Source organism: Tamandua tetradactyla, chromosome X, assembly GCF_023851605.1.
Source record: "Tamandua tetradactyla isolate mTamTet1 chromosome X, mTamTet1.pri, whole genome shotgun sequence".
NCBI classification, from domain to species: domain Eukaryota; kingdom Metazoa; phylum Chordata; class Mammalia; order Pilosa; family Myrmecophagidae; genus Tamandua; species Tamandua tetradactyla.
Genome location: NC_135353.1, coordinates 139,037,082 through 139,181,260, shown reverse-complemented (window position 1 = coordinate 139,181,260; position 144,179 = coordinate 139,037,082). Strand labels below are relative to the sequence as shown.

Genomic DNA, 144,179 nt, shown 5'->3' with positions numbered 1-144,179 from the left:
TTAACGACATTCCAAAGGTTTTGATATGTAGTATTTTTCAGCACATTGAAAATGTTGTTATATGCTTTTCTAACTTTAGTTACTATTGAGAAATCAGCTGTGAGTGCAACTGAAGCCTATTTGAAGGCAATATTTTATTCTTGCTTATTTTATTTTCTTTGCCTTAATACTTCCACAGTTTTACTATGATGTGAAAGTGTGTTTATTTATGTAGTTTGAAATTCACTGGGCTTATTGATTTATGGATTCCATTATTTAATGAATTCTGAAAATTTTCAGCATTAAATATTGTCTTGGGTTGTTTTATTTCTCACCTTCTATTTTGTGGCTCCAATTAAGGGTATATTATACTTTCTCATTTCTGCTTCTTTCATCTTGAATCCTTTATCCAATTTTTCCATCTTTTGTACTTTTCCATGGGGTAAATTCTTATAAACTCTTCTGAACTGTTTTTCAGTTCACTCATTTTCTCCTCAATTGTTTTTTCTCCTCAATTGTTTTTACTCTCCCTTTGGTATTTTATCATCAGTGTGCTTTAAGTCCATTTATTCTTCCCAATAACTTTTGGGGTCATTTATAGGATTATCCTTATTATATATGCAGGGAAAATACAGATTTCAGTGATTACAGAATTTGCCTAATTTCACGCACTAAGTAGGAGCTAGAACCAGCATTATCATCTGCTGGGTAGACTCCAGATATTCACTTGGAAACTAAACAAGTACAAATGCTAATAGAGGGGGAGTCCTAGAGAAGATGGCAGAATAGAGAGCTCCAGGACTAAGTCCTTCCACCCAGGCACCTATTAAACAGGCAGGGACTATCTGAAACAATTGTTTTGGGGGCTTCAGAAGCCAGAAGAACACTGTATAGCACCCAAGAGGAAGCAGGAGGAAGAGGCTAATGAGCTACAGTAAAGAATTGTGAGTAGCTCTCTCTATGTGGTTGCTACTGGTGCCCATCCCACTCTCATGGTGGGCCAATTTGGAATACAGTCTCTGGCTGGTTGCTGCTGTCAGAAAAGGACATAAATAGCCTCTTCCCCAAGAAGAACAGGGTTGATCATGGCTGAGCTCTGATCATGACTTTCAATTAGTAAATTCAGATCACTTAATTCTGGCTCTGGTCAACTGTTACCACCTGTCCCAAACAGAAGTGATAGCAGTCAGTGTGTTATCCCCACCCTTTACAGAAGTGGAGGCGGTGGAGAGTTAAAGTCACAGTGCTTCCTTAGGGCTGTGGTGAACAGTTTTCTGAAGGGTGCCATCTTCTGGGCAGGCCATGACACTGCAGATTCAGGAAGTCATCAAATGGGCTTTTGGCATCCTTTCAGTTCCCTTCCCTGGGGTACTTTGGGGTGGTCTGCATATGCTTCATGGGTCCCTGGCCCTATTTTGCCTGGGAGAAATTGACAACTGACCTTCAGAAAAAATTCATCAACATAATCAGATGCCTTGACATCAGGAAAAATTACAAGCTATACTAAAAAACAGAGAGATATGGTCCAGTTAAGGAAATAAATTAAAACTTCAGAGGAGACTCAGAAACTGGAACAACTAATCAAAGATGTTCAAACAAATCTCCTAAATCAATTCAAGGAGATGAAGGAAAATATGGCTACACAGATAAAGGTTATTAAAAAGACACTACGTAAGCATAAAGAAGAATTTGAAAGTATAAAAAGAAACATAACAGAAGTTATGACTTTGCTGAGAGGGAAATTTATAGCAATAAGCACCTTCACTAAAAAAGAAGAAAGGTAAAATCAAATGTCTTACGGCACAACTGGATGAACTAGCAGAAGAGGAGGAAACTAACACCAAAGCAAGCAAAAGGAAAGAAATAACAGAGATTAGAGCTGAGATAAAAGAAAATTGAAACTAGAAATACAATAGAAATAATTATCATAATCAAAAGATGATTATTTGAGAAGATAAATAAAATTTATAAGCAAAGCATACTGACAAGGGAAAAAGAAGAGAAAAGATGCAGATAAATAAAATCAGAATTGAGAAGGGGGATATTACTAATAACCATGCAGAAATAAAAAGGATCATAAAAGGATACTATGAACAACTATATGCCAACAATTTAGAAAACTTAGATGGACAAATTCCTAGAAACACACAAAAAAACTACCTTGACTCTGGAAGAATCATCAAAAATCTCTCTAGAAAGAAAAGACAAGACCAGATGGATACACAGGTGAATTCTACCAATCATTCCAAGAAGATTTAATACCAATCCTGCTCAAACTCTTCAAAAAAGTTGAAGAGGAAAGAACATTACTTAATTCATTCCCACGAATTCAATATTACCCTAATTACAAAGGCAGATAAAGATACTACAAAAAAAGAAAATTACACCCAATTTCTCTTATAAGTATAATTCAAAAACCCTCAACAAAATGCTTGCAAATTGAACCCAATAGCACGTCAAAAGAATTATACACCATGACACAAGTGGGTTTTATCCCTGGTATGCAAGATGGTTCAATAAAAGAAAGTCAATTAATATGATACACCATGTTAAGAAACCAGAAGGGAAAAACCACAGGATCATCTGGATTGAAACAGAAAAAGCATTTGACAAATCCAGCATCCTGTCTTGATAAAAATATTTAGAAATATTGGAATAGAAGAAAACTCCAAGGTAATAAAAATGCACATATGAAAAACCCACGGCTAACATCATACTCAATGGTGAAAGATTGGAAGCTTTCCCTCTAACATCTGGAACAAGGAAAAGATGCCCATTGTCACCAGTGTTATCCAACATTGTGCTAGAAGTTTTAACCAGAGCAGTTAAGCAAGAAAAAGAAATAAAAGGCATCCAAAAAAAGAAGAAGTAACATTTTCACTATTTGCAGATGACATTATTCTATATACATAGAAAGAGCAAAAAAAAACTACAGTAAAGCTACTAGAGCTAATAAACAATTTCAACCAAGTGATTGAAATCAACATGCAAAATCAACATGCAAAACTCAGTATAGTTTCTATACACTAGTAATGAGCTATTGGAGGTGGAAATCAAGGAAAAAAAGTTCTATTTACAAAAGAAACTAAAAACATCAAATATCTAGGAATCCATTTAACCAAGCATATAAAGGACGTGTACATGGAAACTACAAGACATTGCTAAATGAAATCAAAGAGGACCTAAATAAATGAAAAGACTTTCATGTTTCTGGATTGGAAGACTAAATATCATTAATATGCCAAATCTACCCAAATTGATTTACACATTCAATGTAATCCCAATAAAAAGTCCAACAGACTACTTTGCAGAAAAGGAAAAGCCAGTTATAAAGTTTATTCAGAAGGGTAAGTGGCCCCAAATAGCAAAAAAAAAAAAAAAAACTCTTGAAAAAAAAAGAACGAAGTTGAAGGTCTCACACTTTCTGACTGTAAAGCATTTTAGAAAGCTACAGTGGACAAAGCTGTGTGGTACTGGCATAAAGATAGATGTATTTACCAATGGAATCAAATTGAGAATTCAGCAATAGACCATAACATCTATGGTCAACCAATTTTTGACAAGGCAGCCAAGTTTACTCAACTGTGAAAGAATAATGTCTTCAATAAATGGGGCTGGGAGAACTGGATATCCATAAGCAAAAGAAGGAAAGAGGACTCCTATCTCACACTATATACAAAACTTAACTGAAAAATGTATCAAAGACCTAAACATAAGAACGAATACTGTAAAACTCTTAGAAGAAAATGTAGGGAAGCACCTTCAAGTTGTTTGGTAGCAATGGTTTCTTAGACTCTATGCCCAAAACACAAGCAACAAAAGGAAAAATAGATAAATGGGACCTCCTCAAATTTAAAAATTCATGCATTAAGGACCTAGTCAAGAAAGTGAAAAGGTAGCATACTCAATGCGAGAAAATATTTGGAAAGCACATATCCTATAAGGGCTTAATATCAAGAATATATAAAGAAATCCTACAACTCAACAATAGAAAGAGAAATAACTCAAAACATGGGTGAAAAACTTAAATAGACATTTCTCCAAGGAGGAAATACAAATGGTTAAAAAGCACATGAAAATATGCTCAACATCACCAGCTATTAGATAAATGAAAATCAAAGCCACAATGAGATAACATTTCACACCCCCTAAAATGGCCACTACAAAAACAAAACAAACAAACAAACAAAACAGAAAGCTCCAAGTGTTGGAGAGGATGTGGAGAAAGAAGAACACTCATTCATTGCTGGTGGGAATGCAAAATGGTGCAGCTGCTGTGATTTGGCTGTTCCTCATGAAGCTAAGTATAGAATTACCATAATATCTGGCAATCCCACTATGAGTTATATACTCAGAAGAACTGAAAGCAGGGACTCAAACAGATATTTGCATACCAATGTTCATAGCAGCATTACTCACAATTGCCAAAAGATAGAAGCACTCCAAGTGTCCAACAACTGATGAATACATAAGCAAAATGTGGTATAAACAGATAGTAGAATATTTTTCAGCTGTAAAAAGGAATGAAGTCCTGATGCATGCAACATGAATGAACCCTGAGGACATTATGGTGAGTGAAATAATCCAGGCACAGAAGGACAAACATTGCATGATTTTGAAGGGAATCTTGTGGGTCTTGGGTTTTTGCCTGGCACAGCAAGAATGGCTCAGTCACACTGGTTTGGTCACAAAGAAACATGGTTTATTAACCAGTAGAGACAGAAGACATTTCAGATCTGCCTCGCTGAAGGACTGCAAGAACTAACTTTATATACATTATTTGCATCAGAGATAACTGGGGAGGAACAAAAGAAAATCAGGGAGATGACACTGATGGAGTCTTTGGGAAATGAGAAAAGTTAGGGCATGCAATCAAAAGTTAAGTTTAGGGAGTGCCATTTAGTTTCCCATTTGGGTTTACTAAGATGAAACTAAGATGTACAGGGGAAACCATTTGGTCAGGAGAACATTTAGTCAAGGTTTCAAAGTCTGTTTACTGTTCAAATTGACCAGTCTTCCCTTTGTCAGAAAGGTCAGTGCAGCTGGGAAAGGTAAAAGATAGCAGCATAGTGTTGTCTGAACTGCAATGTGACCAGGAGAGTTTAGAGATAACTGTGTGATGTTATGACCTTCACTGGGAACTAAGAAACTTAATTACAGGGGCCTTTTTCAAGCTTGTAGAGTTAGACTCTAGAATATAGGTTATGAGGAGATAGATTGGGATTAGACAACAGGGTACTGATGCTTAACTTGAACTGAGTTTCTATTTAGGCTGATGGTAAAGGTTTGGAAATGAATGTGGTGATGGCAACACATTATGGTGAGTGTAATCTACAGCACTGGACTGTGTAGGCATATGTGGTAAAAGAAGAAACTTTAGGATGTATATAGTACTAGAATAAAAATTAAAAGATAAAACATAGGACTGTAAAACACAGTGAACCCTATCACAGACGATGGGATATAGTTAATGGTACACCTACAAGAATGTCCTTTCCTAAATTGTAAAAAATGTATGATACTAATATAATGTGGTAATAACAGGTTGGTATATGGGAGAAATACCTAATGTAAATGATAGACAAGAGATGGAACTATTTGAATAATCTTTTATCAACTGTAACAGAGATAACTACTGTTAAAAAACAGTATGATTGGGCTGGCCACGGTGGCTCAGCAGGCAGAGTTCTCACCTGCCATGCCGGAGACCTGGGTTCGCTTCCCGGTGCCTGCCCATGAAAAAAAAAAAAAAAGAAAGGAAGAAAATAGTATGATTTTATATAAAAAAAAGTGTTGTCATTAATAGTAACAAATGTGGCACACCAATGCAAGGGGTTGCTGGTGGGGTGATGTTTTTATGCATGATTGTTTTGTAAATTCACAACTTCTCTAATAAAAAATTTAAAAAAGCTAACGGAAATGTAAAGAGAAGCTTAGGTCATGGCTTTGCTAACTCTTAATGAAAATATTACTTATGATATAACCAGCTAATACTAATATTTGACATCAACATATACAATGTCAATGTGTTTAACATATATACATTACATATAATATATATATTTATCAGATAATTATGTTTGTATTTATTTATAGGTTTTGTATTATCTTTATCTCTATTTCTTTTTAGGAATGATATGGGGAAGCTGTCAAAGTATATGTAGCTAAACTAATAACACCATTAATCCAAAAGAGGAAAAGAAACACTAAAATCTAGAGCTTGAGTTACATACACTTGGAGGAAGAGGAGGAGGAGGGCAGAGAAAGAGTCAGGAACGTCAGAAAGAAAGAGAAAGAAAAAGGCAGGGAAGGCCCCTACAGAACAATTGGTATAAACTTCCTCTCTTTTGTAGCTAAACTAATAACATTTCTCATGATATAACTGATAGGAAAATAGATGGGGACATCTAAAATCAAAGGGGGAAAGAATTTATAAATCTTCACCTATCTCTAGCTGGCTGAATTAGCAAATATTGACATTAGACAAAGCATGCTAAATAATGGCCAAGCTAAGTGCTTCTGAGACTATAACACATCCCCATGTTTTTTGCATTACTGACACTCACTGGGTATATGCATTTTCAGAACTCTCTCCTAAGCACTTTCTCAGCACAAAAGAAAATCTTACTATAAATCACCTTATTAAAATATCAATTTGTCTATTATGAGAGCCCAATCTAGTGCACCAAATTCCTAGCAACAAATAGTGAATTCTCAGTATAATAGACAAATCCCATAAGCAGGAGTATTTGTCCGTATCTTTTTTTCCAATATCTGAATTAAGTCAGACTTTCGTAGAACAGTACTTGTTTAGTGAATGCTGTTATATCTGGGTAGGTAATTCTCTTCTTGCTCCTACCAAGACCATAAAGGAAATGCCATTTTAGGGGGGATATTACTGTGCAAGCACTTATAATAACTGTTTAAAAGTCCTATAATAGGCAATGGCACTGTTTAGTTCCCATTTAAAAATAAGCACGTACTGCTTACAACTGAGTATGATCAAAATAAGAAAGAATCATGAACGGACTGGCCGTACCAAACAACTTCTATTCATAGAAAGTTTTAGAATAATAAATGTTCATTAAAACTTGCAATAATAGTTGCACGGGTGGTTCAGTGGTAGAATGCTCACCTTCCATGCGGGAGACCTAGGTTCGATTCCCGGACCATGTACCCCCCAAAAAAGAACTTGGAATAATTGGAAAATGGTACTTCTAACCAAAGGATGGATGGATCCTTCAAAAAGGAGGAAAGAAAGAGAAAGGTTACAAAGTGTGAGCTATTATTAAAATATCAAAAATAAAAGTTTGATCTAGATAATTCCACATCTAAATATTAACTATAAAATAATAAATGACTGAGAACAAATAATTGTTTGAAAAACTGGAAAAAGTCCTGGATTGCAACTTCATAAAATGAAAGTAGATCAGGTTCATCTCAATAGCATGTACCAGTATTTTTCATTGATTTCACTTTATTTCTTTTTTTTTTTTTTTTGCATGGGCAGGCACCGGGAACCGAACCCTGGTCTGCGGCATGGAAGGTGAGAACTCTGCCTGCTGAGCCACCATGGCCGCCCTTTCCATTGATTTTACTATGACACATATTTATCTTACTATCCTCTTCTTCTCTCCTTCCCTCTGGACGATGAACTGGAAAACCAAGTTTTCAGTGTTAATGAGACCATCTTCCAAATTTGATACCGGTCTTGTTTTAAGAGTAAACTGCAATCTAAAAATGTGAAATCAACCTATAAAATGCCATTATTTAAAGATCGGTATATAAAAATTCTGATAATTTTTGTACAGAAGTTTAGATGATACAGACTATTTTAATTTTCCAAATGAAAATGTTTGCTTGAGACCTATAGTTTATTCAAAATAAAAGTGGAAATTTTTGCTATACCATCTGCTCAAAACACATCACTTGAAAATGGACATATACATTACTGTAACTGGAATGTTAAGTAGGTTTTTCTGTTTCCCACAATGATTGTGCATGTGCAGAGACTGGAGAGGGAAAAAAATCTATTTTAAGCATTGCCTATGTTCTATGTCACCTAAACATCCAACTGTCTGAATGGCTTATGATTTACTGACATTTTCCACTTGGGAATACTACACTGCATAGTAACACTTTGCCTGATATAATATTTGGGGGCTTCACACTCATGTGTGGCATAAAAAAACTCTAGTTTTCAACTTTTTGGAGAGTACTAACTGCATTTAACTATAAACATTTGAAGGGAAAAAATAACAAATATTTTAAAGAGAGGGACATATAGAGTAAGAAAGAGATCCATTTATGACACAGCACCTGGAGAAGCAATCACGAAATCATGATGGGAAATTCCACAGTAAAGACCAGCAGCCTCTCACTCTGCCTGTGTGTTCTCTCTCTCTCTCTCTCTGACCTTTGCGAAACAAACTGTCATTTGTCCTGCATGCCAGCCTTGGTTTCCCATATCGTGGCCCCAGACCTTCACTGGGACCCAAACTTAAAATCCAACTTAATCAATTTAGAACAAATCAATACACACAATCAGTTTGAATCAATAGGACAATAGTACAGTCAGTCAATTTCTCGTGTACTGCTTTAAAACCAACAAATGTCAAAAGCTAATACCTTATTTTAAAACGAACTGATTTTTCGAACGCTTCTGAGTAGTTACAGCCAAAGTAGAACTTAAAAGTGTTTTTGCACTCTGATGTCAGAATTTCTGATGATTGCAGTCTGTTAGATTTTAATAGCCTGCAGCTGTGTGCATATCAGGACTCCCTTCTCTTCCCCAACAACAAACTACATATGTGGTAAACGATAATTTCCTCCAGTCTCACTTGGAACTACCCATTAAGAATATAAAATTGTAGCATTTAGCCCCAACTTCCCTCCATCCGCTCAGTACTATAGGAACAATAAATTCTCAAAAAGCGGATCACTGAGGTTACTGTGGCAACATGACATTTTTTAAAGCATTGCAATACAATTTGACCTGAAAAAGGATACTTGAGATGCTAAAGCCTATTGATTGCTTTGGAGCTGTTATACTTTAGCTATTCCTTCTGGGCTATTTGTTATGGTGTAAAGCCACATGTAATAAAAGAGTGGTAAGCTTAGATATACATTTAAGGTAAGCACCCAGCAGTTTGAGTAGTGTATGTGTTGTGTGGGGAAAAGATTGGAAAATGAAATCTAAGTTTGAAAATTGGATTTGTGCATGCCTTCAAACTTTGATATAAACTTATATTAACTAACTCTTTTTCTCTCTTATTCTCTCCAGCTTCTACTGGCTGTTGGAAAAAAAACATTTTTTTTTTTCTGTTTTCCCTTCTTTGTCAGGTTGGGGAAATCATTTCTGTTTGAGATCAGAAAGTGATCAGTGGACTAGACCAAAATGATCCTTCAGCTAGATGGACTTTGTTTTTCTCCTGCACGACTAACTATATTATGTTAGGTAAAATAGTAAATCTCTCTGTTCTTCATTTTTCCAACTTGCATTGGGAAATAGTTCAGGAAGAAACTGTGGAAATGGAATATGCTGCAATACTTCTGGTTAAATATAGTGAAGTGGGAGAATTTTTACTATATAGCCTCACTCAGATATCTACAAAAGTTAAATGTAAAGAACACACTGGAGAACGAAAAATATAGCAAATCGTTTCCTCAGCCCTGTGGGACAAAGAGTGAGAAGCCTGAATCGAAAGATGCTGAGGGTTGCCAGTGCCACCTCAAATCTTGTAGAAATTAAGCATCAGCACCGTGAAAGACATAACCATTGTTCCTCTTATTAGAAGAACTTAAGATCTAGGGTCACAGGAAAGGTTGAGGAGGTCCCTGCAGAGACACCAGGATGATGACATAGAACCATCAGGGAGGGGCGTGAAGGAAAACAGGCACAAGCCATTTCCTCATTTAGCAGGGAAGATAGGGTCAGTGAATTTAAGTAGGCGAAGCAGAAGGGAGGTCTTTGATGCCAAATGCCGGTACAGGGAACCATCTGTTCTAAAGAGCTTTGCACCTAACACCTAAGCAATATATGCTCCCAGGATACAGAAAATAGCATATTTTCAGAAAAGATGCAGCAAAAGAAAAGCCCAATTAGAGAGGATGGGTTGCTTACTTTACTCTCACATCCGTTCTGTTATTATTCTTCAGCATGTAACCTGTCCCAGCTCAAAAATGAATAATAAATGGGAAAGAAACCAATGCAGTACTTTTGTATAATAACTGGAAAGGAAGATACAGAATAACATTTAAAAAATGGGGGTGCCCAAAAGACTATTTGGGACAAATCATTTTGTATAGTCTCAACGATATTAAAAACAAAAGTATTTCTTTGAGAAAAAGAGAACTTGAGAAGATTATAGACATAAATATTTGCAGAAATATTTTTGTGGGTAGAACTTCCATGTGTGACCAAGTGAGGAAATCAGAAAATCCTTTCCCCCAAAGCAGCTTTAAAGTTGAACAAAACTGATAAAGACAAAAAATTTAAAAGCAAAATATTTTCAGCACCCTTGAAATTAGCCAAAGGCATATACAACAATCTGAGCATTTTTAGCCAGTGCAAAATTGCAATAAAGAAAGAGGTGAGGGATGGAAGGAGCAAAGGAATAAGAAAAGAAAGGTACAAAGAAGTGAAAAGTATTCAGATTTGAAAGGAAGAAATAAAACCACATGTATTTGTGGATGACAAGATCACATATGTTGATAAACCCAAGTAATTAAGAAAAAAATAACTGGACCTAATGAATGGGTTTAGCAAGTTTGTAGTCTACAAGGTAAAATTACAAAAATAAATTGTATTTTTACATATTAGCAATGGTCAATCTGAAAGTGAAATGAAGTAGAATTCTCCTCACAATAACATCAAAAAGGATAAACAATTTAGAATACATTTTCCAAAAGAATTGTAAGGCTTTGCACCCTGCAAACTATAAAACGCTATGAACACATCTAAATAAAGAGAGATGTCCATGAATTAGAAGACTCAATATTGCCAAGATGGCTAATTCTCCCCAAAGTTGTCTATAAATTTGGCATTTCTTATCAAAATCTCAGCAGATCTTTCTGTCAAAATCGACGAGCTTATGGAAAAGCAAAGGACACAAAATAGGCCAAAACAATTGAAAAATAACAAAATGCTACCCAATTTCAAAAATTAATATACAGCCACAGTAATTAAGACAGTGTGATATTGTTGCTAGGATAGGCATATAGATCAAGGGAACAAAATTAGGAGTCCAGAAATAAATATTTACATTTATGGTCAATTGATTTTGAACAAAGGTGCCAACATAATACAATGGGGAAAGGATAGTCTGTCCAATAAATGATTCTGGGACAATGGACTATCCATACATATATACAAAAATGAACCTAGATTACCCCAAACACAAAAATTAACATGAAGTAGATCATGGAACTAAATATGTGAGATAAAACTTTCAGATTTTTTAGAAGAAAACCTTTGGGTGAGGAAAGGATTTTAGACACGTTACCAAAAGCACAATCCATGATGGATGGTGGTGATGGTAGCACAATATCGTGAATGCAATTAATACCTTTGCAAAGAGTTGAAACCAGGAAATTTTGAGTTGTCTATGTGTCGCTACAATGCGAAGTTAAAATAATAAGTTAAAAAGAGACTTATTCAAATCCTAAGCCCCACTCCTGAGGGTGAGAACTCATTTATAACTATGACCTTTGAAGAGCCTATTTGGATGAGGCCAAATTGAGTCTGGGGGGATCTTAATCCAACATGACTGAAGTTCTTATAAGCAATGAGGGAAGGAAATTCAGACGTAGTCAGTTGGGAGAAAGCAGAGGAGAAAGGAGACTGATCTCCCTGTGGGAGGATTGCAGAAAGCCATCACCATAAGACTCTAGTCTTTGGAGAAAGCATGATTCCATCAATCCACTTGATTTTGGACTCCTAGCCTCCAGAACTGTGAGGCAATAAATTCTTCTTGTTTAAGACAATCAATTTTGTCTATTTGTTCTAAGAGCTCTGGCAAACTAAGAATGTTTATTTACAGAGATGTGGGCAGAGTTAAGGTATCCAACATGGTATTAACAAGAATAGAAAGCCATATGGCCCTGGGCTGGAAGAGGCAAAAAGGGTATGCCATTATGTGCCTTGTCATGTATTGGAGGAACCAAGTATCCACAGCAGCCAGCTCCAGAATGCCAGCATTCAGGGAGAAAGCATCACCTTGGTGATGCCTTGATTTGAACATTTTCCTGGCCTCAAAAACTGTGAGTGAATAAATTCCCTTTGTTTAAGTAGAACTATTTCATGGTATTTTCTTGAGCAGCCTAGGAAATGAAACCAATTGTTTTTTAGAAATTAAAAGGCAAGATTGTATTACTAATTCTGCTTTATTAGTTTAAAAACCAGCAGTGACAGAAATGTATCAATAACTGTACTCCAAGCTCCTGCATTCCCTCTCTGATTTTACTTGCTTTGTCATTTTGCAAATTCTTTATCACCTGAGTTCAAGGCTATTTTATGACTTATCATGTTGGAAGATAATTCAAGATGTCTAATAGTTATATATAAAATAAATTGAGAAAGGTAATTAAAAAATAGTTACAGAAAGATAAAGTCAAAACAAGAACAAGAATATTTCTTATAGTGTGAAATAAGTCATATAAAATTCCACATTATACAGAATAATGGACATGGAAGATACAGAGGCAACATTCTGGAATGTTGAAGATGTTCTGTATTTTGATCTGGGTGACTCCACTGGCATCTATATACGTGAGATTTCATCAAATTGTACACTAAAGATTCGTCAACTTTATGGTATTGAGGTTACGCCTCAATAAAAAAAAAGTAATTAAAAAAGTACTTGACTCCCGCACACTTTCCACACTTGCTACAGATGGGCCAGAAATTTACTTCTGAGGTTCCCAGCAGTCAAAACACGAAAATGGGCCATCCATTTAATTTCATAAACCACAATATAAAAAAGATATAAAGAGGCATAGTGCATCATTATTAGCTGTATTCTAGTTCTTCAAAATATTTAAAAGTCTATAAACGTATAGAAATAACTGCCTTTGGTTTCTCTATTTTGGGGGAGAGAGGGAAGGAGGTCTGTGGTGTAGATTGAGTTATATAAAATAACGATGTATAAAGTGAATTAACCAAACGTGTATTTCTTGTGCTTAGCATTATTTCAAAAGCACACTCTAAACAAAGTTCTAATTCTGTTGTCGGAAAATAAAAGGCCACAGTCATCCTGGAAGCAAACAGGAAATGATTCATCCAGATTTTGTGGAATGTACTGAATATTCCACAAGAATTCCTTTCCCCTTTCTGATGGCGATACCTTGAATCCTGGGACTCATTCACAGCTTTGTAAAACTTTTTGCAATTTCCTCTGATATTACATACCATATTACACATTCATGAAAGTTCCCTTATCATTTGTAACATAAGAAAGAAGATAAGGTATTATTTAGTAATCATCAATGTCTGGGCTTCTGTCGAATTACCTATCCACACAGGCAGAACAAACGGCTGGAAAATTGAAAAGTATAATTGAAATAGGCTGGCCCAGAGGATTTACAGAGCTATAAAAAAGTATGACCTCTTACATAAAGACATGTGTGTTTTTCTACCTTCATACTTAATTATTTTAAATATTTTTAAGTAATAAAATGCATGTTTTAAGTAATAAAATATTATAATTTTAATAATAATTAGAGAACAAGTCAAATTATCTTGCCACTTCAAAGTTAGTAGAAAATCATGGTTTTTAATATGAAAACACTTATCATCAGTTTGAAAATAGTCCTTCTCTTTCCAAAACAGCATTTTTACAAAGCTACTCCAAACTATTGCAATCATTGGGCTATTTTTCCCTTTGGGCCAAATTAATGAAAAGCAATGGTGCGACTCAGTAATAATAAGACACTGTAGGGCATCACTTCAGGCTAAATTGCAATGGCTTTTCTATGTAATTACAAACTCCACTGCAAGCAGTGAATCATCCTTTTCTTCCATTGTCATTTAGTGTCATACCTAACCAGACTAAATTAGTCTGTGGTTTGCCATGTAACATAACTTCAACAATCTCTGCAAAAATTGCAACTTAAGTAATATCTTTAGATTCATGGGTCCAATTTTAATATATATATTGGAAAAGTTGTTAGGATAATTTCTTCCTAAGTTTTTCCTCTTTGATGAAATACACTATTCATACCATTAATTATGTTCAAAGGATATCTTTTTTATAATTGAATGGATTTTAAAAGCCTTTCCATTCGACCTTTTAGCACATACATTTTTTTACTCTGAAAGAGGTTGTTTCTTTCTTCTTAAAGGCAGTCCAAGATATTCATAAGTTATACCATCTAAAGTTGGATTTTTTTTCCTTTCTGAGTGTGATAAGTAATCAAAAATATATATAGGCTTATTAATTTAGGGAGGAATAATTTTTCGTTCACTCTTCACATATTCCGTTGGAAGTGTATACTAATAATATCATCACTGGTCTCCCATCAGATTTTCCGTCTTCCAGTTTCCACCATTGTATTTGCATAACTAAGCCACAATTATCTCTAAAATGTTACTTTTCTAGTTTTATTAAATTGCTTAAAAGCCTTTCATGCTCTCCCACCAGCCATTGATCACATGGATTTTATAGTCTAGTAGGGGAGTGGTAAAAGGTATACAAAATTAACTGCACAATTATTAATTATAATTGTGATGGGTGCTAGGGAGCACTAAAGGCAATAGGTCCATTCTTTCAATCAATGTGGTATTTATTGAATTCCTACTATGTGCCAGGTACTTTTGGAAACAGCCATAAAAAGACAAAATCTCTGCCCTCAAGGAGCTGGGCATTCTGGTGAAGAAGCCTTAAAATAATTAACAAATAAGTTATATCCCTTCTGAAAGTGATAAAACATATGAAGAAAATTAATGAGGGTAAAAAGACAGCATGATTGGGGGAGGGTGAGTAAATCATTCCAATAAGAAATTCAGGTTAAGCCTTTCTGAGAAGGTGATATTTGAGCAAAGACCCATGTGATGAGAATCAGTCTCATTAGGGGAAGAACATCTCAGGAGGAAGTAGCAATATGCTACAAAGCAACATGAACATTTCCTTATACATATTAGGCAGGCAACATGCATTGATTGCTATGCAGATGTGCATTTCTTTAACAGAATGAATGTACATAATATTCCCAGGTGACAAGTGAAAAAATGCATGAGCTCCTCAGAAATAGAGCTCTGCAACTGACTGCAGGATTTTTGAAGAAATCCCTGAAATACTTAATTCCTTGGTCAATCTAAAATGTTGGATCAACTTTTACTGAATGGTTATATACCATACGTTTCATTTCATTCATCTATCCAGTTCAGGAAACAGCATATGAAGTAGACTTGGCCAAGGAAAATAAATATGACTTCCAACTAGCCATTTCCCCTTTCAGATTCTCAGTTGCCTGTTACGTTAGAAAATGAATATTAATTCCTATTCTACCTACTTTACCAGGTGGCTATAAAGATTAACTGAGATAATAAATTTGCAAGATCACATTATTCAACAAAAAGCAATGCCCAAATAGAAGCTAGCATTATTTGACCCAAAGTGACATTTTCACAAAATTTATAAATAATTACAAAAATGGCAATAATATTTATTGAGCATCTAAGTGCCAGGGCTCTTCTTTGTTCTGTGGATACAGGAACAAACCAGAAGATTAAACCTCCTGCCCTTATGGGCCTTACATTCTAGTTAAGAGGTCAAATAAGTGAAATGATGATGATGATGATGATGATGATGATAGTAATACAGAGGGTATTAAGTGCAGTGGAGAAAATAAAAGCAGAGGAGGAGGATTAGTTGGGCTTGTGTTAGAGTGAGCTTTCAATTTTAAGTAAGTTGGCCCTGGAAGGATTCACAGAAGGGAAATGAGGGAGAATCCATGTGGATATCTAGAGGAAGATTATGCCAAGCGTGCAGAGAAAAACCTTGAAGTAGGAACGTTCCTGGCATGTTTAAAGAAAAGCAATGAGGCCAGGACAGTTGGATTGGAGTGAGGTCTGGGGAGAGTCAGACCAAATGAAGTCAGAGAGCAAATACAGCCAGCCTGAACTTAGAGGCCCTTATAAACTATAAAGATTTGGCTTTTATTTTGATTGAGATAGAAATTCATTGGAGAGTTTGAGGACAGAAATAATATGACTTAATTTTAAAGGAATCATTCCATTTGTTTATTATTGTTTTATTTTATATATTGTTTTTGACATTCCAAATCCTTTGTAAAATAAAGCAGGAGTATACATAAAAGTAGGCCAAGATAATAGTTAACATATGTTGAATTCTATGTACAGAGTACATGTCTAAATTTTTTGAAGAATGTTCTCAGAAACCCATAGACTAGGTTCTAGTTATTATCCCCATTTTATAGACCAAGAAAGTGAGACCCATAACTTGCCCAAGATCACATAGCTCTTAAATTGCAGTCAGGAATTGAACCCATGTCTGTCTGACTCCACAACCAATTCTTTGACCACTAAAATATAGACTGATGATATGAGAAAACAGACAATTTATAAATGACTCTACCTGTATTTTTAAATACAGGCAATTTTATTGAGATATATTATATATTCACATACCATATAATTATACAAGTTGTACAATCAGTGGTTCACATCATATAGCTGTGTATTCACCATCAAAGTCGGTTGTTGAACATTTTCATTATTCAAAAGAGAAAAAATAAAAGTGAAAAGAACACCAAAACATTCCATACCCCCTCCCCACATTGTTTATTTACTTTTTATCTTTTTTTCTTACTCCTCTGTCCATACCCTAGATAAAGGGAATACAAGTCACATGGTTTTCACAATCACATGGTCTCACCTTAAAAGTTCTATAGTTATTCAATCATCTTCAAGAATCAAGGCTATTGGATTACAGTTTAACAGTTTCAGGTGTTTCCCTCTAGCTGCTCAAGCACACCAAAAACTGAAAAGGGATATCTATATACTGCATAAGGATAATGTCCAGAATGACCTCTCAACTTTATTTGAAATCTCTCAGCCACTGAAACTTTGTTTTATTTCACTTCCCACTTTTGGCCAAGAAGGCTTTCTCAATCTCATGATGTCAGGGCCAGACTCAACCCCTGGATTCATGTCCCACATTGCCAGGGAGATTTACAACCCTGGGAGTCATGTCCAATGTAGGGTGGGGTGGGGAGGGCAGTGGTTTCACCTGCAGAGTTGGCTTAGAGAGAGAGGCCACATATGAGCAACAAAAGAGGTTCTCTGGAAGTGACTCTAAGGCATAATCATTAGTAGGCTTAGCTTCTCCTTTGTAGGAAGCAGTTTCATAAGAGCAAGCCCCAAGATCAAGGGCCTGGCCCACCAAATTGGAAGTCCCCAATGATTGTGAGAGTACCAGGTCTTCCCCTGATGGGGGAATTTAATATTTCCACCTTTCTCTCCAGTCCCTCAGGGGGCATTGCAAATACTTTTTAATGTTCTGCCCAGATTCCTCTGGGACATATCAGGGCACTACACCAACCTGTACAAACCAACAAGATCTCATTCCCTATTCAAAGTTCCATGTAATTATGGTGTTTGAATAAGATGAACATGCAAGTTAGATTAGATAGTGTGTGACTGAAAATATCAATTTTGTACCAAATAAATATTTCTTCCTTTTGGCTCACACAGAAATAGAAGTTTTAAAATACAGTCAATATCATCCTTTACCTTTTTGTCTGCTTTTCCTTAGTCCTACCTGGATCAGCTTCATTCATATCTCTACTTGATGTCTGATTGTTGGTTGCTTTTTCAACATTTTTAACAGTTACTGTATGGGCTACGGCTGACTTTCACAGATGCAGAACTCAAGTTCTGAGTCTCAGGTGTCACGCAGATACCCTGAGTTCCAGGGATTGGCCAGATTATACACAAAGAGCTCAGCATCTCTGAATTTAGAAATAACAGTTACAACTCTGGAATAGCTGTGACTGGTGTAAGAGCTTACATGCTAGGAACCTTTACAATAGGTCTTCACCTGATAACTTATGCTCTCAGATTCAATTCTCAGAGCTTGCACATTATAGTTAGCCCATATTAGTGAGGTGCAGTGTTTGTCTTTTCCTTACCTATATTTTTAATGATGTTCATTGAATGTATGTACATACATCCAGTTTTCCAAGACATATATTTTTTTCATTAATATTTACACTGCTCATTTACAAACAGGCTAACATTTTCTAATAATTCTAGATGAAAAAAAGAAAGTTTATTTTAGATGAAAATCTGGAGAACAGTCATATTCGCTTCTTTTATACTTAAATCCCAGTCATTCAAATTCAAGTGTAAGCCTCAATTGCCTTGTGGAGATTTTTCAATAAATGCTAGCCCTTAATGATCTCTCTCTTCTATAAACTCCTATTAAACACAGAGTTGGTGCCTTTCAGATTTATATATAACTATCCTCTAACAGAATTACTTGCACTCAGTGTATTTCCTCAAATAAGTACAATCTTAACAGTGAAAATTATATCTTCTATTTATTTTGTACTAATTCAATACTTAGTGAAATTTTGATTCCAGTAAATACCTGTTGATAAGAGTGCTTGACAGTATAAGAAGTTATTCAGATAGTTGTAAAAATTGATAGCTCTTGAGGACAAAATTCAATAAAGTACCTAAGCATTGCAATATAATTTCACATAACACTTTGCAAAGTGTTCCAAGAGTAATCTTGGTGATATTTTAATTTATTAAGATACTTTTTTGGATTACAAAACTTTCTTAATGTGAGACTGTTTTAGGGTCTTTCAATGTAAATTGGAAATTCATGAACATCTTATGTTTGTGACCCAGATTTGGCCATTCTATTTGCAAACAGAAGTCATTTTTACATAGCAGGGAAGGCTATCCTTGCTGGAACCAAATGAAAACACATTGATTTGAAAACTCTTGAAGTTTCAAAGCAGTGTGCGAATAGTATTGGAAAATTGTCAGAGGCAGTTTTCAAGCTTCTACCAAGGAACTGATACCATTTCCTAGACCACAGTTCGGAGTTAAGTAAAAGTTATATGGATTGTATATCAATTTTATTTTTGAATAAGTTAAGTGAGTGAAAGTCATGTAAAATATCAAACCTGATTTTTAATTATGTTCTTTCAGCTGTAAAAACAAAAGAATGAGTTGAGACAAAATTTAACTCCCAGGTTTAATAATCATTCTTTTAATGCCTTTATTATGTCTGAAGTATAGGTGTTAACTGTAAATATCATATGCTTCTTGGGTTTTTATGCAGGTTTTACTTAACCAGGCAATAAGAAATGACAAGCCTCATTGGACTTGATATTCAAATTATCTTTTTAAAATTCTCAGTGTCTTCCTCCAATTATTATGTGCAGAAAATTATATTGAAGAGTTTGTCAAGTGACTGGCATGTTCTTCGTCCTAAATAAAATAAGTGTTCAGTCCACATATTTACTATTAAAGTCTTAGATAAATAATTATTATGAGGCCCTAACTTCTATTTATTAAATTAGACATTGGATTCTGCAAACACTTGAAACATATTAGTGGGGAGCTATTGTACTAAAAAAAATTACTAGCGGGAAAGTCATAACTGATTTCTCATTTCGAATAAAGTAAGATAAGCAATGATTTTTTCAGAATTATAAAAGAGAATTATATATGTAAAAGGTGTAAATTCTAACTTTGAGCTTAAAAACATCTGATTTTTCCTAATCAACTTACAATGGCTGATGTAACAGCTGAATGTTTATCTAGGTTTTGACTGAATACCTTTAAAATTGTTTTTTTACTATGTAAAAGGCATTTGTCATCCCTTGTTTGCTAAGAGAGAAGATTCAGCAGATGATGGTGCCTTTGGTTACAATGAAAATCTACATAGTCATTCACTAAACGGAAGCCAACCTATTACATATGAATTTGTCTTGCCAAGATGAAGTTAATCATTTGCTTTTGAGATGAATGGGAAAACTAAGCATTTGGTAGCTGATTGGTATGTCAGGATTTCTCTAAATAGTATGCTGCCATCATCCATTCTTCTTAATCTTTTTCGGAAGAACACAACACAATAAAAGCCTTACTCAGTGGCAAAAAAAAGGCCACAGAACCTACATGAATCTCATGTGTGACGAATGGAAACAGTCACCACAGCCATCACATCAACACTAGGGACAATTTCTGAACACCTATTATGTGCTAGGCATTGTGATTTGAATTTCCTGTGCTTTACTCACATGCTCTTTCTTCACAGAACTCTTTAAGATAAGCACCTATCTTAAATAATTTTCTCAAAGTCATACAATGAACAGCAGACTGTGTATTAAAACCTATATCAAAACCCAAGTTCCAAAAGCCAGTGATTCATAATCAGAACACAGTAGAGTACTTGACTCACAAGGAACTTTAAAATGTTGTGCCAGATTGATTAAATGCTGCCGTTATCAATCAGTACATTCAAAAAGACCCAATATCCTAGTCTATTGAGTATTTTCCTATTATACTATTGCACAAAACTAAGAACAAGGCTGCAAGCCTCCAGGAATGTTAAGTGGAAACACAACAAACCGGGGTTGAGGCTCTGAAGTTTCAGGAAGTAGATTTTATCCTTCTATGTCCATAGGGCTCAGCCGAGTAGCCTCTGAAAGTCTGAGCCCCAAACGGGGACTGACCCAAAATTTTATAGACAAAATGATTCCATTAGGACAGGGTTTTTCCCAATATGGTAACTGGCAATGCTCGAGGGAGATGATTCGCTGTGTGCCAGCAATCAGACACGGAAGGATTTGCAAAGCTGAGTTTACAGAAGCAGATGAACGGTTATGAGGAAGAGGGCTCCACAGGGACTTCTCTAATTCTGCCTATGAGCAGTTTTGACCATCCTTGGGGCCTGGAAGATTTTCAAAGAGGAAATGGCCCAAGTAAACAGGGGCCTGCCTGCTGCAACAGGAATTGGCTTTAACAAACAGGGCTGCCTGCAACAATACCCAAATGACCTGGATAATTTAAATCCCTTCTATCATTTTTTTTTATGTTCCAGGATTCTCTTTTAATTATTGGCAACATGGGGAAGGATGGCAGGGAATTGAGAAAGGCCAGAATGTATGATGGAATTGGGTTCCATTGTCAAAAAAAGTCTTCGGCACCCTCTTTTTGAAGCCTGGTATTTAGACTCTACTGATAGGACCAGAAAGGGTACCACTAGAAAGGGTGCTTCCCCTCTGGGTGTTCACAGTGGAACTCTTCTTTCACAGGTCTTTATTAAATCACTCAGTTCCAGAATAAAATGACAATCCCCTTCCAGGGAAACTATGCTCCTTGGCCTAAAACACCCTTCATTTCTTTTCATCTTGGTGAATACCTAATCTTCTCCTACTTCACCTCTAAGAACTGCTGAAATATTAATTTTTCTGAAGAGACTTGCTAATGATAAACACTCCCTTAGTAATATAATTTCATGATACATATTGGCTGTGTGGCATATTGTATTGTGATTATGAAATGATCTCTTTGAAGGGAAGAGCCATTCTTATTGCTTAACATAGTGCTTGTTAAACTCATCCAACTGAGGGGATGTCCTGTGAATTTCTAGTCATTTCCAGCTCTGTGTGTGTGTGCAGCAAAGTGGGCTCCAGCAACCCAAGGGCTGTCCTCTACAAAAGACCCCAAGTGACTGGCTGTTAGGAGCAAAAGCAAACTAAACAGGAGTGTGGGTAAAGCATGGCATACCACCCCTGTGGTGAAAAAAAAAAAAGGAATCTGAGGAGTAGCTGCAAGGGTAGTTCAATGGTAGAATTCTTGCCTGCCATGGGGGAGACCTAGGTTCAATTCCCAGCCCATGCACTTCCCCCCCAAATAAAACAAAGAAACAAAAATTCAACAAGTGGTGCTGCAATAATGGGATACTCAACATGGAAAAATAATGAAATGTGACCCCACCATACAGCATATAAATAAATAAATAAATAAATAAATAAATAAATAAATAAATAAATAAATAAAAATAAAAAGGAATCTGTTCTAGTTTGTTAGTTGCCGGAATGCAACACACCAGAGATGGATTGGCTTTTAATAAAAGGGGATTTATTTTGTTAGTTCTTTAGAGGAAAGGCAGCTAACTTTCAACTGAGGTTCTTTCTTATGTGGGAAGGCACAGGGTGATCTCTGCTAGCCTTCTCTCCAGGCCTCTGGGTTCCAACAACTTTCCCCAGGGTGATTTCTTTCTGCATCTCCAAAGGCCTGGGCTGAGCTGTGAGTGCTGAGATGAGGTATCTGAGCTGCTTGGGCTGTTCTACGTTGCACTCTCTTATTTAAGCACCAGCCAATTGACTCAAACATCATTCACTGCAGCAGGTACATCTCTTAGCTGGCTGCAGATGTAATGAGCAACAGATGAGGTTCACGTACCATTGCCTCATGTCCTCAGCAACAGAACTAGGCACCTTCACCTGGCCAAGTTGACAACTGAATCTAACTACCACAGAATCTAAGGAGAGCAATGACATCTGTAACAGTGCTCAATATTTATTTCATGAATTAAAGGAAAAATGATCCATTCTTGACTCAGGCCAAGGCTGTACCCCTGGAACAGGCCCCATGAAAAATCAATGGGTTAGATAGGTGTCAGGGTTTAGATATGGGTGAGAGATCATTGTCTGCTACTGACACAAATCTCTTTCCATTTACTGCTTCATTGTTTGATTTCCGTCATATAGTCACCAGTTCTCACCAATGTCCACTGCCGCTTACCATGGGTGTTGTAAAGTAGCAGGTGAGAAGCAGGAATGGTATCTGGTATGAGCAGTTCCTGATCTAGTCTAAATTGTTGAGCATCACAAACTGGGTCCTTGGCGAAACATTCTCACTTTTTATCCAAAAGAAATGAAAATTGTTCTTACTATAATTTGAACTTAGGGCCATATACTTTCTCTCTGTTTTCTGTGGTGTTGTACATTTCTCAGATTTCTGTTAGCCAAAGGACTCCCCATCCAAACTGTAACTAACCATTTTAGCCCTTCAAGTCTTATTCCCTGGGACCTTTGCACAACCATAGGATGGTATGCATAATGTATTATACAATGTGATACTCACAAAGCCTCTTTGTGAGGCTCACCTCCTCAACGCCTTCCTCCTATAAAGCAGACTCCAAATACCTTGTACCCTAAACTTAGCAAACCTACATAACAGTAATTTAACAGCTAAGACTTCGTGAGCAAATAGTGACAGTTCAGAATATAACTGATCTGGGGCTGAACACTGACTCTTCCATTTATTGGGAGGTTCATCTTACACAAGTCATTTCATCTAGGTTTGGGTTTCCTCACTATAAAAATAAAATAATCATATAATCCAACTTGCAAGGTTGTATGAGCATTAAATGAGATAATCTGTGTAAACTCCTACATTTAGTGCTTCGCATATAAAAAATAACCCATAGATGGCTGCACTTTACCACACTTAAGCCCACCAACTTTTTTATTTTAGCAGGAGGACCATTTATTCTTCAAGCCATAGCAGTCTAGGCATAAAGGTCAACGAATTTTGCCAAAGAACACGGTACTGTAATCCCAGTCCATGGATTTCAACAATGGGGTGATTATTAAAGTTTTCTTTCCTCCTTTCTCCATTTTCCCAGAGTTTTTCATCTTCTTCTAAAACCCTGATATATCTGTTGTAGAAGCATTTACTTTTTTGTTCTATTTTCTCTATTTCCCCAAATTTAGTGTGTGTTACTATTATTGGTTAATGACTTTCATCTGTCAGAACAGGTTTATGCTACAGTGACAAACACTGAATATCTCAGCGGCTCAGATATTCTACAGCCTGGAATAATGCTGATCACAGTGGCAGAGGTAAAAACAATATATGGTGAACCACAAATTCATTCTTAGAATTGTACTAAGTTGCACATATCCTTTGGCCAAATCGAATCATATAACTAAGCCTTATGTCAGCAAAGCAGAAGGCATATACTTCCTAGAAGCTTACTCAATAACAAAATCTACTACATAGCCCCACAATTTTCACACCTTCAATCTAGAGTCTGAATGTCATTTTTTCCCTGCCCAGTGTATGCTGGTATTAGGATTTCCTTCTGTATAGTCAACATAAGCTAAGAAATTAACTGTATGTGTCTCTTTTAAGAACTCCTTCTGAAACTTCTTACTTGAGCACTATCAACTTTTGTTTGCCTTGTTATCACAGCAACCCCTTAGCAAATATATTCTAATAATATCATAGACTTTGTATGAGATGCATTAATCATTCATGCCATTCTGATTGGCTTCCCTTCTTTTTGCAGTTACAGCAGCCAAACAAGGTCACTACTATAAGATTCATTGCAAAGTATCTTACTGACAATTGATTTTTCTCTTTCCAGAATCTTACTGTGATACATTAACCTGTGGGGTTTTTTTAATTGCTCTTTGCTCTTTTTCTTTTTAGGAGAAAAAAAATGGTCACCCATATCTGTTCTAATTCTGGGATAATCAACTGTTATAAAAGGAAATTCAGAGGAGATGAATTTTTTATGTCCTAATATTTCTATAGTCATAAATATGAGATAGGTTGAGAAAACTGCTGGATTAGTCCCAGTAATTACTGCCGTATTAATTAGATGTGTAGTAAAGCTTTGTATCTAGAGTAGTTAAGATTATATTTCTTCCTTGCCTGGCCTCTCCTCATTTTTCAGAAGAATGTGATTGGAATGCCATGGTAATCTTGAGTATAGAATGCTAATTTATTGCAGCAGTAGGTTTTAAAAATTCCAAAGGTTTATATAATATAATGAACTTTATTCTATTAATGTGTTTTGGGGGAAAAGTGTACAAATAAAAGTTCTATTATACAAATTATAATATTTAACTTACTAAGAAGATATTTGAAAAGTTTATGTGGCAACTTTCTTATTAATACTAGTTATCATTTGCTGGTATGTTTAATTTGGAAACTTTATTTTGCCTTCTGTTAAAACTATAACCACAGTCCTCACTCTGGAACACTAAGATGTTTTAAATTTTCAAGAGAAATGTAGCAACATCTATCAGACACTGTTAGCAAACTGCTAGGACAAGGTAGTTTGTAGTTTCATCATTGCATCATGCAACTTTCCCTTCTATTATATCATATCTTCGTGAAGCAGGGTTTTGGATGTTGCAGTGTTAACAAGCAATACTGTACAACCAAGGTGGAACAAGAAATGAAGGTGGTGGCATCCATATTTCAAGATTTGAGAAGATGTGCAGTGCCCAACAGGTGCAGATATCTTGTGGTTATCTGTATGGTAATAGAATTTTAAGAAATGTTGAAGTCCACAGAACTGCACTTCACAAACAGTGAACCCTAAGTTATATCATGGACTATAGTTAATCATACAGTTGTAAATATGTGCATTCATCAATGGTAGCAAATGTACTATACCAATGCAAGGTATTAACAATAGGGTGGTATACAGGAATCCTGTATTTTCTGCATGGTTGTTCTGTCAACCTTTGGGAACCACCTGAACTATATTGAATTACTTCCAGTGGAATATTTGAATAAGACAAGGGTTATTACAGTGGCAAATTTGTTTACAATTTACTCAAAATGTTAAATGATGTAGTTTATAAAATTATTTAAAGAGAAATTTTGTGTAACACAGGTTCACAAATATTTTTCCTATGTTTCTTCTACCATCCTCTTCTTGAAGTATATTATATAAAGTAATGTAGTATTTACATCCTCAAAGAATCCAGAAAGGAAAACTTTGTTGCTTTTGAATCCCACCTAATAATATAACCATACATATTTCTCTATGTTAGACCACAAAAATGTTTATACAAGGTCACAAATTCTGGTTTATGAATACTTCTTTGTTCAATTGTTTTGACCAGGTTATTTTGACCAATGTAGTGGATATTGATGGTTGCTTACTTAGTGTGCTGGTTTGAAGCTGTTAAGTACCCCAGAAAAGGCCATCGTTCTAGTTCGCTAGCTGCTGGAATGCGATATACCAGAAATGGAATGGCTTTTTAAAAGGGGAATTTGATAAGTTGCAAGTTTACAGTTCTAAGGCTGTGAAATTGTCCCAATTAAAGCAAGTCTATGGAAATGTCTAAATTAAGGTGCCAACAAGAGGTTACCCTCACTCAGGAAAAGCTGATGAAGTTCAGGGCTTCTCTCTCAACTGGAAAGGCACATGGTGAACATGGTGACGTTCTGCTAGCTTCCTCTCCGGGCCTCTTGCTTCATGAAGCTCCCCAGGTACATTCTCCTTCTTCATCTCCTGAGGTCGCTGGCTAGTGGACTCTGTAGTTCTCTCGTTGTTGTTAAGGAATCTAAGCATGACAACAAGTCAAAGTAGAACAGGTTTATTGAGAAAGTTGGCAGAGTGAATGCCAATGCACAGGAAGGAGAAGGCTCTGATCTTCGTTCTGGGGGTCAGTTTTTTTAAAAGGGAGCGAGGTGAGGAGTGTGGAAAGACTGCAAGCATCCCCAGGAGATATCAGGCTGGTGCAGATCATGACTTCATGCTCATGGTTATCTGGTCTGGCCTCTGGCGGGTGGGGTGTTGGTACGTCCATGCTCGTCTATCTTGCCGGCACATCAGGTCCCGTCAGAGGAGCTGCTGAGGGAGAGAAACTGAAGGGGCCCCCGTGCCAGAGAATCCATTTTGTATGTCAAGTTTTATTCTCTGAGATCTGACACTCGTGATTCTCATGATTCTGTTCTGTTGCTCTCCCGTCCTTCTTAAGCGTTCTCCAAAGCGCTTCCTCTTTTGAGGGATTCCAGTAAACATATCAAGACTCACCTAGAATGCGTGGAGTCATGCTTCCCTCTAACGAAAGGTTAATACCCACAAGTGGGTGAGTCACATTTCTGTGAAGATAATCTAATCAGGTTTCCTAAATTATTGAATAGGGATGAAAAGAAATGCCATTCCCACAAGATTGATCAACATTAAAACACGGCTTTTCTGGGGTACATAAATCCTTTCAAATCAGCACAACCATCTTCTTTTGATCCATACCTGTGGGTGTGGACCTACTCTGGTGGGAGCTTTTGATCAGGTTCTTTCAATTGAGATGTGATTCTTTACTGGAGTCCTTTATGAGAGGATAAAGGACTCAAAAAAAAAAAAAAAAAAAGCCCAGAGAGTAACACCTGGAAAAGTTTGGAGAGACCTTAGAGAAAAAAGTCCTAGAGTTGCTGAGAGAGGACCCACAGAAACTCAGAGAAGAAACCACTGGAAACAGAAGCCAAAAGCAACATAAACCTGGGAGCAAAGGACTAGAAGATTCTAGCCATGTGCCTTCCCATGTGACAAAGGTGTCCCAGATGCTGGCAGCCTGTCTTCAGAGTCCAGGTATTATCATTTGATTCCTTAAATGGGACATTTCACAGCCTAAGAACTGTAAACTTTAAGTTAATAAATCCCCATTGTAAAAGCCAATCCATTTCTGCTATATTGCATTCTGACAGCTTTAGCAAACTGAAACACCCAGCAGAGAAAGCAATCATGTAGAATTTAAGTGGGGTTGGCACTTCCCACCCCAACTCCAGCTCCAGCTCTGGGATTACCCAAACCAGTCAGCATAATCACATCCTCTTTGAACAATGGTTGGTTAGGATGAGCATGTTATAAGACCTAGTTGGTCTAATTAAAGTGTTGCTCAGGCCCTTGTTTTATGGCTGGAAGAAGAGAAGCTCTCACATATTTACTGAATGAGAAGTAGGAAGCCTGTAGCCAAGTCTGTGTTGCAGCTGTTTTGAAACAACTAGGGGAGCCAGTCTCAGGAATAAGCCAAATCCCAGAAAAGACAGAGTAGAAACACAAAAATAAATTTAGCTCTTGGTGACATTTTTTATCTGCTGAATCAATTCTAACTTGAAGCTATCCATGCCAACTGTGCTGGTTTAAAAGGATGTATGCCCCCTAGAAAAGCCATGTTTTAATCAAAATATCATTTTGTAAAGGTAGAATAATCTCTATTCAATGCTGTATGTTTGAAACTGTAATCAGATCATCTCCCTGGATGATGTGATTTAGTCAAGAATGGTTGTTAAACTGGATTAGGTGACTACATGTCTCCACCCATTTGGGTGGGTCTTGATTGGTTTATTGGAGTCCTATAGAAGAGGAAACATTTTGGAGAATGGGAGATTCAGAGAGAGCAGAGATTGCTGCAGCACCATGAAGCAGAGAGTCCATCAGCCAGCGACCTTTGGAGATGAAGAAGGAAAACACCTCCTGGGGAGCTTCATGAAACAGGAAGCCAGGAGAGAAAGCTAGCAGATGATGTTGTGTTCGCCATGTGCCCTTCCACTTGAGAAAGAAACCGTGAACTTCACTGGCCTTCTTGAACCACCGTATCTTTCCCTGGATGACTTTGACTGGGCATTTCTCCTTAGAATTGTAAACTAGCAACTTATTAAATTTCCCCCTTTTAAAAAGCCATCCTGTCTCTGGTATATTGCATTCCGGCAGCTAGCAAACTAGAACAGATTTTGGTACTGGAGAGTGGGGTGCTGCTGCAGTTTGCAAATACCAAACATGTTGAACAGCTTTTTAAATGGATAAAGGGGAGATTTTGGAGGAGTTGTGAGGAGTTTAATAGAGAAGGCTTAAAATGCTTTGAAGAGACTGTCAGTAGAAATGTGGATTCTAAAGGTACCTGTGATGAAGTTCTAGACAGAAACGAGGCATGTATTATTTCAGACTGGAAGGAAGACGAGCCTTGTTTTAAAATGGCAGATAATCTGGCAAAATTGACTAGTGGCTTTGACTGGAAGGCAGGTTTTAAAAGCCATGAACTTGGATATTTAGCAGAAGAGATCTCCAAATTAAATGTCGAAAGTGCAGCCTGGTTTCTCCTCACAGCTTATAGTGAAATGTGACAGGAGAGAGATAAACTGAAAAGTGAACTCTTGAGTACAAGGAAACCAGAAATTGATGGCCTGGAAAATTCTGGGCTTCCAGGAAGCGAGACCCCAGAGAATAGTGCTCCATGTGAAGATGGAACCAGTCAGCCATTTCAGAGAAAGCCAGGATCAGACATGGAGTTATCCAGGAAGGATTTGTGGAAACTCCTTGTCTGATGGGCATGATCCGAGGCTACTCCATAGAAAGCCAATGAGAGTGCTGTGGGGCCTGTGTGAACAGAGCTGCTGCCAGCCTGGACTGGGGGGTTCAGAGAAGGGAAACATTGGAGGAAAAATAACTTTAGCGACAAAACCATGGAGGCTGAGGTCTGAAGTCAAGTCTCCTTGGGCCAGGAGAGCAGACCCACCCAAGCTCAAGGAGAGGGTGAGTTTGCCCCAAGGGCAGAGAATGGGCTTTCCACCTGGTTGCAGTGGAAGAGTCATGTCGCCTCAGGACTTAGAGAGGGTGAAGCACATTCCTTGGGGTTTGGGGAGAGCCTGGCTACCACCACATGGAGGGGTTGAGCATGTGCCTCAGAGATGGCAGAGAGCCCAAGTGCAGCCCCGATGCTTGGAGAGAGCAGAGCCTAGAAAAAGGTGGTCTCCCCAGTGTACCCCAAGGTTGCATTTGAAGAGAGGCAGGCCTCTGTGTAGGCCCTTGGAAAGGGTGGGACTGCCGCTTTCAGAAGCCCTGAGGATAAATGACTCTTAGACTTTGAAATCTAACGGACTTTGCCCTGCAGGTTTTTGAAACTGTATGGGTCCAGTGACCCCTGTGTTCTTTCCTCCCTATGGAAATGCGTATATGTATCCCATGACTGTTCCTCCTTTGTATGTTGGCAGCAAATAACTTGTTATAAGCTTTCAAAGGTCCAGAGCCAGAGAACTTTGCCTTAGAACAGACCATGCATGTAACTAAGGAGTTTGATAGGAGTTTGTACTGTTTCTAACTTTGTATTTCATTTGTATCGCTACTGAAATGGTTTAAGGATTTCCAATATTGTTATGAAATTACTGTATTTTGTATATGGAGGAAACATGTCTTTTTAGGGGCCAGAGGGTGGAATGTGCTGGTTTAAAGGATGTATGCCCACTAGAAAAGCCATGTTTTAATCAAAATATCATTTTGTAAAGGTAGAATAATCTCTATTCAATGCTGTATGTTTGAAACTGTAATCAGATCATCTCCCTGGATGATGTGATTTAGTCAAGAGTGGTTGTTAACCTGGATTAGGTGACGACATGTCTCCACCCATTTGGGTGGGTCTTGATTGGTTTATTGGAGTCCTATAGAAGAGGAAACATTTCGAGAATGGGAGATTCAGAGAGAGCAGAGAATGCTGTAGCACCATGAAGCAAAGAGTCCACCAGCCAGTGACTTTCGGAGATGAAGGAAAACACCTCCTGGGGAGCGTCATGAAACAGGAAGCCAGGAGAGAAAGCTAGCAGATGATGTTGTGTTCGCCATGTGCCCTTCCACTTGAGAAAGAAACCGTGAACTTCACTGGCCTTCTTGAACCACCGTATCTTTCCCTGGATGCCTTTGACTGGACATTTCTCCTTAGAACTGTAAACTAGCAACTTATTAAATTCCCCCTTTTTAAAAAGCCATCCTGTCTCTGGTATATTGCATTCTGGCAGCTAGCAAATTAGAACACCAACCTACACCATAAACACACCAGGGATTATCAGAAAATTCAGCCAATAAGTGTCATTTTTTATTAAAGTTTTCTGTTACTTGCAATCAAAAGCATTCTGCCTATTAAGGGCATTCTTACTCTTTTAGTAACCTGAATTTAGTAAGACAGAAAAAAACTTTTAAAATTCAAGTCAGGAATTTTCTATTGCATGGTTGTCATTCAAATAATAATATACAGTGAGCATGATTCTGCATTTCCATGAAAAAAGAATAGTCAAACTTATTTGGTGTCATGCAATTACCATATATGTATGGGTGTGGGTATGGGTACCTGTGTGTATAAATAGGTAGGTTTATTGGGAATAGAGGTGAAACTTATTGAATTTATATCATGTGCCAGTTGAGGTGATCTTGTTAAATGTGTTTTAACATATTCTTTCTCTGTTAAATAAGCACCTCAAACCGTATAAATCAATCACTTTTGGTAAACAAAAAATATTTTTAACCAAGTTAAATTTTCCCATTTAAAATGTCCCTATTACCAGTATATGCTAGAAAAAAAAAGAGTTACGATCATTTAAATCAGTGGTTCTCGATCACAGCTGTACATGCCCACAGCCATCCCTGGAGATATCAATTTAATTGTCTATGTTGAGGTTCAGGCATTTTTAACAACTGTCCTGGTGATTCTAAATGTGGAGTTGGGGTTGAGAAACCACATTTTACATGAGGTTACTAAGAGAGCCTAACTTTATTCCCACTGCTTGCTTTTGTTTGTTTAACCTTCTCTGCCAGCTTTCTGACCTAGGAATAATCAGCCAGCTGCTGTTACTGTGTTTTGATTCTGTGAATGGAAAGTCAAGATGCTGCAGCAGCTACATGTCGGACTCATGGTAAAACATCAACCCTTTTTTTTTCTTTCTACATCTCCTTTCAATAATTCACCAACCATCAGCATCACCTGTGGACTTTCTGACTTAAGCCTTTGCTTAACAAAACACCAGATGAGTTCCTTAGCTGGGTTGAGGGGCTTCAGTAAGAAATCTATTGGGAGTGGGAGAACAAACTTGGGCCATGGCACTTAATTGAAGTAATTATCTTGACTATATCCATGAAATAACCGTGATTGAATGGTAGTTTACTTCCATATTTCCTGCTAGGCTCTCAAAATACTAAGCAGTCCTAATCAAAAGCAGGTAAATCAGATTCGATAAAACTGCTGGTGTTTATTCTCAAGCACATTACCACAAAAGGCCTGTTCCAAATGCAACATCTGTGTCTCACTGAAAGAGAAGGTGGAGGAAGCATGACTGTTTACTGGCTCAGCTCATTGTCATCGTGCTCTGTTTTTGTCTTAATAACGCTTTCTCAGTCGCTTTCCACAATTTTGGGAATCCCCAGGAGCGAAATAAATTTCAGACTCATAAGTATTATATCTCACCACAATAGGGGGAAACCAAAAGCCTTCAAAGTAATTTGATTCTTAATTTTGTGAGGTTCAATAGAGATTTTCTGGATGCCGTAGAAACAGGATATACTCTCATTTTCTTGTGATCTCAGGCACGCACAACAGTGCCAGCTGCTTCCGTTTTCTTACACTGAACAATGTCTTCCCACGCTGCCAGGAGAGAACAGCACTCTCAGGCATACAGTATTAAAGTTATTTGTAAACCGGTGAAGACAAAAATCGCAGTTAAGCATAAATTCCCAGAAGGTATCATCACAAGGAGTTAGTCTTATTAAGTCACTTCCTGTACATATGTATGAGTCTTATATATGAATGCTGTGACAACACAACAGAATACTAAACCATTTTCTTCCTAGCTCCTTCAATAATTTGCGAAAAGAAATAAAAACAAAATACAATGACAATGGCTACGAGATGTAAAATGGAGTTGGAAGGTCATTCTGGAGGTTATCTTTATGGAAATCTCAGCCAGATATCACAAACGGCTGAAGTAAAGCCTCAAGCAACAATGTTCCTGAAAACTCTAAGAACATCCGTACACCATAAACAAACCACTAGATAAAAACTCAGTAAACTATCTAAGCCGAAGGTCCTTGGAGCAGCCCATCAATATTCACCAATCACAAACAATTTATGTAATCTTCTTTTCCTTTAAAACCCTGCTTGGAATAACACAATTTGGGCTGCTACCTGAAACTTTGCTCCCCAAATTGCAATTCTAAAACCCCAAATAAAGGCGTTTGTTGCCTTGAAGCTCAGTTTGTTATTTCTCAGTTGATGTCATATATATCCTAAAGCAGAGCAACCCCTTTAGCCAGAAACTGAAGTAAAATATAGACTTTCACAGATCCAATATCTGCAATATTGGCTAAGTTTTGTTCTTGATGAAATCATAAAAGATTCAGCTAAAATCCTACTTTATGACATAAAATGCTGCAAGGTCCAATTTAGAACTTTTCCCCATTATTTTGTGGCATCAGTGCATCCATCTAATATATATGGTAAAAGAAAAATTCCCCCCACCTATAATTTTCTACCCTTCTGAAAGATGTTATCTGGTTAGGAAAAACAAAAACAAAATCAAAACAAAACAAAAAACATACCTTAGAGAAGAAACTACAGAAAAATAGAAAAAAACCTACACTTGAAAGGTCAAAGTTAAAATGGCATCTGCAGCCAGCAAACTTGTGCTCCCCATCTGACATTCAGAATCCAGTTTTTCATCAGCATTCAGTTTTAATGTGTTTTGTAGTAATGCAAATAACAAACAACAGTAAACAAATGGAAAAGAAAAGAAAATATATTGCTTAGAACCAGATGTCTGATTCAAGTATAGGTAATCAGGAGTCAAAAGCCAATTTCACTCAATAAAGGAAAAGCAGGTATGTAACTTTTGTAGCCTGATTCCTTCAGTAGAGAAGAGGCTGTTAATGTATTTATTATACAAGTGAAGGTTACTATTGTCTCTGTAACAAGAGTGCTGGCTTGAAACTGTTATCTACCTCAGAAAAGCCATGTTTTTACAATCCTAATCTACACTTGTGGAAACTTTTGATTAGGTTGTTTCCATGGAGATATGACTCCGCCCATTCAAGGTGGGGTCTTAATTAGTTTACTGGAGTCCTTAAAAAAGCCTACGCAGGGAAATAGTTTGGAGAAACCTAGACACAGATGTTTGGAAATGCAGAAGCCCTAGGAGATGCCAGGAGCTGAGAGAGCCAACAGAGGTTAGACAAGAACCAGAGCCCAGCAGACATCACCATGTGCCTTCCCATGAGATGTGAATTCTTAGAGATGAAACCCAGAGTTTTGCTCCAGAGCAGCTAAGTCACGACCCACAGATGCTTAGAGAGGAAGCCACTGGAATCAGAAGCTGGAAGCAATGGAATATGCCTTCCCATGTGACCGGTGTTGGCCGTTCTTTGAAGTCGAGGTATCTTTATCTGGATGCCTTAGTTTGAACATTTTTGAGGCCTTAGAACTGTAAACTTGTTACTTAATAAATCCCCTTCATAAATGCCAATGTATTTCTGGTATTTTTGCATTCCAGAAGCTTTAGCAAACTAAAACAAAAAGCTTGCAATATTTTAAGCATCCAGTTAAAATACTAAAGGAAAAGACAAGTTTGTTCTTTAATAAACAAAGCCAGAAAATGTACCTTTAATATAGCAATAAACTGAAGATGATTGCAAGTTAGTGCTTCTGTGTCAAGCATTTACAAGGACCTCTAAACTGGGCATCAAGTATTTATGGTATTGTGGGATAGAATAAAAGCATGCAATGCACACAAAATACAAAGGATTTTAAATATGAACATGTATTAACAATATTAAGATATCCAATTTAGAAGATTTACATATTATGCTCCTTTAAATTAGCACAAAAGGAATCATGAGAATTCTCAGCTAAAGTAAATCAATACCCCTTGTTTTATAAAGAAACTGAACTCTGAGAGGTCAAATGACATGCACAAAATGTAGAGGAGTTAGTGGAATAATTATTATAAGGACCCCGTTGTTTCAATTGAGTGATATTTTCTCTACTAGAGCACCTCACATTGAAGAATCTAAATGCCACACATTATTGCCATTGAAAACCCATTTTAAAAATTGAGGTCATCTCATTAAATGAAATGCATTAAATTCAGGATAGTATACAATTGAAAATAAAACCCATCCAAAATCAACCAGTTTCATTATTTTGTTGTAATTCCTTCCAAAATGTTTTCTCCGAATATACCTTTCCTTTGTCTTTTGTAATGCACTTTATTGAGGCACAATCATATGTAAAAAAATGCACTAATTTTTTGTATACAGGTCCATAAGTTTTGCCAAATATTCCTACGTAACCACACCCGTTCAAGATATAAAGCATTTCTGTCACCTCCTGACTATTCCTTTATACTCCTTAGCAGTCAAGCCCTATCTCTGCCCCCGGCCCCAGGCAACAACCTATTTGCTTCCTATCTCCCAAGATTAGATTTGCCTGTTCTTGAATTTCATATATATGGAATCATACAATATGTACTCTTTTATGCTTGGCTTCTTTCACTCAGCAAAATGCTTTTACAATTCATCTATGCTGTTGGTTATGTCAGCAGTGTGTTCCTTTTTCTTGCTGAGTGGTAGTTCATTGTTGGGCTATGCCACACTCATTATCCATTCACTCTTGATGAACATTTCAATTATATCCACTTTAGGGCTACTATAAATAAGCTGTTACGAACATCCATATGTATATACCTTTTCTAATGGGTTGTTTCTCATCTAGGGTTATTCTGGTGTTTCCTCATGACTTAATTCAGGTTTGCACCCTTCATGAGATATTACATCAGGTGACACACTAAGTCTGTCCCTTGTTGGCGATATTAATTTTGAGCACCCTATCAAATGTCCAATTTCTCCAATGCATAATGATTATTTTTATCTCCCTTTAAATTATTATTATTATTATTATTTGCATGGGCAGGCACCAGGAATCGAACCCAGGTCTCTGGCATGGCAGGCAAGAACTCTGCCTGCTGCCCCTTTAAATTAATGAGCAGTTGGTGAGGAGACACTTTAAGACTGTGAAAATATTCTGCTTCTCATTAAAACTTCTCCCTCTATTTAGCACCCATTGATGGTCCAAAATGATGGTTTTCCGACTCTAGTTTAACAATCGGTCCTCGGCATTCTCTTGTGAGCAAAGGCTCTGCCTTCTCCCCCATTGATTTATATTTTTCTTATGATTGTTGACTCATGAATTCCTGTTTTATTCAATGGCTTATTATTCGTTATTGCTCTTAATTATTTTCTTGCTTAAATTGTCCTGGATTTGACCAGTAAGAGCCCCCTCAAGCTAACTCCTATGCCCCGATAAACTGGCTCATCATTTCTTTTTGTTTATCCTTTCTCACTTTCTGGCATAATAAGAAGCTAAAGACTTACCTTAAAAAGACTTTGCCTCAGTCCTGGGATCAACCACGTCTCCAAGAAGACTCTTCTCAGTGAGAAATTGTATTGAAGACCTAAATCTGAGTGCTATGTATGCTCATTGATTCTGGGGTGACTTTGATTTTTGGTCTTTTTACTGGCTAGAACTAGGATATGTATATCTAAACATACTTACAAACATACATATATGTATGCATAAATAAGCACATGCAGATATATGCATACTTTAGAAATCATGAATTCACAGTGGCAACTTCAATTCTAATCCATCCCCCCATAGGATTTTTTGCTGCCCTTTCCATATTCCATATTTTTATATTCTTCTTCTGCAATGATTACTCTAGCGCTACAGAATCAATACTTTTGTTCGTATGCTCAATCCTGTAAGGTAGCTAAGATAATTTCAGAATTGCTTCACCCATACTACTACAATAAATAAACCTTTTTTAAGTAAAATATTTGTTTAAAAATCTCCTCTACTGCCCACCCTGTCCAAAACTGAGGGTATATAGTCAAATACCTTGTTCCCAACTTACTTTCATTGGTTCTCCCTCCCTCTCTCCCTTCTCTCCTTTTCTCACCCTCTTTCGTTCTTTCTCTTCTCTTCGATGTGGACATAGTATTTATTTAAAAAACAATTATGTTCTTTTATCTCAGTTTTCTTTTAGTTTTAGAGGTTTCTTCTTCCCATTCGAGTTTATTTTATTTTATTTTTTAATATACAGAACATTAGCAGGCTTTTGCAAGTAAAAAATATCCAGAAAGTTACATTCAAGGAAGTCTCACTCCCTCCTGTATCCTTTCCACCCCCCTTTATGAGTAAACAATTCATTGTCTTCTGCGTTTCTGTTTGTAAAGATAAGCAGACATATATAGGCATATTTCTTATTTCCCTTCTTTCATATACAAATGAGAATATGCTTTTATACATTTTTGTACTTTGCTCTTTTTCGCTTAATATCACCTCCTGGAAATCACTCAGTATCAGATCATAAAGATCTTCCTCATTCTGCTTTACAGTTGCCTAGTTCTCAATTGTGTGCATGTAACAGTTTATTCAACCTCTCTATAATCTTGGGCATCTAGATAGTTTCCAATATTTTGCAATTAAAAATAATGCCACAATAAATAACCTTGGTCACATATATTTTCATATTATTGGAGATGTATCTTCAGGGTAAATTTTGAGAACTGGGGCTGCTAAGTTGAAGGGTAAATGCACATGTAGTTGGGCGAACTATCACCAGATTCTCCTCTGTATAACATCATATACCATTTTGCATCCCCACTAGCAGAGTACCCCCCAGCCTCTGCATGAACTTTATACTACAGGTAAAATGATGCTATTAATGTAATATCATATCCCGATTTTAAAAATTCACATTGCATCATAAGCACTTTCACATGTGATTAAAATCCTCCTTTATGAATATAATGGTAGTAGTTGCATTACATTCCACTGAGCTGCTCTATCATCATTAATTTGTTCATGTTTTTGACATTTAGTTTGCTTAAGTTATAATGAACATTTTTAGTGTGTAACTACTTGTCCCTGTGTAAGACTATATCATTAGAATACATTTCTAATTTTTTTTATGCAATAACCTCATTTTACATATGAAGAAACAAAAGCTTGGAGAGGCAGCAGAAAAGCCTTGCTCCCATATTTGAGAGATTTGTACATTCTTTGAAGCAACTTTAGCAGAAATATCTTGCAAAAACCAAATCATTTATACAAATGTATGGTCAGTAAAGTTTCTTTCAAGTATAATCATTAATGCAGAGAGGAGAAAAAAGCTTTAAAAGTATCCACCAAAGCAATCCCTCAGCTCTTCAGAAATAATTCAATGTCTTTTTTTTTTTCAACCTAGAGTTCTGGCTTTAGTGAGCTCTTCTGAAGCTTTAGGGTTTTAATAAAGAGCTTCAGAATGATTGCCAAGTACTTCAAGTGCTTTCTGAGTGCACTTGGTGTTTGCAAAGATTTTCATTTCATAGATTACTTTTTACAGTAATTTGAGAAGCTAAGTGCTTTCCTTCAAGAACCCAAAGTTATGGTACAACCTGCATTGAAAATGTATGGCCTTGTATTGCCTCTCTGTCTTAGCAGGGTTCACCCATCTGAGCTGCAAGTTGAATCCTTTACAGAATTTGCCTTTTGTCTAGAAGCTGTAGGCTCTAACAGTGGTATGTGTGCTTCCATTAAAACTGCAACATATCTATGGCAATTGGAGGATTTCCCTCTGGACACGATCATCTCATAACCTACAAAATACTGGCACTTACACTGACAATATTGCATCAGTCCTGTTCACCGACATGACTGTCCTTCCTTTTGCTACTGACATATCAGGCCACCAGCCTCCCAGACTGTCATGCTCCATAAAGCACCCCTCATTTAAATCCTCCTGGTATTTCTAACCTGAAACCCTGTCTTGCTGCCTGGCTACCACAGCCTTTGCCTTAGATTTTTCTTGTCTTAAGCCCAGGTCTGTTTGACACAGCACCTGCCAACCTTGGCTCAGGCTGCTTTACCAATCTCGCTCCAAATTGCATATTCCTTGGTGTATAGCCCCATGAGTATCATGTCACTGGAGTGTTTGCACTTGACCCCCTGTGGACCTCAGTCGCAGTTTTCATCAATCACTCAATCGCTCACTGCTATGAGATGGACGAGCTCACATTTCAGCCTTCAGTCTGCATCCATCTGGCAAAGAGACTCACAGCCTATGGCTCCAGAACATCAGAGCAAATGCTCCAGTTAATGCTACAGGCTGAAATATTGACCAGAAGAAGTTTTGTCAAGATTTGGTGCCCTTATTTATTTATTTATTTTGAATTAAGTCAGTTGTTCTCTCTGATACTTTTTTTTGCATAGGCAGGCACCGGGAATTGAACTCGGATCTCCGGTATGGCAGGCGATAATTCTGCCACTGAGCCACCGTCGCACCGCCCTCTGATACATTTTTTTAAATATTTTTATTGAGAAATATAACATATATGCAAAAAAGCAATACATTTCAAAATACATTGTAAGCAAGTAGTTATAGAACAGATTTCAGAGTTGGTATAAGACACTGGAGTGTAAAAAGAAATATCAATATAATGATTCAACAGTCATACTCATTTGTTAAATCCTATTTATTCTGTTATGTCTCTTCCTTCTCCTTTCATCTTTCTCCCAATATTAAGGGATATTTGGGTTATGCCCATTCTAACTTTTTCATGTTGAAAAGGTGTGTCGATATTATGGGATGGAGGATGGAACTGGTTGTGTTCTTGGAGAGACTGGCACCTCTGGGTTTCAGGATTTATCTGTCTTGGAAACTACATGAACATTTCAGGTTTCTGAGACGTAAACTGAGTGCATTTAACTTTTATAGGATCTCAGATAAGAGCCTTGGGTGTTCCTTAAGGTTAACAGGAATGATGTTGGTTGGGGTTTGGCAAATTCTCTGATGCATTTTTTTCAATTGATTTTTTAAGAAGATTTTTATTGAGAAATCTTCATGCATATACAGTCTATACATAATATACAATCAATGGCTCACAATTTCATCACATAGTTGTGTATTCATCATCATGATCATTTTTAGAATATTTACATCCCTCCAGAAAAAGAAATAAAAAGAAAAAATGAAAAACACAAAATATCCCCTACTCCTTACCCCTCCCTTTCATTGACCACTAATATTTCAATCTACACATTTTTTTTACCCTTTATCCCCAACCCCTATAAGTTATTTATTTGGTATCCTTATTTATTACACATCTGTCCATACCCTGGATAAAAGGAGCATCAGACACAAGGTTTTCACAATTACCCGGTCACATTGTAAAAGCTATGTAGTTACACAATCAGAGCTACTGGAACACAGTTCAACAGTTTCAGGTACTTCTCTCCAGCCACTCCAATACACCATAAATGAAAAAGGGATATCCACATAATGCATAAGAAGAACCTCCAAGATGACCTCTCAACTCTGTTCGAAATCTCTCAGCCACTGAGACTTTATTTTGTCTCATTTCTTTCTCCCCCCTTTTGGTTAAGAAAATTTTCTCAATCCCATGATGCTGGGTCCCAGCTCATCCTAGGAGTCCTGTCCCACATTGCCAGGGAGATTTATACCCCTGGGAGCCATGTCCCATGTAGAGAGGAGGGCAGTGAGTTCACCTGCTGAGTTAGCTTAGAGAGAGAGGCCATATCTGAGCAGCAAAAGAAGTTTCTTGGGGTGGCCCTTAAGCGTAATTATAAGTAGACTTAGCATCTCTGCAGGAATGTTTCAAGATCAAAGGCTCAGTCTGTTGAATGGGTTGTCCCCATTGCTTGCAAAAATCTCAGAAATTCCCCAAATGGGGAAGTTGAATATTTCCTCATTTCTCTCCTCTCCCCCAAGGGTATATTGCAAATACTTTTTTATTCACTGTCCAAATTACTCTGAGATGTAATGGGGCATCACACTAATCTGTACAAACCAGTAACATCTCTCACCTTGTTCAAGGATCCATGTAATTATGATGTTCAAATAAATTGATAATACAAGTTAAATTATGAAATGTGCTACTCAAAATATAAATTTTGTATAAAAAAAACATCTCTGCCTCTGGTCTCACACAGAAATTGGAAGTTTTAAAACATGGACCATATCATCCTTTACCCTGTATTCTGATTTACCTTAGTCCTATCCAAATCAGTTTCATTCATATCTCTAGTCGAAGTCTGATCACTTTTTCAACTGCTGCTGTATGGAGTAATGCTGACTTTCATAGCTTCAGAATGCTAACTCGGAGTCTCAGGTGTCACATAAATACCCAAAGTTTCAGGGAATGACCAGGTTATACACAAATAGCTCATTATCTCAGAATTTAGAAATAACAGTTACCACTCCTGAATATATGTGAGAGCTTAAAATCTAAGACCCTTTACAATAAGCCCTAACGTGATAACCCATGCTCTCGTCTTCAATTCTCTAAGTTTGTACATTATAGTTAGTCCCATATGAGTGAGACAGGATAATATTTGTCTTTTTGTTTTTTTTCCATTTCATTCAACACACTGTCCTTAAGATTTATTCACCTAGTTGCATGCCTCACATTTGATGCATTTCTTAAACCAAAAGCTTTGAATACATGAGGCCTGAAATCATGCATGACTCTGGACATCTTGATATATTTCAGAAGCAACAACCATTTATAAAAACTATTAAATATTTTCTGTCCTTCTGTTTTCTCCTTCTATATATGCCTATAAAATGATAAGCTAGATAAGAGTTGGGACCATGTCTTTGCATCTTTAACGATAAACACATCTCCATAGTAGGTATCTAAAATATAGTATTGATTGTATCATATGTAGATTATAGAAACAAGAGTGAAATGACTATATACACTAGAATTCTTTATATAGCCTTTTACCGTGAACTATTACAAAAGTGGACAAATTATTTAAAGCAACTGTTTTCAAGAATACAGCAATAGGTAGCTCAAAATTTTGATACTTGAGGGAAGGAAAAGACATGAGATGAGCCCCCTTTTCTTCCATTTCTATCTGGGGCATTTTTCTGCCTATGGCACAGGAGGTAGAGCCCAAGAGGAATAACAGAGGAGAAATAACACAAATGGTGGCTGATGTCTCACCAGAAACAATGAAGCCAGAAAATTATGAACAAATAATCTTTACAAGTCTGAAGGAAAAAAAATTTAACTATCCATTCAGAATTCTAGACACAGTGAAAATATACTTCAAAAAGAGGACGATAGAAGAAAACACAGGAAAATTATTTGTGACACTGTGTTACACAAAATTTCTCAGATGCAACAGCAAAAGCATGATATATAAAAGAAAAATTGAAAAAGTGAACTTCCTCAAAACACCTTCCTCAGAACATCTTCTCTTCAAAAGAAACTCTGAAGGCAATGAAAAGATGAGGCAAACACTGAGGAAAAAATATTTGCCAATGATATATGTGAGAAAGGACTTGTATTCAGAATATATTAATGAAAAATATGAAAAAAATTGAATAAACACCTCAGGGAAGAAGATATACAGATGGAAAATTAGTACATGAAAAGATGTTCATTATCATTAGTCATTAGGGAAATACAAATTAAAATCATGCTGTGTGCCAATACACGCCTATTAGAATGACAAAATAATTCTGACAGGTACATGCAAGGATACAAAACTATTGCAAATCCATTGCTTTGGAAAAGAATTCAGCAGTTTCTTGTAAAGTTAAATGTACAAACCAGTAATCTCACACTTAGATGTTGACAAGTGAAATGAAGACATATGTTCACACAAAATCTGTTCACAAATATGTATAGCAGCCTTAGTTGTAATTGTCAAAATGTAAAACAACACAAATGTCTCTGAAATGTGGAATGGATTGGAAAAACTATGGTGCATCCATGCAATGGAATCCTGTTGAGCAATAAAAAAGCATGAATTACTGATAGATGGAACAACTTCAGATAAGTCCCAAATACATTGGGCTAAGGTGAAGGAAGCTAGATTTAAAAGGCTATGTACAGCATGATTTTATTTATATGATCTTCTGGATAAGGCAAAACTATAAGGACAGAAAACAGATTAGTGACGGCCCTTGCTAGGAGTGGTGAGAAGGTTGACTTCAAAGGATCACACAGGAATATTTTTTTGGATGGAACTGTTTCATATCATGAATAAGAGGTACACAAGTCTATATATTTGTCAAAAGTAGCAGAGCCACAAGCTAAAAAGGGTAAAATTTACTGTGTAATTTATACTTTGTAAAAATGAAAAGAAGGGTATAATAGACATTTTCACATAAACAAAATCTGAGGAAATTTGTGACCAGTTGACCTGCCCTTTGACAGATGATAAAGTTCTTCAAGATAAAGGGAAATAATATCAGAGGGGAACTCATATCTGCAGCAAGAAATAAAAGACAAGAGAAATGACAAATATGTGAGTAAATATATAGGTTATCAGGGTTTTTTTGTTTGTTTGTTTTGTTTTGTTTTTACTATATTTCTTTAAAGGAAAACTGATTTTTAAAGTACAAATAATAACATTCCATTGTGGGATTTTAAACTTCTGTAGAGTCAAATGTGTGACAAATATTACAAAGAGAAATAGAATATACCCTTGCAAATATCTTGCATTTTACACAAAATGGTAATATTAATTCTAAGTAGACTGTGATAAGTTTAGGATGCATATTATATTCCTTAGAAGTAATGAAAGTTAGACAAAGAGGCAAAGATAAAAATACAATAGCAAATATAAAATAAAAGACCAATATATATTCAGATTACCCAAAAAAAAGCAGTAAATGAGGACAAAATAAATAAACAACATACGGGGAAAATAGAAAAGAAATAACTAGTTTTTCTCTTTTTTTTCTGGGGAGGGTGGGCAGACACCAGGAATCAAACTTGGGTCTCTGACATGGCAGGTGAGAATCCTGCCTGCTGAGCCACTGTTGCACCGCCAAAGATTTTAAACTTGATTTGAACCATATCAATAATTACATTTAATGTAAATGGATTAAATGCACCAATTAAAAGAAATATATTTTGAGACTGGATTAAAAAAGCATAACCCAAATATATGCTGTCTACAAGAGACAGCTTTTAAGTAAAAAGAAATAGATAAGTTGAAGGCAAAGAGATGGAAAAAGATATGTAATAAAAAGATTTACCTGCATGGCAATTTTATTATTGTATGAAACAGACTTCAACACAAGGGACATTTTCATAGAAATAAGCATTAATTCTTTATGAAGACATCACAATTCTAAAAATGGTTACACCAAATAACAGAGCTCTAAAATATATGAAGCAAAAACTGACAGGACTAAAGAAAAATGCACAAAAAGCCACAGTCATAATCAATCATTCTATCACCCCTCTAGGTAATTGGTAGAGCCAGTAGACAAAAGATCATTAGGTTACAGAATATTTGAACAACACTATTAACCAACTCATTTGTAGAACTGCTTAACAACTGCTTAAAACACTTGGTTTTTTATTGTGCATATGGGATTTCCAACAAAATAGACCTGGTATTTAGAGATAAGAATGAAGCCGAAAAGGTAGGGATCAAGGTAATTCAGAACACAGGGGTAAGGAAGACATTGTCTATATTTTAGAACCTCGCCTACTCTTTGAGACCAAGGGAAGAAAGATTTATTTTGTCTGAAACTGAAATTTTCTGTAGCACATAATCTAATTCAACTTCTCTGGATAGCTCCTTTGCATGATTGAAACACAGGGAGCCCAAAATAAGAACAAGGGTCTTTAATCCTGTATAGCTTAATGTAATTAGCCTGGATACATCTTAGAATATATTAAGCAGATAATCAAAAAAATATTGGCAAAGTCCCTTGAGGGATGGGAGAAAAATATGGAACTATTAAACTTTACTATCAGGGAATCCCCTGATACTATGTCAAACTTTAGGGACACCCAAATCAATAGGCCAAGCCCTTGATTTTGAGACTTGCTCTTGTGAAGCTTATGTTTGTAGCAGAGAAGCTTAGACTACATATAGGCATGCCTAAGAATTATTTCTGGAGGACCTCTGTTGTTGCTCAGATGTGGCCTCAGTCTCTCTAAGCCCAACACTGCAAGTGAAATCATTGCCCTCCCCTCTACATGGGACATGATATCCAGGGGTGAAAGTCTCCCTGGCTATGTGGTAGATGATTTCCAGGGATGAATCCAGACCTGGCACCATGGGATCAACAATTTCATCCTGACCAAAAGGGGAAAAAGAAGTGTAATTAATAACGCATCAGTGGCAGAGAGAGTTCAAATAGAGTTGAGAGGCTACTCTGGAGGTCACTCTTACACAAGCTTCAGGTAGACATTGCTACCTGTCATAACTTGCCAAATCCCAACCAAAACCTTTCCAGCCAATCCTAAAGAACACCTAGGGCAATATAAAAGATTCTACAAAGATTCCATGCACGAGGGTAACTTTTCAGAAACCTAGAACCTCCAGATGGGTCTCTGGACCAGATAAGTCCTGAAACCTAGAGGGCCCAGCCTCTCCAGAATATCAGCTAGTTCCATCTCACTACCCCATATTGTTGACAGCCCATTCCAACATGAAAAAACTAGAATGGCCATAGCCCAAATACCCCTAAAGAGTGGGATAGAAAGATCAAAGGTGATGGTGGAGTTATACAGAGAAGGTAGGGTTTAACAAACAAATATGAATGCTGAATCATTAAACTGATATCTCTTTTAGTCTCCAGTATCTTAGAGCAACTAGAAGTAAAAGCCTAAAACTGTGGAATTGTAACCCATACCAAACTCTGAAATCTGTTCTACAACTAATTGCTGTGCTGTGCTTTAAAATTTATTTATTTATTGTATATATGTTATTTTTCTCATAAAAGAAAAAAAAGAATCAATTGTGATGATAGGAAGAATATTTATTCCTTCTAGTTTCCTATATTTTGGAGCAGCTAGAAGGAAAAATCTGACTTGATGGTATAGTAGTCCATGACCAATTCTGGATCTGTCCTGTAACTACTTGTTGAAGAGTGCTTTGAAAACAATTGCTTTTTTCATTCTTTGCTTTTGTATATATGTTATGTTATAGAATAAAAAAAAGTTAAAAATAATAATGAGCTTCTAATGCACACACCAACACCTGTGAATCTCAGAGACCTAATGGTGAGTAAAAGATGACACAAAATAGTACATATTGTATGATTCCAGTTAGATAACTTTCTAGAACAGGCAAATCTAATCCATGGTGACAGAAATCAGAACAGTGATTGCTGATCTGGGGATGGAGTATGACTGGAAGGAAGCACTGGGGTCTCTTGGCCTTATCTGGAGTAGGTGTACATTATAGGTGCATGTGTATCAAATATCATTGATTGTTAACTTGCAATCTGTTCATTTCACTGTATGTGAATTTAACCTCAATAATTAAAAAAAACTTACAAGACAAATGATTTGAGAAAAGATGTGTAAGCTGCAAATACAAAGGGAAAATTTATCCAACAAGCAAGTAAATTTTCTTTCTTTTCTGATGTAATTTGTTTGACCTACAAAAATTTTACAATATATATATAATATATATTAATATATTAAATCTTAGTCTGTTTTGTGGCTCTATTCTTAAAATTCAGTCGTGACCACTGAAGCATATTTATTGATTTGATTCAAGTTCAATGATAGCTTTAACTAAAATGTGCATAAATCATCTAATCACTGTTATTCCTGTAAAGCTAAGTTATCCATTGTGGTGGGAAAATATTCTTCAATTTTTTTTACCCAGGGATATTGGAGAATAGACAAAGAAGATTATTGAGTAAATGACCCTTTATGTACCTTGTAATCTGTGGTGTTGGATAAAAATCAGAGAAAAGTCCTTGAACTGCATTAGTAGTTTGGATTGATTGTATTCAAAAAACTACCTGGAGAAGAATTATTCCATTCCCCTACATTTGACATCTCCTAATGAAGATGTGATAATTTGCAAATGTGACTGTTTCTCAAGGAAATATCCACTATCCACAACTATTGGTAGTACTTAGATACAGTAGAACTAAGCAGTCTTGACATAAAATAATATGACTAGGCATGATATCAGTAATTTAGCATGACAGGTTCCTTTCAATTTATAGAGAGACACCCTTTTATATCCTGATTAGAATGCCAGAATTGATCTGTTTTAGCTAATATCAACAAGGAAAGGAATAGAGAAATGTAGATGTCTGCAGCTTTCAGAAATTGGTTCATCTATCTGTTTCCAGGCTAAGTGAATTATTTATCAGTGATTCAGCATATCTTTGGTGTTTGAAGGCATATTGCACATATTAAAAATGGGATTTTATTTATTTCTGAAGCCAGGAAACAAATCCACTTAAAATAAACATGTTGGAAAGATTTCTATTTCTAAAAGTTATGAATAGCATCTTCAATATAAAAATTCAGTGTCTCCATTTTATGAACCACTTTGTAATTGGACTCCAATGTGTTTTCAGTACTTGCGTGCTAAATGGCATGTACTACTGTTAAAAGCTTATGTGTTGGAAATAAAGTCTGGGGAGATATTGGCATGAAAAATAAAACAGAATGGAAAACTGCTGAAGCCACACTTACTCTTTCCTGGCAGAATCTCAATCTCCAGCTTCAGAGGGAGCTCCTGTTTGCTGTGGAATCAGAGCATAGCATTTCCCTCAGTTACTCTTCTTGGTCCAGATAAGTCATGTGACCTAATTTGGGCCAGTCAGAATAAATTATAGCCCAAAAACAACTGTGAGATGATCAGAAGAAAAGAAGATGGAAAGGTGTTCTAGTTTGCTAGCTGCTGGAATGTGGCATACCAGAAACAGAATGGCTTTTAAAAGGGTGAATTTATTAAGTTCTAAGTTTACATGTCCTAAGGCTGTGAAAATGTCCAATCTAAGGCATCCAGGGAAAGATACAGTGGTCCAAGAAGGTCGATGACGTTGAGGATTTCTCTCTCAACTGTAAAGGCACTTGGTGAACATGGTGCTGGCATCTGCTAGCTTTCTTTCCATGCTTCTTGTTTCATTAAGCTCCCTAGGGGACATTTTCCTTCTGCATCTCCAAAGGTCTCTGGCTGTGCAGGTTCTGTAGCTCTTTCCAAAGTGATTCCCTCTTAAAAGGCTCCAGTAAGCAATCCCACCTTCAATGGGTGAAGATACACCACCATGGAAATCATCTAATCAAAAGTTACCACCCAGAATTGGGTGGGTCAAGTCTCTGTGGGAGCAATGAAAAAGCTCCCAGCAGCATTCCTGTATGAGGATTAAAGGACATGGCCTTTCTGGGGTCCACCACAGATTCAAACCAGCACATTTCACCCTTTGGAATCCCCAAAAACATGTTCTTTCCAAATGTAAAATAAGTCATTCCATAACAATATCAGAAAACCTTACAGCATTTCAGTAACAATACAAATGCAATACAAAGTCAGAAACAGTACAAGATCTCAAAGTCAGCTACAGGCATGGTCTGTCATAGGGCAAAATTCTTCTCTGGCTCTGGACCTGTAAAAACTCAGAAGAAGTTATTTGTTGCCAATGTACAAAAGAGGGACAGGCATAAGCTAAATACCCCCATTTCCATTGGGAGAAATTGGAAGGATTATAGGGGTCACCAAACCCAAGCACTTTAAAAAAACTTGCAGGGCAAAGTTCATTAGATTTCAAAGTCTGAGAGTCATTTATCTTCAGGGATTTAGAAAGTTGCAGTCTAACCCTTTCCAAGGGCCTATGCAGTGGCCCACCATTCTCTGCATGCAACTTTGGGGGACATTGGGGAGACCAACTCTTTCTCAATTCCACCCTCTCCAAGCTTCGGGACTGGACCTGGGCTCTCTGTCATCTCCTGGACACATGCTCAACCCCTCCATGTGGGGGCAGCCAGGCTCTCCCCAATCCGCAAGGAATATACTCCACCCTCTCCAAGGCCTGAGACAGCATGACTCTTCCACTGCAACAGGTGGGGCAAACTCACCCTCTCTAAGTACTTGAGTGGGTTCACTCTCCTAGCCTGAAGTTTCCTGACTTTAGACTTTAGCTTCCATAGTTCTGCCTCTGAACTTATTTTGCCTTCACATTGTCCTTTTCTGAGCCCCCCAGTCCAAACTGGCAGCAGCTCCATTTATACAGGTGCCACATACTCTTGTTGGATTTCTATGTGGTAAGCAAGGATCATGCCTATTAGACAGCAGGAGTTTCCACAAATCCTTCCTGGATAACTCCATTTCCAATTCTGGCTTTTTCTGAAATGGCTGACTGGTTCCACATTTGGTTAAATCCTCACATGGGTAAAGACACACCATCATGGAAATCATCTAATCAAAAGTTACTGGGTGCGTCACATCTCCATGGGAACAATCAAAAAGCTCCCAGCCAGCAATATTGAATGAGGATTAAAGGCCATGGCCTTTCTGGGGTCCACCACAGATTCAAACTGGCATATAAGGAAATAAAATTCCGAAGAAAAAACATAGGATACTGATGAATGGAAGGGCTAACTGTGGTGTACATATATGATGGAAGATTGAGCAGCTACAGAAAAGAATGAAGTTTCAAGGCATGCAGCTAGATGAATGAACCCTGAGGACATTATGTTGAGTGAAGCAATCCAGAAATGAAAGGACAAATATTATGTGGCCTCATTAATGTGAACTAACTGTAATGAGCAAACTCTGAGAACTGAATCTGTGAGTGTGGGTTATCAGGGGATGGGAAGTAGAGAGAATTTGGGCTATCAATGATGAAGGAGTACAGAATGTTCAATAAGGTACATTGTAAAAGTTCTTGTTATTCTATACAGGTTAATGTAATACCCTGATACATTCCAGAATATTTAGGACAGAAAATAAAAACAGTATTTGCAAAGATCCTTGAGGGACTGGGGAAAAATGTAGAACTATTAAATTGCCCCACCTGGGGAATTCCTAATATTTTCTTATGCATTAGGGACTCCCAATTTAAGGTCTTAGACATTGAGGCTTGCTATTATGAAACTTATTTCTGAAATGACAAAGTTAAGCCTACTTATAAATATGTCCAGAGAACCTCTTTTGTTGCTCAGATTTGGCCTCTGTCTCTAAGCCAACTTTGCAAATAAACTCACTATTTTCCCCGCTACATGGGACATGACTCCCAGGGGTGTAAATCTCCCTGGCAATGTGGTACATGACTCCCAAGGATGAACCTGGCCCTGGCATTGTGGGATTGAGAATGCCTTGAAGACCAAATAAGGGGAAATAAATGAGACAAAATAAATTTTCAGTGGCTAAGAGATTTCATATTGGGTCGACAGGTTATTCTGTAGGCTACTCTTATACAATCTTCAGTCAGATACTGCAAAATTGCCAGAGTGTGCCAAGCCCAAATGAAGAGTATTCCTGAAAACCCTAAAGAATTACCTGGGCTCTATACAGGACTCTAAAAGTTTTCAGTAATGTTTTTTTTTTTTTCAGAAACTTAAGACCTCCAGATTGTTCCTATGCCAGATAAGCCCTGAACCTGAGAGGTACCAGTCTCTCCAAGAACATACACCAGTTTCATTCCTCTACCCCATAAAGTTAACAGCCCTTTCCAGCATGAAGATGTTAAAATGGTCATTGCCCAAATATCCCTGAAGAGTGACAGAATGATCGAATGTGAGGGAGGAGGAGTAACTGAGAAATTAAGATTTAACAAATGATTATGACTACTGACTGATTATATAGATATTTCTTTTTATTTTCTAGTGTATTAGAATAGCTAGTAGGAAATTTATGAAACTGTTGAACTGTAAGCCAGTAGCCTTGATATTTGATAATGATTTTATAACTATATAGCTTTTATCATGTGACTGTGTGATTTTAAAAACTTTGTGACTGACTGAAAGTCTTTTCATCCAGTGTATGGGTAGATGAGTAATAAAATAAAAACAGGAAATAATAATGGGGGGATAAGGGGTATGGGATGTGTTGAGTTTTCTTTTTTTGTAGTGATGAAAATGTTCTAAAATTGATTCTGGTGATGAAAATGCAATTACATGATGATACTGTGAGCCAATGATTGCATACTTTAGATGGCTCACATATATATATATATATATATATATATATATATATATATATATATACACACATATATTCTGTATGTGAATATACCTAAATAAAATTGCATTGAAAGGAAAAAAACATAGTACCTTTTTTGTGACCCAAGTAGCAAAATTTCCAGATTTTAAAAGTCATAATAAATGCACCTTGAATGATATTAAGACTACAACAAAACCCTGCTAAATATGTAAAGGCTGAAGAATGGCCATTTAAGTTAGTTGCAGGTTTCAATTATAGAATTTTTAAAAAGAAATCTACATTTTTGCTTTTAAGTTGTAATTTAAACTAGTCCAAGAATATGTCCACTGGTAAATTTCCTTAAGTACATAATTGTGATCAAGACATAAAACGGGTTTTTATTTGATACACCTCTTGCTTATGTGGAAATATCAAAAATGCTTGAAGGTCTTGGAAAATAATTCTCATAGGGGTGTGAACATTCCCCTCTAAACCAGGGGCATTTGGAAGCTCTATTTTCTATGAAGATAGGGTAGGATGAGCAAAGAAGTATGTGTTTTTCTTGCCTAGTAACTCTTTAGGAATTACTCCCCTTTACTCTCAGTCCTTCTGGGAAAACTATTGATGGCTTCTTTTCATTCCCCAGCAACATGTCTCTAACTAAATAAAGCACCTCATGCCCAGTCCATAGTGATTGGTTAAGGGATGTGATATGACCAAAGCCCAGCCAGAAGGAGTTCACACCTTGGGGCCCTGACTGAAACTGCCCAGAAAGTGCAGGCTCTCTCTTGCCTTGGGAACTTCTGTGCCCGAAGAACCACATTAAACATGGAACTCTTAAGGCTACTTTTGTGGCCACATGGGGAAAGATTCTCTAGCATTGACCTGTGCCGGACATCAACTCTAAACCCAAATTTGTCAACTATATAAACCAGTATTTCCAGCCTACCCTTTAAAAAATATAATTTAATTGTGTTTCTGTCACTTTCAATATAAAACATCCTGACTAATATAACTGGATAAGAAATCTTCTGCCCAAATATTCATGAGTACTAAATTAGGAGCATCGACTTGAACAAAAGCAGACATTAAACCACGTCACTCTTATGCAACAATATAATGTCAAATCATATCCATTCACAATAAAGCACATATAATTTCATGAAAATCTGGGGGGGGGCAAGTACAAACACAAATACATAAGAGAAGAAAATACACTCTGCCTTGTTTTCAATATCTTTCCTAAATAAAAGTATCCTACATGATAATTGATTAAAGGACTTCCAATGGAAAGAAATGCTTTCTACATACTGAAGTTTGCAATATGAGAGCATTCAATCTGTTTCTAGTGTAAACCTTGGTATACAGCTATATTGATCAAAATATGTTTGCCGAATAAATGAATACATGAATGAATTATAGGTACATACATATATGAATGAGGACACTTGCAGGTTTCATATGAGCCCATACCCAGACTGTGCCTAAATAGAACAACACCTTAAAACCTGGTATTATATATTACATATATATATATATATATACACACATACACACACATATAACACATGCATATAATAAAGAACAATGTGTTCTTATTATCCTCTGATCCTTATTAGCTTCTTTTTTTCTAGCAGAGAGACAGCGAAATGTCAGTGCCTTCATTGACATCTTGACCTGGATTAAAATTGGGACGTATTCCAAATAATTTATGTAGATAACTCCTCTCCCAAGAAAATGAAGCATCTCTCCACTCCTTAAGCGTGGGCTGCACATAGTGATTTTCTTCCAAAGATTACAGCCTGGAAATGGGGAAAAAGAGTAACTTTACAGTGGAAAATCCTGACAAACCTGATCTCAGCCAGGTGTGTTATATCATCTCCCTTGATATGCTGTGATGAGAATGGCATGTTACCACTGTGGTCCTCCTCCCCCAAATTCACAATCCCAATCTAATCATGAGGAAGCCAAAAAACAGATCCTAGTTGTGGAATATTCCACAACATCTCTGACCAATAATCCTCAAGACTGTCAAGGTCATACAAAACAAGAAAGGTTTGAGAGTGTCCCAGACCAGGGCGGCTGAAATGTGGAGCGAGTTGCTACCACAGTGGGGGCACAGTGGGAACACAGGGCTCAACAGAAACTTTTAGCAGAGGACCCCTTTATTATTTGCACAGAATAAAGAGTGCAGGAAGGGCAAAAATCTCCTTGTCACTTACTTGGCAGAATCCAAAAAAGCAGGGTTGAGGAAGTCCCAACATGGCCGGTCTCCCCAGGTGGCCGAAAGTATGCTCCTGGTCAGGGTTGGTAGATGGAAGCCGCACACAACCCCACTTGGCTCCAGAGAAAACCAATTCTTACTGTTTAAGTGTGGCTTTTATCCACCTTGTGGGGGAGGGAGTTTTGCCACTGAGAATTTCTACTCTGATAAGCATCTGGCGCTGCTTCTTCTGGTTTCCAAGTTGAAGGTCTGCTAAGGTGTTTTCATTAGACTTAACATCTCCTCCAGGTTGTGGAAGGGCACACAATACAGAAGGAAGTGGGGGATAGTGGCAGGCCAGAGGATGACCTCTTCCTGGGAGTTTGTGACTTCCCCAGAGAAGGAGGTGAGGGGAGGTGACCTCTGGGGATGGCCACTTAACAGGTGTCTGACTTCCCTAACACTAAGGAGACGGGACTAAATTTAATTGGTCCTAACTGTTAGGCTTATGTGAAAATGTTTTCAGCTCTTCCCATTTTGTCAGAAACATATGTCTGAATTGAAAATGCTGGCAATCATTTTTTAAAAAATTGCTTATCTATTGATTCATAATAACTTTCATTAGTTTTTCTTTTACCTCGGAGTTCACATCTCTACACATTTTGAGGTATAATTTACGTAAAGTGAATCACACAGATTCGAAATATGCAAGTTAGTACATTTTAATAAACGTATATACCCATGTAGCCTCTATCCCAACAACATATAAAATGTCCACAATGCCCCAAAGTTTCCCTTATTCTCTGTTTCGCCCCAGTCTAGCACCACAGCTTAGATTGGCCTGTTCAAGACCGTCATGTGAATGGAATGACACAGTATGTTTTCATTGGATTTGACTTTATTTGCTCAATATAAAGTTCTTGAGACCAAACTCTGTTGTTTCATGTATCAGTAGTTTGTTCCTTTGAATTGCTGAGTAGAAATGTATAAATTCATTTCTAAGCACAGTATGGGCCAAGCCTTCTGAAGGTCTTGGAGAACTATGGTTGGTTACTTGGCTACTTCTGGGTTGAAGAGAACACATTGGGTGAAGGCAAAGAATCTTAAAAATAGAAAGGATAGGGGAAAGAACAAGGTACTGGACAGTGTTAAAATGAAACAATATAAAATAATGGAGACAGATGAACTCAGAGGCAGAAAAAAGCAAAGAATTCTTAGAGTAGACCTTTCAAGGTTTTTAAGAATTTGGGGGTGAGAGGATCACAGAGGTGACCAAAGAAGTGAAGAAAATAGCTAATGAATGGGCATAATGTAAAGGTTGAGTAAGAAAAAAATAACCTGTGGCTTTTGAAAATTAAACTCATTTAAATGCAAATATTTGGCAGGCTTTGTAACATAAGATAACAAAGCACACTTTTTGTCGCACTTAAATGACAGTCTTGTGGGTGTGTCAAGGCATGCACTTTTCCTCTTTCCTATTCTCATTTTATGTATTTCCCCTCATTTTATTTCCCTCTTTCATTTTTTTACCACCTTCGCCATTTTTTAAAATAAACTTTTAATTTTAGAATAGTTTTAGATTCACAGAAAAAATTACAAAGATAGTACAGAATTCCCATAAACCCCATAGTATGTCTCCTATTATTAATATCTTACATTAGTCTGAAATATTTGTCACAATTAATGACTCAATATTGATAATTATTAACTAAAGTCAAGACTTCATTCAGATTTCTTCATTTTTCCCCTAATACCCTTGTTCTCTGCCAGAATCTCATCTCTGTAAAGGCACAAAGATGTAATACAAAGAGTAATACCTATGAATCATGGGGACACTCCTTTAGGAATGATTAACCTTCCCTGGTTTTTCTGACTTTAAATTTATGAAGATATCAAATCCTAAGGTTGATATCATTAAAATCTCCAAGTGTATCTCATTCCACAGGGATATTATACCCAAAGAGTTTGCAATTAAGGACAGAGCATGTAAGTGATTTTATTAATGAGATTTCCCTCTGGCTTCTAGCTATTCCATTCTTAAGGATGCCTGAACATTTAATAGGTCACAAAAATATTTTTAAAGATTTCTTAATGGAAAAGTAACTGAAATGGGTTAGATCAAAATAAACTTTGCCTTCCATGAGACACCAGGCATGAGATATTATCATTCAGAAGACTTGCTTGGCTTAGATTCACCTGAAGAGTGAGATATGAAAGAAATGTTTCTAGCTTAACTAAGGAATTTCATTTGGGAGGCTACATTCTTCTCATTTCTATTCAGTAGCACATCCAGTGAAAACAAACACTGCAATTAAGTAATCATCCAGTTTCCTCATAAAAACGCACGATGTTTCAGATGATATGAAGAGGGCATGATAAACAATCTACAGGATTTAGAAGCATAACATGCCAGCAGACTGCTTGTCTGACTATTGTCAGAAAGGTTTGAGGAGAGGGAAAGAAGCAATAATGGCTGAAAAGGGTCTGTCAGCAAACACCTGTAGATTGCAATTTGAAAAGACATTTTCATGCCATTAAAAAGAAATGCTTTTTAAGTAAGCATGTCATTTATTTCTCTGTAAACATCTCCAGTGATTCATTTCTCTGGGTTGGAGCCAACTGGGTCCCAGTTGCATTGTGCACTGTGGCATCTACAGCACAGAATACAATAATTTGCATTACTAAATTAAAGGGGAACTACAAATTGAATTAAGTTGAAATTCTGCTTCTCACACTAGTAGTCAACAGAGGGAGGTCTGTTTTGAAATACGAGATCTTATATCTGCCAAATATTCTGAGCCCAAAGGGAAGTAAGTGGCCAGCAATGCTACAGTTTTTCTTAGACACACTTGGAATTTTCAGATAAATTTAGACATAATGAGCCATGCTGGGGAAAGGAAGTGGGGTGGGGAGGGAAAGGAGAGAACAAGGTGACATTGCAATCAGTTGTGCCATTGGTGTTTGCAAATGTTGCCCTGGATTTCAGGCTTTCGGGAACAGAGTTAAATTATACCAGGCCAGTCCCCTGAATAGCTTTAAGCACCGAGGGGGCACTTGTCAAGTTCCAGAATCATGCTTCCAAAGCCTTCCCCGACCTTTCCTATCAAACTACGTCAATGCTGTTCGGACATGAAGTTTCTTCTTCGGTGGTCATCAAAGATCCTAAAGTAGTCCTTAAGGTATCTATCCATCAAATTATTAAGGAAGGAAAGAATTTAAAATTTTGAATTCTCCACATTATTGTCTAACTTTCCTGTATTTGGTAGAATACCAAATATATCTTTTTTTAACTTAATCTCTAATGCAATTATAGGTACCGATTTGAAACCTCTAAATAGTGAGCATCTACTATGCTGTGTGCTTTATATTATTAATTACCTGATTTATTCCCTCGCTATATTGCTGTGAAATAAGTAATATTATAATTTGCATTTTACAAATAAACTGAGGCTTTAATTTGCTCGCAGTTGCTATGCTAATAGGTGGCTGAGTCAGGATTTAAGCTCACAAGTATTTTAAACCTTGTCTTGGAACCCATTACTGAGATCATTATCAATCCTTTTTTAAAAAATAAAACAAATTACATCAGAAGAAGCAGGGTTGAAAATATCAGATGGCAACACAGATAGTAAAGACTCATGAAACTTTTCTCCCAGATGTGTGTGTACGTACACAGCAGACTTATATTGAGCTATAATTTCAGTCTACACTCTAGACGTGACTCCTAATGAGCAGTAGCAATTAAAATATGCAACAAATGAAAAATCCTAAAATAAAGCAAGTACTGTGACTGGAAGATGTGATTGGTAACATCCTCCCCAAGATAGGGATTGTGTGGGCTATTTTTTGTTTGTCTGTTTTCTCCTTCGATAACTATATAGGAAGATACCTCTCAGAAGGTACATTGGGTTCTGCAGTTCAGAGCCTGGTTGACAACTGTGGGTTCTTAAGTGAATACTGTATCTCATTTGATGCCACAGCAACACTTTGAGTCAGGGCTTGTAAACCTATTGGAGATGAGGACACTGAATTTAAATATCTTTCCCAAAGTCACCCAGCAAGTACAGGACAGAAATAGGAATCAAATACGGACCTTCTGATGTCATGTCCCCTTCTCCCTACACTTCCTGCAGACGGCATATAACAGGTGTTCCATGTACACAGAGCTTTCGGGTTCAGAGCACAAAACAGGATGCTTAAGAGGCTTGAATCCTTAGGGCCTCATGGGGCAGATTAGATACTATGGCTTCTTGTACTAGTATTACATATATTTCCTCCTTGATCTCACAGCAGCAACAAAAATAAATCAGAGCAACAAATTAATTTAAAAAGAAATAAGTAGGAGTGCAAGCGTAGTTCAGCAGTAGAATTCTCGCCTGCCGTGCGGGACACCCGGGTTTGATTCCCGGTCCATGCACTTCCCAAAAAACAAACAAGCCAAACAAGCAAACAAACAAAAATTCAACAAATGGTGTTGCCATAACGGGATATTCACACGGAAAAAGAATGAAATGCGACACTACCATGCGGCATACAAAAGAAAAAATAAAAGCAGTCAGTACCACAGAGTTGTGCAGTCTCAAAATTACCAGTTTGTCAGAGAATGGAGCAGACCAACCTTTGATGCTACTGACCTTAGCTAACTCGATGTGTGGGAATGGGGAGAGGGAAATGAATTGGGGTCTATTGTAAATAATGTACTAACTGACAGCCCATATTTAGCAGCAAAATATGATGACAAAGAGCTTTGATAGCTTATTGTTCTTTGAGAATATTCTCTCATTCTCCATCGTATAAAACTTTAAAATTGGAAGCATAATTTGATATCAATGTTCATTTAATTTACTGATCTGAATTCATATACTGTGAAATCAATTGTAACTATTTGACTATTTTTACTATTCACTCAGTAGAGGTCATTGGTCATATACTTTAGTGCTAAATATGCAATAGGCATAAATGCAAAATAATCCACTCATATACTTCTATATAATATATCTGTTTAACTGTTCAAATATAATTAAATATAAAACCAAGACAAAAATATGAAAAAATACTAGAGCCACCAGGTTTAGGAAAATACAATTGCGGTAAGAATGAAATACTGCATTTAGTCATAACTCACAAATTCTCAAGTGCTTTGGAGATGACTTTTCTGAGTACTAATGTAGCATTCACCTACCACCAGCTTCATTTCTATTTTTAGGAGATAGTTACCAAGAGATGAAGTGCTACAGGGCTATCATTGGCAAATGTCCATGTGTTTCAGATATCAGTACTTTCTGGCAGTGGATGAGTTTTATGAAGATAAAGAGTTGGGAAATGATCCCTCTGTGTTATATAGGAAGTCATGTCTCCATTAGAATTATTTACGTATGACCAGGTCTCTCAAAGTGCAGCTATCACATAAGGGAGGACAAACTGAATTTAAAGTCAGAGGACTACATTGAAATGAAAAGCTACAATTTATACACAGGGTAACCTTGAAAATTACATACACTTCAGTTTCTTTCACCAAAAATTGTAGATCATGAATCCATTTAATATGATATTGTAGTCAAAATATGAGGTTAAATCATATCAAATTGCTGATAATTGACCATTTCTATCTACAAAAATAATTTCATTTTGATCAACTTAATAGTAATAGCTATGCATTTATTGAATCATTCTTTGTTTTAGGAACTTTATGTTTTAAATACTATAGTAGATTATAATAAGGACTTCATTTTTTTTTTTTTTTACCCCTCTCTGTATCAGTGTCCTTTGCAGTATACATTTTTAGTGCCTTCCCATCATGAGTGGGCTGACCTGCTCTGCTCCTTGAGTTGAGCTCAGCATTGTGACTTATTTTGGCCAATGGTATTGTTTTAGTTTCTTAGGCTGCTCAAGCCAATATGATGAAATGGTTCAGTTTAAACAATGAGAATGTATTCACTTACAGTTTTGAGGCTGGGAAAATGTCCAAATCAAGGCATCATCCCTGGAGACTGTGGCATTCTGAAGCTGGCATCTGCTTGGTCTCTCCCTTCTCTTCCGGGTTCCGTTTCAGCTTCTTGCTTCCGGTGGCTTCCTCTCTCTGTGTCTGAATTTCATTCTCTTATAAAGAACTCCGGTAATAGGTGTAGGACCCATCCTGATTGAGGTGGGACACACCTTAAAGGAAGTAACCTCATCAAAAGGTCCTACTCACAATGGGTTCACATCCACAGGAATGAACCAAATTTAAGAATATCCTTTTCTGGGGTACATACAGCTTCAAACCGCCAGAGGTATGTTAACAGTTATGAGTAAGCAGAGGCTCTAAAGGAACATTTACTCACACTGGGGATTTCCCTCTTGTGCCTCTGTCATTGCCATGGGAATATCACCATGATGGACACATGTAGAACAGAGTCAAGGATATCTGGTCATCCAGCTCAGGTCATCCAAGATCAACTGACATCCAGCCAGCTCCCAGACTTGTTTGCTAACCCTGGTATGATTCACATAGCCAGCTCCCACCCACAAAATTATATCTGCATACTGCTGAGGATTTTTGTTTTTCTTATGCCCATTATTGTGGCAGTAGTTGACATTACAATGACAATACAAGCCATTATCTCATTTCATTCACTCAACAAACCTGTAGGCACTACTATTATCCCCACTGGACAAAAGAAGACACTGAGACAAGAGAAGAAGTTCAATAAACTGAACTTGGGTCACATTACCAGCCAGTAAATGTCAGAGGCAGGGTTCAAATTCAGGGAGCCTGGCTCCAGAGGTCATATTCTTAACCAGTACATCGAATGACTTTGTTCTTGTGAAGATGAAATGAGATTTTTTTTAAGTGCTTTGTCAATGTTAAAAGCACGCTAAAAATATTAGGCGTTATTATGAGGTCGCAACTCCATTTCAGAGATGCTGTAAAATTCCAGCTAAGTTTTTCCTTTATCTCATAAAAAAAAAAGAAACCCCAGGCAAGGCCTAGATGATTTAAAATGCACTGTTCTTTGATATGCCAGTTACATAGGGGAAACTGATATATGGTGAAATTTACCATGCCACCTTCCTTCTAAATCAGTGATAGACTGCTGCTATTTGCTAGGCAACTACCAAGTAAACAGAAAAATAAAGCCACGGTTTTCTTGGCAAGTGTCATTAAAAATAGATTAAGTTTACAGTAAATGTAATCTGTAGCATAGATCATACAGGCAAAAAACTTGAAGGGGAAATGAAGGCATTAATAAGATATTTCTTAATTTTATGAAGCGTTACACACATCAGACCAATGAACCAAAAATAACCTAGGGGAATAGCAATGAAACAGGGCATTTATTCCTCAGCTAGAAGGAGGCATGCAAATACAAATGGAGCAAAACAAGAGGCTGATTATGCCTTGAAATTGGAATAAACATAAAAAAGAAAAGTCTGTAGATGTTAATAGGCATTAAGCTTATGAGGTGTAACTTTATTTACATGGAATGTTCTCTATGGGTATGAATTTTTAAAATTCCATTCGAGTTTTCATTTTTCCATGTTTTTAAATTCCCCAAAGATATTATTTTCTTGAAAAAATTAAAAATAGAATGCTGCAGTGGGTGAAATGAGTAATGGGGAGAACTGAAGTGTAACATGACTCTGTTGAAGTATATTCCTGTGCGGAGCAGGGAACTGGAAAGACTTCTTGATTTGGAAAGCTTTGTCTGCAAGGTTTATTTTTTAATAAAACACATAAATTACACTTTTTAAGAAGGAAAAGAAAAACTAAAATAAAAAGAAAAAAAGAAACGGACTACGTAGAATAGGAAGGCAGAACTGAGACAATTTAAGCACAACCTATTGCTTCATAAATGTCTTCTTAAAAATCCTAGATTTGATTTAATTGGCTCTTTTTTTAAATCATTTGTTTCTCTGATGATTGTCACTTAAGTTTCTTTGCCCTCCTTTGAATAAAAAGGAAATTTAGAGAAAAGGAAGGACAGAGGGAGAACGTGCAGGACAGCTTTGCTTTTGAGTCTTTACCTCCTCTAATATTCAGCTTCGGACACTGACATTTCAATCATTGATTTATTTATTCACCGAACAAATATCTGTTAAGTGAAATGATCCCTCCTCATTAGGGAGTTGTCATATGTAATCTCTGCTTAGGGAAAGCTGACACTACAAGATGTAGAATTGGAGAGCACATTTTTTTTTTCCTGAAACTGCACCCTAATAACATCCCACTATTGTTTGTACATATGAAATACTGGGACACTTAGTCTCAACAGAAGATACTGTAGCTTTGTTATAATCCTATTGAATGTCATCCTATTGACATTGCGACATTGCCCTAGCCTGTCAATAGTTTTGTATGCTGAGACTATAATTCTGTAATACTATTTCTTTTAATTATTTTTTTGGGGGGTGGTGGTTCATGGGCTGGGAATCAAACCCAGGTTGCCTGCATGGCAGGTGAGCATTCTATCATCGAACTAACCATGTACACCTTATTATTTGCAAACACTATTACATAGTCTGAAAAGTTACTAAAATTTTCTTCCAACAAGTCAGATGGCTAAGTTTTTTTTCAAAATCTGAACAAATTGGCAGTCTATTAAATGGCTGTTGGGTACGCAAGTTGGTATCACCACTTTGGAAAACTGCTCGGAAATCTGCATTAAGCTGAACATGTGAATATTCTATTACCCATCAATTATGTTCAAAGTTAAAAATACCCAAAAGAATTGTGTGAAAAGTGTTATCAAGTTACTTGTAGAAGAATAATCAAAGCATCAACATTTGTAACAGTCCAAGCAGAGAGCAACCTAAACATCCAGCCTCAGTAGAATGGACAAATAAATCATGGCATCTTAAAGTAATGGAATACTTTATAGCAATTAGAATGCACAAACCACGGTTATAGGCAACGACATGGATAAATCTCAAGAACATAATGTTGAGCAAAGTAAGCTAAAAAAAAAAAAGGAGTCCGTTTTGCTAAAGTTTAAAACACAGAGTAAATAAAACTATAAATGTATAAGGATAAGTGGGTGTGAGGATATTCATTGGTAGAATTCTCGCCTGCCATGCAGGAGACCCGGGTTCGATTCCCAGTCCATGCATTTCCCAAAAATCAAACAAACAGAAATTTAACAAATGGTGCTGCAATAATGGGATACTCACGTGGAAAACTAATGAAATGTGACCCCACCATACAACATACAAAAAAAAAAGTGTAAGGATGCACAGTTAGGTGGTCACGTTATTTAAACAGAAAAAGAAAGAAAGAAAGACATGTTTATCTCCAGGGTGGGGGAATGGAGGGGCAGTTATGGGATGGACACGAGAGACCACTGAGGTGCTGGCAATTTCTATTTCTTGACCACAGTCATAGATATATGTAGGTTCACTCTGTGAAATCACTGAGCTCTACATCTGTAATTGCAAAGTGTTTCATTTCATAATAACAAACAACTGGGAAAAACAAACACAAAGAATGCTAAATAGGATATCGTGTATGGAAGACACCCTACAGATCACCTTTTGGCTTATCTCCAGGTCTTTAGCTTAAGCTGCCATTAAGCATCATAGTATTTTTTAATGGTTGCTTTTATGAAATGCACATCTTTTACAAAAACTACTTAAAGTCCTATCTGATATTTGCCATCATTATTATTTTGTGACTAAGTGAAATATTAGCCTGGAATTGCTAGGTTGAAAATATATTTCCGGAGATACACAGATAAGTTTCCTAAAATTAAAGGCACTGAAAATTGGCATCTAAAGTTTATGCTAATTGACTCCTCTTAAACTCAGACATTTAAATCATAACTGAGAGCTATTTGCGAGGTGCAAGTCTCTTAACCAATTACAGATAATTAATAACCATATTTCATCTATCTTAAAACACATTTTTTCAGACCTCTGAAATCAGCATGCATCTTATAATCAATAGCATCTTTAATCCGTCAGTTTAGATCGAAGCCAAGGTCTTCCAGAGAGAATTTTTGTTTTCCTTCGCCAACCAACTTCAGGCACTACCCACCTGAGATGATTTTAAATTAAATTCTCTGTTGAGGGGTTTTGGACCACACTGGCAGTGTCAATTCAGACCTCAAGCCTGCTGAATATCGACTAGTTGGTCAAATTATCTGCCCTTGCCAGACCAAGATTTTAAGGTTCCCTTGCTGTTTCTTTCTCCATGGCCAATTTATTGATTCACTTAGTCTTACAATGAGGCTATAGTTTTGAGGGTTCCAGGTTTAGTCAGAAGGATTCTGTTATACAAGCCCTCCCTCTACCCCATCTTAGCTGTGATTTTTCTTTCTTAGTGGTACACAAAACCTCGCAATCAGTGGTGTCTTACATTTACAGATGACAGGTAATTAGAGTTCTGCTTTTCTTCCAAAAGAAAATATTTAGCCTAAGCCTGGAAAAGACAACAGACTGCATCTTACATGCATCATTTTGTTAAACAAGTCTTAACTTTGGTCAAAATCTTGCTGTATACCCTACATTGTCAGCGAGAGTAATAGGCTGAACAAAATCCATTAGCTTACTTTGAAAACTATAAATCATTCCATATATAGGCAGAATTATTAGTTCCATGTGCATGTCTTGTGTTCCTAACTTGAATTATTAGACCTTGCAAATAACAGACAATATCTTTAGTAATGTTCCATTGCCATGTACAGTGTGGGTTCCATTATTAAAGGCTCACTAAAACTTAGTGAATTATTGAAGAGCTGAAATACAAACATGAAGTACACTTGTAAAAAAACCCACAAAAAATTCTGTAAATTGGTGTGTGTTTGTGTGTGTGTGTGTGTGTGTGTGCATACACCAAATGCAAAGTAAAGGTCAACATCTGGACACAGGAGCAAAGGTAGCTTTTGGGTTGATCTCCATTATGAAAATACTTTGGCTTGCCAGGATTAGATATTAGGAAAGAGTGCTAGGGAGGGGGGTTGGGAACCCTATCTACAATGCTTGCTCCAACAGATTCGATCCACAGCCTTAACAGGTAATAAAAGAAATCTCTGGACCATGTAAGGGACTGTCCAGGCATAGCTAGCTGCATTGGCCATTTTATGTATTAATGCCAATCTCAAATAAATCACTTTTCTCTTCTGCCGTGGAAAGAAAGAGGATATTTCTGTCAGTAAGTGAATGGAGGATTGCTGACTTGCTGACCTTTCCTGACTGTGATAAAAGATGACTTCTTTCCTTTCAGCAATACTTCAAAAATGGAAATTGCTCTTTTAAACGTATGGTGTAAGAATGAAGAAGGGAGCCAGCTATAATTCCATAAATAGATGGTGGCAGAGGGTACTGCTTGGAAAAGGGATATATTCTCATTAGGGCTATTTTTCAGAGAGCTGTCAATATGCATGCATTTGCATTTAAAGACTGTGGAGACAGGAGGAAACAAAACCTGACTTGATCTGTTTTAAAGACTCTCCTCTTATTCCTGCAGTATTTAAATATAGTGTGCAACATACAGCATTCCTAAATGCCTCACGGTGTGTTTGTTTGGAGAACTCTTATGTCATTTTCCTGATGAAGGAGTCAGGAATACAAAAGTATTTTGCCCTGCATTGTTAGACTCAAATAAGAATGGAAAATAACAAGGCATGGGTTTTCCCTTGACCCAGGAAATGTAGACAGTTGCCTGTTTTCTTCAAAAAACATTTTCAAATGGCTTCTGCTCCTGTTCAGACCACAGGAAAAGAGAACGTGTTAAAGAATTGGACTTTTGGCTAAATTTGCCCAAGGGTCTATTGAAAGTCTAAGAAATTTAAGTAAACGAGAAAATGATACGGAATATTTAGTGAGCTCACAATAATGAAAGAACTAAAATGACCGAAAGGAAGTCCCATCTTATTGCTGAAGTCTTATACCAACTAAGCTTTAAGGGACCCTTCCTTCAGTGGCACAAGTTGTCAGACACTGTTTTTATGTCCTGCTCTGGGTGCATGTGGCTTCTCTCTACAACTTGAAGATAGGACTCATGAAAAGTAAGGATTGTGTATTATTCCAGTGGATATTTCTGGTAATGAGTCAAATTTTCTTAAGGGCCTGAAGCCATCTGCTGTCACACATTCAGAGAAAAATTGTTCATCAAAACTGAAATTTACATCAATCAATAGAACTTTTTTTTAAAATTAAATCGGGGAAAAAACTTCTTAAAATGGATGATTTATTTAGCCCCTGGGTAAAAGCTGTAGAAGTGACAGATAATTTGACGGCCTATGAGACTTTGCACCAAGAACTAAGAAAATCATCTTAGTATGTCATTGAGCACCTAAATATTTTGGGTTTCTTTGCTAGGAAGAACAATTCTTCCTTATGAAGGGGTTCATCTATGTCATAGATGTGCCTGAGACCGAAATACATGCTTCACCACCAGATTTTCATGAAGTCACTTTCTTCAAGTCTTTTCTTAAAGAAGTGAACAGATTTGCCTTTAGGAGGACATGATAGCAAGAAGGGGAGGTTTTTACCTCTCATCTCTTGACTCTAGGCTAAGTTGGGAATGCAAATATGTGGGCGATTAGGTCCTTGAATTTGGGGTTACTTGTTATGCTTGCATTTAACTGCTTTTTCTTGTCTGGAGTCACTGTTAGCCAAAGGCTGATTCAGAAATAATGGTAATCATTAGGTTGACTTGGTTCAGCAACTTCGCAGGTCATATCTCCAGAGGCGTTGAATGGGTAGACTCTTTTTACCTAGAGAAACCATAATGGTGCTCTCTGGAATTGTGTAGCCCTACAGCAATTCTAGCCTAATGCAGAATGCCAACATATCCGTTAGGTAGAATGGGAAAGAAACCACCATAAGTGATATCGGAGATTCCAGGACAACTTTCATGCCCTCTGATAATTGCTGCTCTCCCCGCCCCCGCCCCCAGCAGCACGTGATTTGTTAAAAAACAGTTTTATTCACACACCATACAATCCACCCTAACTGTGCAACAGTGGCTTCTGGTATCATCACATCGAGCATATGATTTTTGATCCTTAAAGACATACACACACAGAGTGGAGAGTGAATACCGAAACACTTTCACTTAGTTGTGTTTTACTGTGATTGGGACAACTGGGACCGATTTTGATGGGGAATAGAGTGTCAGGAATCCAGGGTGTGAAGGGAGGCATGTCAAACAGTTTTCATGCATTTCCCAATTCTCTTCTGGAAATTTAGTACAACCTGCATAGTGAACCCTCTAACAAAAGGGTGTTTCATAGAGGTTCTCTTGGTTCCAACTAAAATCGGGTTAGTCAAAACAGGAATGTACTGGGAGGACACAGAATAGTTCATGGAACACAAGGCAGCTTGACCCTGCTAGGAAACGAAACTCCCCACTCCTTCATTCTCTGCCTCCTACATGGTTCCTCCTCACTGCTTCTCTCTGTGTATCTATTTCATTTCTTCATTCTCTGCGGTTTGCTTTCTTTGCATCTCTGCACATACCCCAAAGCCACATAGTCTGTTTTTATTACTAACTACATGCAGAGACCAATTCCAAATTAATGGACGAGAGAAACAGAGGGAACTAGCTTAAAGCAGGCACCAACTCTGCTGTAATAACCTCTGACTAGGGGTGCAGGGTCGTGTGGTGAAAATACGACTGCCTGCCAAGTCCTCTCTTGTTCTTGGAGAAATCATTATAGGTGAAGCGTAAAATCTGAAAACTAATCAATTACATCTACCAGTCAGGTTTCTACTCGCTCCCATACATGTACCATCTTAGAGTGCACAGTCAGGATTAAATGTCAAGACTTGGAGGATAAAATTGCTTGATTTCCTTTTCCTGTAAATAATTTTTCCCAAATCCTTACTGACTTTAACTTTCTATTTCCATAAATTGTAAACAATTCTGAAAACACTCTGGTTCCAAAATAGATAATATGCAACCCATTCCGAATATATAGACACATGAAATGTACATGTATTTACACTCATAAATCACAACCAGACCAACTTTAGGAAAGCAGCATGCCACATGTGTTTTCCCCAGCACAATAAGACTACTGAAGCCAAATAGTGCTCCTGGTTTGAATGGGCGTAAGAAACCCTAATTGCTGCCTCAACTTTTGAAGCATTGCTGATTAGATTTCACGCGATCATGGGCAGCAGCAGGCTGCTGCTTTTTGGGCCATATTTGTACTTCCTGCACCTCAAATGCCTGATTAAATATGTATTTTACTGACTTTCTGAGACAGATGTGGAAAAATTAATTTTATCCAAGCCTGAAAAACATGGGAGAAACTAATGTAAAGTATTCTATGTCCTGAAAGTTGGCTGGAAAACTATGTGCTAAACATTGTGGTTTGCAGAGAAAGAATTTGAGCAATGGATTTTCCACAATTCTGCTTCCTTAAGAAGCATTTAAAAATGTCAAGTCTTTCAGAAAATTTATCTTAAAATTATATATGAAACATTATGCCTCCATAAGTACTTCTAAATTCGGTTTCGTTTATGTCAAATTTGTTCCAATGGTAATAGCACTTATGGCTTGGAGTCGAGTGAGAAACATAATTTTCATGATCTTAAGTGTTAAATGTTTCATTACAACTTCACGTTTTGCTTCTTTCCAACATACGCACAACTCAAATAGCTCACACAGCAACAGCTAGATAATGCATAAGGCCAAGACTCATTTAGAAGTTAAAAAGTGGAAAACTTGTTCTTGGTGTCAGGAATTACCACATTGCCACCGAGAAGCAATGTGGACAAAAAGAGCGCCTTATACTCCGAAAACCCTTTGATGCAGAAGTTTGTCTGGAAGTGGTTGCCAAGAGTGGCAGCATTATCTGCTGTCCTGTAAGTTAATGCACGTTATCAAAAATGGGACAAGTAGAGTTTCTTCTCCAGTTAAAGTTAACAATTTTAACTCCACATTCATAACCTTAGAGAAATGCCTCCTGTTAAAGTTTAAAACAAACCATTTATTTGAATTCTCCTTTGATGAATTTTACTTCTATGTAAAAATAAACTGCATGGAAAATTGATATTCCTATCTTATTTTACCTTTATGATGATAAATTCAAAGCAGACTGAGGGGCAGTCTTCAGATCCATCACCACATATATGTATTTTAAGTTTTTACTACCTGGCTGACTGCTTGTCATCTGTAATGTAAGAGCTGCCTTTAGGTCATCTACAGACAGCTCCTCACCCATGCACAAATTGGCATATATCAGTTTTGTGTTTTAGGTACTATTTTCTTCATCAATCCTCGTCACACGCAGAGACTGAAGTATCCAAGATTTCTGGTGGCTTGATGGCATGATTTTCCAGTACTTGTTCCAAGCTTCTTTTACAATCATTATTTCTATGAAGTCATTCAACTTGGAAATAATTGCTTGCCAAAACTGAAGTTGTCTGGGGAACAACTCAACACAGCTTAATTCTACAAAGAACGCCATTCTCTGTGTGCTGTTAATCTTGGCTTAGAAACCCCACATATTATCCTTCCCACTTGAACAGTTCAGCTCCTGTTCTCTTAAGACTTTGGAACCACAGACTTTACCGCTCAAATAGAAATCTGTGTCACCTAGCCAGTGAGTCTTTGAAAACTGACAACGTGCTATACTTGTTAAAAAGGTGAGGACTTCCCAAACAGTTCCCAAACTTGTCTCATCCAAGAGAAAGTGTGGGCATTTTATTACATGGCGCTTGTTTAGTCTGATTTTAATTTGTTGACATTAAGAAGCTAGGATACAGAGTTCCAAAACTGGAAATAAGAGTTAAGTTCTTTCAAATGAATTAGTGCTTCCGGTGAAAGTACACCTAAGCACTTATCTTTGCTCTCTTAATTTTATTTCCCTTAAGGCTGCATTTCTAAGAATCGAACAGAAAGGCATAACGTGGAAATCTGACAAACGAATTTAAAAATCCAGGTATTCAACTGGACACAAGATAGAAAATAATTCTGGTATCATGTCACTTCCCAACCAAAATGACTGAAAACTCATCACAATGGAACACTGTTTTGACTAAGTATGGGCCTGACTTAATAAAACAAACTGCTAATAGGCTATGTGGCCATTATGGAAAAAGCAAATTGAAATTGCTTTCCTATTTCATATTCACAGTGAAATCTCTGAAGGCAAAGAGTTTCCCCTTGTCAAATTCTAGTGAAGCTCGGTCTCCACGTCTTCCAAATTCAGAAAAACTGGGTCACTGATAATTACCAGCAGGGCATGTTTGTAAAGGTGATTTGCTCAAGAGAATTCGGTATGAAAATGAAAACACACTGAATTTTATGGTATGTATAATTTACTCACCATGTATACACTCCAGAAGGGTTTCTGATGAGAAATCTTGACCTTAATTTTATTCATTTCTCTTACACACACACTGAAAATTTATAGTGCCCTCTAATTAAAAAAAAAAGTAGAAATAGTGCAGGAAATCCTCGTTAAACCTATCTGACAAACACTGAAAACGAGATAAAATACCGTATCAAATCCTTCTGCTACTCCTGTTCCTACATTATGTGATTGGAGAGTACAGAAGTGAGAGATTGCCCTCTGCCACATCTCCTTTCTGTGAAGTTTTAAACAGTAAGTTAAAATATTATTATTATTTTCTTTTATCATTGATTAATTGTATAACTTGGCTGCAGAACACAGAAAGGATTTAGGAGAGAATTTGAAATGGAAGGTAAAGAGATTTTTTTTAAACAAAATGACTATGTTATATTAAGCTGTGTTTCCTAAATAACAGATATTTTCAAAGAAAGTGAATAGAAGACATGTAATTTAGGTGTTGTCTAAAGAGTCTACACAATATAGAAGACACAAAGTCAAACCGCAGCAGTGAAGCTACTTTTATTTTGATTTTTTTCCACATAGATAACTTCATGTCAACTACAGAAATCATGAAATGAAGAATTGAGCATGAAACTGCAAACTCAAAACCACTGGGGAGATAAACAGGTTTCCCCTAGATGACTGCTAAAAATAATAATAACCAGGATACCATGGATTCATATTGAAGTAGTAAATGTCATATATTTAAAAAATAATAAATATAGAACAGCAGTAGAGAAACTAAGAGCATGAACAGCATGAAGTATATTTTATTTTTTTAAGACAGATGAAATTTCTAGGCACAGTTTTAGGCATTAAAGAGGACACAGAGGCATAGGTTAGTGTGCGCTGCTCTGTACAAAAATACAGTCTGAATAAATTACATTGCTAGCCAAACGATTAGACGTCACTTACCAGTCAGTTCATTGCATGTTTAATAATATACAGGTACATGCTAATCCATATACATCATTTATATTTCAAACACATAGGTCTCTCTATATTTATGTCTTTAAAATTCACACACTGAACTTACAAAAAGCTAAATAGTTGTGCGAGAAATCCAAATAACTAGCCCTGCTGTGTACTTTACACTATATATGTGTGTGCATATACATCTCTAAGATAAACAATACGTTTGTGGTTAACAGTTCTGCTTGTAAGAAAACATCAAACAAAACTAAAGCTGCAAAGACATAATACAGGTGAACAATTCACTTGTTTGGATTCTGATAGACAAAATAGCATTTTGGATGAGCAGCAATGATTTTCATGTTGTACCAAGCCTGTTAAAAACATTCCAAATATTAGTGATGGTAGAAATACAGCACAGGGCTCTTCACTGGAAAGGGAAGAAAAAGTCATATAAGCAATCTACTTTTCAGTAAACTGCAAATATGTATGCCTTAACCTGTAACGTTCGGTCACTTTCCAGCTTGCCATATTGACGGAGAATGAAAACTCAATAAGACTCAAGATGTGATATTGGTCTAACACAGCACACTGCATCCTCTCTTGGGACTAAGGAAAGTGCCTCATCGATGTCAGCACCAAAATACCGTTCTTCCATTATTCAGGAATAAAGAGGATCTTCTCACAATAGAGGGTGTTTAGTAACTGAAACCCCAATCCAAATATCGTATTTCTCACACTGCTCTGACAATATGCAATTAACTGCAAGACAGTCTGCAGATTTCTCAAGAAAATTCTTTCAAAAGATTCTATAATACTAATACCTTTCTGGAAAATCTCCGCTCAAAGCCTCTTATGATTCTTTATAGAATCAGACATTTTGATAAAGATTTCTCTCTAGGATGCATTAAATCACTTTTGTCTACCATTGGCTGAAATAAGAATAAGCCTGGTCCCTCATATTTACTTCGTGATTCTATAGAAAATTCACAGGATAAGACAGAATTTTTTTTTTAAGCATTTGAGTAATAAAATAGCTTTTTTGTTGCTGTTTTGTTTTGCTTTGCTGTTGTTTTTGGCAATAGTTCTTAAGAAAGCAGAATTCTGCTTTGGGAGGTAAAGCAATTTTAAAATACTAATGATACAGTCCTGCTCTTAACAGGTCTTATATCATAACAGCATACATGTGCATTTAAAATGATTTTTCCAATGCTTCTTTCTGCAAAAGGGCCCAAACCAGGACATACTGTTTTAGTGTCTTTGTTAAAAAAAATAATTATTTATAACTTTTCTATTAGAACTGTATATTTGATATAAAAATATGTTTATAATTAAACTATCCAAATTTGTATATTAAACAAGAATTAATGCAAGTTTGCAGTGAGATGTGCTGCAAACGTATGCCATTATTTTGACATTTCCTTCCATCTGAACAATCCACAAAATATTCCTTTAACATAAATGCGTCATAATTGTGTGCACATATCAGTTAGCCCATCAGTTAACTTCAGAGGACCAGATGATAATCAGATGAATTCTATTCCTATGCTGAGACATTTCGACATTTATATAAATCTATCGCTATTCTTTTTTTAAAAAAATGAAGACATCTACAATACATGAAAAAAATAACGGCCTTCTATTTGAATAGATTTTTAAGTGAAGCAATCATCCTAACTGCTACTTTTTTGAACTACAGTGCTTTAAAGAGGAGTCATTCATTTTCAGATTAACACCGTTTCCATTTTTCTTCGTATGCAATTCTATTAAAACTTCCCAGTGAAACAGTAGAGAACACAGAGCAAAAGCTTTAAAGTATATGGACTTTTGTATGGTAAATAAGTGTGAATACCAATCTAAGCTTCTTAGCGATGTGTACAAGGTTAGTGTTCATACCACTTCACTAGAACAAATATTAATTTTATGTATAAACAGGGCGGACATCATGTGTAGGGCTAGGGAACAACCTATTACCATTTATCCTAATGGTTCACCTTCTATAAAAATAGTTACACTTGTTACATATGCACAGTTGTATGCTGCAATGTTTGGTAAATGATTGAAAGGGTACTTAGGACAAAAGCCACTCATGCATGTTTCTTTCTAGTTGTCCCTGGGAAAGCCAAGACTCTCAATTTTTCCCTATTCTAGATGTGGCTGAGGCACAATTTCTAACCCCATAATGAAAAACACATGTCTCTAAGTCTTGACTCCCAACCCAGGGAAATGTGGATTGCCAAAGCATAAAGTCCCATTAGAAAGAGTACTCTTGAAGGTGGAATGGGTACCATGAACCAGTTACATTCACAACTGCTGTTAGATGCTGAAAGGCAGTTCACTTTTCAAAGCTCACTCAAGCAAATACACCAATGGCCAGTGCAGTCAGTCACTGGATGGGATAAGCAGGCGATGAGGATTCTAACAGTGGAATCCTTGACAGCGCAAAGGAACTCTAAATGTTGCTTATGCCAGCTGCTCCCCTGCAGGCAATAGGAGATTCAGGCATTTCTCATTCCAACCCTTTTCTCACAACAGTTGCTGTCACATAGACCCTTCACTTGTCAAGAAAAATGACATGAACATATTGCAAGTTTGCAGCATTTGCCTATGTCTAATCAGCTCTGCTCTCTTAATTTGTGCAGGTCCCTAAAATGGATGTAAAAGCTGGTTATGATGTTGACAACCAAAAGGCAAAGGATATTAAATCAACTGAGCAAACCGCTTGACGCTCCACAAGTATTTTAGAAAACAGTAAGTGACCTAGAAAAGATACAGACGTAATCCTTTTGTGGGATGGTTGGTTGTTTTGTTTTTAATCTGAGACGACTGGTTCTAGTAGTAGTCTTCATAGTTCTTAGGGTTCAGGCAATAAAGGATGGCACCCCCAAATGAAAATATAGTTGCACCCCAGGCCAAGCCGTAACCCCAATTGAACTCATGGTAAATTTTCAAGCTCACAGTTTCAATGAACTTGATCGGGTAAAGGACCAGGCTGCAAACCTGTAAAACAACTGGAAGAAAGGCAAATCAAAATTAGAAAAATGTTATTTACAGGAAAGAAAATGATGTCAACATAGCAATATACATACATATGAAAATTCCTTTTTGATCAAACATAAAAACTAAAGATTTCAGAGCATTGCTTATTCTATAGCATATTTTAAAATATTAACAATTAGCCTTTGTTTAATCACTTGCTCAGAACAGAGTAAGAATTACCCTATTAGTAATTAGTAAGTTACTCTACTAGTATTTGGTAGAAAAATCAGTACAATATAATAATCTATTTGAACATAGAGTGATTCATGCTGTTGGTTTTCACACTGTAATACTCTGAAGACATACTTTTCTCAAAGGTGTTCCCTAAAATGATACAAAGCAATGGGTTTATTTCACTTTGATTAAAAAAAATACATAATTATTACTATTTTGACAAAGCAGTAATGGTTAAGCTTAAGCTGTTCCACTACACAACACTTATAAATTGCTCCACAAGAATGCTGACCCCAATGCCAACTGAAATCCTTGGTATTTATTAATGGTCTTGAGAAATTGAGGAATTCAAATGCATTTCTGCTGATGAAAATGGCAACCTGTGATTTGAGACGTGTTTTCATTGTTGCTTCTTAATACCGTCTAATTCAGCCCAATATTTTAGCAAGTCCTATCTTCATGTCTTTGCTTATGAAATTAGTCTTATTCCAAACTACTTCCATTCTTTTTCTAGTATCTAGCCCCTATCTCTCATATTTAAAGAGGCTCAAATGTCTCCTTTGTCAGGATGCCATGCCCAACTTTTCACCTTTCTAATAGATAGAACCTTTATCTACAGATCAGATTTATACATTTATTTTCCACCTATTTTCAAAAAATAATTGTCAATGAAGGCATGGGAAATGATGGTACTGGAAAACCTAAGCTAATAATGGCCACTATAATAGAGTACCAAACTTGGCTTAGTACTTAGTTAACACTGAGTTCTCACAGGGCTAAAGAAGAAATGTGATGAGGCATATCTAATAAAACAAAATAAACCAATTTATCAGGTAGGGTAAGGTATCTTTTAAAAATATCTAAAATTACAATGGTGTTTTATCCTGTGGATGTTTTAATATGCGAGTCACGAGATTACACAACACATGATGCCTTCTATTAAAAATTCATAACTCCCTATTGGATCATCTGTTACACACTTTGCATCTTACTTACTAGAATTTATGGGATGCATTGGCTTCATTCTCTACTATATGACAGTCCCCACCCTCAAGAAACATATACTCTTCTCCCTGAAAAACCTGGGGTACAGTAATGCATAACAGGGACTGACAAACTTCAAATCTGATCCACCACTTGTTTTTATTTTTTTAATATTTTTTACTGAGTAATCTTCACACACATACAGTCCATGCACTGTATACAATCCATGGCTCACAATATCATCACATAGTTGCGTATTCATCACCATGATCATTTTTAGAACATTTCATCACTCCAGAAAAAGAAATAAAAAGAAAAAAGAAAAAAGCTCATACATCCCATGCCACTTCCCTCTCACTGACCACAAGTGTTTCAATTTAACTATTTTATTCACTGCTTGTTTTTGAAAATAAACATTTTATTAGAACTCAAAAATGCTCACTCATTTACCTATCATTCACCTGGCAGTGGCAAGGTTGAGCAGCGATGAAAGAAACCACATGACCCATGAAGTAAAATATTTGCTATCTGAGCCTTTACAAGAAAAGTGTTTCAACCCCTGTTGTTTACATTTGATCTTAACCAAAAGGTTGAGAAGTGATTCAATCCCTGATATTTAAAGTAATACCTAGCTAAAACGATTACTGCTTAATTCATCTTTAAAATACTATAAATTCCTGACATGCAAGAACAACAAGAATGTGAATAATTAAAAAGTGAAAGAACAAACCATAAAAAGATACATTTCAGTACATTTTTACAAGGAGTAATAGGATGGGTAGTGTGTTTGATTAAACTGGAATTTTGAGTCTTATCTATTCTCGTTTGCTCTCAGCACCTGAAAAAGACCATTATCAATGATCAATGTTCCTAGAAAGTCTACACAACTGTCATCTATCTCTGGCATAAAACTGATAAACTTTCAGCAAATTCACATCAGTATGAAGCCTGAAAATCATCACTTTGTATAAAGTGCTTACTAGAGGTCGTGACCTACTTAAAACCAAACAGAAGAATCGGAACCTTTGCCAGGTAGCTCACCACTATTCCTGATGAGCTCTGGCCTTCCATACTTCCACATGACATGGAAAAGGGGATGGATAATCAGGTTTGTATAAAAGGACATTCTCTTTACATCCCAAACAGAATCCTATCGTGTTTGCAGTTATAAAAGATTCAGAGAAAAGTTTTAAGTTGCTGTTAGAACTCAGCTGATGGTATATCATAAAGCCCACACTTTATCTATTTCCAGCCAGTAAGTACTAAAATGTCTATTAATTAAAAAAAAAATCCAGCTGGCTCTTTGCCTTTGTGAGGGAAAGGGCGCTTTCTTGTTCTAAATGCTTTAAAACTAACAGGAGGTCAATTGCTATCAACCATGAACTATAGAAAAAAAAATCATTCCCCAGTTATCAAGTAGTTAAAAAAAAAAAAAAAAGAAAAACATAAGACATTTTCCTTTGGTTTCCATCCTCTGATCTCTAGTCAAATCCTGACTGCTCTTGCCAGGATACTGACTTCAATAGGAAAGTGAGTTAGATACAGTAATTCATTTACTCATTCAACAAGTTCCTTCATTCAATAAATATCTGAATATTTCCAAAGGGATACAGTTTAAGGCACTCTTAAAAAAACAAAGTTGCTACTCTCGTGGGTAGGCAGGCTATGCATTAGCAAATAAACAGAATATAACGGCAGGTATTTTTAAGAGATGTGAAAATACAATAAAGTAGGAAAACAAGACAGGAACGCAGGCTGCTGTTTTAGAGGAGCCAGAGGTCGATATAGTAGGGAGGGAGCATTCCAGGTTGGGGACCCAGAGAGTGCAAAAGTCCTGATGCTAGAGCAGGTCTGCCACATGGGGACATCAGGATAGAGAACAAGAGAGTGGCCTTAAGATAAGATGGAGACATAGCCAGACACCTGTTTAAGAAGAGCTCGTGATGACCATGGTAAGACATTTGTATTTTATTCCAAGTGTGATAGGCAGCAACCAGAGGATTTTGAGCAAGAAGTAATAACTAATTTAAATTATAATCTAGAAGGATTACACTGATTTTTTTTGTGAAAAGGCCAGTCCCGGGAGTGAGGTTTTTACCTAGACTGCTCTTAATACTCATTTTAATGTGTCTTATTTAGCAAAGATTTGGCCTACATGGTATAATATAGTGCCATAATTTTCCTCTAGTGGAAAAGTGGAAATAGAATCCCTTTAGGCTCCACTGGTATACTCTCCTGAGCAGCTTTTTTAGAGATAAACCTTTATTATGTTGCAGCCAGATGAAAATTACCCTAAAATGCTTTATGCCTCTGAATTATTTTTCGCTCTTTGAAATCCCAGAGAAAAATACATGCAATAGCAAAACTGAGGAAAAAATATAACTCTGCATTTGTAAATAATTTTCTCCATTTAATAAAATACACAGGGCAGGCCAGGGTGGCTCAGCAGGCAGAGGTGTCGCCTGACATGCCAGAGACCCAGGTTTGATTCCCGGTGCCTGCCCATGCAAAACAAAAAAAGAAAAACAAAACTAAAACACACAGATGCAGGTAAAAAATGCCTTCTTGCACCCAATCAATGACACATAATGGGCACAGGCTGTGGTATTTTTCCAGCCAGTAAGTGCCAAAAAAAAAAGAAAAGAAAAGAAAAAGAAAAAAAAACAACTCTCTATGAGCTGCTGTAGAGATGACATGGGTAAAGCTATGTTGCATTTAAAATCTGAGAGAAATGTGGGGTTCATCTTATCCACCCCCCCCCCCCACTTTTTTAAAAAGAGGTAATAAAACTACTGACCAGGAACTTGTGTGGGTAAAGGCACGACAGAAACTCAAATACACTGAGTTTCTTCTGAGGGGATATTTTCACTATTGAAATAGTCAATACCTCCAGTTCCCTAGTCCTTCAAAAGGGATACTGCTGAGGTGGGTGCTCTATGTTGGTTTCTAGGATTTTTCCAGGAGGATTAAGCTCCAGCTGTTATAACGACAGCTTTACTGTTGCCTTCTCTTCCCTGTCTCACTTCCCATACCTTTTACTACTGGTTCTTTTACCTCCCAAATAAAGAATATGTACTTCAATCATAGTCTCAGGAATGACCTTTAGGGGAATCCAAACTAAGATATGTTACGAGACCAGATTTGTACATCAGAATATACCTTATGTGTTTGAGTGCTAGACAGACTAAACGGGGAAAAGACAAGAGACAGACAGGCTAGCAAAAGTGCAGGGTAATAACTCAAGGGGTGTCACTGAGAAAGAAAGGTAAGGAAGTGTAATAAAAAGACCATTAAGGAAGAAATGACTGACTAGATTCTAGGAAAGGGAAAGGGAGGAGTTACATATACATTTTAAGTCAGATGTTACCATAGAAAATTAAAACAAAGTAGGGGATGACCACATTTGGGAACTAAGATATTCTACTTGGAGAGTAGTTGTAGCCTCGACTGATACAATAATGGTGCTGTAGAAAAAAGAAGGTACACATGTAGAAGAATTTGTAAACAGAGCTGATAGAACTTACCAGCCAAGTCCCTAAATACAGAACTTACATAAAGGGAATGATACTTTGGAGAATAAAAGTATTTCCCCATGAAGGATTATTAGGAAGCTATCAATTTATTTTCTTTTCTTAATCTGCAACTACTAAACGTAGTAGTAGGTATGAAATTTGTCACTGGGCAGTAATATTGCAAACCGTTCTATCCAAATGGTAATTTGATATTGATACACAGAAGGCAACAGAGAATCTAAAGATCTGTGAGTTGAAAATCTTTTTAGTTTGGAATCTAACCTGGGTACTGCTTTTCCTGTCGAAATCTAGACTCAAAATACTTTCAGGCAGCCTACTGCTATTCATAGGATGATAAGGAGGGGGAAAACACAAGCAAGCCTCTAAAAAGAGGTGGCTCAGATATGTAAAGCAGTTGCAGGATCCTACAAAAATTCACCATTCTCAGATACTCAAAAAGTACAGGCAAAGTCCCTTGAGGGACTGGAGAACAAATCTGGGACTATTAAACTTTGCACCTGGGAAACCCCTAAAACTCTCTCAAACATTCGGGACTCCCAAGTTAATAGGCCAAGCACTTAGTCTTGCTGTTATGAAACTTATTTCTGTAACAGAGAGGCTAAGGCTACCTATAATTATCGCTAAGAGTTACTTTCTGAGAACCTCTTTTGTTGCTCAGATATGTCCTCGCTCTCTCTAGGCCCAACTCTGCAAGTGAAATCACTACCCTCCCCCATGCGGGGCATGACATCCAAGGGTGTGAATCTCCCTGAAAATGTGGGACATTACTCCCAGGGATGGGCCTGGCCTTGGCACCATGGGGTTGACAATTCCATCCTGACCAAATGGGGGAAGATAAATGTTAAGAAATGAGGCATCAGTGGCTAAGACAGCTCGAACAGAGTTACGAGACTATTGTGGAGCTTACTCTTAGGCAAGTTTCAGCCAGATATTGCTGATTACCATGTGTGCTGGTTTAAAAGGATGTATGTCCTCTAGAGGAGCCATGTTTTAATCAAAATCCCATTTCAAAAAGGTAGAATAATCCCTATTCAATATTGTATGTTTGAAACTATAATCAGATCATCTCCCTGGAGATGTGATTTAATCAAGAGTGGTTGTTAAACTGGATTAGGTGATGACATGTCTCTACCCATTTTTCTGGGTGGGTCTTGATAAGTTTCTGGAGTCCTATAAAAGGGAAACATTTTGGAGAATGAAAGAGATTCAGAGAGCAGAGCTGAAAACATAGCCACAAGAAGCAGAGTCCACCAGCCAGTGACCTTTGGAGATGAAGAAGGAAAATGTCTCCCGGGGAGCTTCATGAAACAGGCAGCCAGGAGAAGAAGCTAGCAGATGATGCCATGTTTGCCATGTGCCTTTCCAGATGAGAGAGGAACCCTGACCATGTTCACCATGTGCCTTTCCACTTCAGAGAGAAACTCTGACTGTGTTTACCATGTGCCCTTCCATTTGAGAAACCCTGAACTTCACTGGCCTTCTTGAATCAAGGTATCTTTCCCTGGATGCCTGAGATTGGACATTTCTATAGACTTGTTTTAATTGGGACATTTTCTTGGCCTTAGAATTGCAAACTAGCATCTGATTAAATCCCTCTTTTTAAAAGCCATTCTGTTTCTGCTATATTGCGTTCTAGCAGCTAGCAAACTAGAACACCATGGTTTGCCAAACTCCAACCAAAATCATTCCTGTCAACCCTAAAGAACACCTAGGGCTCTATTTGAGCTTCTATAAAGTCTTACATGCTAAGATTACTTTCCAGAAACCTACAACCTCCAGATAGTTCTAGGCCAGAGAAGTCCTGAAATGCAGAGGATGCAGTCTTTCCAAGAAAGTCAACTACTTCCATTCCCTTGTCCCATTTTATTGACATTCCTTTAGAATGGGCATAGCCCAAATACCCCTAAAGACTAGGAGAAGGATCAACATAGGAGGAATAATAACAGAGAAGATAGGATTTAACAGAGGGTATGACTGCTGAATCATTATATTGATATTTCTTTTTCGTCCCCAGCTGGAAGGAAAAACCTGAAATTGGGAAACTATAACCCATACCAAACTCTGAAATCTGTTTTATAACTAATTGTTAAAATGTACTTTGAAAGTATTGCTTTTTTGCATAGATGCTATATTTCACAATAAATAATGTTTAAAAAAAGATCGCCATTCTGCATAAGCAATAATTTTTAGGAGGCTTTTTGCAGGCAGAACAGAGATATTCTTAGTAATACAACTGAATTTGGATTCTGTTGAAAATCTAAATGAAAAAAGACGGAGGATATTCTGCAATTTGTATTAAAGGCCTTGAAAAAGGAGGGAGCAATCATCCCAAGGCTTTGACTTTTATGTGGGGCATAAAAACAATCTTGCAGACAGTTCAAAAGCAAACAATAAAAGAAGAGGAGCTAGACAGAGGCAATTCTTCCAACTATGATTTCACCAAGTTCTTAGTGAGGAGAAACTGGATGCTGTTATCAGAATCACATCATGCATTAGCCAGGTACAGGAAGAAATATCTGCGGTCAACAGATACTTGTGCTGAAAATGTGTGTAGCTTTCACTATGCCCAATGGTTCTGTCCTTCAGGACTCATCAGTCTGTGATCTTTATGACATCTCAAGTTGTTCCCTTCCTTCAGGTCATGCTCTCAAGAGACAGAGCAACTGCAGTAACAGGTTGCACTCCAATGGCAGGCTACACTAGACAGCTGAATTCAGAAATCAAAGTGGACTCTGGTCTGATTTTTCTCTATCTGACATGGACTGAAGTGAAGATGACTCATGAATCCTCACTCAGACCTTCAATTGAAACCCTGGCTCTGCAACTTATTAGTTGGGGAACCTTGGAAAACCACTTAAGCTTTTTGAGTTGTTTTCTTCATTGATAATATGGGGAAAATAAAGACCTCATTTTAAGATGGTTTATTAGATTCTTGCAGTGAGGCCCATGGTAGGTGCTCAGTTACTTGTCATTATTATCAGCATTGTTATCTGATGACATCTGATTCTGCGGTCTAGACTTCCAGGACCAGTGAGTAAAAAAGCTGTGGAACATGGAACAAGTTTTTTCGATGGCTGCAGTGATGAGCAGCTCTTAGTTCTTTTAATAAGTATTCCAGCAGGTAACAAGCCTAAATGGAGGACCTCAGAGAAAAACGATGATAAAGCCTAATAAAATCTGTTTGGCTGTCTATGAGAATTGATCATCAATTTCCAGTTATCAAAAAAAAAGAGTATATTAACTAACCTCAGGATAGTATATTTGCATACTGTATGTACCTAAAATATATTTGTTGAGTGAATAATGGAAAAAAAATGAATAAAATCATTTTTTATAACTGTCATTTTCATGGGCTATTTTACTCAGAGGTCTGTGGCCGTATGAAACTTGCTGCTTCATAAATTCCAAAGAGAGAAATGGCTTCAGAAAGACTGAATTACAGTTAGTTGTTTATAAGCCTGACCCGATTTTGAGCCATGCGCCTCACTCATCTTTCCATCACTCATTCAACAACTATTTATTGGGTGCCTGTGAGTGCTAGGCACAGCACATGGAACTAAATTAATTAAAGTAAGTAATCCTGAGTAGAGATGCTTCCAAGTGGCGGTGTTATGCGTGTTTTTATTGTATGTATTGCATGTTTCAGAGGAAGAAAAGAAAAATTCCCTTGTTGAGAGAGATATCATTTTGTATGTGTGTGAACGATAAGATATTGCCTGATGCCACAAGGCTTACTATTACTTGGAGATGAAAACATTTTGAAACCAGAGGAGAAACGGACTGTCTTCAACTGGACCAAGGTAAGTATAAGAGGGAATGTGGCCCCAAATTCATATTTATGAAGAATTACTGAGCTGAATTATAAGTGAGACAAGCTAAACACTCAAATAAGCATGGTGACTAAGAAACAAGCAAAAAACCCCGTAATATTAGCTAGCTCTGTTTCATGTAAGCAGATTTTCCAATTTTGCTGATCTTATACCCAAATGAATAAAAGATTATTATGGGTGATGAATATCTTTACAAAAAAAATCATCTCCAGACAACTTTTAATGGCTTTTACTAAGGGGAGAGAGAAGTCTTTTCATGACATGTTACAAATAACTGGTAAGTTTTACCTTGCTTATATGCAAAGTGAGCATTAAACTAATGGTTATTTCAAGAAAAACTTCCATAATCATAGCATCAAAAGAGAATGAATAAAATTAATACTCAGCACATGTATGTTTTTAAAATATAGCAGTATATAGCTCATTTTAGGTCTCAGCAGGTAGAAAGACACCATATTAATCTTGCTCCAGGGATTCCTTTCTTTATTTGAACATTTATTAATACTTGTAGTAATTAGAGTTAAATAAAAATCTTATTTTGGCTAAACCCATTACTTTGAACTTAGGTTCATTTAAAATACTTAATTTTCACATATTTTGCTATACACAGAGGGTTTTTTAAAGAAAACTGGAAACTTCCAGTTATTATTCTAAGCACGTTTATAATAGGCAGTATAAATAATGAATTTCTTCATAAATTCTGCATATGCCAATAGGCAGTAAGTTAAAGACTAAATGGAATAGTAACTCGGTATGCACAATATTATTGGATATTTATAATAGAATGACTAGAATATCTCTACATAGCCCTAAAAATAGAAATGTCTATATATTCTAAAAACTGTTCAAAACATAATTCTAGTATTAAAGAATGGTATAACTCATCAGTATCAATTTATCAAGAAATTCTATTAGAATTATCTACTCATTCTGTCAATATATACTAGTTGCAAAGACAAAGTTATACTACAAGTCTAAGTTATTTCATTCTATAAAACAGAAAAGAACCATGGACAACCAAGAACCAACAAATAAATCAGAGAATAACTATGAAGTCTGTTGGAGAATCTTCATGTCTTCAAAACATTCAAATAGAGTCTTTTATCCCACACGAGATCAACAAAATAGTGGCAATATGGTCACTGCCTTGTCCTTCAAATATTTTTGTAATAATGTGTCCGACTCTGTTAGAAAGTTTCTGTGATAATATTTTGGCCAGTTTTACAAATTTCTTAATACAATGTTTGGACAGTAGTAGGTACCCAATAAATCACCGAATGAATAAGAGCCAGCAGTGAATGAATGACTAGTTTAAGACTCAGTGGCTTCCCAGTCCCAGGCCTGCCAGTAACTTCCATGTGATCTTGTGCAAATCATTTAAGGGATTTGAATTAGATGTACTTCAGGATGCCTTCAGCCCTTTGGACCTTCATTTTTATGACACCTACATTCTGACCAGGCTGCATGGGTATAAGATGAACAGAAACAGCAGGGGGCAGCAGAACACTTCCGATTTTATATTTGTAGTTCAAGCCACCCCTCAAATCCTGAGAAAGGTAATCTATTCTCATCTTTAAACAGCTTAAAAAAATCCACCTAAGGGTCTAGATGAGTGTCAGTGTCTTCGTTATTGACAGTCACAGGGGCTTATTTTGCAGGCTTCAAAATCAGATATGACTGGCAGGGTAAATTGAAGGCACCACAAGAATATTGCAGTTTGTCAAATGAACAATATATTCAAGGATGTTCTTACAAATGAAAATTAAAGCTCGCATCAAATAATGTGCTGGGTTTTTAATCTCTAAGCCCCCTTTCTAAACAGCTTCCTGATTTTTAGTAAAATCTCCATTTTACCTGCGGTTGAGATTTTACTCCAGGCTGTATTTCATAGAATGATGATTGCTGAATTAATGACCACGCATTAACCGCTGGCAACTCAAGTTACACGTCTACATGTCAAGATTTTTCAGTATAACCATGTTTGTTTTCAAGTAGATTTATACCTTTATTGGTACGCAGAATGGATTTTCTTTTTTTTTCAATTTCATGTCAGACGAAATAACATTGACTTAAGATAACCATGGGGGCAGTAAAAGGGGAAAAAAGCTGGATGCGAAGCAAGGCCGTGAGTAAATACATCTGCTACAATTCCTAAGGCAACAGCGCTGTCAGGAAGTATTATTTATTCATGTTTTCTTTAGAAGTTTCCAAGTTGCCACTGTATTCTGTGAAATGCTGAATGCACTGAAAACTGATCATGTGAGAAGCCCTTAGTGAGTTTACCCCGAAATACAACAAATGTCTCTCAATTTTTATGTAACACAGCTAATACGTTCTGCTTCTTGCATGAGAAAGAAAGGATGGAGAAAGGTTCACGAAACTTTAATACCGGTTGGAAAGCAATGAATAGGTTTACCTGCTGCAAAAAGCATGACGGCAACAGGTCTGTAGAAGCGCCTTCGAGATCCCACGCAGATAGAAATCAAACCCACCAGGAATGCAATGAGGATGATGGCGGCGCCGCCCAAAAGTAAAGCCAGAGTAGCAATCTGCCAATCTGGAAAGAAAAAAAAGAAAGTCACTGCTTTTAAGCAGTAAATCCTCAAAGAAGCCATAGAACCATGTTCAGTGGCCTTCACCTTGATGCGGCTAAACAGATCCAATATTAAGCCTTTGGGAGTTAAAATGTTTTGTAACAAATTGACATAACTATCCTCATTCAGCAAAAGCTGCCATGTTAAGGTCAGAAGAGTTTTTAACCAGGGGCTTGCCAAGCTTTATTTCCAAGGACTCTATTAAGCGTTCATGTTTATTCTGGTGCCCGTTTTGTGACCTATTCTCATTCTTATTACTATTTAATTTTTTATTAAGCTATAACATAAAGTTCGCAAATCTTAAGTGTACAAAGCAGAGAACCTGATGAATTTTTACTCCATTTATACACCCATGTAACCAGCAACCGGATTAAGATATAAAACATTTCCAGCACCCAGAAGTTTCCCTTGGGCCCCTCCCCAATCAATAGTCACCCTCCCACCCAAGTGACTGACTGATATCTATCACCACAGATTAGTTTTGCCTGTTCTTGAACTTGATATAAATGGAATCATTCAGTAGGCATGCTTTTGTGTCTGGCTCTAGCGTCTGTGATATTTATTTTGTGTCTGGCTCTTATGTCCGTGGTATTCATCCATGTTGGAATACGTGGCACTAGTATATTCATTTTCATTGCTGTCCTTTCTTGGGAAGCCCTTCTTCTCCCAATAAAATCCTATCTGCCTTCTTTTGCTGCTTCCATACTCAAGCAGCTTCTCCGGCAAATTAGCATGAAGAGGGTGTGCTGCTATTTTTTTCCCCCTTCTATCTTTTATTTCATTGCATTTTTACTGTTGTCTCCATCACCTCAGGACCATTTCAGAAATTAAGTGGTCCCAGGGAGCCAGAATGGACTCTGAATGGCTGCTCAGTCCCCTTCTTCATGCATGGAAACAGTGAGCACGTATTGACTGATTACTAGTCACAGCTTGCATACTATGGATACTTCAAAAGAGCCTCTCATGCACTTAGTGAAAGGTAAATTTCATCAAAATACACTTACATTTTTATTTTACAAAATAAAGGTATACAAATGGCATGGCAGAACACTGGCCCATTTTCTATCCCATAAGAAGGGTAGACTGTGCTCTTAAAAGATACAAAGTGAATATACGAAAGCACTATGCAGTTTAGGAAGCACCACATAAAATAATACTTAGAGAGCAGCATTCTTTAGTGATGGTTGTTTAGAAGTTCCAGGCTGCCTCTTCTTGCCCTCGGTATAATGTACGTGCAATGAATGCAAATAGTTTCTAATGTATGGTTAAATAAATTGTAACATAATCTACCCAAAGTCAAGAACTGGTAATATTTTGATCCTGCACTCTGAAATACACCCCCAGACAGTTCCAAAAGTGCACTCTCTGCCACTGTAGCATAAAGGATGAGTACAGAAACCTACCATACCCTAGGAGTTGTTTCTTTATACTTGCATATATTCCTGCCTCAAACAACCTCTTCCACATCCTCTCCTCCTCAGGAATTCTGGATGTCTAACTGGCACTGAACTAAAGCTAGCATTGCAGTCAAGGAAACAAACAAACAAGGGGAAAACAGCAAATGCACACTTCTTAAAATCTAAAGATGAATCACAAGAAAGTAGAGTGTATTTTTATGACATCTATCTGTGACAAAGCCATATAACTTCAAACAAAAGTATATCTGGCTTTCAACTAGAAGTTGAAAGGATAGCCATTCTATGGCTTTTATATTCTGTAACAACATGTAGCTTTGAATTAAAAAGCCAAAGGAGCAACCCTTTATATTTGGAAGTCTCTTAATTTCTTTGAAAAAGTTTATACCTACTACAATGATACGGTCCTTCAGCAGAATGGAAATTCTTCTGAAAACTTATGCATAAATTTAAATTTCTGAATAATAAATCAAATTGTAACTATATCAAAGGGTTTGGATAACAAAGAGAAGAATAAAACCATTCCACCCAATCATCTATGCATCCATCAAATTCCTGGAGAGTTTAAGAGAGCCTATATTGATTAATTTCTAGCTGGACCTTTGTAAAAAGCAAATTAGAAAATTTATAAAAGCAATTTCCCCCAAATTATTTTCTTTAAATAAGAGTTTTTAAATTACTGGCCTTGTTTAAATCAAGATGCAACTAAATATTCACTCAGCTTTAAAGGATTTTAAGGTAAAAGTATAGATGGCTTTCTCCCGCTAAGCTTTTCCTCAAAGCTCAACAGGCATAAAATACCACACATTTGACTATTCTCATTTTTAAACTAAAAATAAATACAGGAGTCAATGCTTAATCACTTTTCTCTTAAAAATCTAGCTAAAGTGCATTTGTTTATTTGCATGTGGTAAAGAGAAAACTAAGAAAAAGCCAGCAAAGTTTCCCTGTAAAGGGTGAGAGAGTAAATATTTTCCACTTTGCAGCCATGGATTCTGTTGCAACTACTGATCTCTGACCTGCCATGTGAAAAGGGCAATAGGCAGCATGCAAATGAATGAGTGTGGCTGTGTGCCAATAAAACTTTATTTACAAAAAAAATAGCTGGTGGGCTGGTTTTGACTGCAAGCTGTAGTTTGTCTACCATTGGTCAATATTTTCCATACCATTTTCAAATGTGGACCTTTTTTCCAGTAAAATCCTCTCAAACAATAAGTAAATAATGCAGCAAATCTGATCGATGAGTCATACAAGGTGAGGCTTATGCAATATAGCAACAGCAAACTGCAAAAGGAATAAAAATCTTAACCACCATGATGCTGAATTTCCTTAAAATCATAATAGTGGACTTTGTATGGAAAGCTAATAAAATGCAATAATAGAAGCCACCAGGAGAATAAGTTATTAAAGGGGACCAGAGCCTAATTAGGAAGAGAATCTCTTGTGGCATGGGAAATGATCCTAAACAGCAGATGAACACAATCAGCTCTGGATTTTCTTCGGAATATCCTGTATTCATAGTGCGAAGGTTGTGGCCAATAAGAAAACTATCATTTTGGATATAAAATCAAAAAGAAGAGTCACCGGCATCAGCACTGTTATGCTATGGGTATCCTTCACTCTGGTCTACCATCATAGATATGTCACTTTTTCAAACAGCGAAACTATTTTTTCCCCACCAAGAGAGACCAAGAAGGGGCCATGCATGCCATGGTTTGAGGCTATATCCTTGGCAGAGAGCGTCAAGTTTTGGAATTGCTGTTATCATACCCATTTGGATTGATTCACTCAGGCAGGTTGCCCAGGACCAAAGCTTTTTACATCGCTAACCAGTTCAACATCAATCAGCCAGTTGACAAAGTGCTGAGTTATGGAATCAAGGAGGCCCAGGGCACTTTTCTAGGTTCAGCCCTGGCCATTCTGGAGCTGAGAATACTGCTTGTGCTCTCATGGTGCTTTCAATAAACAACTAGAAACCACTCTCCAATAGGCCCAGCCTCAGAGGTCAGGAACCAATCACACTGACTGTGGCTAACTCAAATGGCCGGTTACCGTTTCCATCTCGCTCAATGTACAGTACATCTAAATAAGACTAGGATATGGTGAGTTAAATTAAAAAGGGAAAGATACTTTTATAGAGACCTCCTCATGGTCATTAAAATAGCAGACTGGGCTTCATGTTTATACAGATAAATAGCTATTTACTTACCAACCAAAGATGATACTAGATTTAACAAGGACATATGCATATAAAATGACCAGCTATATTTACTGGGCCTCTGGTGATTTTACAATAATATTATAATAAATGACCAGAAAACTTCTGCTTTTCTATTAAAAGGTTGAATGCCATGAGTACTTGCTATCCCATATTCAGTGCTTGCAAAACAAATTAAAATGTTAAAAATTTCCCAATTTTCTGCCCCATTTCTTCAAAAAAGTCGTGTCTTTTCAGTTCTCCTATCTGGTTAATCTCTATATCAATCTTAGTTCCCCAATTATAGGCCTCAGACCATTTAGTCAGATGAAGTGTTAAGAGACCTCAGAGATGTATTACTCTGCATTAGTTTTACATATTTCCAAAAATGATGTACTGATACTGCAGTGGAGCAGTGAACATAAACCAGCTCTGCAGAACAACTGTGGCCATGGTGCTGTTTTACAAATTGCAGTGCTCTGCACAATTAAAACTGGTCATTGCTCAATGTCAGGCCAGTTGATTTGATATCTGAATTTGGTTTCTGAAATCTGAGAGAACAGATACTCATCGGTTTTGAGGAAAGTATGGACATCCTTTGCCCATACAGTGGTGAGGGCTCAAAGGGCTCTGGATCTAGAAGGGTTGTGAGTCTGGAAACCAGACCCGAAATGAGGTTGCAACATCATATGTCAGGTTCCACTTAAGAGTTTTTTTTTGGCAAAATTAACACAGACACGTCGGAGGCATTGGAATTGCACTTCTGGAAGTTGAGGGTCAAGACAAGGGCATGTTTCTCTTAGAGCTTTTTCTAGCAGCTAAGAAATGTAAAGATGAACAGGAAAATATATATATATATATATATATATATATTGCTATATTCCACCCTGCGGTTACAGAATAAAATATGGACAGTTTCCATGTCAGAACGTTAAGTCCAATGTTAATATATAAAACTCAGGAACTAAATTCCAGTCCTCTTTCAAGGTGTTTTTATTAACTGGCACCAGAGTTTCCAATGTCTATAAATGCTTTAGTATTCTCCAGAACTGTGCTGACTTATATTAGCAGTTTAGTGCATGAGGCTGCTCTGAAATCACCACTGCATTATGAAAATTTTGTGGGCTACACTGTAACTACTCAGTTGCAGAATTCACATTGCCCTAAGGACGTCAAATGCCAAATACACTTTCCATTTTCAGGAAAGGCAAACTCTTAATGAAGATCCATTTTCCACACTTGCGCCAAGGTCAATGTACCACACAAGTGTCTAAAGCTCTCCTCTACCTATCTCATTTCAAAACCTTTAACTTGCCTAACACTGGCTAATTTATTTACCTCTGTAGGTATTGTTTATACACCACGATCAGTGTTACTGCATGTTAATCCCTGAGTACACAATTGCCACTACTTTTAGGAAATTAGATATAATTAAACAGCAATGAAAAAACAGATTTTTAACCTTATAAATTCAATTCTCATCATTTGGGTAGTATTTCCATAAATGAACTCTAATGTTTTCATGGATGATTCTCACTTTCCTGTAATTCTCATCACAAATAAAAACATTGCTTTCAATAACTTTGATAATTATGGCCTTACTTGTCAGATGTCTATTTTATATTTTCATCCTTGAACCCCCCCCCAAAAAAAAGGAAGCCATAACAGTGATCAAAATCATTCACTGGACAACCTGGAATTGTGATCTTACCTATCATCTTGGTATCACTCCTTGTAAGGTATCTAGCTAGTGCTCCCTAATTCATCCAAATAAATCGGATCATTTTCACTCATCCCCAGCAAACATTCAATTATTTTAAATACCTCTATTTGTTGCATATAGTTAGAGGAAAAAAAAACATTTAAAATTATCTTGGTGAGAACTCACAAAAGTTAATTCAGTATTGCAAACTCCCTACTGTATTTAAGGAAACAAATCAAAGCTCAGCTATAGAATAAGATTTCAAGCCCAATTTCCCAATTTATTCATCTCTTCAGCTGAAGACCATGCCTTTTTCCCAACTAGCTCACTTTTTCAGAAAGTATGGCATTTCACAATTTTCCTCAAATGTTAACTTAAGAATTTATTTTAAGAAGATAAATGTTATCTATTTCTGAGTTTGGATAAAAAGGCCATATCCTCAGGTATGAGGAATGAATCACACTGTTGCTTTTATTTTGTGTAAAAGGAAGGTAAAACGTGTAGATTTAATAGCCCAAACATTTCTGGAAGTATTAAATTATATACTTAACTTTAAGTTAGTCTGCATGTGGCAAATGAAGTGGAAAGTTGAAACCATTACAGAGGCAGTTTAAACTTTGTTTTCTTGGCTAAATTGCATTCTGACCTAAATCCGTCAGTGGTGCATTAATTTTCCACTACACCGTGGTGTAGACACAAACAAAGGAAGGCAGAGAAAAATTCAGATTCTAGTTTAAATAATTAAAATGACCGCCTCCGTTTTGAAACAACTGATATCAAAACTAATATTTTCCACATGCAAACAAATATTTGAGGCAAAGAAGTATTTGTGCTTTGTAAAATGAAAAACAACGCACACACTTGGGGCACCGTGCTGAGCAAAGTCAAATGGATTACTAAAGTAGCAGCTACTTCCGATTCCCATATTAACCAAGTTAGCAACATGATAACTTAGAGTTCTGCTCTTTAGGCCTATTCACAGAAAAAGACTGCGTGGAAAGCAGAGTGCCAACCTTGTGTTTTGCTTCATAAATGATCCTTGGTAACTGTCCAAATAGGTGATGCAACAACTCTAATGGGCCAAAGTCCTGGTCCATCTTGCCAAACTTTTGGAAAGTTCTGGATGTCCAAAATTTCCAAACAGGCTCCTAATTTTCAATCCACGACAACAATTTCACTCCAGCCCTTTGAGCTGTTTTGTATCAATGTTAGAAGAATACACATCCTTTTTTCTTTAACAAATAAGGGAACATTGTAGCTACTTCATAGAATTGTATCGTAGGAAATCTGGTGGAAATGTAATTTGTAATCCAAATACTATAACATATGGTGTTTTTTCCCACAAATAAAATTATTGTATACTGCGCTTAGCAGATCGCCTTGCTATTAGAGCACGTTTCAGTGTTTAGACAAAAAGAAAGACGCTATCATCTCTGATGACTGCTGTAATACTGTGTATTATATTAGAAAACTTTCATTAGCGTCTGATGGTAACTAATATTATCCAATGGATTCCAGTACTTCTCAACAGTAATTTCTTTTCTCGGTGATTCCTATAAAATTTTGATAAATCTGTTACACTGAACGTTGCTCCTTTTCTACCCTTTGAAAAAAACGTAAGTTAACAATTTGGAAAAGCAGGAAAGCAAAAAACCCACATCAGGACTCTGAGTGGATCACTTCCCTCTAAGCAACTAACAAGGTTTTGTGATGGCTTTATGGCAGCCAATGATAATAAGAGAGAAGGGTTGAAGAAAGACAGCCATCAATTAGCAAATACAGAGGGATGAAATTGGTAAACTACTACCCCACCAGCTTCCTGTTAGCAATCATTTTTAGGATATGGATCCCTTCTTAGAACAATCTGCAGAGGCAGACTTATATTTCCTCCTTTACAGCACTTTATACATTGATATTATTTCATTACTTAAAAAAAAAATCCCCCTCTAATATATTTGCTTCGCGAGGTCAAGAAATCATGTGTTTCTTTCATCGCTGTTACCCTCACCACCTATTAAGTAGTGCCTGGCACACAGATTGACTGGTTGATTTATGCCTGGATAATGTCTACTCCCTGTTAGGAAATCAATGAAGTTAACTCATTGGGTATATATGTGAAAAGAGGAAAACAGAGGTGAGAAGTCATTTCTATCTCTCTTTAAGTCATCTAGTGGTGCTAGAAATAGATTCCAGGTTGCATTCACAAAGAATTATGGGAATGTTTTGGTAAAATTTTGACTTAGGAGCCTTAAACATTACAGTAATTAAATCTCCTTCAATGAAAACTTGAATTATTTTGAGGATGAGCTTTTTTCTTTTATGCTGTATGGTGGGGTCATATTTCATTATTTTTCCATGTGACTATCCCGTAATTGCAGCACCATTCTGTTGAATTTTTGCTTGCTTGTTTTTTTACTTGTTTTTTTTTTGTGAAGTGCATGGACCAGGAATCAAACCCGGGTCTCTGGCATGGCAGATGGGAAGTCTACCACTGAACTACCCTTGCACTCCCTGAGCATGAGTCTTTGTATACACAGAAACTATGTGATTCAGGCATCACACTTCTATTTGTTGTTGTTGTTGTTTTAATCTTTTTGCTTATAAACATACATTTTGAAAAGACTAAATCAATATTTGTGACATTACCTTGAAATGTGGCTCGTTAAACCATCATTTAAAATCTCACAACAATTCATAAGCCAGTCAAGACAAAGATGATCTCCTAGATTTTATTTTCCTGGTTCTCTGGGAAACCATGGAAGCATCATTGTTGTAGATTATTTTTGTTTGTTTGTTTAAAGGAAGTCTTTGGTGCCAAAGGGAGGACTAGACTAGAATAGGATAACTGATGATCTACCAGTGTCTCAAAATCCCACATAAATTTAGCAGCAACTATGGTAAGGAAGGTGTCCTTTTCTAATTTTCAAGGGACAAGATCAGATACTTTGAAATTGATAGGATTTGATCGTCAGTGCCTTTGACATGTAACTGAGGGCGAAATGTTGCTTAAAGATAAATTAGTCTCTGTATATAAATAAATATATCGTTGTTTTAAAAAGCCAGAATGCAGTAATAGGTTGCTCTAGTGAAAATTTATACTAATTTATTCAATTTAAGAAACTTACATGGCAGGCTTCCACATATATTTAGAATTGTTTTTCGAGTTAAAATTAAGCAAGTATTTTAAAGTGCCCCATCATGAAGAACTTAAAGAAAAAAGCATTAATTTTTAAGGACTAGCTAGGATAACTGAGCCTTAAGTCCACATGTCAACTTAGCTAGGTTATGGTGTTCAGCCTGATTGTGACTGTGAGGGTATTCCCTGGATTTAAATAATTAGTAAGCTGACTGCATCTATGGCTGATTGCATCTACAATCAACAAAGGAGAATGCCTTCAACAATGAGAGCAGTCTCATCCAATCAGTTGAAGGCTTTAAAGGGTGAACTAACTACTTCAGCAGTCAAAAGAAGAATTTCCATCTCTACTTCAGCCAGCCAACTTCTCCTGGGGAACTTATCAAAACCTTCAGAGTTCCCAGCTTACAGCCTGACCTAAGAAATTTGGATTTGTAATTCCTATAATAAATCTGATAATAGCACACATACACACACACACACACATACACACTGTGGGTTCTATGTTTCTGGAGAACCCTGACTAATATGATAACAATATAAATTTGATGATGATAAATATATAAAACCTATTGACTTATCATTGTATGATTCAAGTATATCTCCTTGAAAACTCTCTAAACTCTATGTGCAATCAAATCATGGATGATAAACAATCTTATAAAAAGCAGACATCTATTTCACATGTAGTCTTAAACCACTTTATGCAAGATTCATATTATTCAGGGCGGGCCACGGTGGCTCAGCAGGCAAGAATGCTTGCCTGCCATGACAGAGGACCCGGATTCGATTCCTGGTGCCTGCCCACGTGAAAAAAAAAAAAGATTCATATTATTCAACAATCCTTCAAGCACCAAGAGAGCCTATCCGCAATAGGACAGGAAATTTTGAAACACAAACCTCCACAACTACTATGGCTAAGTGGAACTTTTCTATTGAATTGCTAACATTGTAACTTATTTTCCTTATCCATCGCAATAAATGGAATTGGACTAGATTGTTTTTAAAGCCTCTCCTACTCCAAATGTGCTAGGTTTCAATATATGGACAACTATCAAGAGAAAAATTGTTATGAAAACAAACAAGAAAAACCAAGCAACCAACCAAACAGAAAACTCTACAACTCCTATGAAATTTGGCTGCTGTCTGGAATTTAAATGTTGCAGTGTTCTTGTAAAGAGCACATCTCATTGAATGTGTCTACATTCAAAACTTTCAAAAAAAAAAGTAATCTTTTATCATGCAGCATGATTTAGGAGATTACAGAACAGATTCTTAATCAATTTTTGCCCTGGTCATTTGAGACACCAAACCAATGATGACCTAAAGCTTTACATACATACACACACACACATACAACACACACACAAAAGGGTTTTTATTTGTGAACAGATTAGGTTCTTGAGTTCATTTGATCCCAGATCCCTAGTGATGCCAAACAAGTGACAATCATTTAAGTTATGTTTGGCGGAAGGCAGCTTTCGTCCCAGCCTGACATTATTTATATGATAAATTCAAAGTTCTTAAGTAAAGCATATGTAGTTACTTTTGTTCTTTGGAGGCAATAAAGAACATATATTTGTGACTAGACTCCTGAGTGTCAGTCTGTATGCTCCAAAGATGATTCCAACTCTTATCCCACCTGCTCTTCTACAATGGGAAGTTGCCATGCCCCCATCAAAAGGCAGAGTCCATTTCCCCTCCCCTTGAATCTGGGCTTGCCATATGGCTCCTTTTTAGCCCATCAAATGCAGTGTAAGAGGGCGGTGTGACGGTGGCTCAGCAGGCAGAATTCTCACCTGCCATGCTGGAAACCCCAGTTCGATTCCTGGGGCCTGCCAGTGTAAAAAAAAAAAAGGCAGTGGAAGGAATATTGTGGTATTTCCTAGACTAGAAAGGCTGGTTCTCTTAGAACCTTCACTCTGGGGGAAACCATTCATCCTGTGAGAAGTCCAACTATCTTGAGACCATCATGTGAGACAGTCCATGGTTAGGCAATTCAGGGAGAATCTCAGATGAGCCCAGCTGCCCAGACATTCCCACCAAGGTGCCAAACCCATGAGTGAAACCATTTGGAAGACAATTCTGCAGCTCCAAATGATCCAGTCCCCAGATACTCAAGTCATCCTTAGCCAAGGCTCCCACACACCTTGGTGCACAGCATAATTAAATGGTTATTTTACACCACTAGCTTTTGGGGTGGGTTATTTTCCAGCATTAGTAACTGGAACACTTTCGGTAAAAACCTGTCTCTATCACCTATTAATTATGACCTTGGTAAACTTGTTAAAATCCCACGTCTCCTCAGTAATATATGTCGATAACTTTAACTACATTGCAGGTTCACTGTGACAGTGGGAATAACTGAGGTGTTTGGCCTGCAGTAGTGTTCCAGAAAAAGTAACTATTGGATAATTGTTGTGTGAGCATGATCTGCCAAGAACAACATTAAATGCTAGGTAATGAATAATAAGATTTAATCTTGACTGTATGAGACCAAAGCAAGAGAGATTTATTTCGTGCAAACACTAAATTTTCTGCAGCACATAATATAACTCAATTTGTCTGGATAGATCATTTAAACAACCCAAACTACACGGAGCCCAGAATGGGAATGAGGGCTGGTAATTCTGTATAGCTTAACGTAATACCCGGATACATCCAAGACAGCCTTAGGCAGATAATTAAAAAGTATTGGCAAAGTCTCTTGAGGGACTGGAGAAAATTATAGAACTATTAAGCTATACCACCAGGGAAACACCTATACTATCTCAAACATTAAGGATTCCCATGTCAATAGGCCAAGGTCTTGATCTTGAGGCTTGCTCTTGTGAAACTTATTTCTGTAGCAGAGAAGCTAAGCCTACCTACAGTTTTGCCTAAGAGTTACATGCAGAAAACCTCTTTTGTTGCTCAGATGTGGCATCTCTCTCTCTTCCTGGCACCATGGGATCAACAATGCCTCTCTGACCAAAAAGGAAAAAAGAGATGTAACAAAATCAGGCTAAGAGACTTTAGATAGTGTCGAGATGCTATTTTGAAGGCTACTGTAATGTAAGCTTCAGCTAGGTATCGCCAATTACTACAATTTGCCAAACACCAGCCAAAACGATTCCTGTTAACCCTAAAGAACACTTAGGGCTCTGTCTGAAACTCTACAAAATTTCCTGCACTATGATTACTTTCCAGAAACCTACGACCTCCAAATGGGTTTCCAGGCCAGATAAGTCCTGAAACCCAGAGGGCCAGCCTCTCCAGAACATCAACTAGTTCCATTCCCCTATCCCCTATTATTAAAACCCTTTCCAACATGAAAAACTTAGAATGGGCATAGTCCAAATACCCCTAAAGATTGGGAGAAGGATAAAAGGGGAAGGAGGAGTTACAACAGAGAAGATAGAATTTACTACATGAGTATGACTGCTGAATCATTAAATTGATACTTCTTTTTCATCTCCAGTGTCCTGGAGCAGCTAGAAGGAAAAACCGAAAATTGTGGAACTGTAAGCCATATCAAACTCTGAAATCCGTTCTGTAACTACTTGTTATAATGGACTTTAAAATTTATTGCTTTTTTGTATTTATATCATATTTCACAATAAAAAATGCTTAAGAAAAATATAAGATTTAAAAACTGGTGAGAACAATGAGAATTAAAGAACTGCCTTCATGAAAAAAAACAGATTGAATCTTGAAATTAACAAAGTACATTATTATTCAATGCAAAGAATCTACACAAATTAAGAAAAGTCCTCAATTATTGATAAAAATACTTACTTTTTGTTTGTTTTTCTGAATACATAACGAGGAAGAAACATACCCCTAATGAGCAGGTGCTTTCCTATATGTATCTTCACAACAAACTTTTTGAAGAGGTCAAGGAAGGTGTATTGTTACACAATTGTGAGGTGGTCAAGTTTGAGTCCTTTAGTATCCAAGCCTCATGTATTTTTCATACTACTCTGCCTTGCTATAGTTAACACAGTTCACATAAAAGTTGGCTGGGTATTTAAGTACATATTCCAGGGACTGTACTTTGAAGCATCAGATCCCTACAATGTGTAACTATGTCCATTATCAACAATCCCTTTTGTACATCTAGTGGCACTGGATATATTCATGGCCTTTCTAAGTAGCTTTGCTATTAAACAGAAACTTGAAATTTTACGCTTAAACACAACCTTGAAATTTATGAAATGTTTTCCTGACAGCAGATGAAATTTACCGTTGGCTATATGCTTTTGTTTGTTTGTTTTGGTTTCAAATTTTTAATTAAAGTCAGGCTTTCACACACCCATCAAATCTCTTAGCTGCCAAAGACCGATCTAAGTGGCTCCCCGGAGACTGTAATCCATCTATAAATGTGAGCAGAAGAGGAATTCTACTTGCTTACAAAATTAAAATGTCCCTTGGAAAAGTAAACCTGGGGAACTTAAAAAGCTAGGGCAATTTTAAAAGAAAATCATGGTGAAGATCTTGTTATACCTGTTTTTCCCTGAGAATGTTTTCATGCTAACTGGTATGCTGTTAATTTTCCACCCATTTTTTTCTCTTTTTATGCTATTTAGGTTAAACAAAATTGCATTTGCTCTATTTATGCTGTTTTCAAGGAAGCCAGAAGACGGTATAACTGTAGATACCCCTAGGCTAGCTGAGTTATTTGTAAACAAGCGTCAATATCACCTCATTTCAAGCAACAAGCTGAACCTTTCCTGGAGGAAGCAGCATTATGAGCTTTCTCAATGAAATTGTTTCCCAGTTAAGGTATGGACTCAAAATATGAGAGCCAATATCTGTCTGAACTCAGAATCACTGCATTTCAGACTTTCTAAATTTGCGAGTGTTTAGGAAGTTTGGTTCATCTTAAACTACCATCTAAGATAGATTTTCTTATAATGCCTTTTCAAGTGGATTTTTATACTACAGTTAAAAAAAATGAGCTACATACAAAACCCTTTAAAAGAACCTCTTATCAATGGATAATAATGTTCACCTGTTATTAGCATAGGGTGCCCTGCCGTTTCAAAACTGCCAGTGACTCATGTTACAAATACAGCTATTTTTAGGACAGTACATGAATGATGTTAACAATAATCCTTGAAAAAGGCACTAACTATTGAAGCAAGGATTTTGGGGATTGAAAGATGGGTAAATGCATTTGATATATCCCCAAACCTCCCCAAACTCTCTAGTAAAATGTGTGCATTTGGCCATCTGCATGTCCTGGCTTTTTGGCTCAATCAGTAAATCATACTGACTTCAAACAGCAATCTGCTTTATATGACATATCTATATGCTTATAAATTGTAAACAAGAATTGTAAAATCACCCTAGGGGTTATACAATATAGCCCGTTGGATGTGGAGTTGAAGGCATCAGGATTTTGTACACACTTAACCCATGCTATTTGCACTAAGGATTCTCTTGTAATTGTTATGACTGTGAAACCCTAACAACTGTATTTTCAAAAAAGTTATCAAAATGAAATGTGACTAGGCACAAGTCTAAAGCATTTTATCATCTTTTTTTTTTTTTTTTAAGATTTAAGATGTATTAAGAGGCTGCCAAAAAAAAAAAAATGGTAGTGGGGAAAACTATCCTTAACAAAAAAAATTCCATGGCTGCAGCCATGTGGTATTCTAAACTTCCTAACATGCATATTTTATTATTTTTTTCTTTTTTGTTTCCACCACGAATGTAATAGTCAGCCGTTCTCTCATTTGTCTTTTTGGAAACTTTTCAGCTTAGAGATGAGGGCCTGGACTGTCTCCCATCCAGTGAATTGGGGCACCAGGGAAAATTTTGCCTTCCGGCTGACTTGACACCGGGATTACTGGTTCATACTAGAGGTGCTGACGCAACCTTCAATACACCAGGATGACACAGAGGCATGGCTCTGCTTTCACTTCAAACCATAAAACGGGGTATAAACAGCAAACGAAGCATATTTGGTGTCTAAATTACAATGCAGCTTTCAAAATAATGGTCGAGGGGAAAGTTTCACTAGCAACTGGGCCTAACTAGGGCATAATGTTCAGGAGAAACATTCCTGAAATTTCCCTTCTGTAAATACAAGCTTGCTACTTCATGGTAGTTTTCATTCTAATTAAGACAAAGGCTTTTAATTAAGCCCTGAAGATCCTGGTAAAAGGCCTTTGGTAAAACTGTCTTTGCTAGAGCCTCCGAAGATAATTCATTTTGAGACACAATGAAGTGGATCTCCTAAAATGATCAGAAAAAGCCATCTCCTTCCCTGCTTTCTGCAGCTCCATACAGCAAGCAGATTGGAAAAAGCTTTCAGGCTGCTTGGGAAAGACAAGAAAAGCATTGCTGGTTTCGGTTCAGGCTTCTCTCCCTTCGTTTCCCAACACTGGTGGACAGAAGCCTCAAGTCCACATAACATTTTAAGAAAGAGGATCTTTGTGAAGAGAAGACACAGAGCAGTTTTTCTATATTTTGTTTCCTTTCCTGACCCCTCCCTACCCCCCAACCTTGGAGAGCAAAAATGAACTGCAACTATATAAAGACACTCAAGAACTTGTTCCAAATAGCCTGGAACAAACCATCTCTACTTTATCCATCCCCTCTACCCCATCCCAGACATTTGCTTATGAACTCTTTTTTTCTGGGTTGAAAACTATTTTGCAAAATGAAACTAAAGCTGACTTTCAGGAACCCAAAGAGAAATAAATGCGGGGGAATGAGTTTCAGCAAATGGGTAGAAAAACAAACAAACAAACATACAAAAAAAAAAAAAACCCAGAAACTTGCAAACCTTTCATTTCTACCTTGCAGAATCCTATTACCACTACATTTGCATTAAGACTTTTTCTTGCTTGGGGGGCAGTGGGAAGCTGAGATAAATGGCTCTGAAGGCAATTAAGGAAAGATTAGCAAACCATGGCATACTGCAAGACAAACTGGAGCAGGCTTCTCCCTATTCCCCACATTCCTGGCCCAAAGAAAAGGATAATGGCCTGAAAAGAAAGTAGGATTTGAAGCTGGTTTCTCTAACCTATCTGAAAAGGCTTTATGCAATCAGGGGGGCTATTATTTCAGAAGACAGTGAGAATGGGGCAAAAGATTTACGTTGCCAAGGAGACCTGCTGAAGCTGGCATCTCTACATAAATTTCCATTTCTATTTGAGAGGGAAAAGAAAAGACATTTTCTCCAAAGTTTATTTGGATCCCCTGATTACTGAAGAAAGGCATTGCATAGATTTATTTTATCTTTAGTTGTAAACAACCAACCCTGAAAGAATTAAAAGGCCTAAATGTTGACCTTCTGCTGCCAGACCCGTCCCCTCAACAGTGAATTAGAGAACAACGCCCAAACCCTTCAACGGGAATTTTGAAGTTAATATTGAAGAAAAAGCCTTTAGTAAACAGAAAATTAAAGTTACGGAGGAAACTTAACCAAGGGAACTAATCTTTCATAACAAGAAACCAAAGACAAAGGCAAATCAGATTCTTGTGGCTTTTGTGCTATTCCAACTTTGTTGGAACTTGAAACGTTTCCGTAAAGCTTTATAAATAGTCCCAGAGAAGACATGAAACTGTCACAAAGGAATTTAACGAGTTTCTCAGGGGTGTGCATGTGTGTGTGTGTAAAATCACTACGAAATCAGGGGCAGGTCCTCTCCCTTTACTTTCTTTCTCTGCTCTGACACCAGCAGTTGAGGGATCAAGATTAGAAAGGAAAGGTTTGCAGCAAGAAATAGTTGGCCAACTTCTACCACGGAGGTAACTGAGGCGCTAGAGAAGGTAACCGGGTCAAGAAGGAAGTACAACAGGAAAGTCCCCGCTGGAAATGGTAGTTCTGGGCTACCTTCTCCTGTTCACCAGAGATATCCATTTGCAGCTTCTAGACCTGGTGAACTGGTTGATTAAGCCACAACTTTCCAGACATCTGGGAGTAGCTTATGCAGAAGAGAAAGGTCTGGCAGAGAGGGGAGGCACTGAAGGTGGGGGAGAAGGCAACACACAACCAACCACCACGTTGCCCAATAAGGAAATGAAGCCGGTCCCTATCCCAACTCTCCATAATCCCTCAAAAAACCCAAGCAAATGAAATCCAAACCAAAACTCGCTGGGGAAAACCCAGATGAGATGGAGTAGAAGAGGCAGAAACCGTGGGCACTGAAAGGTAAACTCAGGCAAATCCCTCCTGGAGAAAGCAGGGAGAAAACAGAGAAGAATGGGGAGGGCCGAGCAGAGATCCCACGGCGTCTTGGTGGAGTTGGGGCGTTTTTCTTTTTAAACGGGGATGTGGAAGGCATTGCATTTTTAACGCAGCCACATGGTTCTCGCCCTAAATTATAACAATTACCAAAAATAGCATATGTGTTACTCCAGAACGGAAGGAATGGCCAGGGGAGGCGGGAGAGGGCGTGGGACGTCGCTTTAGGTTTTGGAGACCGCGATCGGAGAGGGGACAACGGGGTGTCTGTCAGGGAGGCGGCCAGCGCCCGAGATCGGATCCTCGAAGGGCACGGAGGGGGTGGGATGGGCAAGGGTGGGGAACACAGAAGCGGGGAGAGGGCGGTGGCTGTCCTGGGCAGCCAGGAGCGGGAGGCAGGGGGTCGCGGCGCGCCGGGCCCTCACCGCTGCTGAGCGTGGACTCGCAGTGCCAGATGTCCAAGCTGGCGGGTTTCCGGCAGGACTCCCACAGGGACAGGTAGTACTGGTGGTCGGCCGTGACCCAGGCCGGGCTCAGCACGGCCCCCAGGTCCAGGCACAGAGCCAGGAAGATGCACACCAGCCCGACCAGCTTCAGCGGGGTCAGCACCGACACGCGCACCTCCTCCATGCCGCTGCCCGCCGAAGCCATGCCCGGGGCGCCGCTGCCCGCCGGCCCGGCAGGAGGCTAGGACTCCAGGCGGGTCCCGAGAGCGGAACACCCGACCTCCGATGGAGGGAGCAGCCGAGCGGCCGCGCGACGGAACTCGCTCCCTCTGGGCTCCGCGCGCCTCCTACCGCGCCGCGCAGGTAGGTCTGCGGGGCGGGGAAGGGGGACGGGTGGTCGTCGGCAGCCGCAGCGACGCCGATTGAGCCGCGGACCTTCACCGCCGGCTCCGCGCCGCGCTCTGCCCGCGCCCGCTCCGCCCCCGGCGCGGCCCGGCTCGCTCCGCCCCGGCCCCTCCCCGACCCCTCCCCTGGCTGCGGGAGGCGTCGCCGAGCGGGGAGGAGTCGAGGGTCCGCGCGGAGGCGGCGTCGAGCTCGGGCTCAGGGCACCGTGGGCTCGCGTCCGCCCGGGTCCGCCCCGCCCCCTCCCCGGCGCTCTCGGAGCCGGTGCCCTGGTTCTCCCAGACCCCCAAGTGCTCGGCGAGCGCGGAGCTATGCACCCGGTTCTCCCAAATCCCTAATGCCCGGCGCGCGCGGAGCCGGCGTCCCCTGACCCCGGATGCCCGGCGCGCGGAGCCCCACCCGAGCCCGCTGGCCCGAAGCAGCTGCACGGGGCAATTCCTCGAAGATGCCAGGCCCCCTGGGCGGGGGATGGTGGCTCGGGCCGCACTCGCTGCGGGTCGCCTCGTTTGCCCTCCAGTTCCGTCACGTGGGTTTACTCTTCTTAGCGAGCAGGGAGTGGTCCTTTTCTAGGTGTAAGATGTTGATTCCTCCTAGATTTCGACTCTGGTTGTTGGAGCAAGGAAAGGTGCTCTCTCTCAGTGATGTAACGACAGCCCCTGCCCCTGGCTGATTTCTCAACGTGAGGAGCTGAAGGAAGGAGAAAAGTGACTAAAGGCATTTCGTTCTCTCTTTTCAAACCCCCGAAGGACCTAGTTTCTGACCCAGGAAATCGCCCCCACCCCCATCCCCGGTGTTTCTTGTCTCCTTACTTTGCCCCCTTGCTTGCTGCCGCTTCTATTCTTTGGGTTCGACTCTTTTGCGCCTCCGGTGTGTGGCGTTTGCTCGGGAATGTTAGGCACTAAAATGGAAAGGAGAGCTCCGGAAAGCGAAAAGTAAACCTTATTTGCATCACCGCAGCTCTTTGGTTGCGTGTTTGCTACCGCCTGTGTTCATTCCGCTTTGCAATATACCAAGTAGCATCTGAGTCCCTCTCTGGGTATTAAGTTTTCCCTGTCCCCGCAGGAACTAGCCCAGGATTCCGCGTTGGAAAAAAGACACTTTTTTTTTTTCCTGAGTGGAAAACTAACCCATCCACAAATATTTATTGAGCACCTAATGTGGGCTCCGGGCAAAGGAGCCATCATAATACGACATTGTCCCCGGTCTTAGGAGACCCTGTGTGGTTGTTGTTTTCTATCCGCGAGGACTGTTGAAATTGAAGTTATGTGAATTATTAGCCTGTGATTGGCGGAGTGCTATCTGTCTCCTGTATCTTTTTTATTACTTTCCATCTTTCCTGTGAGAGAAGTGTATTGAGCAGGTCACTTGGGGGGAAATGTTCCCAGATCTCTCACTATCTGGAAAATCTGGTGGAAACTCTAAATAATCGTTAAGATCTGAGCAATGGACGAAAGCCCTCACCCTTTTCATGACGCCCATCCTCAAGAGTGAAGGTTTTTATACTTTTTGCAGATAACAAGCCTGTTCCGTTTAACGGCTTTCCATGAGGTTGAATACATTCTGACGAAGCAACATTTTGAATGCAAGAAACAATTTAGGTAGTGTCAAATTACTTGACAATAAGAACCAATGCAAAGTGAAATAAAGACCCGTGGTTTTCCTAAAGAAGCTTTGGAAACCTGGAAACTGGCAACTTTTTCCAACTCTTCAATCGTTATCATGATAATGACAAAGAACCTTAACTAAAGAATGCCTAGAGCGATCTGAGGTCCTAATCCCCTAACTTTCCAGTAGGCTTCTCAACCTCCCAATTTAAGAGAAGCCTAAGTGCTTCTCTTGAAAACAGTTCCTAAGGAACAGTAAAAAGTTAAAAACCAGAGGATTAATAGGGGTGACCTAGGTTTGTGATATTTTTTTACCCGGATTCATATGCATGGTTTTATAATGTACGTTCAAATATATCTTTAAGAGAATCTCTTGGCTATGTTCTGAAAGTTATAAAGAAGTCTTTTTTTTTCCTCCAGGTTCTATCACCTTCCCTTCAATATGATCCATTTCCAATCAGCCAGCCAATGTTTTTCTTCACTTTGTTCCCTCCAATTTAGTCTTTCTAACCCCCCACACGCCTCCCCCCCATGCCAACCTCCCACCCCGCTTGCTTCACTTCGTTTTTCTGGCTTATTCTCAACTACTTACTCAATTTACTCCATCCTTCTTTGTATGGCCTACAAAACTGTGTCCATGCTCTTTCCAAAACTCGCAAAATAAAACCATTTTTAAACAACGACAAAAAGCCAACTTTTCCTACAATACTCATTTCCTCTCTTAATCATTTCTAGAATTTTCACAACGCAATATGGATTGAGCATCCTTAATCCTCAATTCCAAAATACATAACGCTCTGAAAGCAAAAGTTTTTTTTTTTTTTTTTTTTTGTAATTTTATAGCAAAACTCTTTGGGTGGCAAAACCTAATTCAAACTCATGTGAGGCCATTTATGGTTTTGATTTATCCCATTTCGTGTGAATAAATATGCATCCCCAGATTCTGGTGTGTGTGTGTGTGTAATTTACATCATATGCACCCTAGTACCCTTCTGAATTCCTCAATACCTCGGATGTTTCAAATAAGGGACAGTGGACCTGCATTTACCCTAAAGATGGGAAGAGCAGAGTGAGGGATTCCAACAACTAGCAAACATTGAATGCAAACCCTTCCTGACCTTGTTTCCAATCCACTTTGGTAGACCAATATGTGCGTCTCAGCCCCACCTCCCAGCCACAGGGCTCTCAGTTTGGCTGTTATATCCTGAGCTAACTCCCAATTGATGATTCTCATTCTCCTTCCCAGCCTTGTAACTCAAGATCCATTGGGGAAACACTTCTCTTGGTTTGGATACTGGGACTCTCCTACCCTACAATCCCACAGGGATCTTCTGTCCCTTCAAGTGAAATCTGGCCAGATTGCTAAAAAGGGTAAACCCCTTCCCTGCTTTATTTTTCTCCCTGGCATTTGCCAGGCTACATATTTTACTTATTTGTTTTTTCTGTCTCCTCCCACTTAAGTCCCATGATGGCAGGACTATCTTTGTCTGCTCTGTTCTCTACTCTATCCTTAATTGCTGGCACATAGTAGTTGCTCAATAAATCTCTTTTAGTATTACTATTTTTTGAGAGCTCAGTGTATGAAGAGATGTTCCCCATCTTCTCTAGTTTCTCCCTTCACAATATAGTCTGATTTGGGCTAAGTTTTTAACTTAAAGCTAATAAATTACCTTGGATTTATTTCCTAATACATCAGGAGAGAGGAGAGGGAGGCAAAATGAGGGAAAATATGCATGGTTAAACAATGCATATCTGTGCATTAGACCTAAACTTCAATGTCAAAACGAAGAAAATAAATTCTGGATGAAAAAACTTAGATCTATAACAGAATTTCTTAAAAATTGTACAGTCCAGGTGTTCTAGTTTGCTAACTGCCAGAATGCAACACACCAGAAACGGAATGGCTTTTAAAAGAGGGAATTTAATGAGTTGCTAGTTTACAGTTCTAAGGCCGAGAAAATGTCCCAATTAACACAAGTCTATAGAAATGTCCAATCAAAGGCATCCAGGGAAAGATACGTTGGTTCAAGAAGGCCGATGAAGTTCAGGGTTTCTCTCTCAAGTGAGAAGGCACATGGCGAACACAGTCAGGGCTTCTTTCTCAGCTGGAAGGGCACGTGGTGAATACGGCATCATCTGCTAGCTTTCTCTCCTGGCTTCCGAGGCGTTTTCCTTCTTCATCTCCAAAGGTTGCTGGCTGGTGGACTCTCTGCTTCGTAGTGTTGCTCTCTCTGAATCTCTCTCTCCAAAATGTTTCCTCTTTTATAGGACTTCAGAAACTAATCAAGACCCACTCAAATGGGTGGAGACATGTCATTCCCTAATCCAGTTTAACAACCATTCCTGACTAAATCACATCAACCAGGGAGATGATCTCATTACAATTTCAAATATACAGTATTGAATAGGGATTATTCTACCTTTATGAAATGGGATTTATATCAAAACATGGCTTTTCTTAGGGGGCATACTTCCTTTCAAACCTGCACACCAGGGGAGAAAAATATGTAAACAAATTGTCTTTTGTACTTTGATATACTGGGCTAACATCTAGGTACTGGGTTGGAAGTGAGGCGGGAGGTGGCAACAGAGGTATAGTGGCATGGGTGCACCATGAAAATTGCAGTCATAGAACTCTGATGTATGACTCTGTATGAGTTGGGTAGCCAGAGAAAGGCAGACTGAGCTCACTCCCTGGGCCTGGAAATAAAGCAAGAGATCAGTCAACTCTCTGCTTGAAGCAATGAGGCCAGAAGAATGGGGCAGCCAAATTGAAAGAGAGGTCGGATTGAAGGGATTGGGAAGTCCATCATGGAGGTGGTAATGGAGCATGCTGGAGGCAGAGGGTGTGGAAGAGATGGGGAAGGGTGTGGCCCAGACTTCCAATGTATTTTAGGAGAATAAAGAGGAGCTGATATCACACTGTCAGCTCAGTCTGCCAGCAAGAGCCCCTATTTTATGTTTGCTTAGCTGTGGAAATGTTCAGCTACTAAGGTTCTGTTGTTTAGGAGAAGCAAGAGGGAACTTGGGAAGAGCATAATAAGCAGCTGTTTTTGGTAAAGAGCCCAGCGAGTTTCAGACACTGCTTGAGTCACTGTTCTTGTCACTGTCACAGCAGCCACTGGTCACTGTCGACCTTAGGACCCTTTTTAGTTGGGGAGTGGGGAGGCAGCCAGTTTTCCTGAACCAAGACTACCAACCCTATAGGGGAGGCTCTGTCCATCAGATGCAGAGCCAGGCAGCTGTGTTCCTTTCTTTGGGCATCTTGTCCCTGCTCCACAAAGGTCTTCCTGCGCCTTGGAGCTCTGTCATTGGGACTATGTCCATTCCTGTAGTTAGATCTGTTTGCTCTCCAAGAAGAAGAAATAAAAGGGAAAACCAAATTGCCTGGAAGGATAAACAGTAAAGCCATCATTAAAAGATTAGAAATACCTAGCAAATGTTTTTCCAGTGTAACATAATTACTTCTGTAAAATACTTCAGAAATAAGAACCAATGAAGAGTACTTTGGAGGTTTATTCTCTTTACTCTATTTCCATTCTTGAGACCCATGCCAGAAGGACTCTGATATGAGTGAAACCAATGTATAATGAGTCCTGCCTGCTTTGTATGATAATTCATGAGGCCCAAGGGAGTTCCGGGCCATGGTGATTTCTGTATTGCATTATTGAGATTTCTTGCTGCTTAGAGTTCTCACAAGTAACTCTGACTAATAATTGATGTTTCTGGTTTTTAAAAGAATATTTACAAAAATTAAGAACTCCACATTTAAAAACCCAATTCCATCATTTTCTGATGTCTTTCCTGATTTTAAAAGGTATCATTTTGTTGAATCAGTTATATTTAAGTTGATCAGAGCACATTTATTGTTCACATGTCATGTCGATGTTTTTATTTCAAGTTAATTATTGCTTCCTAATAGAACCTACGATGCTAATAATTCACTCACCCACAAAGAACGGAGGTAAATCATGCAATTGAAAACACTAGAGGACACTAGAGGGGAAGTGTGGGGGGTTGAAATTGTTATGTACTACAGAAAGGCTATTCTTTTAATCCGGTCCTATTGTGAAGACTTATTGTGAGTGGGAACTTTTGATTACGTTGTTTCAATTGAAATGTGACCCACCCCATTTAAGTTGGATCTTAGTCCTTTAACAGGAGTCCTTTGTGAGAGGATAAAAGACAGAAAAAGTCCAGAGAGTTCGGAGATGCCCCAGAGAAGCTGAGAGACAAAGATATACTCACAGAAGCTGAGAGAGCCACTGAAGCCAGAAGCTGAAAGCAATGAAGCTGGGAAAGAAGAACCAGCAGATGCTGGCCATGTGCCTTTCATGTGACAGGGGCATCCCAAATGCCTGCATCCTTTCTTCAAGGAAGGTATCTTCCTGTTGATGCCTTAATTTGGACATTTTCATGGCCTTAGAATTGTAACTGTAAGCTTATAAATCCCCATTGTTGATAGCCAGTCTGTTTCTTGTATATTGCATTTCAGCAGCTTTAGCAAACTGAAACAGGAAAGATGATTTGTTTGGAATAAATATGGTTATTTTAATGAAGAAGTGTAAATCAGATGTTCAAGGGGTAAGAATATGTAAAAGTTAGAACATTCCAGTGAGAATTTTAGATATCTTCCTCATCATTTCTGTGTGCTTATGTCCTTAATGATAATCACCTATATGCACGTATCTCCCTCCAATTTATATTGCATTTGCATTCAGATATAGCTATATGGAAAAGTGAAGACATATCTGGGCTTCAAGCACATCATGACTGCATTTCTATTAGTTTTGTTTCTTTGTTTCTACAATCACAAGTTGACGCTTTTGGTTACCGTGAAGCAAGTGCAAGCCTACTGAAAGATTTCATCCTGGTCAAATTTTAGCTTATCTTGGGCACCATGAACATGATGCATCATTTCTATATCTCTTGTGGAGTTTCCTGTGCTTGCTGAACTAAATTTAAAAAGCCTCAGAAATGGCAACCCTGGTGTGGTAGTTTGGAACTGTATGTACTGCAGAAAATCATGTTCTTAAAGCTAATCCATTCCTGTGGGTGTGAATCAATTGTTAGTAGGATCTTTTGTTAAGACTGCACCTGTTGTGAACCATCTCATTCAGGATGGTCTTAATCCTCTTACTGGAGTCATTTATAAATGGAATGACTACGGAGAGAGAAAGGAAAAGCCATAGAAGCAAGAAGCTGAAAGCAAGGGAAGCCAGAAGAGAAGGGATATACCAGCAGATGCCTCCATGCGCCTTGTCATGTGGCAGAGGAGCCCAGGACTGCCAGCATCTAGTCTTGTGGATGCTTGAGTAATACATTCTCATGGCCTCAAAAGTGTAAGCTAGTAGATTCCCATTGTTTAAAGCCAACCCATTTCATGGTATCTGCTTTGAGCAGCCTAGAAAACTAAAAAACCTGGGTAGCTGAATATTTTGGTAGGATGAGCAGGTTTAGTTTATGCTGTCTGGAGTTCGAAGGGACTAAGTGCTGAACTGTGGCTTAGGTGTTAACTTGGGCACAAGCCAAGGAAAAGTAAAGACAGAGGGAGCTTAGAAATCACCCTGGGGACTTGTATGCTTGCCCTACTACTGCTCATCTTGGAGCTCAATAGTTAAGCTTCATCTATGACTTTAGATTTTTAGTCTAAAGCCATTTTTGTTCATTTCCTTATGAATTTTCATAGAGACAGTTTTCATAGAGACTTTTTACCTAAGGACAGTTGAATGAAGATACTTGTGGCTAGATGGATAAAGTCTGAACAATGCCTGCTTAGACCCCCTCCTCATGTTAGAGGGCAACAGTGTTAGTTTCCCATCTCAAAAACTGGCTGTTCCATGATGATTTGCGCTGTTTTATTTTCTGCATTATGCTTATTTTTTATAAGATAGACTGTCTCAGAACTGGTGTAATTGGGAGCCTTCCTCAGTGTTCTTCTGACAGGGACTATGTATGTAACGTCAGAAAGTTTTCCTCCATTAGAGAGCGTAAATCCCCTCTTTCCTTTGTGGCCTGAAGGACTCACGTGAGCAATGGGGAAAAAAATGAGCCCCAAACTCATACATCTCAGTTATAGGGATGGTTGTAAGTTAATTGAAGGAGAGGCAGAAATTAAAAAGGATTAAGTAGAAAGGGTACCTGGAGCAATTTATACTCACACTTCCTACTAGAAGAATGCTGCCGAGCTATTTCTCTCTAGAGTTTCGAAAAGGTGGTCTTAAATGTCAGCAGTGCTAGGGGACTGAGGCTAGTGGAGAAAAGATCCTCTTAGGAATTTCATTTCAGTGCAGCTTTCACCTCCAGATTCACCTTTTTAAATTAGTCTGTAAAGTGAGTGAGTAGTACTGCATGATACGTCAGCAGTCTGTCAAGATTCAAAATGTCAGCTCCTTCAGGTCCAAACAAATGTAGGTGGAAAAATACCAGAAGGATATGAAGATCCGCGTGCTGTGTTATCTCATTCCTTTGTCTTCCCTGAATCAGTTTTTTCAGTGTTTCCTTAGCCCATATGTTTCACTTTCCCCCCTTCCTTTCAGGCTTATCTCATCTTTGGTAAAAGAAAGTAGGATCTTTGGTAAACAAAAGTAGGATCTCTTTCACAAAAATTGGAATCGGCTTTGATTCAGTTTATGCCAAAGTTAAACGCATTGCTCTGGAACCTATTTACTGTACAGCTTCAGGCATGCCACTAACTTCAGTTCCCTCCTTTATAAAATGAGGTGACACCTGCATCATTGGGATGCTGTGAGGATCAAAGAGGTAATTTCCATAACGTGTAATGTCTGGCATAAGGTAAGCATGAACCTTAATTATTACGTTATTGTTTTGGTTTGCTAAAGCTGCTGGAATGCAATATACCAGAAATGGATTGGCTTTTACACAGGAGATTTATTAAGTTACAAGTTACAATGCTAAGGCTGTGAAAATGCCCAAATTAAGGCACTAACAAATGAATACCTTCTCAGAAGAAAAGCTGTGGGCATCTGGGACACCTCTGTTTCCAGGGAAGGTACGTGATGACGTCTGCTGTCCTCCTCTCCCAGCTTCTGGTTTCAATGGCTCTCTCAGCTACTGCTGGCAGTGGCTTTCACTCTAAGGATCTGTGGTTCCGTACTTAGCTTCTCCTTTCATCTCTCTGCTCTCTGTGTCAGCTCTGAGTTCTCTTCATGCTTTCTGCCTTTTATTCCCTTCATACAGGGCTCCAGTAAAAAGCATTAAGACCCACCGTGAATGGACAAGGTCAAATCTCCATCTAATCAAAGGTCCCCCCCAAAATTGGTTGCGCTGCATCTCCATGGAAACAACCTAATCAAAAGGTCCCACCCAAATAAAGGGTCTACCCCCACAAAATGGATTAGGATTAAAAGCCGTGACTTTTCTGGGGTACAAAACAGTTTTTTTCTGGGGTACATAACAGTTTTAAACCAGCACAGTTATTATAACCCAGATGTTAGCTAGGGCCTCCCAGTCCCTGGGAGATCTAGGTAAACTTTGCTCAAACATCTCATTTCATGATTCTTCAGAGTCTAAAATCCTTTCCCAAATTCTTCCTTCTTTTCTGTGTCATTCAAAGGCTCAATTCCATCCCTAGTCAGCCTGAGTGTAAATGTCAGCTCCTTCACCAATTTTCGAGTAAAGATAAATTAAATAGCACTATATAGTTTTGAATTTATGAGACTACCTGACTGCTTGAGGAGTCATTAGGAAGGGGAAAGCCTTCCATATCTTGTTTGCTTCAACAGAACCCACATCTAAGCCTTCTGTCTCTGTCAATCCCATCCGTCTCTTGTCTCCCCACCTGGTCAGCCAGTGGATTCCATCCCTGGTGCTCTAATTCCTTGCGACTTGAAGTGTGGTCCATGGGTGCCAACAGTATCTGGGAGTTTGCTAGAAATGCAGATTCCTGGCCGGACCCCAGACCTATTCGAATCAGAACCTGAAGTTTAATAGGATCCAGAGAGGTACATGTACAGATTAAAGTTTGAGCAGCACAGATCTTTATCATCTTCTCAGGCCTCTCTCAGCCTCTACCCCAAGTAGCTGTATCAGAAAAGCTGATAAAATAAGAAAAAATTCAACAGTTTGTTGCTTGCTCTTCAACACATTATCTGGTGACCAAGAGAATGGTTACTCTTTTATGTCCACTTCTCAGGAGGCTCTAGTTATCACTGATGGTCCCATTGGCACTGGGCCCGTTTGACTGTTTTAGTTGGCATCACTATATTCTTGACTCAATAGCCATAAACCATCCTGTTTTGTTTCCTCCCACTTCTGAGTGCCATGATTCTCAGCGAAGTGATTCTGATGATGTGTTAATTGATGAAGATAAATGAGAATGCCTTTCCAAGTGCACCTAAAACCGCAGGTTTAGACTCTGAGGAATATGAAAAGTGATCCCAGGACTCTTGTGAATTCACTTTGTGGCATTTGTGTGGCTTCACAATAAATAAATAAACTACTAAGGTCTTAGATGTAAAAGGCAGAAGTTTAATTATCAGAGTTATTTGAAAGTGCATCATGGAACAAAGCACAAAAGGGCAGCTAATCTCCACTGATAGAAACCAACAGATAGGGAGAGTCACAGGCAAGGAAATTTAGGTAAAGCTACAGGATAAAGCTGCTTTATTATCCTTTCATAGACCCTGGACATTTTGACATTTGCTCTAGGGGTTCCTTTAAAATTCCTTATCTTTAGCCAACCCGGCTATCAGGTTTTAGAAACTCATATATAATGTTCTTCATTAAGAACAGAAAAAACAAAACAAAACAAAACAAAACAAAAAAACGGCTGTGCCAGTGTAAAATGCTGGAGTGAAACTTTCTGAGGAAGCAAAAGCAAAGCTAGAGATGGCATTTGGGACAGCTGGTCCAGAGTGGCGTGAAGTACAGAGAGAGAGTGAATGTAGGATTTTCAAGATGATGGAAAGAAAATTAAAGTGGAAGACAAGTAAATCTTACTTTAAATGAAATTTAGGAAAGCTCAATTATACATGAATAAAAAATAAAAAAGAAATAAAAGTTATTGATTACTAGAGTTGACAATTAAGACCAAAAGACAGGGTGAAAGCTGTTTCTGGGACCAGCTTTTCATGGCTGGCACAGAATCAGGGTTCTACATTTTGACACTATCGCCCTACAGTGGGCTAAGTGAAGCTGTGATTTCTGATAACTCTCTATTATTTTTCAACAAGGTATCACCAGTTCTGATAAAGCAAGACAGATAAAGCAGATTCCTCAACACATTCAGGGAAGTACATTTCCCCAATATATTCTTATATGCAATGCCTGTTGCAATTTTCCTCATAATGTTTTGAATCCTTTTACCAATTCACTGTCGCTTTCATTCCAATCACTAGACATTCCTTTGGTCGTACATTTTCATACTGTGTGTGCCCAGGAGGAGGATGAGTAAATATTTTGCTTGTGTATATGTGTCTGTGTGTGTTGGTTCATTTTAAAACATAATTTTTCATATCCTGAACTGATACACTGTTGTTGCCCGTGTATATTAGTTTGTTAATGCTGCCAGAAAGCAACATACCAAAAGTGGAACGGCTTTTAAAAAGGGAATTTAATAAGTTACAAGTGTATAGTTCTAACGCCAAGAAAATGTCCAAACTAACACACCACCAATAGGTTACCTTCACTCAAGAAAGGCTGATGCCATCTGGGACACTTCTGTCATCTGGGAAAGCATGTGGCTGGCATCTGCTGGTCCCTTGCTCCTGGGCTCTTGTTGCTTTCAGCCTCTGTTTCCTGTGAGGGTTCCTCAGTTGGCATCTGTGGGCCTTCACTTAGCTCCTCTGGTACACAACACTGGGTTCTGGCTTGCTTAGCATCGTGGGAATGACGAGATGACATCTGCTGGGCCCCATATCCCCAAACCTGTGATTCTCATGTTGGCTCTGTCATCTCTGAAGATCTGTTCTCCAAGTATCTGCATATGCTCTGAGTTTTTTTCAAAATGCTTCCTCTTTTAAAGAACTCCAGTAAGCTCATCAAGACCCACCCTGAATGGGAAGTCCATCTCCATCTAACCAAAAGGTCACACCCACAATTGTGCGTGTCACATCTCCATGGAGATAATCTAATCCAAAGTTTCCACCTTACAGTAGTAAATCAGGATTCAAAGAAACAGCTGCCCCCCACAAGATTGGATCAGGATGAAAACATACATTTTCTGGGGTACATAATCATCTCAAATTGGCACAATGTGTCTTTCCTGGATAACATTTCTCTCTTAGAAACAGACTTCCTTTGAAGAGATATCAGATAATTGAAGAGAAAATAAATACATTAAAATTGTGTGTTGGGTCCCACAAAAATAAAATAGCAATTATTTAAAAGGGTGTGATTTTTATTAATACACAATGAAATTCGTTCGGTTATTCCATGCTTCTTGCACTCTACATTCGTTTATGATATCCTTTTAAAATCATGGTGTTTTCTTGATGGTTTTCAGTGTTTAGCCCCATCCCTCAAATCAAAAGGGAGGGAAAGAGACAGAGGAAGAGAGAAAGAGTGGGAAAAACAATCAAAGACATTTCCAAATAATGTATACATGATTCACTTTGTTTTTACCATTTTAAATATCATACACTTTTTTCTGTTTAGTCATGTTTTGTCTCTCACATGATCTACATATTTTTTGTGCAATAAGAAAGCAATGAATCAACTTTTCTGAAACACACACACATACCTCACACACAGTCCATACTATATTTTTTGTATAACATTCCATCCCATTGAATATCCCTGTCCCACCCAAAGAAGGATGTAGAATATTATTTCCCCAAAGTTTAGTCGAGTTTTATTTGGATTTGGCATTTTTACCAAACTGAAAACTACTTGCATCTTTTGGGATAATATTACTACCACCATTAACTGTATATAGTGCTAGTTTTGTCTTTACCAATCCAGATCCATGCCAACCAGCATGTTTATCAAAGCTAAAATTAGGACACAAGGCTTGACAAGCTAAGGATTCCAAAGGAATAACTGGAAAAATATTAAATATCAGAAGTACCCTGCAAAATCCAGGACATAGGATTGCTTAATCTGTAGTGAAAAATGCTTTTTCTGTCCTTACTCTATTCTTAGTCAGATGTATTTGCATTGAGGCAATATGCTTAAGTGACTTTATCACCACTCCATTTTACCTTCTCTTTTATAAATGACTTTCCAACTGTTTTGGCTTCCTAGACTGCTCAAAGCAGATAGCGTGAATTCCCTTGTCTTTAACGATGGAAATTTATTAGCTTCCAAGCTTAAACTTTTGAGGCTGAGAACAATGTCCAAATCAAGGCATCATCAAGTTCATGCCTTTTTCCTACCAGCTGCCGGCAAACCTTGGCTCCTCTGCCACATGGCAAGGCAGATGATGGAGTCTACTGGCCTCTCCCTTTTCTTCTGGGTTTCCTTCCTTTCAGCTTCTTGCTTCCCCGGCTGTGATGGTTAGGTTCATGGGTCAGCTTGGCCTGGTGATGGTGCCCAGTTGTCTAGTCAAGCAAACACTAGCCTAACCATTACTACAAGGACATTTTGTGGCTAGTTAATGAACCAGAAAGCTGATTTATTAAACCATCAGTTCGCTGATTGCATCTGTGTCTGAGTGTATCTACGATCAACTAAAGGGAATGTCTTTTGCAGCGAGAGAATCCAATCAGTTGAAGATGTTTATGGGAGAAGAGAGAACTTTCACTTCTTCTTCAGCCAGCCAGCCTCTCCTAAACAGTTCATCGATGATCTTCATCAGAGTTGCCAGCTAGCAGCCTCTCCTATGGAATTTGGACTCGTGCATCCCAACAGTTGCATGAGACAGTTTTATAAAATCTCATATCTCCTGTTGGTTCTGTTTCCCTAGAAAACCCTGACCAATACACTGGCTTTCTTTCTCCTTATATTCATCCCATTTATAAAAGACTCCAATAAAAAGATTAAGACCCAATTTGGACCACACCTTAAGTGACTATATTGTCATTAAAAGATTATATTTACAATGGGTTTGCACCCACAGGAATGCATTATAACATGATTTTCTGGGATACATACAGCTTCAAACCACAATACCAACCATGCTCAAATTTCCTGCCAATCTGCTAAGGCTGCAAATAAGCTATTTCTTGCCTTCTCCTCATCATTTCTGGAAAACAGAGCAGATGCAAGATTGAAGAAGATTATATGCATAAAGGACATGGTTTTGAAGTTATGGTTAGTGTTGTTTTACATGGAAAAAGGTCAGTAATAGAGAAATTAATTGAGTATTAAATTGAGTTGACCATACTCTGAATAATTGATTTGTGCATGACTCCATAAGAAAGAAAAGTTTGGAAAAGTATTATATAGAAGAAAACTGGAAAGCGTAGTGTGGAAACAACCAAGGCATGTGGATACCAATGTGTGAAGCACTGGAAATGATGCCACCATTTATGGGTAACCAGTCTGTTTGTAAAAACATGATTCAAAAGGCAACTTTTAATTTTTTTCTCTCTCCCAAAGTCTCTTTAGACGTTTTTAGTGCAGGACAATCTCCTCCACTCCTCATTGAAACCTCTTGCAGAACATATGGATTTCTGTTCACTTTCAAGTAATAAAATGTTCCCATGGGGACTTTAGGTTGCAAATATACAACCTCAATTCAATGATTAGAATATCCAGCCACGATGCATTAATCAAAATGCCCAAATGGATTTGGCATTAAATATTTTCAGGTCTGATCTAGGTTGGACGTGTAGAGCTGGCTTACTCTTTAAAGAGTGTTGCTTCTTTTCTGGGTTTATTTTTCCTTCTTTTTTTTTTATGGTATGCTGTATTGCGAGTTCACATTTCATTATTTTTCCATGGGAGTATCCCATTATTGCAGCATCATTTGTTGAATTTTTTTATTGTTTGTTTGTTTTGCTTGCTTGTTTGTTTTTGGGGGAGTGCATGGACTAGAAATTGAATCCAGGTCTCCCACGTGGCAGGTGAGAAATCTACCACTGAACTACCCTTGCACCCCCTTTGGGTTTATTTTTAAATCTTTAGTTGGACTGAGGGACTCAAGAGATATGGAACTGGCTCTACTTTGTTTTCTTTGTAAATTCTGCGACTGAGAGAGGGTATCCACTGTCACCTCACTCTGGCATCCCAATATTTGTTATTTTTGGCACCCTGTTTGAAATCGAGGTGGGGGCAGATCCATTATATCCCCTGGTTACAACGGGCTTTTGAGTTTTCCAGAAGGTTGAGAAAGAGAGAGGACAAGGTGAAAACCACTCAGATGACTCGTCCAGTTTAGAGGTTTATAAAAGGTGAGGTAAAATAGTTGCACAATTTCTAAGTTACTTAACTAAAGTCACACAATTAGTTACATATTAAAGCTGAGATTTCAACCTCAGGTCATCTGAAATCGGTAGAATATCAAGATTGCTTCATAATTCTCAACCTTTTTTTTTTTTTTTTTTTTTAACAAGGAGACCGAAAGCTATATTATACAGAGGGAACAAGAATTGACAAGCACTTCTGATTGCCTTTGTTTTTATTTTTGTTAGTAGACTTCAGCTCAGGACTGACCTCTATTTATGCTTTTTCTTCCCCTGGCATTGCTAATCGCCTTTCTCTCCACCTCCTCGAGGCTTAGCTTACAGACTAAGCAGTATTTATAACAAAACAAAACAACACGACACACCAAACTGAGTTTTTGTAAAGCACAATCTGAATATTAGAATAAAAGATTTATAAAACTATTGCACTAACCAGGAATGAGTGAAGACATCATAAGTGAGAGATAATCAACGTTGGGCCACCTGTGCATCCTAGTTGAGATTTCTTTCGTACCATAACACTCTGCATGTTATTTTAATATCTCATGAGCTCAGTTAACAAACCTGTTTCTACACAACCAATTCACCAAATTAACCAATGCTATTCACTGTATCTGTAAAGCCAGCTGACATGCTCAGGCATTCCCAAGACTCATGGCTAGAAGTCTGCTCTATCGTCAGCCCACTCACCAGTAGACATGAATGGTTGCCAAGAACTATTTGTGTGTGTTAGCACACCTGCTTATTGAACTCATACATGTTTTAGTAATTGCATAATTTAATCAATATTTTAAAACCAATAAAAAAATAAAAAAGGAAGTGGCTTAAATGAAAACTAAGTTGAATGCTTTAGTGTGATTCTGAAAGGGTGAGTCCTAATATATATATATTTACTTTTTTCTTTATTATTTTTTTTTGGCATGGGTAGGCACTGGGAATCAAACCCGGGTCTCCGGTATGGCAGGTGAAAATTTTGCCACTGAGCCACCATTGTACCGCCCTAATATATATATATTTTAATTATCCAATTAACTGTGGGAGAAGCAATGGTAAAAACATTAAAAATTAAAAAAAAAAGCAACTCTGAGTCCAGGTTGACTCCCAAGTGTCTTTCTATAAAAAAGGATTATTATTTATCCATGAAAGATATCAAGGAGCTTTCATCCGTGGACTCTCATTCAAAGGAAATATGTTGAGCCTACATCACAAAATTGGTAAGTAGATGCCCATACTTTGAGGAGGGTGCATTTTGCTTTGAAGAACAAGGGCTGAGAAAGTTAGCGTGACATTAAACACATCCCTACACAAACACGACCTAGTCTAGGGTACTCACGTGCCCTATAAATGATCCAACCATCAAAAGTCTGAATTTAGCAATGGACAAGCAACCATCAGACTTTAGAGAATGAGCATCTACCTGCTGCAATCTGACATTCTAGCTCTCTGTGTGGATAGCTTTTGGGAGTAGAACTTACCTCTTTAGATCAAATAAACTCTCCTTTTCTTGGCTAATGCGTGCTATAGGCCTCAAAAAGAAGAGTGGATGTACTGCTAATAAGAGCACCTGTGGTTCTGAGTAATCAATTTGAAAAATTAAAAAGATGTAATCTCATTTACATCTCAAACTATTGAAAAGGGTTGTATCAATTAAACCTGACATTAGGAAATATTGTTATATTGAATTTAAAATGATCTAGTTATTTTTCCAAGACAAAAAATAAGTGTAATTAGTATCCCTTTGTTTGCAAATGTTTGCAAATGGAAGAACACCATGATTTAGAATACTTATGATTTGTATTTAAAGGAACTTTATAATAGCTGCAAATAATTTCAGGTTATTTTCTCGCTTTTGGTTCACCCAATAATTCCACTTGTAGGTACATACAATAGAAATATCCTTTATAGTTTTTTTTCTTTAAAGTAATGCCTTGTTTGGAAATAATTCAAGAAGTTAACCAAATAGTACATAGAGTTTCCTTCACCTAGATCCTCCACTTTTCTTTAAAATTTTAATATTAACTTTATAGTTTTGGTACTGCAGTGGGACCAATATTTGCACTCAGCTCCATCCAGGTTAGTTGTTTAGCGAATCATAAAAGTCATGGAAATATGCATTTAAAGGAGCTAAGCCAAAGAAGGTATTCATGCCCTGTGCCACTTTGAAGCTATTATGTACCCCAAAAAGTCATGTTTTAATCCTGATTCAATATTGTAGTGTGGAACATGAGACATGACATCCAGGGGTGAAAGTCTCCCTGGCAACGTGGGAGATAACTCCCAGCAATGAGCCTGGCCCTGGCACTGTGGGATCAACAATTCCATCCTCACCAAAAGTGGGAAAAGAAGTGTAACTAATAAAGTATCAGTGGCTGAGAAAGTTCAAATGGAGTCAAGAAGCTACTCTCTTGCATTCTTCTGGTAGACATTGCTACCTATCATAGCATGCCAAACGCCAACCAAAACCATTCCTGCCAACCCTAAGGAACACCTAGGGCATTGTATAAGATTCTACAAAGGTTCCGTGCACTAGGGTAACTTTCCAGAAACCTACAACCTCCAGATGTGTGCCTGGACAAGATAAGTCCTGAAATGCAGAGGGCCCAGCCTCTCCAGAACATCAACTAGTTCCATCCCCCTATCCCATATTATCCAAGCCCCTTCTAACGTGAAAAAACTAGAATAAGCATAGCCCAAATACTCCTAAAGAGTTGGAGAAAGATCAAAGGTGATGGTGGAGTTATTTAGAGAAGGTAGGGTTTAATAAATGCGTATGTTTGCTGAATTATTTTATTGATATTTCTTTTAGTCTCCAGTATCTTAGAGCAGCTAGAGGTAAAAAACTAAAATTGTGGAATTGTAACCCATACCAAACTCTGAAATCTGTTTCTACAACTAAATGTTATGATATGCTTTGAAATTTATTGCTTTTTTGTACATATGTTCTTTTTCACATAAAAGAAAAAAGTCAACTGTGATGATAAATGCACAACTATATGAAAAAAAGGATTGAATGGCAATAAACTGTTTGGCATTCTGGGAAAAAAAGCACTAATGGCAAAAGCTCAGGTTCTAGAAAGATGAAAGAGGTGGTATGGCCCTCCCACATCTCTTGTAAAAAGAATAACTTTTAAATCTCTGTTTTTAATTTTTAGAAACAATAATTCCAAATTTTAGATCATGTATTAAAATGGCTTTTAAGTTTCAAAATGTGATTATTAGAATGCACACTGACTAATGAAACCAGCAAATATATTCATTTACCTTAAATTTAAAGGATATGATTATGTACATTTTGCTTTACAAAATGCAAAATTCTTAATTTGGGGCATGGCATATTGAGTTATAGCTTAGAATCTGGATTTCTGCACTAAAATAAAGCAGCTAAGGCTTTGTGTAAGTGTCACATAAACCATGATATTTCAGTTGAAGTGTTCTATAATTATAAACATTAGTGTCTTATTAGGGGGATAGCAAGGCCTAGATACTAGAAATTTTGAGTCTGTAGAGACCTTCCTAAGAAAACTTTCAGGGAGTGATTTAAAGGTGTACTATCTGACATATTTCCCAATACTTATTAGTTTGACTGTATTAAATTTTTATATTCTTTGGTTATAAAAAAATTATATAGTGTTAGTAGCCAATTCAGGACTGTGCTGATAAGACAATTCACGTTAGGTGCTTAGCATCATGCCTGCCACCTAGAGTCAACAAACTTCGCTACGATTAGAAATAGCCCAGTGAGCACTATATTCTGATTGTCATGTGGCTTCTTGGACAATGTGTTTGCCAAAAAAGAAAGATGCATGGCTGTCCCATGAGAAGACAACTGACATTTTTTTTTTTTTTTACTGTAATGTAATGAAAAGTTTACCTGCTTTATCCAGCAGCTTCTGTGGGTTGGTTTGATACAATGCTGTCTCTGCCTGTGACTGACACACTTAGTGGATTGACGTGGTAGAATTTTTTTTTTTTAACGTGGACAGACACTGGGAATCGAACCCGGGTCTCCAATACCACAGGTAAGAACTCTGCCTCTGCCCCACCATTGCCCGCCCAACTTGGCAGATTTTTGAGGATACAATATCAAGAGAGCCATCTCCTGGTGACAACCTAGCTCCACTTTGTACTGCATTCCTTTCTTCAAACTCATCCCTCCTACTCTTACGCTTCCTAATCATATACTATTTCTAATCATTGCTTTGTGGCTATATAACCCAGAGTAAACTTTGGTGATTGTATTATTTTGGTTCCTAATATTCTATATTAACTTCAGAATATATCATAGCTCTGCAATTGTGTCACCTTTGGCAAGGGTTATCTCATTTCTGAAGGCCATCCAATAGAACCTAAATTCATAAAATGATAGTATTCCCTCCCTTAGCTCTTCTTGATTTTAGGACCTGACTCTACCATGTCCAGAATTCCATATTTTCCTCTTATGTAACAAGATTTCGAATAACAGTCCTCTCTAAACAAGCTAATGCTACCTTAGGGCTATCAGTTGCAGGTTCTCACCCCATATTCATCCATCCATTCAGGAATTAGTGAATTCCCATTTTATACAATTTACCGTGTCAGATCTCAGGATAAAATAACTAAAAGTATCCATGGTCTCTGCCCTCAAGCTTATTTCTAACAGAAAAAGGAGAAAAAAGATAGTCATTCCAGAAAAAGAAAGTTAAATGTACAGTGGTAGCAAGAGGTGAGTCTGAAAAAGTACACAGACCCAGGAGCAGGCAATGACACACTAAATTTATATTCAGTGGCTCTGCTTTCTGAATTCCCACCATTACTTAATGTTATCTGATGTATGCTCTCCACATCTACTAGAGAGAAAGGCCACATCTGAGCAACAAAAAAGATTCTCTGGGGATGACTCTTAAGCCTAATTTTAAGTAGGCTTAGCCTATCCTTTTCGGGGATAAGTTTCATATGAACAAACCCCAAGATCGAGGGCTCGGTCTATTGCTTTGGTTGTCCCCATTGCTTGTGAGAATATCAGGAATTCTCCATATGGGAAAGTTAAATTTTCCCCTTTTCTTGCCATTACCTGAAGGGGACTTTGCAAATACTTTTTTTATTCACTGTTCAAATCATTCTGGGATTTATAGGGACATACATTACTCTAACAGACCTTCTTGCACCCATTACTCCAATAGAGCAATCTGCTGCAAGGGGCACAAATGTCCAGGGAGTCTTTCTTAAATTTTTCAATTGTCTTTCAGTGACACTACTCTCTCCTGTTCTCCTTCTGATGTGGTCTATCCCCCTTTGTTCCTTTTATGGATTTCCATACCCTTTGAATGGTGATGTTACTCAGATTCCTATCCTTAATGTAATATGCCCACCTCTCCAACTTCATCAACTACTCTTTTTCCAAGTCTACACTCAAGTTACCCCAGCCTCTCCTTTGGTTCTTTCTATGACAGCCAGAACATAACTAATCAGACACTCTCGATGTGCTGGTTTGAAACTGTTATGTATCCCAGAAAACACGTTCTCTAATCCTAATCCAATCGTGTGGGGGCAGACCTATTGTTTAGGGTGAAACCTTTTGTTTCCATGGAGATGTGACACACCCAAATGTGAGTGCAAACTTTTGATTAGATTATTTCCACAGAGGTGTGGCCCCCCATTCAAGGTGGGTTTTGATTAGTTTACTGGAGTCATTTAAAAGGGGAAACAATTTGGAGAAAGCTCAGGCACAGACATTTGGAGAGATGCCTGGACTGCTGACATAGATGCTTGGAGAGACATTAGAAACCAGAGCCCAGGAAATGTCACCATGTGTCTTCCCTTGGGATACTAAGCAAACCAGAATCTCATGAGAACTGATACAGAGAATCTAAGTGAGGGCTCACAGATTCTTAGGGAAGAAGCAACTGGAATGAGAAACACAAAACAACAAACCTGGAACTAGGACCTCAGGTGCCAGCCATGTGTCTTCCCAGTTGACAGAGAAAGCCTGGACACCATTTGTACTTTCTTCGGAGTGAAAGTATTTTTATCTGGATGCCTTAGTTTGGACGTTTTCATGGCCTTACAGCTTTAAAATTATAACTTAAGAAATCCCCTATATAAAAAAAAAGATTGTAGTGTAGAAAGTTTTGATTAGATTATCTCCACAGAGATGTGACATGCCCAATTGTGGGTGTGATCTTTTGATTAGATGAAGATATAACTCCACTATTTAAAAGAGGAAACATCCTGGAGAGAGCTTAGAGCTGAGCAGATGTAGATGCTTGAAGAACAGTTGCTTCAGAGCTGACAGAGATACAGATGTTTAGAAATGCTTGGAGCCCAACAGACATTGCCATGTGCTTTCCCATGAGATGTTAAGTAAGCAAAAACCCAGAGGAGCTAAATGAAGGCCCACAGATGCTTAGAGATGAAACCACTGGCATGAGAAACTGGAGGAAATGGAACTTAGATGAGGACCAGCAGAGGCCAGCCACATGTCTTCTCAGCTGATAGAGGTGTTCTGGGTGGCATCAGCCTTTCTTGAGTGAAGGTATCCTCTTGTTGTTGCCTTAATTTGGACATTTTCTTGGCACTAAAATTGTAAATTTGTAACTTCTTAAATTCCCTTTTTAAAAGCCATTCCATTTCTGGTATATTGCATTCTAGCAGCTTAAAACACTAATACATGCCCCTTCTGCCCTCATGAAAAAGCAGAGCAGGTTCTAGTATTGGACCAAGAAGTAAAATCCAGGTATATGGCAGCAAGAGGAGCTGAGAAAATCATATGGAATATGTAAAGGAAAATTCTCTGAGAAGAAGGGGTTGTTGCCATTTCCTTTCCAAGACATCCAAGATCTCACAGTTTTTGCAAGAGAGTTTAACAGGCTGCCCAGTGGTGGGTTTCCATCAGGATCATGCACAGTGTTCCCACTTTGTGAAAATATGTCTGGGGACAGGGCAGGGTGGGGTGGGTGGGATGGGTTTTATTGGGGGTGTGTAGGAAGGTCTTTAAAAGGTTTGTTAGCCAAACCACCATAAATATTGTAAATGAGTTCCCCCACTGTAGAGAAGCAAGTCCACATCTGACAGCTTCTATCTCCGAGCAAACTGCCAAACCTAAAACCATTTTGCTTCACATTTACATTTTTTTATTATGAAATATAGCATGCTTATGAAGGAGGTTATATCGGTTTAACCCGTAATAATCAAATGAACACTTGTGAACCCATAACAAATTTAGAATAAAATATCATCAGCATACCAGAAGCCTCTATGTATGCTCCTCACTGATCTCTCCCTCACTTCAGCCTGGATGACTCACTGTCCCTTAATGTATGTTACTGTTTCTCTTACTTATTCTTTATGTGTTTACCACATAAACAATCTAGTATACAGTTTTGCTTCATTTCGTGTTATGTATGAATAAGATCCCTCAGCATGTCTTTTTCCTGCAACTCTCTTTTAGAAACTCATCCATGTTCAGGTATGCACTGCTGTACATTCATTTTTTTCTGTTGTATAATGCTCCAGTGTATACAACATGAGTGAATATTTGTCTTTTCTCCTGTGAAAGACCATTTGAGTTTATTCCATTTTTTTTGCAGAAATGTTCTGCAAAAATTTTAAAATGCAGAATTGTCTTGGTATTTTGTAAATTGCTTTTGCATTTAGCAACTTTGATAAATTCTATACTTATTTTTATTAATCTATCTCTATATTCTTTTGTGATTTCTCCATAGACAATGACATCATCACAATTATATCATCTGTAAATAATGATAGGTGAGCATCTTCCTTTTTAATCATTATACTATGAATTTCTGTCCCTTTCCTCACTGTAGCTTTTATGATATACAATATAATGTTCAGTAAAAGTGATGGCTACAGGCATTTGTATAGTGTTGCTGATTTTCAAAGGAGTGTTTTTTTATTTTATTTCATTTTACATGGGCAGGCACCGGGAATCGAACCCGGGTCCTCGGGCATAGCAGGCAAGCACTCTTACCTGCTGAGCCACCGTGGCCCGCCCAGGAGTGCTTTTTTAAATACCACCTTAGTCTGGGTTTCCTTGACAGCAGTGACTGGAAGGAAAGATGATTTATAGAGAGTTTATTTGAGAACTAGAGGTCAAGAACGGGGGATGGGGAGAGGGAATGAGGGAAAACCCACATAAATATGTGTTATTAATTGGCCCTTGCTTTGAGCTACTGGTTTCTTTATTTTTAGAGAAGTTGTAAGTTTTCAGAAAAATCATACAAAGATGCAGAGTCACCATAAACCATCCTATTATTAACACCTCACATTAGTGGGTTATATTTCTTACAATTCATGAAAGAAGATTTTGTTGTTAAGTTGAAGTATTTATTTATATATTCTGAATATTAAACCTTTGTTGGATAGGTGGTTTGCAAATATATTCTCCCATTGAGTAGGTTGTGTTTTTTACTTTTGTGATAAAGTTTCTTGATGCACAAAAGTTTTAAATTTTGATGAAATCTCAGTTGTCTATTTTTTCTTTTCTTGCTTGTGCTTTGGGTGTAAAATCTAAGAAACCAATGCTAAATGTAAGGTCCTGAAAAAAGCTTATGTTTTCTTCTAGGAATTTTGTAGTTATTGTTCTTATATGTAAGTCTATGTTCCATTTTGAGTTGACTATTGTGTATGGTGTGAGGTAGAGGTCCACCACTTTCATTTTTTTGTCATGGACATCCAGTTTTCCCAGCACCAGTTGATGAAGGCACTGTTCTTCTTCATTAACTGGACTTGGTACCCTTGTCAAAAATTATCCATAAATATGAGGCTTAATTTCTGAACTTTCAGTTTGATCCCATTGGTCTACATGTCTGTCTTTGTTCCTGTACCATGCTGTTTCGACTACTGTGGATTTGTTAAAAGTTTTAAGATCAGGAAGTATGAGGCCTCCAACTTCATTTTTCTTTTTCAAGATGGTTTTGGCTATTTGGGGCCCTTTACTCTTCCATATAAATTGGCTGATTGGCTTTTCCATTTCTGCAAAGAAGGCTGTTGGAATTGGGGGGGGGTTGTCTTGAATCTGTAAATTATTTTGGAAAGAATTGACATCTTAATAACATTTAGTGTTTCATTTATTTAGATCTTCTTTGATTTCCTTTAGCAATGTCTTGTAGTTTTCTGCGTACAAGTCTTTCACATCTTTGATTAGATTTATTCCTAGATATGAGCCTTTTAATTGCTATTGCAAATGAAATTTTTTCCTTAATTTATTATTCCTATTGCTCTTTACTAGTATATAGAATTTTTCATTTCATTTATAGTGTTCTTCAGCTCCAGAATTTGTCTGGAGTGATTCTCCTATTGTTCATTCATTGGTCTCTTCCTATCCTTTAGTTTTTTCTCCATATTTTCCCTTATCTCCTTGGGAATATTGAAGATTATCATTTTAACTTTTGTTTTTTTTTTTTTTGTTTTTTTTTTACATGGGCAGGCACCAGAAATCGAACCCGGGTCCTCGGCATGGCAGGCAAGCATTCTTACCTGCTGAGCCCCCGTGGCCCGCCCGAAGATTATTATTTTAAAGTCTCTGTTGTGAAAATCCAAATCCTTATCCTCTTCCTTGATGGATTCTGGATATTTATCTTGTTTCTTTGGATGGAGCATAATTTTCTGTGTCTTTGTTTGTCTCATCTTTTCTTGTCTACTCTACATTTTAATATTTTAAAGTTTTAACCCTGGGATTTAGTCCCTGAGCTGTCCCGTAAGTTTGCACCCAGCTAGTGATATGATAAAGATTTTCTTGAATGCCAAGAGCTAATCAAAATGAAAAAACTAGATTGTGGACAGAACAGGAAGCTCCAGGATTTAATCTCTCCACCAGAATAGCTATTAAATAACCTGGTACTGTCTGAATTAGCTATTTTGGACCTCTGTAGGCCAGTCAAACACTATACAGCATCCAGAGAAAAGTGAGGGGAAGAGGTTGGTAAATACCAACCAAAGAGGTTGGTAAGGACCAGTAGATTGCCCTCATTGTGCAGTAATTACAGATGCCTATCTTCTACTCTCACAGCAGGCCACCATGGGGTTGAGCCCTTGCTAGCTCGCTGGTGAGAGAAAGGGATTTAAAAGCGTTTTCCCTAAGACCACACTGATCACAGCTTTAGAATAGCGGCTTTGGATTTGCGATGTGGGATTGCTGCGGGTCCAGGCTCTGAGAGTGGCCATTGTCCCAATCCTTCCTGGACACAGGCAGCAGTGGAGGAGATTTGAAGATGCAATGCTTCCTTGGGGCTATGGGGGACAAGTTGGAAGGTTGTATATGCTAAGCAGGTCAAGAAAGCTCAGCTTAGGGGAAGGGTGGAAGAAGCTCTTGACCCACTTATTTATCTCCTTCCCAGGGAATCATGGAGCCAGGCTGTATCCCCAGCATGGGCCTTGGGCTTTGTTACAGCTGGGAAAGACTGTAAGTCCTCTCCAGCTTGCCTCTCTCCCAGAATTTGCCTTCCAGGCAAAAGCAGCTTGAGACAACTAAAGGAGTATAAGAAAGTATACATGCAGAGAGCCTGGGACAAAGACTTGCCTGCTTTAAGCACCTGGCAGAGGGATATCTGTCTTCTGGGAAACAGAGGTAGCATTTGAACTCACGTAAGCATGGGAACACCAAAACAACTAACAAGCACAACCCCAGGACGAGAGATAGGCCCAGAAAGACAAGGAGGATCCTGAACTCTGAATTCATCTTGGGCAGACCTTACTTATAGGAGGGCTGAAGCTCAAGAAAATCTCGGTTTTCTAAGCAACTGGCTTCAAAATTAAGAAATGGACATCTCAGGGAATAAATCCCAGAATTACCACTTAAAAATGTTAAAAGGTACAGTGTAAAACAAAAGAATACAAGACAAAGAATCAGAAAGCAATGGCTTATCCAAAGGAAGAGGATGAAAATCTAGAAAATACCAATGAAGAAAACCAGAATGTAGACATACTGAACAAAGACTTTTAAAAATGGTCTTAAAAAAGCTCAAGAAGATGAGGGAAAATACAGAGAAAGAACTAAAGGCTATCAAGAAAGCAATGAATGAGAAATATGAGGATCTTAGTAAAGAGACGTTTTTAAAAACATTTTTGATTGTGAAATATAAAACATATACAAAAATCCAATATTTTTAATTTAATTTAATTTTTATTTTTCGCATGGGCAGGCACCAGGAACCAAACCTGGGTCTCCAGCATGGCAGGCGAGAACTCAGCCACTGAGATACCATGGCCTGCCTGAACATTCTTGACATATGAACATTCCATACTTGGTGTGCAATTAGTGGCTCACAATATCATCATATAGTTGTATATTCATCACCATGATCATTTCTTAGAACATTTGCATCACTCCAGAAAAAGAAATAAAAAGAAAAAATAGTCAAAATAGCGTCTTGACGCTATTAGAACTCTTCTTGACTATTTGAACTCTCTTAGCCACTAATACCTTATTTTGTTACATTTGTTTTCCCCCTTTTGGTCAGGAAGGTATTGTCAATTTCACAGTGCCAGGACCAGGCTCATCCCTGGGAGTCATGTCCCATGTTGCCAGAGAGACTTTCACTCTGGATGTCATGTCCTAGGTGGTGGAGAGGGTAGTGATTTTACTTGCAGAGTTGGGTTTAGAGAGAGGGAGGCCACATCTGAGCAACAAAAGAGGTTCTCTGGAAGTAACTTTTAGGCATCGTTATAGGTAAGCTTGGTTTCTCCGCTATAGAAATAAGCTTCACAAGAATAAGCTTCAAGATCAAGGGCTTGGCCTATTGACTTGGGAGTCCCTAATATTTGAGACAGTATCAGGGATTTCCCCAGTGGCAAAATTTAATAGTTCCATATTTTTTCTCCAGTCTCTGAAGGGACTTAGCCAATATTTTGTAATTATCTGCTCAACATACTCTGGGATGTATCTGGGTATTACAGTAAGCTATACAGAATTATAAGCCCTCATTCCTATTCTGGGCTCCTTGTGTTTGAGTTGTTTAAATAATCTATCCATACACGTTGAGTTAGATTATGTGCCACAGAAAATTTAGATTTTGTACAAAATAAACCTCTCTTTCTTTGGTCTCATACAGCAGGTGAAGTTCTAAAATATGGACAATGTCCTCCTTACCCCTGTATTCTGATTTACTTTAGTCTGGACGTGATTGGCTTCCTTCTTATATCTAATTGAAGTCGAATCTCTTTTTTGGTTTCTTTAACAGTTGTTGTATATAGCAATGCTGACTTTCAGAGCTGCAAAACTCCAACTCTGAGTTTTAGGTGTCACACAGGTATGCAAAGTTCCAGGGAGATACCAAGTTATACATCTATAGCACAGCAAGGAGGTAGATATTTTAAAAAGCAACCAAACAGAACAACAGACCACTATACCCGAAAAGGAAAAAAGATACCAGGAAGGTTTCAAGAGAAGACTGGAGCTGGAAGAAGAAATAATCAGTGAACTTGAAGACAATGCAATTGAAATGAGTCAATCTGATAAGCAGACTTACATAAAGCGAAAATAGCCTAAGACACCTCTGGTATACCATCCGGCATACTAATATACACATTCTGAGAGTCCCAGAAAAAAAAAAAAGAAACAGAGAAAGTGGCAGAATGCATATTCAAAGAACTAATGACAACTTCCCAAACCTTGTTAAAAACGTGTATATGCACATCCAAGAAGCTCAGAGAATAACTAAGAGGATGAACATGAAAAAAAATACGTCCCATCATGTATAAATGGAAATAACAAGGAAAGAGCTCTGAAATAGCAAGAGAATAGCAACATGTTATCGACAAAGGAGTCCCAATTTGATTGAGTGCTTATTTTTCATCAGAAACCATGGTGGCAAGAAGGCAGTTTTGTACATTCAATGTACAAAGATACAAGAGGTAACAAGTACAAAAAAAGTGGGAGGTTGAGGGGTATAGGAAAAGTGTATATGTGTACTCATGAAGTCAAGTTGGTATCAATCCAAATGTATTGTATATTTTTAGAATTTTAAATTTTAACCTTCATGGTAACCACAAGAAAAACAGATGATAAAATACGTTCAAATAAAAAAGAGAAGGAACTCAATGTGGTACAACTCAAAAACAAATAAATATAAAAGAGAAAGAGGGACACTAGATGTCAATAAAAGGGGAAATCCACCAAGAAGAAAAAACAATCACAAATATTTATATACCTAACCACAATGTCCCAAAATACAAGACGAAACACTGAAAAAAAATTGGAGGGATAAATAGACACCTGTAAAATAATACTTTGAGACTTCAACTCATTACTCTCATCATTAGATAGAACATTTAGATAGAAGATCAATAAGGAAACAGAGAAGTTGAATAATATTCTATATGAATTAAAAATAATAGACATATAGAGAACATTGCGCCCTCAAACAACAGGGTGTATATTATTCTGAACTGCACATGGATCATTCTGCAGGATAGACCACATGTTAGGTCACAAAAAATCTCAGTAAATTATTAATGATTTACATTATAGAAAACATCTCCCCTGATCATAATGGAATTAAGCTGGAAATCAATAACAAGCAGAGAACTGTAAAATCCACAAATATATGGAAGTTGAATAACACTCTCTTGAATAACCAGTGGGTCAAAGAAGAAATTGCAAAGGAAATCAGTAATAACGTTGAGATGAATGAAATCGAGATCACAATTTACAGGATGTAGTGAAAGTAGTGCTGAGAGCAAATTTAGGGCCATAAATGCTTACATAAAGAAAGAAGAAAATGTAAAATCACAGACCTAAATGCACACCTGGAGGAACTAGAAAAAGAACAGAAAACTAACCCCAAAGCAAGTAGAAGGAAATAAATGTTCCAGTTTGCTAACTGCTGGAATGCAACACACCAGAGATGCACTGACTTTCAATAAAAGGGGATTTATTTAATTGACGTGTATTTCTTCAGAGGAAAGGCAGCTAACTTTCAACTAAGTTTCTTTTTTATATGGGAAGGCACAGGACGATCTCCGCATGCCTTCTCTCCAGGCCTCTGGGTTCCAATGTCTTTCCCCGGGGTGTGATTCTTTTCTGCATCTCCAAAGGCCTGGGCTGAGCTGCGAGTGCTGAAATGAGGTATGGTGAGCTGTTTGGGCTGTGCTAGGTTGAGCTCTCTCATTTAAGCACCAGCCAATTAAGTCAAATGTCATTCATTGCAGCAGGCACACCTCCTAGCCTACTGCAGATGTAATCAGCAACAGATGAGGTTCACATGTCATTGGCTCATGTCCACAACAATAGAACTAGGCACCTTCACCTGGCCAAGTTGAAAACTGAATCTAACTACCACAATAAAAAACAAAGATTAGAGCAAAAATAAATGAAATTGAGAATATAAAAACAATAGACAGGTAGAGCACCTGTGGCTCAGTGGCAGAATTCTTGCCTGCCATGATGGAGACCTGGGTTCGATTTCGGGAGCCTCCCCATGACAAAAAGAAAAAAGAAAAAAAATAATAGAATCAACAAAACCAAGTATTGGTTCTTTGAAAAGATCAATAAAATTGACTGACAATTAAAAAAAGAGAAGACACAAATAAATAAAATCAGAAATGAGAGTTGGGACATCACTAATGACTGCACAGGAATAAAAAAGATCATAAGAGGATATTTTGAACAACTCTACGCCTAACAAATTTAGAGAGCCTATATGAAATGGCTCCTAGAAACACAAGAACAACTCACACTGACGCTAGAAGAAATAGAAGACCTCAACAGACCAATTCTAAAGTGATTGAATCACTCATCAAAAATCTCTGAACAAAGAAAATTCCAGTACCAGATGGCTTCATAGGTGAATCATATCAAGAAGGAATAATACAATCTTGCTCAAACTCTTCCAAAATTTGAAGAGGAGGGAACACTACCTATCTCATTCTATGAAGCCACCATCACCCTAATACCAAAGCCAGATAAATATACTACAAGAAAATAAAACTACAGACCAGTATTTCTTATGAATGTAATTGCAAAAAATCCTTAATGAAATATTTGCAAATCGAATCCAGCAGCATAGCACATTAAAACAATCATACACCATGATCACGTGCGTTTTATTCCAGGAATAGAAGAGTGGTCCAACATGAAAAAATCCAATGATGAATTACACCACATTAAGAAAATGAAGGGAAAAAACACATGATCATGTCACTTGTTGCAGAAAAGGCATTTATCAAAATCCACAATCGCTTCTTGATAAAAACACTTAAAACACTAGGAATAGAAGGAAACTTTCTTAATGTGATAAAGGGCATTGTGCTGATTTGAAGCTGTAATGTACTCCAGAAAACAATGTCCTTTTTCCTGGTCCAATCTTGTGGAGGCAGCCATGTGTATTTCAATCCTGATTCAATATTGTGGGATGGTGTGCTATTTTGAAAGAATTTATATACCCTAGAAAAGCCATGTTTTAATCCTAGTCAATCTTGTGGCAACAATGGTTTCTTCTCATGCCTATTCAGTACTATAGGTTGGAACTTGATTAGGTCATCTCCACCGAGATGTGACTCAATCAATTGTGGGTATTGAACTTGATTAGATAGAGGCGTGTCTCCGCTCATTCTACATGGGTCTTGATTAGTTTACTGGAATCCTATAAAAGAGTAGACATTTTGGAGAGAGTGCCTTTTGAGAACAAGGACAGAGTCGCAGAATCATGACAAAAGGACAAGAGAACCACAGAATCCACCAGTCAGCCACCGTTGAAGAAGGAAAACACCTCCCTGGGAGCGTCACGTAGTAAGAGGCTCAGAGAAAAAACTAGCAGACACCGCCATGTTCACCATATGTCCTTCCAGCTGAGAGAGAAACCCTGAATGTCATCGGCTTTCTTGAACCAAGGTATCTTTCCCTGGATGCTTTAGATTGGACATTTCTATAGACTTATTTTAATTTGGACAATTTCACAGCTTTAGAACTGTAAACTAGCAACTTATTAAATTCCCCTTCTTAAAAGCCGTTCCGTTTCTGGTATATTGCATTCCAGCAGCTAGCAAACTATAACAGATGGAAACTTCGATTGGATTGTTTCCATGGAGATGTGACAAACCCAACTGTGGGTGTGACCATTTGATTAGATGGATATGTGACTCCACCCATTCAAAGTGAGTCTTGATTAGTTTACTGCAGTCCTTTAAAAGAGGAGACTTTTTTTTTAACATTTTTATTGTATAGTATAACATATATACAAAGCAAAGAAATAAAGCAATAGTTTTCAAAGCACTCTTCAACAAGTTTGTTCTAGTTTGCTAGCTGCCAGAACGCAATATACAGAAAAAGAAAGACTCTTAAAAAGGAGAATTTAATAAGTCGCTAGTTTACAGTTCTAAGGCTGAGAGAATGTCCCAGTTAAAGTAAGTCTACAGAAATGTCCAATCTAAAGCATCCATGGGAAAATATCTTGGTTCAAGAAGGCCGATGAAGTTCAGGGTCTATCTCTCTAGTAAGAAGGCACATGGCAAACACAGTCAGGGTTTCTCTCTCAGCTGGAAGGGCACATGGTGAATAGGTATCATCTGCTAGTTTTCTCTCCTGTCTTCCTGCTTCAGGAAGCTCCCCGGGAGGTGTTTTCCTTCTTCATTTCCAAAGGTTGCTGGCTGAGGGACTCTCTGCTTCGTGGTGCTGCAGCATTCTCTGCTCTCTCTGAATCTCCTTCATTCTCCAAAATCTTTCCTCTTTTATAGGACTCCAGAAATTTATCATGACCCATCCAAATGGGCGGAGACATGTCTTCACCTAATCCAGTTTAACAACCACTCTTGATCGGGTTACATCTCCAGGTTGATGATCTAATTACAGGTCCAAACATACAGTATTGAATAGGGATCATTCTGCCTTTATGAAATGGGATTTTGATTAAAACATGGCTTTTCTGAGGGATATACATCCTTTCAAACCAGCACAAACGTTACAGGACAGATCTCAGAGTTAGTCGTGGGTTACCATAAGATCCTCTCATATTTTTCCTTCTAGCTGCTCCAGAATATAGGAGGCTAGAGGGCTTACATATTTTTTATCATCACAATAGACTTTTTGCCCTTCTTTTTTTGTGAAAAATAACATATATACAAAAAAACTATAAATTTCAAAGCACAGCACCATAATTAGTTGTAGAACATATTTCAGACTTTGACATGGGTTGCAATTTCACAATTTTAGGTTGTTACTTCTAGCTGCTCTAAAATACTGGAGACTAAAAAAGATTTTAATTTAATGATCCAGCATTCATATTCATTTGTTAAGCCCTATCTTCTATGTATAACTCCACCATCACCTTTGATCTTTCCATACTTCTCTTTAGGGTTGTTTGGGCTATGACAATTCTAATTTTTTTTATATTGGAAGGGTCTGTCACTAAAATGGGGTAGGAGGATGGAATTATCTGATGTTCTGGAGAGGCTGGGCTAGGTTTGGGGACTTATCTGGACCAAGGACCCATCTGGACCAAGGACCCATCTGGAGGTTGTAGGTTTCTGGAAAGTTACTTTAGTGCATGAAATCCTTGTGGAATCTTATATATTGCCCTAGGTATTCTTTAGGATTGGCTGGAATGGTCCTGGTTGGGGATTGGCAGGTTCTGATAGGTAACAAGGTCTACCTGAAACTTGCATATGAGCAATCTCCAGAGTAGCCTCTAGACTACTTGACCTCTGTCTGCCACTGATACTTTATTAATGACACTTTTCCCCCCCTTTTGGCCAGGATGGAATTGTTGATCCCATGGTGCTAGGTCCGGATTCATCCGTGGGAGTCATCTCCCATGTCGCCAGGGGGATTTTCACCCCAGATGTCATGTCCCACATAGGGAGGAGGGCAATGATTTCACTTGCAGACTTGGGCTAAAAGAGACTGAGGCCACATCTGAGCAACAACAGAGGTCCTCCAGAAGTAACTCTTAGGCATGCCTATGGGTAGTCTAGGCTTCTCTCCTACCTACATAAACTCATGATCGAGGGCATGGCCTATCGATTTGGGTGTCCCCAAAGTTTGACACAGTATCAGGGGATTCCCTGATGGTAAGGTTTAATAGTAAAGAAGAGACATTTTTGAGAAAACTCAGAGCTGGTACATGCAGATATTTGGAGATGCTTAGCATGCCAACTGTTCTAGTTTGCTAGCTGCCGGAATACAACAGAGCAGAGATGGACTGGCTATTAATAAAAGGGGATTTATTTAGTTCAAAATATATAGTTCTTCAGAGAAAAGGCAGCGAACTTTCAGCTGAGGTTCTTTCTTACACGAGAAGGCACAGGGCGATCTCTGCTGGCCTTCATTCTAGGCCTCTGAGTTCAAACAGCTTTCTCCAGAGTGATTCCTTTCTGCATCTCCAAAGGCCTGGGCTGAGCTGCAAGTGCTGAGATGAGGTATGCTGAGCTGCTTGGGCTGTGCTACGTTGAGCTCTCTCATTTAAGCACCAGCCAATTAAGCTAAACATCATTCATTGCAACAGGCATGCCTCCTAGCTGACTGCAGATGTAATCAGCAACAGTTGAGCTTCACATGCCATTGACTAATGTCCACAGCAACAAAACTAGGCATCTTCACCTGGCCAAGTTGACACCTGAAACTAACTACCACATGTCCACCCCTTGTCAACTTGCCAACTGTACACATCACTCAAATGATATTAAAGTGGCAAAAATTCTCTTCTGGGTGTGGACCTATGAGCCTCAAAACAAGTTATCTGTCCCAAAGGAGGGACATTCACATGATACATGTTTTCATTTCCATGGGGAGAAATTAGAAGGAACACAGATGTCACAAGACCCAAACAGTTCTGAAAACCTGCAGGGCAAACTCCATTGGATTTCGAAGTCTGAAAGTCATTTATCCTTCAGCTTTAGAAAGTGGCAGTCCCACCCTTTCCATGGGCCTATACAGTGGCCTGCCTCTTTCCAAATCAACCTTGGGGGACATTGAGGAAACTGCCATTTTCTCAGCTCCACCATCTCCAAGCATCAGGGTCACCCCTGGGCTCTCTGCCATTTCTGGGCCACACACTCAACCCCTCCATGTGGTGACAGCCAGGCTCTCCCCAGTCCCCAAGGAGCGTGTTATACCTTCTCCAAGGCCTGAGGTGGCACAACTCTTCCACTGCAAGAAGTTGGGAGACTCATCCTCTGCCTTCAGGGCAAACTCACCCTCTCCATGTATATGGGTTGGTCCACTCTCCTGGCCAGAAATTTCTTGGCTTCAGACCTAAACTTCCATGGTTCTCATTCTGCAAACTCCAATTTGCCCCTTTTGAATCCCCCCCTTGTCCAGATTGGCAGTACTTCTGTGTGCACCAACAGTCTCTTCAAGCACTCCAGGACTTCTCCATCATTCTCTTCACAGTTTCTCCAAAATCTTTCCCTTATCCATCCAAAAAACGGTTTCAACATGTCTCGTATTTGCAAACCACAGCAGCACTCCACTTCTCTGGTACCAAATCTGTTTTAGCTTGCCAAAGCTGGCAGAATAAAACACACCAGAGATGGACTGGCTTTTAATGGAATGGGATTTATTTAGTTAAAAACGTATAGTTCTTCAGAGAAAAGGCAGTTAACTTTCAACTGACTTTCTTTCTTACATGGGAAGGCACAGGGCGATCTCTGCTGGCCTTCTTTCCAGGCCTCTGAATTCAAACAACTTTCCCCAGGTGATTCCTTTCTGTATCTCCAAAGACCTGGGCCAAGCTGCGAGTGCTGCAATGAGGTATGCTGAGCTCCTTGGGCAGCTACGTTGCACTTTCTAATTTAAGTCAGACATCATTCATTGCAGCAGGCACACATCTTAGCCAACTGCAGATGTAATCAGCAACAGTTGAGCTTCACATGCTCACATTGGCTCATGTCCACAGCAACAAAACTAGGCATCTTCACCTGGCGAAGTTGACACCTGAACCTAACTACCACACCAGCAGAGAAAGCAGAAACCTAGACACGGATGTTAGGAGATGCAGAGCTCTGCAAACATTTGCATGTTCCTTCCTCTGAGATGCTAAGCAAGCCAGTACCCAGAGTTGTGTCCCAGAGGAGCTAAGTGAAGGCCCATAGGTGCTTAGAGAGGAAACCACTGGCATCAGAAACTGGAAGCAATGGAATTGGGAACAAGGACCAGCAGATACCAGCCACATACCTTCCCATGTGGCAGACATTAGCCTTTCTTGAGACAAGGTATCTTTCTCTAGATGACTTAGTTTGGACATTTTTATGGCCTTTGAAATGTAAACTTGCAACTTAATAAATTCCCTTTTTAAAAGCTGCTCCATTTCAGGTATATTACATTTCCAGCATCATTAATAAACTAAAACAGGCATAAATGAAAAGAAAACACAGCTAACATCCTGGTGAACAACTGAAAGCTTTCCATCTAAGATTGGGAATAAGACAAGAATCTCCACTATCACCACTGTTATTCAACATTGTATTGGAAGTTCCTGCCAGAGTAATTAGGCAAGAAAAAGAAATAAAAGGCATCTAAATTGGAAAGGAAGCAGTAAAACTTTCACTGTTTGCAGATTACATGATTCTATATGCAGAAAATCCTGAAAAATCCACAACAAAGCTGCTAGAGCTGATAAATGTGTTCAGCAAAGGGATAGGTTAAAAAATCAATACCGAAAATTCAGTAGTGTTTCTATACAAAACAATGAATAATTGGAAGAAGAAATCAGGAGAAAAAATTCCATTTACAATAGCAATTAAAATAATTAAATGTCTAGGAATAAAATTAACTGAAGACATAAAGTACTTATAAAGAGAAAACTACAAAACATTGCTAAACGAAACCAAGGAAAACCCAAATAAATGCAATCCACTCCCAAATTCTTACAGCCTTCTTTGAAGAAATGGAAAGGTCAATTGTCAAATTTATATGGAAGGGTAAGGGGCCCTGAGTAGCCAAAGCCATCACACTTCACTATCTTTAAACTTCTTACAAAGCCACAGTAATCAAAACAGTATGGTACTGACACAAGAACAGACAGATAGACATTTATATCCAACTTAATTTTGATAAGGGGGCAAAGACCAGTGAACTGGGAAAGAACAGTCTCTTGAACAAATGGTGCTAGGAAAACTGGATCTACATTTGCAAAAGAAAGAAAGAGTACCCCTACCTCACAACTTAGAAAAAATCAACTCAAAATGCATTGAAGATCTAAATATAAGAGCAGTACTATCAAACTACTGGGAGAAAATATGAGGAAGTATCTTCAGGATGTTTTATATGGAAGTGGTTTCTTAGATATTACACTAAAAGCCTAAAGTAAGCAAAGCCAAAACAGATAAATGGGACCTCATCAAAATTAAAATCTTTGAGGTTTCAAAATTAGAACCTCGAAGGACTTTATCATGAAAATAACATCCTATACATAAGAGAAAATATTTGGGAATTACATACCTGATAAAGATTTAATATCCAGACTATATAAGGAAATCCTTTAACTTAACAACACGAAGACAAACTACTCAATTAAGAAATAGACAAAAACCTTTTTCAGTAGAAATCTTTCCAAAGAAGATATACAAATAGCCAAATAGCACATGAAAAGATGTGTTTTGATACATGCATGCAGCCATGTGGATGAAACTTGAAGACAACATCTGGAGTGAAATAATCCAGTCAAAAAAGGACAAATATTGTATGATGCTCACTAATACGAAATAATTTCAATAAGCGAAGTAATAGAGTCAGAATCTTGACTAGAGGTTCTCAGGAGACTGGATGCATATAGAGAATGGGAAGGTAAGCTTAAAATTAACAGAGTTCCTATTTGGAATTATGGAAACGCTTTGGTAATGGATGGTGGTGATGCTAACACAATATTGTGAATATAATTAAAAGCACTGAAATATATATCTGAATGTATATACACATTAAAAGGGAGAAATGTTAGTTTGTATATATGGTAGTAGAATGAAATCTTTTAAAAAATCTAGTGAACCCTAAATTAAACCGTGGACTATAGTTAATATTGCATTTTTCTTTTTGACATGGACAGGCACTGGGAATCGAACCCAGGTCTTCTGGCATGGCAGGCAAGCATTCTTGCCTGCTGAGCCACTGCGGCCCGCCCTGCAATTATTTAAATGTGCTTTCATCATTTGCAACAAATATATCACACCACTATAATGTCATAATAATAAGGTGTTAGATGGGAATCCTGTATTTTATACAAAATTTTTCTGTAAACTCACAACTTCCCTAATAAAATAAACAAAAAATAAAACACATTAAAAAAACACTTTTCTCTGTCTTTGCAAATTGGCTCTGCTTTGGTTAGTGGTCTCCTTCAGAATTTTGCTCTTATCAAGTAGATCGACCCAATTAAATGGGTAGTGCCAGGTTCTCTCCATCTTATCTGAGCCTGCTTCTTCTCCTGGGTGTTTGCATGCCAGAAGCCCCAGGGATTCTCTGTTTAGAGTCCACAGCAGTTTGCGTGAACTCCTCATCTACTCCCTTTGGAACAGAGTTCTTCCCCTCTTGGGTGCTCTTTCGAGTGACTTAAGGTAGGTAATCCTGTGCTTTTTCAACTTTATGGTTTCTCACACAGTCCCAGCTGTCAGCAAGGGACTTCTCTCACATCAGGACAAGACAATCACTGGGAGATTGAGCCCCAGACATGTTCCATGGCTTAATTTATCAAGCTTCCACCTGATAGGTTACCACTGACATACATGCACCTTACTATACACACAGGGACCACTCTGTTCCCTCTGGAACAAGGCCAGGGATCCACAATGGGTGTACAAGCTGACTCCACCGGGTGATATACAAGGGGTAGGGGAGAGGCTAGCAAGGATGCCAGGAGCGTCTTCTATGCCTTTTAAAGTTGCGTTTTCTTAATTCAACACTTGTCAGGTTAATAGAGCCTTTGTTTTCTGTAATTTTGAGGAAGGTTACTGTTTTAAGATTCCTCTGCTACCTTTGCCTGGTGTGTGTGTGTGTGTGTGTAACACAATGGCTGCCCTCAGAGCCACCCCCAGAGATCTGAAGAAGTTGATCAAAGGTAGAGAGTTGAGATCAGACCACAAATCCAAGGTGTGTGGAGGACTAGTTCTTTATGTCCCAACCTGCACCAGAGAGCTGAGCCTGGAGATCCAGACCCCACTACTGCATGAAGGTGGGGGAAGGGGGCTGGTAGCTGCTGCAGGGAGGGTGAAACTCACTGGTCTTTATTGCAAATTTCCAGCCTCTTCCTCCTGCTCCTCCCTGAATGCTGCAGTGTTTTTCCAGCCTCAGGAGTTTCAAATGTAGTCACATAGTTCCTGCTAGTTCAATAATTGTTTTGATGGAAGGAGTGATTCTGGGAGCTACCTATTTTGCCATTTTCCGACAATTCTCAGTATGCTACTTTTCGAGTTACTGGTTTCTTGATCCCATGGGATTTCTCAGGAGCTTTCTGAAAAACATCCCAGAACTGTCTGCCTTAGGTAAGGAGGAGAAAAGCACTGTTTCATCCATGGTGTCTTACAGCTTGTTAGTCCAAGATGGTCCCTTGGACTGTTCATTCCTCTGTACTTTTAAGTTTTACATGTGTGTGTGTTACCAGGGAAACCCTGACCTGAGCAGGGTTCCTTGTTAGTGCTGTTGGCAAAGGGAGTCAACCACGGAGGTGAGGGAAGCAGCTTCATTATTTTTGTCTGCACAGCCAAGGGGCTAGGGGCTGAGCCTAACTCTGTAACCCACTGCCTCCCCGAGTTCTCTTCTATGTCCCCTCATATATCCCATTACCTTCCGTTCTCCCCAGCTCCCTGCATATTTGCTTTTCACTCTATCTTTTATGCATATGCATAAGCATGTTCAAAAAATGGCATCTAAACTCCTCCTAGAGGCAGGAAATTTACTATTATAATGAGTCAAAGTTTATTTTAGGATAGGTTAGTCTTTTATGTGTTTGCTCCCAAGTCTGGATTGAACCAGCCTTGCAGCTATAGTTCTTGACCGGGACACCCATAAATTATTTATTTATGCCATTATAGACTCATGGAGATTTATTTTATATGTTGGATTATATTCCCATGCTACTTTATTTTGTTCCTTAAGTGTTGGCTTCTGGGTCGCTTTGGCATATGCCTATCATTTTGTGCATTTTTTCCCTTTTCTTTTAAGCACTTCCATCCTTTATTTCTGAAACTTCAAGATGCTCTAGGCTCATTTTGTATATTTCCTGCATTAGCACTTGAATCAGCCATTTCTCCAAGAAGCCCAGGACTGTAACTTTAAAAATGTACTACTTTTACTAATTTTGCTATTAAGATTATTCTGTCATCGTAAGATGAGTTGAGGAGATATTGCTTCTTTTTTCTGCTGGAAAATCATGGGGTTTTTTTGGTAGGACAATTTTAACCTATTGGTTTGGTTTTTGTAAAAAATGATTTTCTATTTTTTTTTAACTGAACCCGATAAGGTAGATTGCATTTTTCTAGAAAATTTTCCCATTTCGTCTAATATTTTTAGTTTATAAAACAATTATTTATAACATTATCTGACCTTGTCAATCACTGTAGCATCAGTGGTCATATAATCTCTTTCCTTCTTATTACTATATATTTTGCTTTCTCTCTTTCTGGTTAATATGACTGGAAATTTGTGTATGGTATTGATCTTTTCAAAGAATTATTTTCAGCAGGCTTTGTTGCCCCTCTTTTTTTGTTATTATTTTATTTAATAATGATTTTATTAGTCACACCTGTTTTTGTGTGTGTGATGGTTCAGTTCTTGTGTCAACGTGGCCGAGTGATTATGCCCAGTTGTCTGGTCAGGCAAGCACTGGCCTGACCGTTGCTGCAAGGATATTTCATGGCTGGGTGATAAACCAGAAGGCTGGTGTATTAAATCATCAGTCAGTTGATTGCATCTGTGACTGATTACATCTGTGATCAACTAAGGAGTGTCTCCCACAATGATATAACCCAATTAGCTGATGGCTTTTGAGGGAGAAGAGAGACACATTCACTGCTTCTTTGAGCCACAGAGCCTCTCCTGTGAAGTTTGTCCAGATCCTTCGTCAGAGCCACCATCTTCACAGCCTGTCCTATGGATTTTGGGCTCTTTCACTCCCATGGTTGGGGGAGACACCTTTATAAATCTCACATTTACAGATCTCTTGTTGGTTCTGTTTCTCTAGAGAACCCGGGTTGATACTGGGAGTGGTTCTCGAGAAACAGAATCTTAGAAAGGGTTTTTTACAATTGTGTTTCTACTCTGACTAGACTCAGAGGAACTAATGACTCTGTTTCCAATAATCAAGATGGCACTGACAGTCCATGGGGTGAGGTGGCAAGAGAGATTCTCAAAATATCACCATTAGATTCTGCTAATTGTATGCTTATACATGGCAAGGCTCTGGGTAGGAATGTTTTAAACAACTTTATGGAGTTTTGTAGAGTTGAGAGGTATCATGATGTTGCCTTTTTGTTATCAGATATGCCGGATACAGTGATAAGGGAAAGGGATGAGCTGAAGGCTTCAAATTTGCACCTTAAGCACCATGTGAACCATGTAGAAGTATCCATGTGTGCCCTGAAATAAAATTTTATTTCCTGTGGTCGCAGACTCAAGATCTCTGAAAACCAGACACAAACCCCCAATTGTGTGAGTAGCAGATTTACAGTATAAACTAAAATCTCAACCTTTCAGGGTGTCTGCTGTTAAAGTAAGGGCTTTGATTGGAAAAGAAGGGGATCCTGAAATGTGGGGTGGTGATATACGGCTTGATGATGATGTGATGGGGAGACGGGATCCCTGGAATCTGCTGAGGCTTTGCTAGATTGAACTGTAGTGGACTGCCATGAGGAAAGAGCTTGCTGACCTCCAGCCTGCTTTTAGGAAGCAGCTTCCCAGCCTCCAGTCTCCCCAGAGGAATCTACCAAACAACCTCCATCTAATGAGATTAACTTTTCAGTGCCTGCTAACCCTATAACTACCTCCCCTGGGGAAAGAGCCCTCACTCCTCTATCTGGAGCAGCTAATCCTGTTTCACAAACTGAAACTGCAATGGAATATCCTGAGGTAATTGGTTTGAAAGACACTTTTATTTCTTTTCATGACCCACCCCTACCTCTTTTCTTTAAGACCTATAACTAGACTACAGTCGCAACAGGCCCCAAAAGGTGAGATACAAAGTGTGACCCATGAGAAGGTACGCTATACTTCAAAAGAACTGCATGTGTTTTCCAATCCATATAGAAAGAAATTGGGGGAATATATGTGGGAATGGATATTAAGGGTGTGGGATAAGAGTGGAAGGAATACAAAGTTGGATCAAGCCGAATTTACTGATATGGCCCCAGTAAGCAGAGATTGTACATTCAATGTTGTAGCTTGAGGGGTTAGAAAGGGCATTAATGGTTTGGAGGGTTGGCTGAAACGTGGATCAAAAGGTGACCGACATTACCTGAGGTCAAAATGTCAGAACTGCCCTGGTATAATGTAGATGAGGGGATCCAATGGCTTAGAGAGATTGGAATGTTGGAGTGGATTTATCATGGAAGACCGGTTCACACACCCCAGGATTATCCAGAGGACACATCTTTCATCAGAACATCGAGAAATAAATTCATGACACTAGCACCATCATCCCTGAAGAGCTCTGTAGTCGCCCTACAGATATTACTGTGGGAACTGCTGTCACTGAGCTGGAATCCTTAAACACAATAAGGATGATTGGACCCTGAGTTGGCAGAAGACTTGTGGCAACAGTTAGTCACCATAGATAAATTGGGCGTGGCCACCATAATGGACGCAGACTCAAAGCAGCAGTCAAAATAGTCTGACTCACAGACACTTGTGGTATCATGGGGTACCTAGAAGTAATATAGATGGGCACTCTACCAAATTTTTGTTTGAGGTGTATAAGCAGAAGAATTCTAGGTCAGGTGAACAGAAGTCTAACTTGAATTACAAAAGCAGAGAGTCTCGGTGCCTTAATAAATTTCCAAACTTGAGACAATTTATGGATCCAGAGCCCCTCAAATAAGGGGAGGGCTGGGTACCATTGGAGAAGGACCCTTTTACAGTGCTCCAAATTTATACTGTTAACCTTCCTCCCAGTTTTCTCAAAGGAGACCTACGGTCTTTTACTAGGGTGACTGTGCACTGGGGAAAAGGAAATGATCAGATATTTTGGATTATTGGACACTGGCTCAAAAGTGGCACTAATTCCAGGAGACCCAAAACATCACTCTGGTCCACCAATCAGATGACAGGTTATTGGAGGCCAGGTGATTGATGGAATTCAGTTCAGGTCCACCTCACAGTGGATCCAGTGGGTCCCTGCACCCAGTCTGTGGTCATTTACCCAATTCCAGAATGCATAATTGGAATCAACATACTCAGCAACTGGCAGAATCCCCACAATGATTCTCTGACTTGTGTAGTGAGAGCTATTACAATAGCAAAGGCCAAGTGGAAGCCACTAGAACTGCCTGTACCTAGCAAAATAGTGAATGAGAAGCAATAGTATATTCCTGGAGTGATTGCAGAGATTAGTGCCACTCCTAAAGACTTGATTCCCACCACAATCCCATTCAACTCTCTTATTTGGCCTGCACAGTAAACAGATGGGACTTGGAGGATGACAGTGGATTATCATAAACCTAACCAGGTGGCGACTCCAATTGCAGCTGCTTTTCCAAATGTGGTTTCATTGCTTGAGCAAATAAACACATTGCCTGGTACCCAGTATTCAGGTACCTGGTGTGCCTCAGGGATATATCAACTCTCGAGCCCTGTGTCACAATCTTGT

At 38.1% G+C, this 144,179-nt stretch overlaps 1 protein-coding gene across 1 annotated transcript; it reads right to left on the bottom strand.

Moving 5' to 3' along the window:
• Positions 1 to 69,509: 69,509 nt before the first annotated feature.
• TMEM47 (transmembrane protein 47) lies at positions 69,510 to 101,593 on the bottom strand. Its single transcript, XM_077145890.1, has 3 exons — positions 101,127 to 101,593; positions 83,895 to 84,035; positions 69,510 to 72,929 (listed from the first exon to the last, which is right to left on the bottom strand). The coding sequence occupies exons 1-3, from the start codon at positions 101,350 to 101,352 to the stop codon at positions 72,751 to 72,753; spliced, it is 546 nt and encodes a 181-aa protein (XP_077002005.1). The 5' UTR covers positions 101,353 to 101,593; the 3' UTR covers positions 69,510 to 72,750.
• Between the last annotated feature and the right edge of the window lie 42,586 nt (positions 101,594 to 144,179).

Bases quoted from the DNA above. Each gene is read 5' to 3' on its own strand.
- TMEM47 (XM_077145890.1), bottom strand. From the start codon at position 101,352: ATGGCTTCGGCGGGCAGCGGCATGGAGGAGGTGCGCGTGTCGGTGCTG. The intron at 84,036-101,126 runs GTGAGGGCCCGG...TTTTCTTTCCAG, and splicing joins CGAGTCCACGCTCAGCAGCG to ATTGGCAGATTGCTACTCTG. The intron at 72,930-83,894 runs GTAAACCTATTC...CCTTTCTTCCAG, and splicing joins CGTCATGCTTTTTGCAGCAG to TTGTTTTACAGGTTTGCAGC.